At 40.1% G+C, this 144,179-nt stretch overlaps 2 protein-coding genes and 1 pseudogene across 2 annotated transcripts; 2 read left to right on the forward strand and 1 right to left on the reverse strand.

Annotated features, from left to right (window-relative positions):
- Positions 1-20,381: 20,381 nt before the first annotated feature.
- LOC139354867 (2-oxoisovalerate dehydrogenase subunit beta, mitochondrial-like) lies at positions 20,382-51,826 on the forward strand (annotated as a pseudogene).
- A 16,839-nt stretch (positions 51,827-68,665) lies between these two features.
- On the forward strand, positions 68,666-70,294 carry LOC139354900 (uncharacterized). The gene has a single exon (XM_070999155.1). The coding sequence runs from the start codon at positions 68,666-68,668 to the stop codon at positions 70,292-70,294; it is 1,629 nt and encodes a 542-aa protein (XP_070855256.1).
- Positions 70,295-80,400: 10,106 nt separating this feature from the next.
- On the reverse strand, positions 80,401-83,753 carry LOC139354901 (uncharacterized). The gene is made up of 2 exons (XM_070999156.1): positions 83,741-83,753; positions 80,401-81,266 (listed from the first exon to the last, which is right to left on the reverse strand). Exons 1-2 carry the CDS (start codon positions 83,751-83,753, stop codon positions 80,401-80,403), a joined length of 879 nt encoding a protein of 292 aa, XP_070855257.1.
- Between the last annotated feature and the right edge of the window lie 60,426 nt (positions 83,754-144,179).

Genomic DNA, 144,179 nt, shown 5'->3' on the forward strand with positions numbered 1-144,179 from the left:
TGTCAGTCTGTCAGTCTGTCAGTCTGTCAGTCTGTCAGTCTGTCAGTCTGTCAGTCTGTCAGTCTGTCAGTCTGTCAGTCTGTCAGTCTGTCAGTCTGTCAGTCTGTCAGTCTGTCAGTCTGTCAGTCTGTCAGTCTGTCAGTCTGTCAGTCTGTCAGTCTGTCAGTCTGTCAGTCTGTCAGTCTGTCAGTCTGTCAGTCTGTCAGTCTGTCAGTCTGTCAGTCTGTCAGTCTGTCAGTCTGTCAGTCTGTCAGTCTGTCAGTCTGTCAGTCTGTCAGTCTGTCAGTCTGTCAGTCTGTCAGTCTGTCAGTCTGTCAGTCTGTCAGTCTGTCAGTCTGTCAGTCTGTCAGTCTGTCAGTCTGTCAGTCTGTCAGTCTGTCAGTCTGTCAGTCTGTCAGTCTGTCAGTCTGTCAGTCTGTCAGTCTGTCAGTCTGTCAGTCTGTCAGTCTGTCAGTCTGTCAGTCTGTCAGTCTGTCAGTCTGTCAGTCTGTCAGTCTGTCAGTCTGTCAGTCTGTCAGTCTGTCAGTCTGTCAGTCTGTCAGTCTGTCAGTCTGTCAGTCTGTCAGTCTGTCAGTCTGTCAGTCTGTCAGTCTGTCAGTCTGTCAGTCTGTCAGTCTGTCAGTCTGTCAGTCTGTCAGTCTGTCAGTCTGTCAGTCTGTCAGTCTGTCAGTCTGTCAGTCTGTCAGTCTGTCAGTCTGTCAGTCTGTCAGTCTGTCAGTCTGTCAGTCTGTCAGTCTGTCAGTCTGTCAGTCTGTCAGTCTGTCAGTCTGTCAGTCTGTCAGTCTGTCAGTCTGTCAGTCTGTCAGTCTGTCAGTCTGTCAGTCTGTCAGTCTGTCAGTCTGTCAGTCTGTCAGTCTGTCAGTCTGTCAGTCTGTCAGTCTGTCAGTCTGTCAGTCTGTCAGTCTGTCAGTCTGTCAGTCTGTCAGTCTGTCAGTCTGTCAGTCTGTCAGTCTGTCAGTCTGTCAGTCTGTCAGTCTGTCAGTCTGTCAGTCTGTCAGTCTGTCAGTCTGTCAGTCTGTCAGTCTGTCAGTCTGTCAGTCTGTCAGTCTGTCAGTCTGTCAGTCTGTCAGTCTGTCAGTCTGTCAGTCTGTCAGTCTGTCAGTCTGTCAGTCTGTCAGTCTGTCAGTCTGTCAGTCTGTCAGTCTGTCAGTCTGTCAGTCTGTCAGTCTGTCAGTCTGTCAGTCTGTCAGTCTGTCAGTCTGTCAGTCTGTCAGTCTGTCAGTCTGTCAGTCTGTCAGTCTGTCAGTCTGTCAGTCTGTCAGTCTGTCAGTCTGTCAGTCTGTCAGTCTGTCAGTCTGTCAGTCTGTCAGTCTGTCAGTCTGTCAGTCTGTCAGTCTGTCAGTCTGTCAGTCTGTCAGTCTGTCAGTCTGTCAGTCTGTCAGTCTGTCAGTCTGTCAGTCTGTCAGTCTGTCAGTCTGTCAGTCTGTCAGTCTGTCAGTCTGTCAGTCTGTCAGTCTGTCAGTCTGTCAGTCTGTCAGTCTGTCAGTCTGTCAGTCTGTCAGTCTGTCAGTCTGTCAGTCTGTCAGTCTGTCAGTCTGTCAGTCTGTCAGTCTGTCAGTCTGTCAGTCTGTCAGTCTGTCAGTCTGTCAGTCTGTCAGTCTGTCAGTCTGTCAGTCTGTCAGTCTGTCAGTCTGTCAGTCTGTCAGTCTGTCAGTCTGTCAGTCTGTCAGTCTGTCAGTCTGTCAGTCTGTCAGTCTGTCAGTCTGTCAGTCTGTCAGTCTGTCAGTCTGTCAGTCTGTCAGTCTGTCAGTCTGTCAGTCTGTCAGTCTGTCAGTCTGTCAGTCTGTCAGTCTGTCAGTCTGTCAGTCTGTCAGTCTGTCAGTCTGTCAGTCTGTCAGTCTGTCAGTCTGTCAGTCTGTCAGTCTGTCAGTCTGTCAGTCTGTCAGTCTGTCAGTCTGTCAGTCTGTCAGTCTGTCAGTCTGTCAGTCTGTCAGTCTGTCAGTCTGTCAGTCTGTCAGTCTGTCAGTCTGTCAGTCTGTCAGTCTGTCAGTCTGTCAGTCTGTCAGTCTGTCAGTCTGTCAGTCTGTCAGTCTGTCAGTCTGTCAGTCTGTCAGTCTGTCAGTCTGTCAGTCTGTCAGTCTGTCAGTCTGTCAGTCTGTCAGTCTGTCAGTCTGTCAGTCTGTCAGTCTGTCAGTCTGTCAGTCTGTCAGTCTGTCAGTCTGTCAGTCTGTCAGTCTGTCAGTCTGTCAGTCTGTCAGTCTGTCAGTCTGTCAGTCTGTCAGTCTGTCAGTCTGTCAGTCTGTCAGTCTGTCAGTCTGTCAGTCTGTCAGTCTGTCAGTCTGTCAGTCTGTCAGTCTGTCAGTCTGTCAGTCTGTCAGTCTGTCAGTCTGTCAGTCTGTCAGTCTGTCAGTCTGTCAGTCTGTCAGTCTGTCAGTCTGTCAGTCTGTCAGTCTGTCAGTCTGTCAGTCTGTCAGTCTGTCAGTCTGTCAGTCTGTCAGTCTGTCAGTCTGTCAGTCTGTCAGTCTGTCAGTCTGTCAGTCTGTCAGTCTGTCAGTCTGTCAGTCTGTCAGTCTGTCAGTCTGTCAGTCTGTCAGTCTGTCAGTCTGTCAGTCTGTCAGTCTGTCAGTCTGTCAGTCTGTCAGTCTGTCAGTCTGTCAGTCTGTCAGTCTGTCAGTCTGTCAGTCTGTCAGTCTGTCAGTCTGTCAGTCTGTCAGTCTGTCAGTCTGTCAGTCTGTCAGTCTGTCAGTCTGTCAGTCTGTCAGTCTGTCAGTCTGTCAGTCTGACAGTCTGTCAGTCTGTCAGTCTGTCAGTCTGTCAGTCTGTCAGTCTGTCAGTCTGTCAGTCTGTCAGTCTGTCAGTCTGTCAGTCTGTCAGTCTGTCAGTCTGTCAGTCTGTCAGTCTGTCAGTCTGTCAGTCTGTCAGTCTGTCAGTCTGTCAGTCTGTCAGTCTGTCAGTCTGTCAGTCTGTCAGTCAGTCAGTCTGTCAGTCTGTCAGTCTGTCAGTCTGTCAGTCTGTCAGTCTGTCAGTCTGTCAGTCTGTCAGTCCTGTCAGTCTGTCAGTCTGTCAGTCTGTCAGTCTGTCAGTCTGTCAGTCTGTCAGTCTGTCAGTCTGTCAGTCTGTCAGTCCTGTCAGTCTGTCAGTCTGTCAGTCTGTCAGTCTGTCAGTCTGTCAGTCTGTCAGTCTGTCAGTCTGTCAGTCTGTCAGTCTGTCAGTCTGTCAGTCTGTCAGTCTGTCAGTCTGTCAGTCTGTCAGTCTGTCAGTCTGTCAGTCTGTCAGTCTGTCAGTCTGTCAGTCTGTCAGTCTGTCAGTCTGTCAGTCTGTCAGTCTGTCAGTCTGTCAGTCTGTCAGTCTGTCAGTCTGTCAGTCTGTCAGTCTGTCAGTCTGTCAGTCTGTCAGTCTGTCAGTCTGTCAGTCTGTCAGTCTGTCAGTCTGTCAGTCTGTCAGTCTGTCAGTCTGTCAGTCTGTCAGTCTGTCAGTCTGTCAGTCTGTCAGTCTGTCAGTCTGTCAGTCTGTCAGTCTGTCAGTCTGTCAGTCTGTCAGTCTGTCAGTCTGTCAGTCTGTCAGTCTGTCAGTCTGTCAGTCTGTCAGTCTGTCAGTCTGTCAGTCTGTCAGTCTGTCAGTCTGTCAGTCTGTCAGTCTGTCAGTCTGTCAGTCTGTCAGTCTGTCAGTCTGTCAGTCTGTCAGTCTGTCAGTCTGTCAGTCTGTCAGTCTGTCAGTCTGTCAGTCTGTCAGTCTGTCAGTCTGTCAGTCTGTCAGTCTGTCAGTCTGTCAGTCTGTCAGTCTGTCAGTCTGTCAGTCTGTCAGTCTGTCAGTCTGTCAGTCTGTCAGTCTGTCAGTCTGTCAGTCTGTCAGTCTGTCAGTCTGTCAGTCTGTCAGTCTGTCAGTCTGTCAGTCTGTCAGTCTGTCAGTCTGTCAGTCTGTCAGTCTGTCAGTCTGTCAGTCTGTCAGTCTGTCAGTCTGTCAGTCTGTCAGTCTGTCAGTCTGTCAGTCTGTCAGTCTGTCAGTCTGTCAGTCTGTCAGTCTGTCAGTCTGTCAGTCTGTCAGTCTGTCAGTCTGTCAGTCTGTCAGTCTGTCAGTCTGTCAGTCTGTCAGTCTGTCAGTCTGTCAGTCTGTCAGTCTGTCAGTCTGTCAGTCTGTCAGTCTGTCAGTCTGTCAGTCTGTCAGTCTGTCAGTCTGTCAGTCTGTCAGTCTGTCAGTCTGTCAGTCTGTCAGTCTGTCAGTCTGTCAGTCTGTCAGTCTGTCAGTCTGTCAGTCTGTCAGTCTGTCAGTCTGTCAGTCTGTCAGTCTGTCAGTCTGTCAGTCTGTCAGTCTGTCAGTCTGTCAGTCTGTCAGTCTGTCAGTCTGTCAGTCTGTCAGTCTGTCAGTCTGTCAGTCTGTCAGTCTGTCAGTCTGTCAGTCTGTCAGTCTGTCAGTCTGTCAGTCTGTCAGTCTGTCAGTCTGTCAGTCTGTCAGTCTGTCAGTCTGTCAGTCTGTCAGTCTGTCAGTCTGTCAGTCTGTCAGTCTGTCAGTCTGTCAGTCTGTCAGTCTGTCAGTCTGTCAGTCTGTCAGTCTGTCAGTCTGTCAGTCTGTCAGTCTGTCAGTCTGTCAGTCTGTCAGTCTGTCAGTCTGTCAGTCTGTCAGTCTGTCAGTCTGTCAGTCTGTCAGTCTGTCAGTCTGTCAGTCTGTCAGTCTGTCAGTCTGTCAGTCTGTCAGTCTGTCAGTCTGTCAGTCTGTCAGTCTGTCAGTCTGTCAGTCTGTCAGTCTGTCAGTCTGTCAGTCTGTCAGTCTGTCAGTCTGTCAGTCTGTCAGTCTGTCAGTCTGTCAGTCTGTCAGTCTGTCAGTCTGTCAGTCTGTCAGTCTGTCAGTCTGTCAGTCTGTCAGTCTGTCAGTCTGTCAGTCTGTCAGTCTGTCAGTCTGTCAGTCTGTCAGTCTGTCAGTCTGTCAGTCTGTCAGTCTGTCAGTCTGTCAGTCTGTCAGTCTGTCAGTCTGTCAGTCTGTCAGTCTGTCAGTCTGTCAGTCTGTCAGTCTGTCAGTCTGTCAGTCTGTCAGTCTGTCAGTCTGTCAGTCTGTCAGTCTGTCAGTCTGTCAGTCTGTCAGTCTGTCAGTCTGTCAGTCTGTCAGTCTGTCAGTCTGTCAGTCTGTCAGTCTGTCAGTCTGTCAGTCTGTCAGTCTGTCAGTCTGTCAGTCTGTCAGTCTGTCAGTCTGTCAGTCTGTCAGTCTGTCAGTCTGTCAGTCTGTCAGTCTGTCAGTCTGTCAGTCTGTCAGTCTGTCAGTCTGTCAGTCTGTCAGTCTGTCAGTCTGTCAGTCTGTCAGTCTGTCAGTCTGTCAGTCTGTCAGTCTGTCAGTCTGTCAGTCTGTCAGTCTGTCAGTCTGTCAGTCTGTCAGTCTGTCAGTCTGTCAGTCTGTCAGTCTGTCAGTCTGTCAGTCTGTCAGTCTGTCAGTCTGTCAGTCTGTCAGTCTGTCAGTCTGTCAGTCTGTCAGTCTGTCAGTCTGTCAGTCTGTCAGTCTGTCAGTCTGTCAGTCTGTCAGTCTGTCAGTCTGTCAGTCTGTCAGTCTGTCAGTCTGTCAGTCTGTCAGTCTGTCAGTCTGTCAGTCTGTCAGTCTGTCAGTCTGTCAGTCTGTCAGTCTGTCAGTCTGTCAGTCTGTCAGTCTGTCAGTCTGTCAGTCTGTCAGTCTGTCAGTCTGTCAGTCTGTCAGTCTGTCAGTCTGTCAGTCTGTCAGTCTGTCAGTCTGTCAGTCTGTCAGTCTGTCAGTCTGTCAGTCTGTCAGTCTGTCAGTCTGTCAGTCTGTCAGTCTGTCAGTCTGTCAGTCTGTCAGTCTGTCAGTCTGTCAGTCTGTCAGTCTGTCAGTCTGTCAGTCTGTCAGTCTGTCAGTCTGTCAGTCTGTCAGTCTGTCAGTCTGTCAGTCTGTCAGTCTGTCAGTCTGTCAGTCTGTCAGTCTGTCAGTCTGTCAGTCTGTCAGTCTGTCAGTCTGTCAGTCTGTCAGTCTGTCAGTCTGTCAGTCTGTCAGTCTGTCAGTCTGTCAGTCTGTCAGTCTGTCAGTCTGTCAGTCTGTCAGTCTGTCAGTCTGTCAGTCTGTCAGTCTGTCAGTCTGTCAGTCTGTCAGTCTGTCAGTCTGTCAGTCTGTCAGTCTGTCAGTCTGTCAGTCTGTCAGTCTGTCAGTCTGTCAGTCTGTCAGTCTGTCAGTCTGTCAGTCTGTCAGTCTGTCAGTCTGTCAGTCTGTCAGTCTGTCAGTCTGTCAGTCTGTCAGTCTGTCAGTCTGTCAGTCTGTCAGTCTGTCAGTCTGTCAGTCTGTCAGTCTGTCAGTCTGTCAGTCTGTCAGTCTGTCAGTCTGTCAGTCTGTCAGTCTGTCAGTCTGTCAGTCTGTCAGTCTGTCAGTCTGTCAGTCTGTCAGTCTGTCAGTCTGTCAGTCTGTCAGTCTGTCAGTCTGTCAGTCTGTCAGTCTGTCAGTCTGTCAGTCTGTCAGTCTGTCAGTCTGTCAGTCTGTCAGTCTGTCAGTCTGTCAGTCTGTCAGTCTGTCAGTCTGTCAGTCTGTCAGTCTGTCAGTCTGTCAGTCTGTCAGTCTGTCAGTCTGTCAGTCTGTCAGTCTGTCAGTCTGTCAGTCTGTCAGTCTGTCAGTCTGTCAGTCTGTCAGTCTGTCAGTCTGTCAGTCTGTCAGTCTGTCAGTCTGTCAGTCTGTCAGTCTGTCAGTCTGTCAGTCTGTCAGTCTGTCAGTCTGTCAGTCTGTCAGTCTGTCAGTCTGTCAGTCTGTCAGTCTGTCAGTCTGTCAGTCTGTCAGTCTGTCAGTCTGTCAGTCTGTCAGTCTGTCAGTCTGTCAGTCTGTCAGTCTGTCAGTCTGTCAGTCTGTCAGTCTGTCAGTCTGTCAGTCTGTCAGTCTGTCAGTCTGTCAGTCTGTCAGTCTGTCAGTCTGTCAGTCTGTCAGTCTGTCAGTCTGTCAGTCTGTCAGTCTGTCAGTCTGTCAGTCTGTCAGTCTGTCAGTCTGTCAGTCTGTCAGTCTGTCAGTCTGTCAGTCTGTCAGTCTGTCAGTCTGTCAGTCTGTCAGTCTGTCAGTCTGTCAGTCTGTCAGTCTGTCAGTCTGTCAGTCTGTCAGTCTGTCAGTCTGTCAGTCTGTCAGTCTGTCAGTCTGTCAGTCTGTCAGTCTGTCAGTCTGTCAGTCTGTCAGTCTGTCAGTCTGTCAGTCTGTCAGTCTGTCAGTCTGTCAGTCTGTCAGTCTGTCAGAGTCTGTCAGTCTGTCAGTCTGTCAGTCTGTCAGTCTGTCAGTCTGTCAGTCTGTCAGTCTGTCAGTCTGTCAGTCTGTCAGTCTGTCAGTCTGTCAGTCTGTCAGTCTGTCAGTCTGTCAGTCTGTCAGTCTGTCAGTCTGTCAGTCTGTCAGTCTGTCAGTCTGTCAGTCTGTCAGTCTGTCAGTCTGTCAGTCTGTCAGTCTGTCAGTCTGTCAGTCTGTCAGTCTGTCAGTCTGTCAGTCTGTCAGTCTGTCAGTCTGTCAGTCTGTCAGTCTGTCAGTCTGTCAGTCTGTCAGTCTGTCAGTCTGTCAGTCTGTCAGTCTGTCAGTCTGTCAGTCTGTCAGTCTGTCAGTCTGTCAGTCTGTCAGTCTGTCAGTCTGTCAGTCTGTCAGTCTGTCAGTCTGTCAGTCTGTCAGTCTGTCAGTCTGTCAGTCTGTCAGTCTGTCAGTCTGTCAGTCTGTCAGTCTGTCAGTCTGTCAGTCTGTCAGTCTGTCAGTCTGTCAGTCTGTCAGTCTGTCAGTCTGTCAGTCTGTCAGTCTGTCAGTCTGTCAGTCTGTCAGTCTGTCAGTCTGTCAGTCTGTCAGTCTGTCAGTCTGTCAGTCTGTCAGTCTGTCAGTCTGTCAGTCTGTCAGTCTGTCAGTCTGTCAGTCTGTCAGTCTGTCAGTCTGTCAGTCTGTCAGTCTGTCAGTCTGTCAGTCTGTCAGTCTGTCAGTCTGTCAGTCTGTCAGTCTGTCAGTCTGTCAGTCTGTCAGTCTGTCAGTCTGTCAGTCTGTCAGTCTGTCAGTCTGTCAGTCTGTCAGTCTGTCAGTCTGTCAGTCTGTCAGTCTGTCAGTCTGTCAGTCTGTCAGTCTGTCAGTCTGTCAGTCTGTCAGTCTGTCAGTCTGTCAGTCTGTCAGTCTGTCAGTCTGTCAGTCTGTCAGTCTGTCAGTCTGTCAGTCTGTCAGTCTGTCAGTCTGTCAGTCTGTCAGTCTGTCAGTCTGTCAGTCTGTCAGTCTGTCAGTCTGTCAGTCTGTCAGTCTGTCAGTCTGTCAGTCTGTCAGTCTGTCAGTCTGTCAGTCTGTCAGTCTGTCAGTCTGTCAGTCTGTCAGTCTGTCAGTCTGTCAGTCTGTCAGTCTGTCAGTCTGTCAGTCTGTCAGTCTGTCAGTCTGTCAGTCTGTCAGTCTGTCAGTCTGTCAGTCTGTCAGTCTGTCAGTCTGTCAGTCTGTCAGTCTGTCAGTCTGTCAGTCTGTCAGTCTGTCAGTCTGTCAGTCTGTCAGTCTGTCAGTCTGTCAGTCTGTCAGTCTGTCAGTCTGTCAGTCTGTCAGTCTGTCAGTCTGTCAGTCTGTCAGTCTGTCAGTCTGTCAGTCTGTCAGTCTGTCAGTCTGTCAGTCTGTCAGTCTGTCAGTCTGTCAGTCTGTCAGTCTGTCAGTCTGTCAGTCTGTCAGTCTGTCAGTCTGTCAGTCTGTCAGTCTGTCAGTCTGTCAGTCTGTCAGTCTGTCAGTCTGTCAGTCTGTCAGTCTGTCAGTCTGTCAGTCTGTCAGTCTGTCAGTCTGTCAGTCTGTCAGTCTGTCAGTCTGTCAGTCTGTCAGTCTGTCAGTCTGTCAGTCTGTCAGTCTGTCAGTCTGTCAGTCTGTCAGTCTGTCAGTCTGTCAGTCTGTCAGTCTGTCAGTCTGTCAGTCTGTCAGTCTGTCAGTCTGTCAGTCTGTCAGTCTGTCAGTCTGTCAGTCTGTCAGTCTGTCAGTCTGTCAGTCTGTCAGTCTGTCAGTCTGTCAGTCTGTCAGTCTGTCAGTCTGTCAGTCTGTCAGTCTGTCAGTCTGTCAGTCTGTCAGTCTGTCAGTCTGTCAGTCTGTCAGTCTGTCAGTCTGTCAGTCTGTCAGTCTGTCAGTCTGTCAGTCTGTCAGTCTGTCAGTCTGTCAGTCTGTCAGTCTGTCAGTCTGTCAGTCTGTCAGTCTGTCAGTCTGTCAGTCTGTCAGTCTGTCAGTCTGTCAGTCTGTCAGTCTGTCAGTCTGTCAGTCTGTCAGTCTGTCAGTCTGTCAGTCTGTCAGTCTGTCAGTCTGTCAGTCTGTCAGTCTGTCAGTCTGTCAGTCTGTCAGTCTGTCAGTCTGTCAGTCTGTCAGTCTGTCAGTCTGTCAGTCTGTCAGTCTGTCAGTCTGTCAGTCTGTCAGTCTGTCAGTCTGTCAGTCTGTCAGTCTGTCAGTCTGTCAGTCTGTCAGTCTGTCAGTCTGTCAGTCTGTCAGTCTGTCAGTCTGTCAGTCTGTCAGTCTGTCAGTCTGTCAGTCTGTCAGTCTGTCAGTCTGTCAGTCTGTCAGTCTGTCAGTCTGTCAGTCTGTCAGTCTGTCAGTCTGTCAGTCTGTCAGTCTGTCAGTCTGTCAGTCTGTCAGTCTGTCAGTCTGTCAGTCTGTCAGTCTGTCAGTCTGTCAGTCTGTCAGTCTGTCAGTCTGTCAGTCTGTCAGTCTGTCAGTCTGTCAGTCTGTCAGTCTGTCAGTCTGTCAGTCTGTCAGTCTGTCAGTCTGTCAGTCTGTCAGTCTGTCAGTCTGTCAGTCTGTCAGTCTGTCAGTCTGTCAGTCTGTCAGTCTGTCAGTCTGTCAGTCTGTCAGTCTGTCAGTCTGTCAGTCTGTCAGTCTGTCAGTCTGTCAGTCTGTCAGTCTGTCAGTCTGTCAGTCTGTCAGTCTGTCAGTCTGTCAGTCTGTCAGTCTGTCAGTCTGTCAGTCTGTCAGTCTGTCAGTCTGTCAGTCTGTCAGTCTGTCAGTCTGTCAGTCTGTCAGTCTGTCAGTCTGTCAGTCTGTCAGTCTGTCAGTCTGTCAGTCTGTCAGTCTGTCAGTCTGTCAGTCTGTCAGTCTGTCAGTCTGTCAGTCTGTCAGTCTGTCAGTCTGTCAGTCTGTCAGTCTGTCAGTCTGTCAGTCTGTCAGTCTGTCAGTCTGTCAGTCTGTCAGTCTGTCAGTCTGTCAGTCTGTCAGTCTGTCAGTCTGTCAGTCTGTCAGTCTGTCAGTCTGTCAGTCTGTCAGTCTGTCAGTCTGTCAGTCTGTCAGTCTGTCAGTCTGTCAGTCTGTCAGTCTGTCAGTCTGTCAGTCTGTCAGTCTGTCAGTCTGTCAGTCTGTCAGTCTGTCAGTCTGTCAGTCTGTCAGTCTGTCAGTCTGTCAGTCTGTCAGTCTGTCAGTCTGTCAGTCTGTCAGTCTGTCAGTCTGTCAGTCTGTCAGTCTGTCAGTCTGTCAGTCTGTCAGTCTGTCAGTCTGTCAGTCTGTCAGTCTGTCAGTCTGTCAGTCTGTCAGTCTGTCAGTCTGTCAGTCTGTCAGTCTGTCAGTCTGTCAGTCTGTCAGTCTGTCAGTCTGTCAGTCTGTCAGTCTGTCAGTCTGTCAGTCTGTCAGTCTGTCAGTCTGTCAGTCTGTCAGTCTGTCAGTCTGTCAGTCTGTCAGTCTGTCAGTCTGTCAGTCTGTCAGTCTGTCAGTCTGTCAGTCTGTCAGTCTGTCAGTCTGTCAGTCTGTCAGTCTGTCAGTCTGTCAGTCTGTCAGTCTGTCAGTCTGTCAGTCTGTCAGTCTGTCAGTCTGTCAGTCTGTCAGTCTGTCAGTCTGTCAGTCTGTCAGTCTGTCAGTCTGTCAGTCTGTCAGTCTGTCAGTCTGTCAGTCTGTCAGTCTGTCAGTCTGTCAGTCTGTCAGTCTGTCAGTCTGTCAGTCTGTCAGTCTGTCAGTCTGTCAGTCTGTCAGTCTGTCAGTCTGTCAGTCTGTCAGTCTGTCAGTCTGTCAGTCTGTCAGTCTGTCAGTCTGTCAGTCTGTCAGTCTGTCAGTCTGTCAGTCTGTCAGTCTGTCAGTCTGTCAGTCTGTCAGTCTGTCAGTCTGTCAGTCTGTCAGTCTGTCAGTCTGTCAGTCTGTCAGTCTGTCAGTCTGTCAGTCTGTCAGTCTGTCAGTCTGTCAGTCTGTCAGTCTGTCAGTCTGTCAGTCTGTCAGTCTGTCAGTCTGTCAGTCTGTCAGTCTGTCAGTCTGTCAGTCTGTCAGTCTGTCAGTCTGTCAGTCTGTCAGTCTGTCAGTCTGTCAGTCTGTCAGTCTGTCAGTCTGTCAGTCTGTCAGTCTGTCAGTCTGTCAGTCTGTCAGTCTGTCAGTCTGTCAGTCTGTCAGTCTGTCAGTCTGTCAGTCTGTCAGTCTGTCAGTCTGTCAGTCTGTCAGTCTGTCAGTCTGTCAGTCTGTCAGTCTGTCAGTCTGTCAGTCTGTCAGTCTGTCAGTCTGTCAGTCTGTCAGTCTGTCAGTCTGTCAGTCTGTCAGTCTGTCAGTCTGTCAGTCTGTCAGTCTGTCAGTCTGTCAGTCTGTCAGTCTGTCAGTCTGTCAGTCTGTCAGTCTGTCAGTCTGTCAGTCTGTCAGTCTGTCAGTCTGTCAGTCTGTCAGTCTGTCAGTCTGTCAGTCTGTCAGTCTGTCAGTCTGTCAGTCTGTCAGTCTGTCAGTCTGTCAGTCTGTCAGTCTGTCAGTCTGTCAGTCTGTCAGTCTGTCAGTCTGTCAGTCTGTCAGTCTGTCAGTCTGTCAGTCTGTCAGTCAGTCGTCGTCAGTCTGTCAGTCTGTCAGTCTGTCAGTCTGTCAGTCTGTCAGTCTGTCAGTCTGTCAGTCTGTCAGTCTGTCAGTCTGTCAGTCTGTCAGTCTGTCAGTCTGTCAGTCTGTCAGTCTGTCAGTCTGTCAGTCTGTCAGTCTGTCAGTCTGTCAGTCTGTCAGTCTGTCAGTCTGTCAGTCTGTCAGTCTGTCAGTCTGTCAGTCTGTCAGTCTGTCAGTCTGTCAGTCTGTCAGTCTGTCAGTCTGTCAGTCTGTCAGTCTGTCAGTCTGTCAGTCTGTCAGTCTGTCAGTCTGTCAGTCTGTCAGTCTGTCAGTCTGTCAGTCTGTCAGTCTGTCAGTCTGTCAGTCTGTCAGTCTGTCAGTCTGTCAGTCTGTCAGTCTGTCAGTCTGTCAGTCTGTCAGTCTGTCAGTCTGTCAGTCTGTCAGTCTGTCAGTCTGTCAGTCTGTCAGTCTGTCAGTCTGTCAGTCTGTCAGTCTGTCAGTCTGTCAGTCTGTCAGTCTGTCAGTCTGTCAGTCTGTCAGTCTGTCAGTCTGTCAGTCTGTCAGTCTGTCAGTCTGTCAGTCTGTCAGTCTGTCAGTCTGTCAGTCTGTCAGTCTGTCAGTCTGTCAGTCTGTCAGTCTGTCAGTCTGTCAGTCTGTCAGTCTGTCAGTCTGTCAGTCTGTCAGTCTGTCAGTCTGTCAGTCTGTCAGTCTGTCAGTCTGTCAGTCTGTCAGTCTGTCAGTCTGTCAGTCTGTCAGTCTGTCAGTCTGTCAGTCTGTCAGTCTGTCAGTCTGTCAGTCTGTCAGTCTGTCAGTCTGTCAGTCTGTCAGTCTGTCAGTCTGTCAGTCTGTCAGTCTGTCAGTCTGTCAGTCTGTCAGTCTGTCAGTCTGTCAGTCTGTCAGTCTGTCAGTCTGTCAGTCTGTCAGTCTGTCAGTCTGTCAGTCTGTCAGTCTGTCAGTCTGTCAGTCTGTCAGTCTGTCAGTCTGTCAGTCTGTCAGTCTGTCAGTCTGTCAGTCTGTCAGTCTGTCAGTCTGTCAGTCTGTCAGTCTGTCAGTCTGTCAGTCTGTCAGTCTGTCAGTCTGTCAGTCTGTCAGTCTGTCAGTCTGTCAGTCTGTCAGTCTGTCAGTCTGTCAGTCTGTCAGTCTGTCAGTCTGTCAGTCTGTCAGTCTGTCAGTCTGTCAGTCTGTCAGTCTGTCAGTCTGTCAGTCTGTCAGTCTGTCAGTCTGTCAGTCTGTCAGTCTGTCAGTCTGTCAGTCTGTCAGTCTGTCAGTCTGTCAGTCTGTCAGTCTGTCAGTCTGTCAGTCTGTCAGTCTGTCAGTCTGTCAGTCTGTCAGTCTGTCAGTCTGTCAGTCTGTCAGTCTGTCAGTCTGTCAGTCTGTCAGTCTGTCAGTCTGTCAGTCTGTCAGTCTGTCAGTCTGTCAGTCTGTCAGTCTGTCAGTCTGTCAGTCTGTCAGTCTGTCAGTCTGTCAGTCTGTCAGTCTGTCAGTCTGTCAGTCTGTCAGTCTGTCAGTCTGTCAGTCTGTCAGTCTGTCAGTCTGTCAGTCTGTCAGTCTGTCAGTCTGTCAGTCTGTCAGTCTGTCAGTCTGTCAGTCTGTCAGTCTGTCAGTCTGTCAGTCTGTCAGTCTGTCAGTCTGTCAGTCTGTCAGTCTGTCAGTCTGTCAGTCTGTCAGTCTGTCAGTCTGTCAGTCTGTCAGTCTGTCAGTCTGTCAGTCTGTCAGTCTGTCAGTCTGTCAGTCTGTCAGTCTGTCAGTCTGTCAGTCTGTCAGTCTGTCAGTCTGTCAGTCTGTCAGTCTGTCAGTCTGTCAGTCTGTCAGTCTGTCAGTCTGTCAGTCTGTCAGTCTGTCAGTCTGTCAGTCTGTCAGTCTGTCAGTCTGTCAGTCTGTCAGTCTGTCAGTCTGTCAGTCTGTCAGTCTGTCAGTCTGTCAGTCTGTCAGTCTGTCAGTCTGTCAGTCTGTCAGTCTGTCAGTCTGTCAGTCTGTCAGTCTGTCAGTCTGTCAGTCTGTCAGTCTGTCAGTCTGTCAGTCTGTCAGTCTGTCAGTCTGTCAGTCTGTCAGTCTGTCAGTCTGTCAGTCTGTCAGTCTGTCAGTCTGTCAGTCTGTCAGTCTGTCAGTCTGTCAGTCTGTCAGTCTGTCAGTCTGTCAGTCTGTCAGTCTGTCAGTCTGTCAGTCTGTCAGTCTGTCAGTCTGTCAGTCTGTCAGTCTGTCAGTCTGTCAGTCTGTCAGTCTGTCAGTCTGTCAGTCTGTCAGTCTGTCAGTCTGTCAGTCTGTCAGTCTGTCAGTCTGTCAGTCTGTCAGTCTGTCAGTCTGTCAGTCTGTCAGTCTGTCAGTCTGTCAGTCTGTCAGTCTGTCAGTCTGTCAGTCTGTCAGTCTGTCAGTCTGTCAGTCTGTCAGTCTGTCAGTCTGTCAGTCTGTCAGTCTGTCAGTCTGTCAGTCTGTCAGTCTGTCAGTCTGTCAGTCTGTCAGTCTGTCAGTCTGTCAGTCTGTCAGTCTGTCAGTCTGTCAGTCTGTCAGTCTGTCAGTCTGTCAGTCTGTCAGTCTGTCAGTCTGTCAGTCTGTCAGTCTGTCAGTCTGTCAGTCTGTCAGTCTGTCAGTCTGTCAGTCTGTCAGTCTGTCAGTCTGTCAGTCTGTCAGTCTGTCAGTCTGTCAGTCTGTCAGTCTGTCAGTCTGTCAGTCTGTCAGTCTGTCAGTCTGTCAGTCTGTCAGTCTGTCAGTCTGTCAGTCTGTCAGTCTGTCAGTCTGTCAGTCTGTCAGTCTGTCAGTCTGTCAGTCTGTCAGTCTGTCAGTCTGTCAGTCTGTCAGTCTGTCAGTCTGTCAGTCTGTCAGTCTGTCAGTCTGTCAGTCTGTCAGTCTGTCAGTCTGTCAGTCTGTCAGTCTGTCAGTCTGTCAGTCTGTCAGTCTGTCAGTCTGTCAGTCTGTCAGTCTGTCAGTCTGTCAGTCTGTCAGTCTGTCAGTCTGTCAGTCTGTCAGTCTGTCAGTCTGTCAGTCTGTCAGTCTGTCAGTCTGTCAGTCTGTCAGTCTGTCAGTCTGTCAGTCTGTCAGTCTGTCAGTCTGTCAGTCTGTCAGTCTGTCAGTCTGTCAGTCTGTCAGTCTGTCAGTCTGTCAGTCTGTCAGTCTGTCAGTCTGTCAGTCTGTCAGTCTGTCAGTCTGTCAGTCTGTCAGTCTGTCAGTCTGTCAGTCTGTCAGTCTGTCAGTCTGTCAGTCTGTCAGTCTGTCAGTCTGTCAGTCTGTCAGTCTGTCAGTCTGTCAGTCTGTCAGTCTGTCAGTCTGTCAGTCTGTCAGTCTGTCAGTCTGTCAGTCTGTCAGTCTGTCAGTCTGTCAGTCTGTCAGTCTGTCAGTCTGTCAGTCTGTCAGTCTGTCAGTCTGTCAGTCTGTCAGTCTGTCAGTCTGTCAGTCTGTCAGTCTGTCAGTCTGTCAGTCTGTCAGTCTGTCAGTCTGTCAGTCTGTCAGTCTGTCAGTCTGTCAGTCTGTCAGTCTGTCAGTCTGTCAGTCTGTCAGTCTGTCAGTCTGTCAGTCTGTCAGTCTGTCAGTCTGTCAGTCTGTCAGTCTGTCAGTCTGTCAGTCTGTCAGTCTGTCAGTCTGTCAGTCTGTCAGTCTGTCAGTCTGTCAGTCTGTCAGTCTGTCAGTCTGTCAGTCTGTCAGTCTGTCAGTCTGTCAGTCTGTCAGTCTGTCAGTCTGTCAGTCTGTCAGTCTGTCAGTCTGTCAGTCTGTCAGTCTGTCAGTCTGTCAGTCTGTCAGTCTGTCAGTCTGTCAGTCTGTCAGTCTGTCAGTCTGTCAGTCTGTCAGTCTGTCAGTCTGTCAGTCTGTCAGTCTGTCAGTCTGTCAGTCTGTCAGTCTGTCAGTCTGTCAGTCTGTCAGTCTGTCAGTCTGTCAGTCTGTCAGTCTGTCAGTCTGTCAGTCTGTCAGTCTGTCAGTCTGTCAGTCTGTCAGTCTGTCAGTCTGTCAGTCTGTCAGTCTGTCAGTCTGTCAGTCTGTCAGTCTGTCAGTCTGTCAGTCTGTCAGTCTGTCAGTCTGTCAGTCTGTCAGTCTGTCAGTCTGTCAGTCTGTCAGTCTGTCAGTCTGTCAGTCTGTCAGTCTGTCAGTCTGTCAGTCTGTCAGTCTGTCAGTCTGTCAGTCTGTCAGTCTGTCAGTCTGTCAGTCTGTCAGTCTGTCAGTCTGTCAGTCTGTCAGTCTGTCAGTCTGTCAGTCTGTCAGTCTGTCAGTCTGTCAGTCTGTCAGTCTGTCAGTCTGTCAGTCTGTCAGTCTGTCAGTCTGTCAGTCTGTCAGTCTGTCAGTCTGTCAGTCTGTCAGTCTGTCAGTCTGTCAGTCTGTCAGTCTGTCAGTCTGTCAGTCTGTCAGTCTGTCAGTCTGTCAGTCTGTCAGTCTGTCAGTCTGTCAGTCTGTCAGTCTGTCAGTCTGTCAGTCTGTCAGTCTGTCAGTCTGTCAGTCTGTCAGTCTGTCAGTCTGTCAGTCTGTCAGTCTGTCAGTCTGTCAGTCTGTCAGTCTGTCAGTCTGTCAGTCTGTCAGTCTGTCAGTCTGTCAGTCTGTCAGTCTGTCAGTCTGTCAGTCTGTCAGTCTGTCAGTCTGTCAGTCTGTCAGTCTGTCAGTCTGTCAGTCTGTCAGTCTGTCAGTCTGTCAGTCTGTCAGTCTGTCAGTCTGTCAGTCTGTCAGTCTGTCAGTCTGTCAGTCTGTCAGTCTGTCAGTCTGTCAGTCTGTCAGTCTGTCAGTCTGTCAGTCTGTCAGTCTGTCAGTCTGTCAGTCTGTCAGTCTGTCAGTCTGTCAGTCTGTCAGTCTGTCAGTCTGTCAGTCTGTCAGTCTGTCAGTCTGTCAGTCTGTCAGTCTGTCAGTCTGTCAGTCTGTCAGTCTGTCAGTCTGTCAGTCTGTCAGTCTGTCAGTCTGTCAGTCTGTCAGTCTGTCAGTCTGTCAGTCTGTCAGTCTGTCAGTCTGTCAGTCTGTCAGTCTGTCAGTCTGTCAGTCTGTCAGTCTGTCAGTCTGTCAGTCTGTCAGTCTGTCAGTCTGTCAGTCTGTCAGTCTGTCAGTCTGTCAGTCTGTCAGTCTGTCAGTCTGTCAGTCTGTCAGTCTGTCAGTCTGTCAGTCTGTCAGTCTGTCAGTCTGTCAGTCTGTCAGTCTGTCAGTCTGTCAGTCTGTCAGTCTGTCAGTCTGTCAGTCTGTCAGTCTGTCAGTCTGTCAGTCTGTCAGTCTGTCAGTCTGTCAGTCTGTCAGTCTGTCAGTCTGTCAGTCTGTCAGTCTGTCAGTCTGTCAGTCTGTCAGTCTGTCAGTCTGTCAGTCTGTCAGTCTGTCAGTCTGTCAGTCTGTCAGTCTGTCAGTCTGTCAGTCTGTCAGTCTGTCAGTCTGTCAGTCTGTCAGTCTGTCAGTCTGTCAGTCTGTCAGTCTGTCAGTCTGTCAGTCTGTCAGTCTGTCAGTCTGTCAGTCTGTCAGTCTGTCAGTCTGTCAGTCTGTCAGTCTGTCAGTCTGTCAGTCTGTCAGTCTGTCAGTCTGTCAGTCTGTCAGTCTGTCAGTCTGTCAGTCTGTCAGTCTGTCAGTCTGTCAGTCTGTCAGTCTGTCAGTCTGTCAGTCTGTCAGTCTGTCAGTCTGTCAGTCTGTCAGTCTGTCAGTCTGTCAGTCTGTCAGTCTGTCAGTCTGTCAGTCTGTCAGTCTGTCAGTCTGTCAGTCTGTCAGTCTGTCAGTCTGTCAGTCTGTCAGTCTGTCAGTCTGTCAGTCTGTCAGTCTGTCAGTCTGTCAGTCTGTCAGTCTGTCAGTCTGTCAGTCTGTCAGTCTGTCAGTCTGTCAGTCTGTCAGTCTGTCAGTCTGTCAGTCTGTCAGTCTGTCAGTCTGTCAGTCTGTCAGTCTGTCAGTCTGTCAGTCTGTCAGTCTGTCAGTCTGTCAGTCTGTCAGTCTGTCAGTCTGTCAGTCTGTCAGTCTGTCAGTCTGTCAGTCTGTCAGTCTGTCAGTCTGTCAGTCTGTCAGTCTGTCAGTCTGTCAGTCTGTCAGTCTGTCAGTCTGTCAGTCTGTCAGTCTGTCAGTCTGTCAGTCTGTCAGTCTGTCAGTCTGTCAGTCTGTCAGTCTGTCAGTCTGTCAGTCTGTCAGTCTGTCAGTCTGTCAGTCTGTCAGTCTGTCAGTCTGTCAGTCTGTCAGTCTGTCAGTCTGTCAGTCTGTCAGTCTGTCAGTCTGTCAGTCTGTCAGTCTGTCAGTCTGTCAGTCTGTCAGTCTGTCAGTCTGTCAGTCTGTCAGTCTGTCAGTCTGTCAGTCTGTCAGTCTGTCAGTCTGTCAGTCTGTCAGTCTGTCAGTCTGTCAGTCTGTCAGTCTGTCAGTCTGTCAGTCTGTCAGTCTGTCAGTCTGTCAGTCTGTCAGTCTGTCAGTCTGTCAGTCTGTCAGTCTGTCAGTCTGTCAGTCTGTCAGTCTGTCAGTCTGTCAGTCTGTCAGTCTGTCAGTCTGTCAGTCTGTCAGTCTGTCAGTCTGTCAGTCTGTCAGTCTGTCAGTCTGTCAGTCTGTCAGTCTGTCAGTCTGTCAGTCTGTCAGTCTGTCAGTCTGTCAGTCTGTCAGTCTGTCAGTCTGTCAGTCTGTCAGTCTGTCAGTCTGTCAGTCTGTCAGTCTGTCAGTCTGTCAGTCTGTCAGTCTGTCAGTCTGTCAGTCTGTCAGTCTGTCAGTCTGTCAGTCTGTCAGTCTGTCAGTCTGTCAGTCTGTCAGTCTGTCAGTCTGTCAGTCTGTCAGTCTGTCAGTCTGTCAGTCTGTCAGTCTGTCAGTCTGTCAGTCTGTCAGTCTGTCAGTCTGTCAGTCTGTCAGTCTGTCAGTCTGTCAGTCTGTCAGTCTGTCAGTCTGTCAGTCTGTCAGTCTGTCAGTCTGTCAGTCTGTCAGTCTGTCAGTCTGTCAGTCTGTCAGTCTGTCAGTCTGTCAGTCTGTCAGTCTGTCAGTCTGTCAGTCTGTCAGTCTGTCAGTCTGTCAGTCTGTCAGTCTGTCAGTCTGTCAGTCTGTCAGTCTGTCAGTCTGTCAGTCTGTCAGTCTGTCAGTCTGTCAGTCTGTCAGTCTGTCAGTCTGTCAGTCTGTCAGTCTGTCAGTCTGTCAGTCTGTCAGTCTGTCAGTCTGTCAGTCTGTCAGTCTGTCAGTCTGTCAGTCTGTCAGTCTGTCAGTCTGTCAGTCTGTCAGTCTGTCAGTCTGTCAGTCTGTCAGTCTGTCAGTCTGTCAGTCTGTCAGTCTGTCAGTCTGTCAGTCTGTCAGTCTGTCTGTCTGTCTGTCTGCTATTAGAAATGGTTGTACATGAATTTGTTTTTGCTTTGTATACTATTTAGTAGTTAAGCCACTATTAACATAGTGATGTGTGTATTTTGTTATTGCATTAGTAAATAGTTAACCTAACGTAAAATCTTCCACACAAAAGTATGCAACAATAAGGAATTTACTTAAATGTATTGATTATAATTCACAACTGGTTCTAGAGCTTCGTACACCGAGGCTCCCAAGCCATGCTCAGAAAAGTTAAGGCTTTACTTAAAATATATATCTGTAAAGTCTTCAACATGCTTCTAGCTGGAAGTCACTTGAAAAGTGACTCAACAAAAACATTACCATGCTACAGTGACGTTTCTATGAACTTAAATAATTAATAACGTTATCAATTTTATATCTATAAAAATGTAACCATATTTATGGTTCGCATAACTACCCTTTTATACAGTTTAATAACTATTTTCTATAGAAACTCTTACGTTAAAGTATTACATAAAAGTAACTATTTAATGGGTAAAAATGAAAATTCGATGGTTGGAGACGGTTTTAGTATTATGTTAGTCCACTTTACCAATCGATTTTTTTTTGTTTTTAGATGTTTGAGTTAGTGTTTATAGCTTCTTCATATTTTTGGTATAACGGATTCGATCTAGACTTAAAGGCTAGGCTAATAATGCTCAGCATAAAACTGTGCCCCCCACAGCTTTGATGCGAGAAATAATAACTTGCCTAAGAAGTTACAAGCGTTAGTTTTTCCAACAATCCAACCAAACAAGTCATTAAAGTACGACACAAAAACGTTTGTCACAATTTTTACACTTTTTATTACTTACAAAATTAGGTTATTGAGGAGTGTTTAGGATTTCAAAATACCTTTTCAACGGCGTATTTATTGTTTATATCTGTTTTCTCGAGCTGTTTAACACATAATACTTTTAGTATCCTGAAAAAGAGATTGGATATTCACGAAAAGACAAACAAAACGACACAAATTCCCGTTTTGAAAAGTTCGCCTAATTTTATTTTTATACCCTTGCAGAGGGTGTTATGATTTCAGTCAGAAGTTTCCAACGCAGTGATGCAGTCGTTTCCGACCCCATAAAGGCTATAACTTTCCCAAAAGTCTTATTTCTTTTGCAGGTAGTATATAAGTCGGAACCAGCCGGATCGGACAACTATATCTTGTAGCTTCCATAGTATTAATCGGAAAAAACAAATTAAAAAAAATTATGTCTTTGGTGTATTTTTTTTACATATAACCTCCTACGCTTTGAAATTACACTTTTTAATTAGTTCTGAATTTTGAATTTAGTTTTATCAAAATCGGACGACTATATCATAAAGCTGCCATGAGAACGATTGGAAAATTAATGGGAAAATAATATGAAACAAATTATAGCTTCGGTGTTTTTTGACATATTATCTTATGCTATTGGAATATAATTTTTTTGTATTTTTAAGAATTTTGAATTAAATTTAATAATTATAACCGCAAGAGTATATAACTTGCTTTCTTGTTTTGAAAAAACTTAATTAATTAACTTAACTAAAATGCAACTAGGCTCCAATTTCACATGCAACGCTCAATAACCATCTACATGATACAAATTTATGAAATCAGACCTTTTATTAAAAGATAAGACCAATGAAAATTTTCTGCGCCAGAGCCAGTTCGTCGATTTTAATACATTTATTTTATAGCTTTGCGATTGGTGTGGCAAATACTGGAACTACCGCAATAGCGGAAATTCAATTTGCGGACTACATATTTCCGAGCTTTGACCAGATAGTAAATGAAGCTGCCAAATATCGATACCGAAGTGGTGGGCTCTTTGACTGTGGATCATTAACTTTTAGAGTTCCTTGTGGTGCTGTCGGTCACGGGGCACTCTACCATTCTTAAAGTTCAGAATCATACTTTGCTCACACCCCGGGCCTTCGTGTAGTGGTAATTTTAAAGTATAAAGAAGTTCTGGAAAATATACTTTGTATTTTGTATTTTTGATTAAAAAAGGTTCCCCGTGGACCCATAAAGGCAAAGGGTCTTCTTCTTGCATGCGTTCGTGATCCAAACCATTGTATAATTGTTGAGCCTAAAACTTTGTATCGGGCAGCTGTTGAGGATGTGCCAACGGAATACTTTACCTCGAAACTCGGCAAAGCTGACATACTTCGGGATGGAAAAGATGTCAAACTTGTTGGTTGGGGTACACAAGTCCATGTTTTATTAGAAGTGTGTGCAGACATTTTTATACCCGTTACTCGTAGAGTAAAAGGGTATACTAGATTTGTCGGAAAGTATGTAACAGGCAGAAGGAAGCGTTTCCGACCCCATAAAGTATATATATTCTTGATCAGGATCACTAGCCGAGTCGATCTAGCCATGTCCGTCTGTCCGTCCGTCCGTATGAACGCTGAGATCTCGGAAACTATGAGAGTTACAATACTGGGATTAGGCACGCAGATTCCTGAGATTCCTGCGCAGCGCCAGTTTGTTTCAGTAGGGTGCCACGACCACAAACCGCCCAAAACTGTGGCTCCTACAGTTTTGATGCTAGAATAAAAATTTTAACTGAAATGTATTGTTCTCACCAATACCTATCGATTGACCTAAAAAAAAGTTTGCCACGCCCACTTTAACGCCCACAAGCCGCGAAAACCTGTGACGCCCACAATTTACATGCTAGATAAAAAATTGATCCAAAAAAAAATTTGCCACGCCCACTCTAACGCCCATAACGCTTAAATCTGTATACCGCCGGTGTGTGGCGCATTTTAATCTCGCTTTGCTGCTTGCATATCTCTATTTAGCTGAGTAACGGGTATCTGATAGTCGAGGTACTCGACTATAGCGTTCTTCCTAGTTTGTTTTGTTTTCTAAGATAATAAATCGTTTTATAGGTTGCTGAAATGGCCAAAGTACATTTGCATGTGGATTGTGAAGTAATCGATTTGGTCTCTATTTTACCGTGGGACACAACTTTAATTTGTACCGTAAGTAACCAAGTTGGGTTTCCTTTTAACAAGTTTATACAATATTTGTAAAAAGCTTTAGTCTGCTTAAAAATTATTAATTATAATTATTATTATAATTATTATTATAATTGCTCATGAAGCTCCATTAAACCAGGGATTTGGCTCAGAACTAGCATCATACATCCAAGAAAAATGTTTTTTCACCTTGAAGATCCCGTGAAGCGGGTGACTGGATGGGATACACCGTTTCCTCATGTCTTTGAGCCCTTTTATTTGCCCGATAAACATATATGCTTGTCGGCTATAAAGGAAATGGTTAACTTTTAGTACCTTGGCCCATTTTTTTTCGTGTAAGGAACGGACATGAAGATAACTAAATGCATTTACTTACAAAAAATGTTATATTTAAATGTTTACTCATTTAACAACAATAATTTACATATTAAACCTACTTTACTTCCTGCAAAACGGGTTATCCAAAATATGAAACTTAAAAGATAATTGGTTATTTTATTATAATTTTTGTAGCTGAACGATAAATGTTTTTCAAATGGGTAAAAAAATGTCCACATCACTTTCACAACACTGGTAATAGTTATATGGTAATAATATGGAAAATGAGCCTGTACCTGCGATAAATCAACTATACCAACAAGTTCGACTCCAACCTCACTGCTTTATCTGGTGTGCCACAAAAATCGCAGAGCGCCCATTCAATGCAGAGGGGATTTCTGTGGCACCGCGGTATAACTTCACCCTAGTGCAAACAGATTTTTAATGATTTTGACAAAAACATTACATTATTTTGTGGTTATTTTGTATTTATATTAAAATATGTCAAGTCATTATTGCTCTAACCTCCGAGTTGAGTAGACATTTAAGTAAAGACAGAGTGCAGTGCAACGAAAATATATAGAATATATGTATATACATACCAAAACAAAATTAAATATATATGTATGTAAAACAAAATAAAATTAAAATATATATACAAAAGTCTTTACTTTGTGTTTAAATAAAAGATGGTGGATGTCAGGATTAAGAAAATAAAAGAAGATTAATCTGCTTGTCACAAGTCATCTTTAGTTATAATTTCAAAGAGGAAACCGGAATTTTTTTCATAGTGAAAGAGAGACATTTATTATAGAATTCCCAGTCTATAAAAATACACGGAAATCTCTTCCAACACAACTTCTTGGTATCACATGCGTCCTTGTCAGGGGTGTCACAGATACAGTCGATAGTTTTGGGGACGATTTCTATAAAAAGCATACTTAAAAATCAGCAAACAAATTTATTTTAGCTATACTTTTTTTTAGTTTCTTTGTTTGTGTTTTAACTTCTAAAAATGAAAAAAAAGTGTTAAAATTTTAAACAATAATCGTCGTAAGCCCGGTTCGTCAAGTGGAAACTGAGCAGGTCCTGGTTCGACTAGCCAGGATGGACGAGCTGTCGATCGTCGTGGTTTTAAGGGACGCAGTCCTGGAACACACAGGAAATCGCAAACGGTGTACATCGTCAACAATATCAGAGAGACCTCACTGACACAAGCAATAGGGTGAAACTAGGGTGGAACAAACTGTTAGCCAGCCTCCTGGCGTAAGCCTTGAGTAGTTGGGAAACGCGGATTCTTGGACAATTAGCATATTAATGGCCGCCGCCCCCTTACTAATTAGCATATTAATGACCTCCGCCTCTCACTAACTAACATATTAATGGCCCCCGCCTCTTCATTAATGTATGCGGGTTCTGGGACACTTAGCATAATCCATAAGTTATCTGATTTTAAAAGGTTTAGATGTCATAAAAATGTCACGATCATATCCATAAAGAGTATACTAAATTGCCCCCCAACCCCACACCACCATGTGACAATACTGATCACATATCCTTTTCCTTATTATCAGCAATTAATATTCAGCAGGTGTTGCTGTACACGGGAGAAAGGTCGCACACTTTCCCCACATCTCCATGTGACAATACTGATCACATATCCTTTTCCTCATTACCAGCAATTCATATTCAGCAGGTGTTGCTGTACACGGGAGAAAGGTCGCACACTTTCCCCACATCCCCATGTGACAATACTGATCACATATCCTTTTCCTCATTATCAGCAATTAATATTCAGCAGGTGTTGCTGTACACGGGAGAAAGGTCGAACACTTTCCCCACATCCCCATGTGACAATACTGATCACATAACCTTTTCCTCATTATCAGCAATTAATATTCAGCAGGTGTTGCTGTACACGGGAGAAAGGTCGCACACTTTCCCCACATCCCCATGTGACAATATTGATCATGTATCCTTTTCCTCATTATCAGCAATTAATATTCAGCAGGTGTTGCTGTGCACGTGAGAAAGGTCGCAAACCCAAAACATCTAAAGATGGTTGCCTTAGAGGGACATGTCCGATCATGTTGGGGAATAACGTTTCCTATGATTGTAAAACTAATTTAGAAATCAAAAGAATTTCAATAAAATAAGTCCCACAAGTTAATGATTCTCGGATGTCGAATATTTTCAAACAGACATTTTTTTTCGCCCCAGAATGTTCAACTGGTAAATTTTCCAAGATCTCTCCTTTCTACAAAAACGTCTCATAAACATATCATAAAAGGGATTCAAGCAAGAGCTACCCGAACATGCGCACCTGTCTATTACCTGACCGGAATAAAAGGGACACATGCACAAGTCTGAAGGCGCACGCCCATTGACAAGATCATGGGCCTCACGCCAACAACAAATTTTTTAATGGTACAGAAAAATACAATACATACAATGGTACAGTTAAAATAAGTCCCACAAGTTAGTGATTCTCGGATGTCGAATATTTTCAAACGGACATTTTTTTTCGCCCCAGAATGTTCAACTGGTAAATTTTCCAAGATCTCTCCTTTCTACAAAAACGTCTCATAAACATATCATAAAAGGGATTCAAGCAAGAGCTACCCGAACATGCGCACCTGTCTATTACCTGACCGGAATAAAAGGGACACATGCACAAGTCTGAAGGCGCACGCCCATTGACAAGATCATGGGCCTCACGCCAACAACAAATTTTTTAATGGTACAGAAAAATTTTAAGTGAGGATCCCGTAGAAATTTCGTCTCCACTACTCCATCCAGAATTTAATAGGTATTGACTTTGAAGATTATCCAGAGATATACAATTTTTTAGGGTAGTAGTCACACCGACATAGACATGACACGTTGGACTCGTTGTATTTAGTTGTTACCTAGCAGTATTTTGATGGTTACTTTCTTTTTAGTCTTGTTTTTGGATGGTTACTTTTTGTATAGCTCCTGTAAAGTACTTGATTTTGGATGGTTACTATCTGTGTAGTATCTGTAAAGTACTTGGTTTTAGATGGTAACTAAATGTTAACAAGTATTATGAGTTGCTATAGTCTCTAATTAAGAATAAACAAAGTACACAAGTTAAAGTTTCTAAGATATGTTAGCCAAACACACTTGCAGTGAACTATCATTACCTCACCGTCATCAAAGTCACATGCCCAAGACCCAAGGACATTGAATAAAATACTTCCCCTTCATTTGTACCTGTACCTAATTACAGTCAGAAACAAAATTTGTAGGATCATTCAATATTTTTTTATATATTTTATTATTGTAAACATATTTCATTAAATTCATAATTAATTATATTTTATGTATATTTGTATATAATTAATTATCCCTCTGTAAGAGACATCGGTTATTAATCTTCGTTCCAAACGCAGATTTTCGCTTGGTTCCCATAGATAGATGTAAAATAGTTTTCACTATGTAATCTTTCTCAGATGTTGGATTATTTTTAAAGCATTCATTTGGTCTAACCCATAATAATATTATAACATATTTCGAAAGCATCATTAGCTAGCATAGGAGCGTCTTTCAATTTAATTTCTGATTCAAGTTTATGATAGAGGTGTTGGGACCTGGTAATATCGGTTTTTGTTGTCAACTATTTTTCTAGTTCTAGTTTTCTAATTCTATTCTATTTGTATACTATTTGTATGAGTAAGGCATCATTGTCTAAGATTCTACATAAGTTTAATAAACTCTTTAATTACAATACTGATTAGCTGGTTACTATATGTTTAGTAGATGTATACAAGTTGTTAAGTATCTGGTTACTATATGTTTAGTAGATGTATACAAGTTGTTTAGTATCTGGTTTCTATATGTTTAGTAAATGTATACAAGTTGTTTAGTATATGTATACAAGTTGTTTACTAGCTGTTTAGTATCTGGTTTATATATGTTTAGTATCTGTTTACTTGATGTTTACTAATTATTATTAGCTGGTTACTAGTTGTTATTAACGTCTACGAGCTTTTATAGTCTTTTGTAAAGAATGATCAAAAATTCTTGATCACTGGACGACTTTCGATGTGAAGTAAGAGCTTACACTCTGATTTTCAATGTGTTTGCTATGTACGTAAGAAAGAATGCAAAGCCAAAATATCTCAAGATTGATATATAAATCTTACAGGAACATGTCCGGTTATGTTGGGGAAATATGTATCCTGTGATTGTAAAACTAATTAAGAAATAAATTTTTCACAAGTTGTCTAAAAGCTGTGTAGAAGCTGTTTTGATAAACAATTTTGATTCATAATGACAGATATTAAGAATATATAATAATATCATCCACTTTAACTAGTATATTGTTAAAATAAAACATTTCCATTTTTCATGTTCTTTCATCTTATGTAGGTATAATAAATGTAATCTTATCAACGATAGCTAGCTCTACATCCCATAACTATAGTTATTTGCTACAATAAAATATCTAGAAAGAACAAAATATATGAATATCAAAAAACGATTTAAGACTAACTATAATTGGGAAAGTAATTGAAATCGCTCCGGCGTAATACAGTAAAAAACAAAAAACACTGTGATTATCCCATTTTCTATCACCATAACAAATGTGTATACCCACACTTAAATGACCAAATGTATCCTTTGTCCAAAAATGTCTGTGACTTTCACTTATAAATTTATCACCGATAATTTAAATCCCATTAAGCAAACCACCCATTGCTAACCGTACCATAACCACAGAGTCAAGTTGGTTACCTACAATAAACATAGGTGGTGGTGTAAAGGATTGCTAAAATGCCTCGACACAGGCGCAAAGGTCATAAAAATGAACATAAAAATATAATTAGGAAAGTATTTTTTATTTGCGAACCATTTATACTTGTTACCAACAACACAAATAGTTATGTTACAAAGGATTTGCTTACATGCCTCGACGCAGGCGCAAAGGTCAAGGTATTGGGAAGAAATTCATGGAATATTATCCCTTCATAAAAGAGGTCATAAAATAAATAATTAGAAAAGTATTTTCTATTTGCGAACAATTTATAAATGTTACCAACAACACAAATAGTTTTTACAAAGGATTGCTAAAATACCTTGATGCAGGCCCAAAGGTCAAGGTAATGGAAAAATTCATGGAATATTATCGCTTGACCAAAAACGAAAATTTCTTCAATTTGGATAATAAAAAAATATATATTAATTCAATACTTTGATTTTTCCATCAAAATGCTTGATAAATCTAGTTGTTTGATATTCTCTACCTAATTGAGTAATAAGTTTTCATGTGCCTATTTAATTTACCAAAAACAGTATTAGTCTTCTCTCATAAAATTGATCTTTTGGATCCCTCTAATTCCCCACCGGTGAAATATATGTTCCTCATATTTAATAATGATGGTTTGTCTTAGATGGGTACTTGTAATTCATATTTAAGATATTTCCATCCTTCTGTAACTAATATCCTTTTATCCATCATGTAAACAGGTTTAGAATTGTATTGCATGCTTCAGCCCCTAGCCACACCCAACACTGTAACAGATTTGACTTTTCCAATGGCTGCTCAAGCTACCTAAACTGTACATTTCCTTTGATTTTCTCTTTTCCTTTCTAAGCAATGTACACAATTTTTAAACTGGTTCTGACCTCCCTCTTTAAGGGCATCCTCTACTTTATTTTCGTTATATTTCTGATCTTTTCCTAACAGTAGGTTGTTCAACTTTTATCATTTTATGGGATTATTGAGCACCCGAAATCCCAGATATTAACTCATAACATGTAACTAGCAGAATATAGTTAAAGATATCAGACTCTAAAAAGACAAGATTTACCTACAATTCAATTTAACATCTACAATCCCTGGAGAAGAGTTTAGTATTTGTAGTTTAATTTTCTAATTTATTGATTTCACAGATTCCCGCTGGTGAATACCAATTTTTAACAAATCGCTGCCAACTCCATTGACTTTGAAGATTATCCAGAGATATACAATTTTTTAGGGTAGTAGTCACACCGACATAGACATGACACGTTGGACTCGTTGTATTTAGTTGTTACCTAGCAGTATTTTGATGGTTACTTTCTTTTTAGTCTTGTTTTTGGATGGTTACTTTTTGTATAGCTCCTGTAAAGTACTTGATTTTGGATGGTTACTATCTGTGTAGTATCTGTAAAGTACTTGGTTTTAGATGGTAACTAAATGTTAACAAGTATTATGAGTTGCTATAGTCTCTAATTAAGAATAAACAAAGTACACAAGTTAAAGTTTCTAAGATATGTTAGCCAAACACACTTGCAGTGAACTATCATTACCTCACCGTCATCAAAGTCACATGCCCAAGACCCAAGGACATTGAATAAAATACTTCCCCTTCATTTGTACCTGTAGTTTTAATTACAGTCAGAAACAAAATTTGTAGGATCATTCAATATTTTTTTATATATTTTATTATTGTAAACATATTTCATTAAATTCATAATTAATTATATTTTATGTATATTTGTATATAATTAATTATCCCTCTGTAAGAGACATCGGTTATTAATCTTCGTTCCAAACGCAGATTTTCGCTTGGTTCCCATAGATAGATGTAAAATAGTTTTCACTATGTAATCTTTCTCAGATGTTGGATTATTTTTAAAGCATTCATTTGGTCTAACCCATAATAATATTATAACATATTTCGAAAGCATCATTAGCTAGCATAGGAGCGTCTTTCAATTTAATTTCTGATTCAAGTTTATGATAGAGGTGTTGGGACCTGGTAATATCGGTTTTTGTTGTCAACTATTTTTCTAGTTCTAGTTTTCTAATTCTATTCTATTTGTATACTATTTGTATGAGTAAGGCATCATTGTCTAAGATTCTACATAAGTTTAATAAACTCTTTAATTACAATACTGATTAGCTGGTTACTATATGTTTAGTAGATGTATACAAGTTGTTAAGTATCTGGTTACTATATGTTTAGTAGATGTATACAAGTTGTTTAGTATCTGGTTTCTATATGTTTAGTAAATGTATACAAGTTGTTTAGTATATGTATACAAGTTGTTTACTAGCTGTTTAGTATCTGGTTTATATATGTTTAGTATCTGTTTACTTGATGTTTACTAATTATTATTAGCTGGTTACTAGTTGTTATTAACGTCTACGAGCTTTTATAGTCTTTTGTAAAGAATGATCAAAAATTCTTGATCACTGGACGACTTTCGATGTGAAGTAAGAGCTTACACTCTGATTTTCAATGTGTTTGCTATGTACGTAAGAAAGAATGCAAAGCCAAAATATCTCAAGATTGATATATAAATCTTACAGGAACATGTCCGGTTATGTTGGGGAAATATGTATCCTGTGATTGTAAAACTAATTAAGAAATAAATTTTTCACAAGTTGTCTAAAAGCTGTGTAGAAGCTGTTTTGATAAACAATTTTGATTCATAATGACAGATATTAAGAATATATAATAATATCATCCACTTTAACTAGTATATTGTTAAAATAAAACATTTCCATTTTTCATGTTCTTTCATCTTATGTAGGTATAATAAATGTAATCTTATCAACGATAGCTAGCTCTACATCCCATAACTATAGTTATTTGCTACAATAAAATATCTAGAAAGAACAAAATATATGAATATCAAAAAACGATTTAAGACTAACTATAATTGGGAAAGTAATTGAAATCGCTCCGGCGTAATACAGTAAAAAACAAAAAACACTGTGATTATCCCATTTTCTATCACCATAACAAATGTGTATACCCACACTTAAATGACCAAATGTATCCTTTGTCCAAAAATGTCTGTGACTTTCACTTATAAATTTATCACCGATAATTTAAATCCCATTAAGCAAACCACCCATTGCTAACCGTACCATAACCACAGAGTCAAGTTGGTTACCTACAATAAACATAGGTGGTGGTGTAAAGGATTGCTAAAATGCCTCGACACAGGCGCAAAGGTCATAAAAATGAACATAAAAATATAATTAGGAAAGTATTTTTTATTTGCGAACCATTTATACTTGTTACCAACAACACAAATAGTTATGTTACAAAGGATTTGCTTACATGCCTCGACGCAGGCGCAAAGGTCAAGGTATTGGGAAGAAATTCATGGAATATTATCCCTTCATAAAAGAGGTCATAAAATAAATAATTAGAAAAGTATTTTCTATTTGCGAACAATTTATAAATGTTACCAACAACACAAATAGTTTTTACAAAGGATTGCTAAAATACCTTGATGCAGGCCCAAAGGTCAAGGTAATGGAAAAATTCATGGAATATTATCGCTTGACCAAAAACGAAAATTTCTTCAATTTGGATAATAAAAAAATATATATTAATTCAATACTTTGATTTTTCCATCAAAATGCTTGATAAATCTAGTTGTTTGATATTCTCTACCTAATTGAGTAATAAGTTTTCATGTGCCTATTTAATTTACCAAAAACAGTATTAGTCTTCTCTCATAAAATTGATCTTTTGGATCCCTCTAATTCCCCACCGGTGAAATATATGTTCCTCATATTTAATAATGATGGTTTGTCTTAGATGGGTACTTGTAATTCATATTTAAGATATTTCCATCCTTCTGTAACTAATATCCTTTTATCCATCATGTAAACAGGTTTAGAATTGTATTGCATGCTTCAGCCCCTAGCCACACCCAACACTGTAACAGATTTGACTTTTCCAATGGCTGCTCAAGCTACCTAAACTGTACATTTCCTTTGATTTTCTCTTTTCCTTTCTAAGCAATGTACACAATTTTTAAACTGGTTCTGACCTCCCTCTTTAAGGGCATCCTCTACTTTATTTTCGTTATATTTCTGATCTTTTCCTAACAGTAGGTTGTTCAACTTTTATCATTTTATGGGATTATTGAGCACCCGAAATCCCAGATATTAACTCATAACATGTAACTAGCAGAATATAGTTAAAGATATCAGACTCTAAAAAGACAAGATTTACCTACAATTCAATTTAACATCTACAATCCCTGGAGAAGAGTTTAGTATTTGTAGTTTAATTTTCTAATTTATTGATTTCACAGATTCCCGCTGGTGAATACCAATTTTTAACAAATCGCTGCCAACTCCATACCATTCAGACACTGGTTTACAACCTCATAGAACTGACTCTCAAGGTATCTGTAATGCACAATATATTTCCGTCTCTTTTCTTCTAATCAATATTAAAAAATTTCAAAAAATTTTAAAAATTATTAAGCCAACAGAGATAATAATGTTTTTGTGATAGTATCCCATGAATAATACATAGTTCTTATTTGTATATTTTCAAAATTATTTATTTCAGAAAATTATTCATTAATCGCATTCAAATAATATTCATAATATATCTTACAATTATTTAGATTTATCAATAGAGTTTCCCAATTATTAATATTAAATGATATTGCATCATATCTTTTTTGAAGATTAAATATTAAGATAGGGTCGTCCTCGCGAGACATAGCGCTGACCAACTCACATTGGTCTGCCTCACCATTAAATTTAAGACATTCTAAGTCTGATATTGAATCCCTTATACGAAAAATCATCTCCTTAACTTCCATTAGCAGTCGTGACAGCGGATTATTTTCGATTTCCGCATCGTGAAGATCAATTTGGTGTTGAAACTTCTCATTCAAACAATATTCATAATATATCTTACAATTTTTAGATTTATCAATAGAGTTTCCCAATTATTAATATTAAATGATATTGCGTCATATCTATTTTTAGGATTAAATATTAAGAATAAAAATTCTGTACCACTCCTCCTACTTAATGATGACCATTATAAAATTATAATTATCAACAACTATTATATTAAATACAATTAAATGTACGCATACTCATATAACAACAGTTCCCAATATCGATATATGTTGGCCTACAATCTTACTTTGACTTTGATTTCCGGTTTCTTATGTATTCAACAACCAAATCAACCCCTGTGACTTTAAAATAAATGAAGATTTGTTGATTGAGATAGGAATCTTTAAGGAAATTGTAGTGTCTATTATGATACTAAAGAAGAGTTGGACATCCTGAAATGGCGCTTGGTGGATTTGCAGAGCGAAAACAATATCGATTCCCATCTCTTTGATGTTGAAAACGTGGAAAATCGAATCACCGAGCTGATGATGGAGACAACCAAGTTTCAACACCAAATTGATCTTCACGATGCGGAAATGGAAAATAATCCGCTGTCACGACTGCTACTTGAAGTTAAGGAGATGATTTTTCGTATAAGGGATTCAATATCAGACTTAGAATGTCTTAAATTTAATGGTGAGGCAGACCAATGTGAGTTGGTCAGCGCTATGTCTCGCGAGGACGACCCTATCTTAATACCTAATCTTAAAAATAGATATGATGCAATATCATTTAATATTAATAGTTGGGAAACTCTATTGATAAATCTAAATAATTGTAAGTTATATTATGAATATTTTTTGAATGCGATTAATGAATAATTTTCTGAAATAAATAATTTTGAAAATATACAAATAAGAATTATGTATTATTCATGGGATACTATCACAAAAACATTATAATCTCTGTTGGCTTAATAATTTTTAATAATTTAATTCTACGAATAAAATGAACTCCAAAACCAGTTTTTGAAATGTTTTAATATTGATTAAAAGAAAAGAGACGGAAATATATTGTGCATTACAGATACCTTGAGAGTCAGTTCTATGAGGTTGTAAACCAGTGTCTGAATGGTATGGAGTTGGCAGCGATTTCTTAAAAATTGGTATTCACCACCGGGAATCTGCGAAATCAATAAATTAGAAAATTAAACTACAAATACTAAACTCTTCTCCAGGGATTGTAGATGGTAAATTGAATTGTAGGTAAATCTTGTCTTTTTAGAGTCTGATATCTTTAACTATATTCTGCTAGTTACATGTTATGAGTTAATATCTGGGATTTCGGGTGCTCAATAATCCCATAAAATGATAAAAGTGTAACAACCTACTGTTAGGAAAAGATCAGAAATATAACGAAAATAAAGTAGAGGATGCCCTTAAAGAGGGAGGTCAGAACCAGTTTAAAAATTGTGTACATTGCTTAGAAAAGAAAAGAGAAAATCAAAAGGAATGTACAGTTTAGGTAGCTGGGGCAGCCATTGGAAAAGTCAAATCTGTTACAGTGGTGGGTGTGGCTAGGGGTTGAAGTATGCAATACAATTCTAAACCTGTTTACATGATGGATAAAAGGATATTAGTTAGAGAAGGATGGAAATATCTTAAATATGAATTACAAGTACCCATCTATGACAAACCATCATTATTAAATATGAGGAACATATATTTCACCGGTGGGGAATTAGAGGGATCCAAAAGATCAATTTTATGAGAGAAGACTAATACTGTTTTTGGTAAATTAAATAGGCACATGAAAACTTATTATTATCATTATTTATCAAGCATTTTGATGGAAAAATCAAAGTATTGAATTAATATATATTTTTTTATTATCCAAATTTAAGAAATTTTCGTTTTTGGTCAAGCGATAATATTCCATGAATTTTTCCATTACCTTGACCTTTGCGCCTGCATCAAGGTACATTAGCAATCCTTTGTAACAACTATTTGTGTTGTTGGTAACATTTATAAATTGTTCGCAAATAGAAAATACTTTTCTAATTATTTATTTTTTGACCTCTTTTATGAAGGGATAATATTCCATGATTTTTTTTCCAATACCTTGACCTTTGCGCCTGCGTCGAGGCATTTAAGCAAATCCTTTGTAACATAACTATTTGTGTTGTTGGTAACAAGTATAAATGGTTCGCAAATAAAAAATACTTTCCTAATTATATTTTTATGATCATTTTTATGACCTTTGCGCCTGTGTCGAGGCATTTTAGCAATCCTTTACACCACCACCTATGTTTATTGTAGGTAACCAACTTGACTCTGTGGGTATGGTACGGTTAGCAATGGGTGGTTTGCTTAATGGGATTTAAATTATCGGTGATAAATTTATAAGTGAGTCACAGACATTTTTGGACAAAGGATACAATTGGTCATTTAAGTGTGGGTATACACATTTGTTATGGTGATAGAAAATGGGATAATCACAGTGTTTTTTGTTTTTTACTGTATTACGCCGGAGCGATTTCAATTACTTTCCCAATTATAGTTAGGTTAGGTTAGGTAGGAGTGGTTGGAGATTAGATACTAATCCCCTCACTTAGGCGATAATGGGCCCCTTGTGATACCACATGATCTCTGAACAGATCCGTTTCCCTAGCTCATGGGTTATCTGCTTTCGCGAAGTATTCTGTTCTTCTTAAGAAACATAGGAGTATTTGGATGCTTACGTCCTGAATGGCCGCAAGGTTCGGAAGTGTGTAGCTACCTAGGGTTTGAAAGCGCTTTAGGTTATGCGCTGGGCAGAAGCATAGGAGGTGTTCGTTGCTTTCCTCTTCGTCTATCTGTTTGCAGCTGCGGCAGAAGTCGTGGTTACTTAGTCCCAGCCTTAGCGCATGAGTCCCTATAAGACAGTGGCCCGTGAGGGCATTTAGGAGAGCGGAGATGTCCTCCCTGCTGCATTGTAGGAGAGTTTTTGTTCTTTTCGAGTTGTAGTTTGGCCATGTGAGTTTAGAACTGTGGCATGTTGAGATTGAGTTCCAACGGTTGTTGGAAAGTGTATACAATCTCTGCCTGAGATGGAGCTTGCAGGTAGCCATGGGCATACCTACCGTGTCCTTATCACGAAGTATATCGGCGGTTGTCCCCTGTCTTGCTAGCTCGTCTGCTATGCAGTTGCCCTCAATATTGCGGTGTCCAGGCACCCAGATGAGGTTGATTCTCAGATGAGTGGCCATCTCGTTAAGAGATTTGCGGCATTCAGATTGTTTTTGAGTTCGATGTGTAGGAGTCGAGGGCCCTGAGGGCTGCTTGACTATACGAGAAGAGGAAGATATCTAAGTCTTGATGTACAGACGTGTTCAGGTGGGTAATGACTTCCTGAATTGCCATGACTTCCGCTTGGAAAACACTACAGTGGTCTGGTAGGCGGAATGAGACTTTTATGTCTAGTTCGGGGGAAAAGACTCCCCCACCTGTTTGGGAGTTAAGCTTGGAGCTGTCTGTGTATATGTCGACGGCGTTTACGAATTGGTGTGGGAGGTTGTCCCAGTCTGTACAGGTGGGTCTAAAAATCTTGTATCTTCTTTCGAAGTTGACTATGGGTGGGACGTAGTCTGTACTACGTCGTAAGGGTGAATGTTTTGATAGGATATTGGAGTGACCCGTAGAGCCTGTTGTCCATGCCGCTGCTTCGCGGAGCCTCAGCGCTGTTGCAGATGCCCAGCTTTTGGCAAGTAGATCCAGGGGTTGGGATCGAGGATTGTGTTTAGTGCCTCAGTGGCGGTAGTGCGAAGCGCCCCACTGATGCAGAGCTCTGCGCTTCTTTGGATCTTGTGAAGGATCCGGAGGTTGCAGTTCCTGTCTAGAGAAGGCCACCAAACGATGTTTCCGTAGAGGAGAATGGACCTGACTATTGCAGTGTATAGCCAGTGAAGAGGGCTATGGCCGCTTTGCGTGTACGATCTAGGATGTTATCTGTCCAGAGGAGCTTTTTGTCAAGGATGACACCTAGGTACTTTGCTTGGTTGCTAAAGGTTAGGCGCGTTTGGTGTAGTTTTGGGGGAACTAGAATTGGTACCTTATACTTCCTTGTACAGAGAACTAGTTCGGTCTTTTCTGGGTTAACTCCCAGTCCACAGTTAGCCGTCCCACGGGAGACGGTGGATAAGGCTGTCTCCATTAGATTGCAAAGGGTTTGCGGGAATTTGCCCTGCAGTAGGATAACCACGTCGTCCGCGTAGGCTACCACTTTTGTGCCCGCCTTTTCTAGAAGTGATAGCAGTTTGTTGACCACTAAAACCCATAGAAGAGGTGAGAGTACGCCCCCTTGTGGAGTTCCTCTGCTGTCATTCCTGGTCGAGTGGGCCGATCCCATAGTGGAGTACACTACTCTGCTGGTTAGCATGGTGTGTCTGAGTCCTACTATGGGCCGCTAAATGCCCAGTTCAGTCAGAGCACCAGTAATCGCCGTTGGGGTGACGTTGTTAAAGGCGCCTTCTATGTGTAGAAACGCTGCAAGAGAGTATTCCCTATTGCGGAAACCTCTCTCTATACTGTACACTAGAGAGTGGAGGGCGGTATCTGTTGATCTACCCTTACGGTACGCATGCTGTGCGTCAGTACTCTGGTCGTCTAAGTTCTCCTCTATGTGGAGGTCCTCCACTACATGGGTGTTCTTAGGGAAGTGGGTGTCTAGCAGTAGTTCAAGGGTTTCCTGGCTGTTTTCTGTCCAGCTGTCAGCATTGGTTTTTAGATAGCCAATGGTTGCTGGAGCTTTTGCTAGAATTCTTCTGAGTCTGGATGCCTCCGCAGTAGATTCTATGCTACTGCAGAAGTTAGCCCAAGCTCTTCGCTTTGATATTCTAATTTCCTTTTTGTATAGTCTTAGTCTTGTATGGTTTAGTTGTTGTGTAGTGGTGTTTGGTAGTGGCCCTTCGTTGTCGTGAGCCAGATAGAATGATGCTATGGTTTGTTCGTTTAGCTCCAGTCTGACCGTGGTGAGGTCGCCCTCGCTAAACTATGGAATAAGAAATGTATAAAAAGTGTGTCTTTGTATGAATGCAGGTTCTGGTTTTACCCTTATCCTTGGTGTAAAATAGCTTGATAAGCCACAGATGTTGTTGCCAACAATCCATGGCTCTTGAATGAGGACTACGTCTATGTTGCCTGTTGCCAGGCGGGTGAGGAGGGCAGCGGATGCTGCCTTGCTGTGGTGCAGGTTAATCTGCAGAAACTGCACCATCTTTGGGACCGAGGTCGGGCTGGGTATCCGCCGCTTCCTCCGCTATGTCCTGGAGAACAGTGCGCCTTGGTCGGGTTGTGTCCTGGGTGCACAGCTGCTTCAGGCTCTCTGTCAGCTCCGAGTCGGTTGACACGTAGCCGGTGAGGGTGGCCTCTTCATGTTCCAGTTCGTCGTCGCTCGGGGGTTCGTACGACGCACAGGCAGCCTGGTTGTCTGCCGCTAACTTATCCGTGTCGTAGATTCGAAGCTGTACCTTATCGAACCCGTAGTTCACCCGGTATTGTTGGGCTGCGAGGGGTTCCAAGCAGGCCTGGTTCAGGAGGATAACCACGTTCATGGTGACGCGCTCGGTTTTTTCCACCTTGACCACCTTCCAACCGTCTGTTGGAAGTTTTGGGTTGAACCTGGTCAGCAGGCTGAGTATAGCCTCTGGTTCCGCCGGCAGCCACACCCTCGCTCTCGGTCGAGACGAAGTCTGCAGCATCGCAAACTGCAAGCTTGGCATCGGGGTAGACCTCGCCGACCTTGTTAATTGCAGCCTTGTAGAGTGCTGCCGATCTCTCGTCTTCGCAGGCAATCAACTTAACATTGCCCTGGTACCACCCTGCATCTGTGCAATCGGGTGGCGGGCCTGGGTTTTCGTCCAGCACTTTCAAGGCCACTGTCGCAAGGGCCGCCATCATCGTCTGATCCTCACGTATCGGATTGGTGGCCAGCCGTTTGAGGATCCTAAAAGCTTTCTTTCGTTCAAGAGGTCCTGCCTGGTTATGTGGTATCCTCTTAAACTCCTTTGCCCTGGTACTCACCACGAGACCGGCTTTAGCGCTCCCCTCAGGTTGGAGTAGCTGGTTAGCGACACCTACGCGGGTGGGAGACTTGGGCTTGTCGCTGTGGCGAGTTGGGCTTAGCCGGCTGCGTTGTTCGCTGGCCTTGGCAGGGGTAGATGTCACATGGACTGGGGTAGTCGGAGCCGTGATCTTGCTCTTCTTATCGTCGTTGGTTACGTCTTCCGACTTTTTGAGAGTGTCGGGCTCTTGTTTGGTACAGTCTTTTTTGTTTTTATTTGTTAAATTCTCCATGTTAAGTCCCACGAGCTGCGGAGAAGGGACAGGTCCACCCGGGCAGAGATCCGCTGTATTCGGGTAAGGCTGACTTAGAACAAGCGGTCGCCACTTGCCTGAGCTCACCGTTTGAGACTGAGTTATTTGATGACTCGGGCTCTCAGCCAGATTGACTCTCGGCACGGTAAGAGTGACACCTTAGTCCAGCCCGGGGTGAGATGAGTTGTGTGGGTAGGGAAGAGGTAGGTTCAAAGAGTGTGGGAAGAGGGTATGTGTGAGCTATTTGTCGGAGGCGGCAGCACAAGCGCGACGTCGGTACAGCTACGACGCAGATACCCGCTGACTGTCCGGGGCTACTTATTTGCGCTTCGTGTTGGGGTCTTGGCGGTAGCCGGACCGTGTCCAACTTCCACGCTTATTCGTAGCTACCCGACATGTTTCTTACAGAGGGATGGAGTAAGAAAATTAATTATATACAAATATACATAAAATATAATTAATTATGAATTATGAATTTAATGAAATATGTTTACAATAATAAAATATATAAAAAAATATTGAGCGGTCCTACAAATTTTGTTTCTGACTGTAATTAAAACTACAGGTACAAATGAAGGGGAAGTATTTTGTTCAATGTCCTTGGGTCTTGGGCATGTGACTTTAGGTAATGTGACTTAGGTAATGTGACTTTCAGGTAATGATATTTCATTGCAAGTGTGTTTGGCTAACACATCTTAGAAACTTTAACTTGTGTACTTTGATATTTCTTAATAAGAGACTATAGCAACTCATAATACTTGTTAACATTTAGTTACCATCTAAAACCAAGTACTTTACAGATACTATACAGATAGTAACCATCCAAAATCAAGTACTGTACAGGTACTATACAAAAAGTAACCATCCAAAAACAAGACTAAAAAGAAAGTAACCATCAAAATACTGCTAGGTAACAACTAAATACAACGAGTCCAACGTGTCAAGTCTATGTCGGTATGACTACTACCCTAAAAAATTGTATATCTCTGGATAATCTTCAAAGTCAATAACTATTAAATTCTGGATGGAGTAGTGGAGACGAAATGTCTACGGGATCCCTACCTAAAATTTTTCTGTACCATTAAAAAATTTGTTGGGATTGGCTGAGGATTATAAAAAAGTTTTGTTAAATTGTAAACACAAACTAGTGTTGATGCTAACTAAGAATCTTGGTGAGTCTTGAACAAACCAGCAATGAACAAACTTTTAAACTGGAAACTACGAATAAAACCTGGAAAATTCCCCATGTAACTCTGAGCGATTTTACAAAAATTAAGGTGTACGATGTTATTAAAAGTTGTGTAAACCTACCAATCGCATTCCGGAGTTGGGGTTTATATGTTAACCCCAAATTGGGGTATAGGAGTCAACACAGGTGAAATGTGAAATTGTCGGCTAACCGCGAAAAACCAAGATTTGCCATAATTGGATTTACACTAAATGGAGAGCTTATCACAAATAACTTATCAAACTTGAAAGTTCACTTGAATTCTGAGTCATATTAATAATAATCTGAATGTTGATTTTAGTAAGAATTAGTATGCTCACCTATATATTTCATATGAAATGTATACAAGATTTCAATCTAGTTACTATAATCGTAAGTCACAACCATTTTTGACCCGAAATGATTTTAAATTGAAGACCCCTATTATTGTGGTTGATCTTTCATATCAAACTCATATCAAAAAATTTGTATGACATCTAAACCTTTTAAAATCAGATAATATATGGATTATGCAAATTGTCCCAGAACCCGCATACATTAATGAAGAGGCGGGGGCCATTAATATGTTAACTAGTGAGAGGCGGGGGTCATTAATATGCTAATTAGTAAGGGGGTGGGGGCCATTAATATGCTAATTGTCCCAGAACCCGTCTTTCCCAACTACTGACGTGTGTATTTTGTTATTGCAATAGTAAATAGTTATCCTAACGTAAAATCTTCCACACAAAAGTATGCAACAATAAGGAATTTACTTGAATGTATTGATTATAATTCACAACTGGGTCTAGAGCTTCGTACACCGAGGCTCCCAAGCCGTGCTCAGAAAAGTTAAGGCTTTACTTAAAAGATGTATCTGTAAAGTCTTCAACATGCTTCTAGCTGAAAGTCACTTGAAAAGTGACTCAACAAAAACCTTACCATGCTACAGTGACATTTCTATGAACTTAATTAATTAATAACGTTATCAATTTTATATCTATAAGAATGTAACCATACTTATGGTTCGCATAACTACCCTTTTATACAGTTTTATAACTATTTTCTATAGAAACTCTTACGTTTAAGTATTACATAAAAGTAACTATTTAATGGGTAAAATTGACAATTCGATGGTTGGAGACGGTTATGTTAGTCCAATTTACCAATCAATTTTTTTTTTGTTTTAAAATGGCTAGGCTAGGCTAATAATCCTCAGCATTACACTGTGCCCCCACAGCTTTGATGCTAGAAATAATAACTTGCCTAAGAAGTTACAAGCGTTACTTTTTCCAACAATCAAATCAAACAAGTCATTAAGGTACGACACAAAAACGTTTGACACAATTTTTACACTTTTTTTTACTTACAAAATTACGTTATTGAGGAGTGTTTAGGATTTCAAAATACCTTTTCAACGGCGTATTTATTATTTATATCTGTTTTCTCGAGCTGCTTAACACATAACACAAATTCCCGTTTTGAAAAGTTCGCCTAATTTTATTTTTATACCCTTGCAGAGGGTGTTATGATTTCAGTCAGAAGTTTGCAACGCAGTGATGCAGTCGTTTTCGACCCCATAAAGTGTATATATTCTTGATCAGCATCACTAGACGAATCGATCTAGCCATGTCCTTCTGTCCGTCCGTTTCTACGCAAACTAGTCTGTCAGTTTTAAAGCTATCGGGCTATAACTTTCCCAAAAGTCTTATTTCTTTTGCAGGTAGTATATAAGTCGGAACCAGCCGGATCGGACAACTATATCTTGTAGCTTCCATAGTATTAATCGGAAAAAACAAATTAAAAAAAATTATGTCTTTGGTGTATTTTTTAACATATAACCTCCTACGCTTTGAAATAACACTTTTTAATTAGTTCTGAATTTTGAATTTAGTTTTATCAAAATCGGACGACTATATCATAAAGCTGCCATAGGAACGATTGGAAAATTAATGGGAAAATAATATAAAACAAATTATAGCTTTTGTGTTTTTTGACAAAGTATCTTATGCTATTGGAATATAATTTTTTTTTATTTTTAAGAATTTTGAATTAAATTTAATAATTATAACCGCAAGGGTATATAACTTGCTTTCTTGTTTTGAAATAACTTAATTAATTAACTTAACTAAAATGCAACTAGGCTCCAATTTCACATGCAACGCTCAATAACCATCTACATGATACAAATTTATGAAATCAGACCTTTTATTAAAAGATAAGACCAATGAAAATTTTCTGCGCCAGGTGGAGCCAGCTCGTCGATTTTAATACATTTATTTTATAGCTTTGCGATTGGTGTGGCAAATACTGGAACTACCGCAATAGCGGAAATTCAATTTGCGGACTACATATTTCCGAGCTTTGACCAGATAGTAAATGAAGCTGCCAAATATCGATACCGAAGTGGTGGGCTCTTTGACTGTGGATCATTAACTTTTAGAGTTCCTTGTGGTGCTGTCGGTCACGGGGCACTCTACCATTCTTAAAGTTCAGAATCATACTTTGCTCACACCCCGGGCCTTCGTGTAGTGGTAATTTTAAAGTATAAAGAAGTTCTGGAAAATATACTTTGTATTTTGTATTTTTGATTAAAAAAGGTTCCCCGTGGACCCATAAAGGCAAAGGGTCTTCTTCTTGCATGCGTTCGTGATCCAAACCATTGTATAATTTTTGAGCCTAAAACTTTGTATCGGGCAACTGTTGAGGATGTGCCAACGGAATATTTTACCTCGAAACTCGGCAAAGCTGACATACTTCGAGATGGAAAAGATGTCAAACTTGTTGGTTGGGGTACACAAGTCCATGTTTTATTAGAAGTATGTGCAGACATTTTTAATCCCGTTACTCATAGAGTAAAAGGGTATACTAGATTCGTCGGAAAGTATGTAACAGGCAGAAGGAAGCGTTTCCGACCCCATAAAGTATATATATTCTTGATCAGGATCACTAGCCGAGTCGATCTAGCCATGTCCGTCTGTCCGTCTGTCCGTCTGTCCGTCTGTCCGTCTGTCCGTCTGACCGTCTGTCCGTCTGTCCGTCTGTCCGTCTGTCTGTCCGGATGAACGCTGAGATCTCGGAAACTATGAGAGTTAGGCTATTGAGATTTGGCGTACAGATTCCTGAGCTTCTTACGCAGCGCAAGTTTGTTTCAGTAGACTGCCACGCCCACTCTAACGCCCACAAACCGCCCAAAACTGAAACTCCTACAGTTTTGATGCTAGATAGAAAATTTTAACTGAAATGTATTGTTCTCATCAATACCTATCGATTGACCTAAAAAAAAGTTTGCCACGCCCACTTTAACGCCCACAAACCGCGAAAACCTGTGACGCCCACAATTTGGATGCTAGATGAAAAATTTTAACTGAAATGTATTGGTGTCGTCAATACCTATCGATTGATCCAAAAATAAATTTGCCACGCCCACTCTAACGCCCATAACGCTTAAATCTGTCTACCGCCGGTAGGTGGCGCATTTTAATTTCGCTTTGCTGCTTGCATATCTCCATTTCCCTTTGAGTAACGGGTATCTGATAGTCGAGGTACTCGACTATAGCGTTCTTCCTTGTTTTTTACTGTATTACGCCGGAGCGATTTCAATTACTTTCCCAATTATAGTTAGGTTAGGTTAGGTAGGAGTGGTTGGAGATTAGATACTAATCCCCTCACTTAGGCGACAATGGGCCCCTTGTGATACCACATGATCTCTGAACAGATCCGTTTCCCTAGCTCATGGGTTATCTGCTTTCGCGAAGTATTCTGTTCTTCTTAAGAAACATAAGAGTATTTGGATGCTTACGTCCTGAATGGCCGCAAGGTTCGGAAGTGTGTAGCTACCTAGGGTTTGAAAGCGCTTTAGGTTATGCGCTGGGCAGAAGCATAGGAGGTGTTCGTTGCTTTCCTCTTCGTCTATCTGTTTGCAGCTGCGGCAGAAGTCGTGGTTACTTAGTCCCAGCCTTAGCGCATGAGTCCCTATAAGACAGTGGCCCGTGAGGGCATTTAGGAGAGCGGAGATGTCCTCCCTGCTACATTGTAGGAGAGTTTTTGTTCTTTTCGAGTTGTAGTTTGGCCATGTGAGTTTAGAACTGTGGCATGTTGAGATTGAGTTCCAACGGTTGTTGGAAAGTGTATACAATCTCTGCCTGAGATGGAGCTTGCAGGTAGCCATGGGCATACCTACCGTGTCCTTATCACGAAGTATATCGGCGGTTGTCCCCTGTCTTGCTAGCTCGTCTGCTATGCAGTTGCCCTCAATATTGCGGTGTCCAGGCACCCAAATGAGGTTGATTCTCAGATGAGTGGCCATCTCGTTAAGAGATTTGCGGCATTCAGATTGTTTTTGAGTTCGATGTGTAGGAGTCGAGGGCCCTGAGGGCTGCTTGACTATACGAGAAGAGGAAGATATCTAAGTCTTGATGTACAGACGTGTTCAGGTGGGTAATGACTTCCTGAATTGCCATGACTTCCGCTTGGAAAACACTACAGTGGTCTGGTAGGCGGAATGAGACTTTTATGTCTAGTTCGGGGGAAAAGACTCCCCCACCTGTTTGGGAGTTAAGCTTGGAGCTGTCTGTGTATATGTCGACGGCGTTTACGAATTGGTGTGGGAGGTTGTCCCAGTCTGTACGGGTGGGTCTAAAGATCTTGTATCTTCTTTCGAAGTTGACTATGGGTGGGACGTAGTCTGTACTACGTCGTAAGGGTGAATGTTTTGATAGGATATTGGAGTGACCCGTAGAGCCTGTTGTCCATGCCGCTGCTTCGCGGAGCCTCAGCGCTGTTGCAGATGCCCAGCTTTTGGCAAGTAGATCCAGGGGTTGGGATCGAGGATTGTGTTTAGTGCCTCAGTGGCGGTAGTGCAAAACGCCCCACTGATGCAGAGCTCTGCGCTTCTTTGGATCTTGTGAAGGATCCGGAGGTTGCAGTTCCTGTCTAGAGAAGGCCACCAAACGATGTTTCCGTAGAGGAGAATGGACCTGACTATTGCAGTGTATAGCCAGTGAAGAGGGCTATGGCCGCTTTGCGTGTGCGATCTAGGATGTTATCTGTTCAGAGGAGCTTTTTGTCAAGGATGACACCTAGGTACTTTGCTTGGTTGCTAAAGGTTAGGCGCGTTTGGTGTAGTTTTGGGGGAACTAGAATTGGTACCTTATACTTCCTTGTACAGAGAACTAGTTCGGTCTTTTCTGGGTTAACGCCCAGTCCACAGTTAGCCGTCCCACGGGAGACGGTGGATAAGGCTGTCTCCATTAGATTGCAAAGGGTTTGCGGGAATTTGCCTTGCAGTAGGATAACCACGTCGTCCGCGTAGGCTACCACTTTTGTGCCCGCCTTTTCTAGAAGTGATAGCAGTTTGTTGACCACTTAAACCCATAGAAGAGGTGAGAGTACGCCCCCTTGTGGAGTTCCTCTGCTGTCATTCCTGGTCGAGTGGGCCGATCCCATAGTGGAGTACACTACTCTGCTGGTTAGCATGGTGTGTCTGAGTCCTACTATGGGCCGCTAAATGCCCAGTTCAGTCAGAGCACCAGTAATCGCCGTTGGGGTGACGTTGTTAAAGGCGCCTTCTATGTGTAGAAACGCTGCAAGAGAGTATTCCCTATTGCGGAAACCTCTCTCTATACTGTACACTAGAGAGTGGAGGGCGGTATCTGTTGATCTACCCTTACGGTACGCATGCTGTGCGTCAGTACTCTGGTCGTCTAAGTTCTCCTCTATGTGGAGGTCCTCCACTACATGGGTGTTCTTAGGGAAGTGGGTGTCTAGCAGTAGTTCAAGGGTTTCCTGACTGTTTTCTGTCCAGCTGTCAGCATTGATTTTTAGATAGCCAATAGTCGTTGGTTACGTCTTCCGACTTTTTGAGAGTGTCGGGCTCATGTTTGGTACAGTCTTTTTTGTTTATATTTGTTAAATTCTCCATGTTAAGTCCCACGAGCTGCGGAGAAGGGACAGGTCCACCCGGGCAGAGATCCGCTGTATTCGGGTAAGGCTGACTTAGAACAGGCGGTCGCCACTTGCCTGAGCTCACCGTTTGAGACTGAGTTATTTGATGACTCGGGCTCTCAGCCAGAATGACTCTCGGCACGGTACGAGTGACACCTTAGTCCAGCCCGGGGTGAGATGAGTTGTGTGGGTAGGGAAGAGGTAGGTTCAAAGAGTGTGGGAAGGGGGGTATGTGTGAGCTATTTGTCGGAGGCGGCAGCACAAGCGCGACGTCGGTACTGCTACGGCGCAGATACCCGCTGACTGTCCGGGGCTACTTATTTGCGCTTCGTGTTGGGGGCTTGGCGGTAGCCGGGCCGTGTCCAACTTCCACGCTTATTCGTAGCTACCCGACATGTTTCTTACAGAGGGATGGAGTAAGAAAATTAATTATATACAAATATACATAAAATATAATTAATTATGAATTATGAATTTAATGAAATATGTTTACAATAATAAAATATATAAAAAATTATTGAGTGGTCCTACAAATTTTGTATCTGACTGTAATTAAAACTACAGGTACAAATGAAGGGGAAGTATTTTGTTCAATGTCCTTGGGTCTTGGGCATGTGACTTTAGGTAATGTGACTTAGGTAATGTGACTTTCAGGTAATGATAGTTCACTGCAAGTGTGTTTGGCTAACACATCTTAGAAACTTTAACTTGTGTACTTTGATATTTCTTAATAAGAGACTATAGCAACTCATAATACTTGTTAACATTTAGTTACCATCTAAAACCAAGTACTTTACAGATACTACAGATAGTAACCATCCAAAATCAAGTACTGTACAGGTACTATACAAAAAGTAACCATCCAAAAACAAGACTAAAAAGAAAGTAACCATCAAAATACTGCTAGGTAACAACTAAATACAACGAGTCCAACGTGTCAAGTCTATGTCGGTATGACTACTACCCTAAAATATTGTATATCTCTGTATAATCTTCAAAGTCAATACCTATTAAATTCTGGATGGAGTAGTGGAGACGAAATGTCTACGGTATCCCTACTTAAAATTTTTCTGTACCATTAAAAAATTTGTTGGGATTGGCTGAGGATTATAAAAAAGTTTTGTTAAATTGTAAACACAAACTAGTGTTGATGCTAACTAAGAATCTTGGTGAGTCTTGAACAAACCAGCAATGAACAAACTTTTAAACTGGAAACTACGAATAAAACCTGGAAAATTCCCCATGTAACTCTGAGCGATTTTACAAAAATTAAGGTGTACGATGTTATTAAAAGTTGTGTAAACCTACCAATCGCATTCCGGAGTTGGGGTTTATATGTTAACCCCAAATTGGGGTATAGGAGTCAACACAGGTGAAATGTGAAATTGTCGGCTAACCGCGAAAATCCAATTTTTGCCATAATTGGATTTACACTAAATGGAGAGCTTATCACAAATAACTTATCAAACTTGAAAGTTCACTTGAATTCTGAGTCATATTAATAATAATCTGAATGTTGATTTTAGTAAGAATTAGTATGCTCACCTATATGAAATGTATACAAGATTTCAATCTAGTTACTATAATCGTAAGTCACAACCATTTTTGACCCGAAATGAATTTAAATTGAAGACCCCTATTATTGTGGTTGATCTTTCATATCAAACTCATATCAAAAAACTTTTATGACATCTAAACCTTTTAAAATCAGATAATATATGGATTATGCAAATTGTCCCAGAACCCGCATACATTAATGAAGAGGCGGGGGCCATTAATATGTTAACTAGTGAGAGGCGGGGTCATTAATATGCTAATTAGTAAGGGGGTGGGGGCCATTAATATGCTAATTGTCCCAGAACCCGTCTTTCCCAACTACTGATGTGTGTATTTTGTTATTGCAATAGTAAATAGTTATCCTAACGTAAAATCTTCCACACAAAAGTATGCAACAATAAGGAATTTACTTAAATGTATTGATTATAATTCACAACTGGGTCTAGAGCTTCGTACACCGAGGCTCCCAAGCCTTGCTCAGAAAAGTTAGGGCTTTACTTAAAAGATGTATCTGTAAAGTCTTCAACATGCTTCTAGCTGAAAGTCACTTGAAAAGTGACTCAACAAAAACCTTACCATGCTACAGTGACGTTTCTATGAACTTAATTAATTAATAACGTTATCAATTTTATATCTATAAGAATGTAACCATATTTATGGTTCGCATAACTACCCTTTTATACAGTTTTATAACTATTTTTTATAGAAACTCTTACGTTTAAGTATTACATAAAAGTAACTATTTAATGGGTAAAATTGACAATTCGATGGTTGGAGACGGTTATGTTAGTCCAATTTACCGATCGTTTTTATACCCGTTACTCGTAGAGTAAAAGGGTATACTAGATTCGTCGGAAAGTATGTAACAGGCAGAAGGAAGCGTTTCCGACCCCACAAAGTATATATATTCTTGATCAGGATCACTAGCCGAGTCGATCTAGCCATGTCCGTCTGTCCGTCTGTCTGTCCGTCTGTCTGTCCGTCCGGATGAACGCTGAGATCTCGGAAACTATGGGAGCTAGGCTATTGATTCCTGAGCTTCTTACGCAGCGCAAGTTTGTTTCGGCACAGTGCCACGCCCACTCTAACGCCCACAAACCGCCCAAAACTGTGGCTCCTACAGTTTTGATGCTAGAATAAAAATTTTAACTGAAATGTATTGCTCTCATCAATACCTATCGATTGACCCAAAAAAAAGTTTGCCACGCCCACTTTAACGCCCACAAACCGCGAAAACCTGTGACGCCCACAATTTTCATGCTAGATAAAAAATTTTAACTGAAATGTATTGGTCTCGTCGATACCTATCGATTGATCCAAAAAAAAATTTGCCACGCCCACTCTAACGCCCATAACGCTTAAATCTGTATACCGCCGGTAGGTGGCGCATTTTAATCTCGCTTTTCTGCTTGCATATCTCCATATAGCTGAGTAACGGGTATCTGATAGTCGAGGTACTCGACTATAGCATTCTTCCTTGTTTTTTGTTTTAAAATGGCTAGGCTACGCTAATAATGCTCAGCATAAAACTGTGCCCCCACAGCTTTGATGCTAGAAATAATAACTTGCCTAAGAAGTTACAAGCGTTACTTTTGCCAACAATCAAATCAAACAAGTCATTAAAGTACGACACAAAAACGTTTGCCACAATTTTTACACTTTTTTTGACTTACAAAATTACGTTATTGAGGAGTGTTTAGGATTTAAAAATACCTTTTCGACGGCGTATTTATTATTTATATCTGTTTTCTCGAGCTGCTTAACACATAACACTTTTAGGATCTTGAAAAGAGATGTTCACGAAATGACAAACAAAACGACACAAATTCCCGTTTTGAAAAGTTCGCCTAATTTTATTTTTATACTCTTGCAGAGGGTGTTATGATTTCAGTCAGAAGTTTGCAACGCAGTGATGCGGTCGTTTTCGACCCCATAAAGTGTATATATTCTTGATCAGATTCACTAGACGAATCGATCTAGCCATGTCCTTCTGTCCGTCCGTTTCTACGCAAACTAGTCTGTCAGTTTTAAAGCTATCGGGCTATAACTTTCCCAAAAGTCTTATTTCTTTTGCAGGTAGTATATAAGTCGGAACCAGCCGGATCGGACAACTATATCTTGTAGCTTCCATAGTATTAATCGGAAAAAACAAATTAAAAAAATTATGTCTTTGGTGTATTTATACCCATTACTCGTAGAGTAAAAGGGTATACTAGATTCGTCGGAAAGTATGTAACAGGCAGAAGGAAGCGTTTCCGACCCCATAAAGTATATATATTCTTGATCAGGATCACTAGCCGAGTCGATCTAGCCATGTCCGTCTGTCCGGATGAACGCTGAGATCTCGGAAACTATGGGAGCTAGGCTATTGAGATTTGGCGTGCAGATTCCTGAGCTTCCTACGCAGCGCAAGTTTGTTTCAGTAGACTGCCACGCCCACTCTAACGCCCACAAACCGCCCAAAACTGTAGCTCCTACAGTTTTGATGCTAGATAGAAAATTTTAACTGAAATGTAATGTTCTCATCAATACCTATCGATTGACCCAAAAAAAGGTTTGCCACGCCCACTTTAACGCCCACAAACCGCAAAACCCTGTGACGCCCACAATTTTCATGCTAGATAAAAAATTTTAACTGAAATGTATTGGTCTCGTCAATACCTATCGATTGATCAAAAAAAAAATTTGCCACGCCCACTCTAACGCCCATAACGCTTAAATCTGTATACCGCCGGTAGGTGGCGCATTTTAATCTCGCTTTGCTGCTTGCATATCTCCATATAGCTGATAGTCGAGGTACTCGACTATAGCGTTCTCCCTTGTTTTTAACATATAACCTCCTACGCTTTGAAATAACACTTTTTAATTAGTTCTGAATTTTGAATTTAGTTTTATCAAAATCGGACGACTATATCATAAAGCTGCCATAGGAACGATTGGAAAATTAATGGGAAAATAATATGAAACAAATTATAGCTTTTGTGTTTTTTGACAAAGTATCTTATGCTATTGGAATATAATTTTTTTGTATTTTTAAGAATTTTGAATTAAATTTAATAACTATAACCGCAAGGGTATATAACTTGCTTTCTTGTTTTGAAATAACTTAATTAATTTACTTAACTAAAATGCAACTAGGCTCCAATTTCACATGCAACGCTCAATAACCATCTACATTATACAAATTTATGAAATCAGACCTTTTATTAAATGATAAGACCAATAAAAATATTCTGCGCCAGGTGGAGCCAGCTCGTCGATTATTAATACATTTATTTTATAGCTTTGCGATTGGTGTGGCAAATACTGGAACTACCGCAATAGCGGAAATTCAATTTGCGGACTACATATTTCCGAGCTTTGACCAGATAGTAAATGAAGCTGCCAAATATCGATACCGAAGTGGTGGGCTCTTTGACTGTGGATCATTAACTTTTAGAGTTCCTTGTGGTGCTGTCGGTCACGGGGCACTCTACCATTCTTAAAGTTCAGAATCATACTTTGCTCACACCCCGGGCCTTCGTGTAGTGGTAATTTTAAAGTATAAAGAAGTTCTGGAAAATATACTTTGTATTTTGTATTTTTGATTAAAAAAGGTTCCCCGTGGACCCATAAAGGCAAAGGGTCTTCTTCTTGCATGCGTTCGTGATCCAAACCATTGTATAATTTTTGAGCCTAAAACTTTGTATCGGGCAACTGTTGAGGATGTGCCAACGGAATATTTTACCTCGAAACTCGGCAAAGCTGACATACTTCGAGATGGAAAAGATGTCAAACTTGTTGGTTGGGGTACACAAGTCCATGTTTTATTAGAAGTATGTGCAGACATTTTTAATCCCGTTACTCATAGAGTAAAAGGGTATACTAGATTCGTCGGAAAGTATGTAACAGGCAGAAGGAAGCGTTTCCGACCCCATAAAGTATATATATTCTTGATCAGGATCACTAGCCGAGTCGATCTAGCCATGTCCGTCTGTCCGTCTGTCCGTATGAACGCTGAGATCTCGGAAACTATGAGAGTTACAATACTGGGATTAGGCACGCAGATTCCTGAGATTCCTGCGCAGCGCAAGTTTGTTTCAGTAGAGTGCCACGCCCACTCTAACGCCAACAAACCGCCCAAAACTGTGGCTCCTACAGTTTTGATGCTAGAATAAAAATTTTAACCTATACCTATTGACCTAAAAAAAAGTTTGCCACGCCCACTTTAACGCCCACAAGCCGCGATAACCTGTGACGCCCACAATTTACATGCTAGATAAAAAATTTTAACTGAAATGTATTGGTCTCGTCAATACCTATCGATTGATCCAAAAAAAATTTGCCACGCCCACTCTAACGCCCATAACGCTTAAATCTGTATACCGCCGGTATGTGGCGCATTTTAATCTCGCTTTGCTGCTTGCATATCTCTATTTAGCTGAGTAACGGGTATCTGATAGTCGAGGTACTCGACTATAGCGTTCTTCCTTGTTTGTTTTGTTTTCTAAGATAATAAATCGTTTTATAGGTTGCTGAAATGGCCAAAGTACATTTGCATGTGGATTGTGAAGTAATCGATTTGGTCTCTATTTTACCGTGGGACACAACTTTAATTTGTACCGTAAGTAACCAAATTGGTTTTCCTTTTAACAAGTTTATACAATATTTGTAAAAATGCTTTAGTCTGCTCAAAAAACAGGAAGAGTTATAATTGCTCATGAAGCTCCATTAAACCAGGGATTTGGCTCAGAACTAGCATCATACATCCAAGAAAAATGTTTTTTCACCTTGAAGATCCCGTAAAGCGGGTGACTGGATGGGATACACCGTTTCCTCATGTCTTTGAGCCCTTTTATTTGCCCGATAAACATATATGCTTGTCGGCTATAAAGGAAATGGTTAACTTTTAGTTTCTTGGCCCATTTTTTTTCGTGTAAAGAACGGACGTGAAGATAACTAAATGCATTTACTTACAAAAAATGTTATATTTAAATGTTTACTCATTTAACAACAATAATTTACATATTAAACCTACTTTACTTCCTGAAAACGGGTTATCCAAAATATGAAACTTAAAAGATAATTGGTTATTCTATTATTATTTTTCTACCTGAACGATAAATGTTTTTCAAATGGGTAAAAAAATTGTTCACGCCAAAAGGGCGTTTAATTTCAGGAGGCAGTGTCGAGCGGCAGTTTTATCCAGATTTCTATATCTCGCGCGCTCGCACTGCCGTCCGCTCTCCCTCTCCATATCTCCCCTAAGTCTCCGCTCTGCTCTGGAGCGCTTAAGTTAAGTTAGGCTTAAGCAGTTCATGTTTCAAAGTGTACTAATCAACACCTACGCACGTCGCGTAAAAACCCAAAAGTACCCGCGTATTTTTATGCGTACCATTCGATCTTGGGGCTTCAACTATTTCACCGAGCAAGCCGCACCGCCCCAACATTTTGGTCCTTCGAGCCGGATTTCGAAATCTTTGGACTTTCCTCTCCTGGAGTTTCCTTTGATTTTGTCCCAGCAGGCTTGAAACACTCCAGATAAGTTCCGCTTACTATAATTGCCGGTCATACAGCCAGTTTTTCGAACCCTATTTCGACTAACTTTCTGCATGATATATTGTCTAAATCCAAAAGTGATTAATCCGACGCAACGGCATTTAATATATGTATTTCGATTCCGTTACTTGTGCCCGACAATATTCCAGTTTCCTTTGCCCAGAAGATATTTCAGTGCTACTATTCAACAAAAATATTTCTCAAATATATTTTCAATTCCAATTGTGTGTAAAATATAACTCAGCCACAGTAAAAAATTCCCGATCATAAAGATTGTACTTAATATTTGCACTCTTTATTATACCCTTTACTCGTAGAGTAAAAGGGTATACTAGATTCGTCGGAAAGTATGTAACAGGCAGAAGGAAGCGTTTCCGACCCCATAAAGTATATATATTCTTGATCAGGATCACTACCCGAGTCGATCTAGCCATGTCCGTCTGTCCGTCTGTCCGTCTGACCGTCTGACCGTCTGACCGTCTGTCCGTCTGTCCGTCTGTCCGTTTGTCTGTCCGGATGAACGCTGAGATCTCGGAAACTATGAGAGCTAGGCTATTGAGATTTGGCGTACAGATTCCTGAGCTTCTTACGCAGCGCAAGTTTGTTTCAGTGGACTGCCACGCCCACTCTAACGCCCACAAACCGCCCAAAACTGTAACTCCTACAGTTTTGATGCTAGATAGAAAATTTTAACTGAAATGTATTGTTCTCATCAATACCTATCGATTGACTTAAAAAAAGTTTGCCACGCCCACTTAAACGCCCACAAACCGCGAAAACCTGTGACGCCCACAATTTGCATGCGAGATAAAAAATTTTAACTGAAATGTATTGGTGTCGTCAATACCTATCGATTGATCCAAAAATAATTTTGGCACGCCCACTCTAACGCCCATAACGCTTAAATCTGTCTACCGCCGGTAGGTGGCGCATTTTAATTTCGCTTTGCTGCTTGCATATCTCCATTTCCCTTTGAGTAACGGGTATCTGATAGTCGAGGTACTCGACTATAGCGTTCTTCCTTGTTTTTTACTGTGTTCCAGCTGCATGTGTATATTTACAAAAACAATCTAATACAGTCCACTCGAACTACTTTTTTCTAATACAGTCCACTCCAACTACTTTTCGCGACCTACAAATACGGCTAAACTATTTCTAAAATTAAAAACAAAGTGACAATATCCACAAATTTACTCCAGCAAATCGTTTGCAATTTAGTTGTGCAGGTGACAAACAAACGCACCGACATACAAACATAAGCGAAGTCTTTCCCATTCCCGCAACGTTATTCTGCTATTCGCACCCCACATATATACATACGTGCAGTGTACATACATACGTATACCGTATATCGCCAGTGCACAGTGGGTCAAGAGCTTACAAAAAGTGTTCCTTTCAAACAAACAATATTAAAGTCCGTAATTCCTTACATAAGTCCGACCACCCGATATAATAAATATTTATTGCCTATCCGACAGTGTGACCGTATATATTTACAATCTTAATTGGTTCCTAAATTCCAATTTGATTCCAATCCGTTTCCTTCATCAGAATAATAATTCTAAATTATTTAACGTCATGGCAACATCAGTAAAATCCGCTTTAACCCAATTTATGGCCACAGCTGTCTGTCTGATCCACTTTGAGGCCACTGTGAACGCTCCAGGTGCTCCTACACCAACGTTAGCCGCCTGTAAAATCCGTCGCGATCACCTCAATTCCTTGTGGCAAACGGTAAAGGCAGCATACGACATATGCTCCGACTGCATTATAGCTGCAGGCGAGAGCGCCGCAGACACAAAATCCATACTAAAGTCCAAGTATTACCAAACGTACTCCACTTACGAAATATTTTCCGCGCAGCTGATGGAACAAATCCAAAAGGGCTCCTCCCAAATACCTCAAGCTCCAGTAACTCCGTCCCAAAACTTCACGTCTTATGGCTGTCGGCTCCCTCCTATCGACACAGAGGTTTTCTCTGGCGATTATCTTCGCTGGCCGACTTTCCGGGACCTTTTCACGGCAATATACATAGACAATCCGAGTCTAACGCCCGTTGAAAAAATATTCCACTTAAATTCAAAAACAAGTGGCGAAGCTCATTCCATAGTTTCAAGATCCCCACTCACCAATGATGGCTTTCGCTCAGCCTGGAATAACCTAACTGAGCGTTTCGAAAATAAGCGATTGCAGGTGAACAGTCACCTGAAAACACTTTTCAATGTGCAATCCATAGCACAGGAGTCGGGAGCAGCCTTAAAGGAACTTCAACGCACTTTTCAAGGTTGCTTAACTTCCTTAAAATTTTCCGGTGTTAATATTGAGAATTGGGACCCTATCCTGGTTTATATGTGCTCGAGAATATTCACGCCAAAAGGGCGTTTAATTTCAGGAGGCAGTGTCGAGCGGCAGTTTTATCCAGATTTCTATATCTCGCGCGCTCGCACTGCCGTCCGCTCTCCCTCTCCATATCTCCCCTAAGTCTCCGCTCTGCTCTGGAGCGCTTAAGTTAAGTTAGGCTTAAGCAGTTCATGTTTCAAAGTGTACTAATAAACACCTACGCACGTCGCGTAAAAACCCAAAAGTACCCGCGTATTTTTATGCGTACCATTCGATCTTGGGCAAGCGGCACCGCCCCAACAAAAATGTCCACATCACTTTCACAACACTGGTAATAGTTATATGGTAATAGTATGGAAAATGAACCTGTACCTGTGATAAATCAAATATACCAACAAGTTCGACTCCAACCCCACTGCTCTATCTAGTGCGCCACAAAAATCGCAGAGCGCCCATTCAATGCAGAGGTGATTTCTGTGGCACCGCGGTATAACTTCACCCTAGTGCAAACAGATTTTTAATGATTTTGACAAAAACATTACATTATTTTGTGGTTGTTTTGTATTTTTATTAAAATATGTCAAGTCATTATTGCTCTAACCTCCGAGTTGAGTAGGCATTTAAGTAAAGACAGAGTGCAGTGCAACGAAAATATATAGGATATATGTATATATATACAAAAACAAAATTAAATATATATGTATGTAAAACAAAATAAAATTAAAATATATATACAAAAGTCTTTACTTTGTGTTTAAATAAAAGATGGTGGATGTCAGGATTAAGAAAATAAAAGAAGATTAATCTGCTTGTCACAAGTCATCTTTCGTTATAATTTCAAAGAGGAAACCGGAATTTTTTTTCATAGTGAAAGATAGACATTTATTATAGAATCGCCAGTCTATGAAAATACACGGTAATCTCTTCCAACACAACTTCTTGGTATCACATGCGTCCTTGTCAGGGGTGTCACAGATACAGTCGATAGTTTTGGGGACGGTTTCTATTAAAAGCATACTTAAAAATCAGCAAACAAATTTATTTTAGCTATACTTTTTTTTAGTTTCTGTGTTTGTGTTTTAAATTCTAAAAATGACTACAAAAAAGTGTTAAAATTTTAAACAATAATCGTCGTAAGCCCGGTTCGTCAAGTGGAAACTGAGCAGGTCCTGGTTCGACTAGCCAGGATGGACGAGCTGTCGATCGTCGTGGTTTTAAGGGACGCAGTCCTGGAACACCCAGGACCAGAGCACAGGACATCGCAAACGGTGTACATCGTCAACAACATCACAGAGACCTCACTGACACAAGCAATAGGGTGAAACTAGGGTGGAACGAACTGTTAGCCAGCCTCCTGGCGTAAGCCTTGACTGGACCGAGATATGAGTGACCTACCGGCAAAGAGCAAGGGACATGAGGTTGTGGCTTTGAAATGCGGAATCCTGGAGAGCACGGCACCTGATCACCCGTCCCTAAAGATGGTGACGCTTCCCTAAGTAAGCGCAGCCAGTATTCCGGCGAGTCCAAGGCGAGGCAAGCGGCTCCACCTGACCACCAGGAGCATCTGGAGCTACAGGACCCGAGGATGGAGTCGACACGGAGACACATTAAGCCGAGTCAGGCCAACGAATACGATTTGTTCAGGCCATTGTACAGCGAATCTGTACCGCTATTCCATTGCATCGCTCTCCCGCTCTTTTCCCATCTCTCCGCCGTGAAGTCTCCACTACGCACTGGAACGCATAGCTTACGCAGGCTTATGTTATTAATCGCCCAACAAATAACGAAGTTCTTCAGCGTGTGCATTATTTTCATGTTGGGTCTTTTACGCTCGCGCCTTCGATTTTTATCCCCTACACCAGCACCGAAGCCAGCCACAGCGCCCCGTGTCCACTGCAAGTCAACGGAACGCATCCTTGCACCTTTCTACATTTCGATCCATCGAGACGAAGCTTTGACCAGATAAGTAAAGACTTTTTCTTGGGTAAGCTTCCGTTTAGCTCCAACGCCCGATTTCGTTTAAACTTTCAATATCTACGTTATTTGGGGTCCAGATTACGGGAAAAATAGTCAAAGTTGGCGCAAATAACGGGTTCATGGAAAATAATGGTAAAAACTGTTTTTTGTAAATACCTTCGAATATATAACCTCAAAAAAGGTAAGCAAACATTTTATTAAACAAAAATCGCGGCAATGAAATCCCGCACAGTCCGTGAAGAAGATGCTAGATGCTGGAATGTCCGTCGAATTTAAACCGGATGGTATTAAAATAATCAAAAATGGTGACTTGGCATTTAAAGGGATATGTAAGTATAATGTACCGATTGTGAAATTGTATATAAATAGTAAAGTATATACATCCAAAATTTTAAATGATGCAGAATATCGCTTGTGGCATAAAAGATTCGGCCATATTAGTGTAGGAAAATTCCTAGAAATTAAACGAGATAGCTTGCTTGAAGATGTTGAACTTAAAAAAACGTACAGCTAAATAGAAATGAATTCAGTGAGGCGTGTATTAACGGAAAACAATCTAGGCTAAAATTTGAAAAATCTAAAAACCAAGAAAATATTGACCATCCACTGTTCGTAGCTTATTCTGATGAATGTGGTTCGATTACGCCCTCAACTATTGATAATAAAACTACTATGTAGTATTTTTTGATCAGTTTACACATTACTATGTGACATATTTAATAACTTATAATCTCGCTTTGCTAAAATTCTCCAGCATGATAAATCGATTCTGAAGATCACGGATCTATGCAAATCTATTGAATATAGTCACACACCCTTTGAGGCCCTGATTCCTGATAGAGAGGAATGGGAACAGGGCCGACCGGGCACGACGGACTCAATCTGTTTCTATACAGATGGCTCCAAATTAGAAGGACACGTCGGCGGAGGTGTATACTCCGAACAATTAGATATCAGGAAGTCATTCAGGCTCCCGGACCACTGTAGCATCTTTCAGGCGGAGGTCCACGCTATAAGAGAAGCACTAACCTGTTTAGGGAACCTTAGCCTCCAGAGAGGACACCTAAACATATATAGTGACAGCCAAGCGGCTATTAAGTCGATCTACTCGACAAACACCAACTCCCGTACAATAGCAGACTGTCGCAGATCTCTCCACGAGATGGCAAATCAGTTTACTATCAGCCTAATATGGGTTCCGGTTCACCGGGACATCGTAGGCAACTGCATAGCGGACGAATTAGCCAGGCAGGGCACCACCAAGCCTCTCCTACCAGGAGAGGAAAATGTCGGTATGCCCATGGCTACTTGCAAGCTAAACATAAAAAACCACTTCAACACACTAGCCAACACCCATTGGCAAAACGCACCACAGTGTCGCATCTCTCACCAGACATGGCCTGTGATAAACAACAAAAAAACCTCGGAGTTACTCAAACTCAGCCGCACAGAGTGTGGCATGTTGATCCAAGCTCTTACAGGCCACTGGCTTGTTGGCGCCATGCCGACAGGCTAAAAGCCCCGCAAAATTATTTCTGCAGAAGCTGTAGGGATTAGGAAGAAGTGGAAACGGTAGAACACCTTCTCTGCTTCTGCCCAGCCCTATGCAGACTCAGACTGAAACACTTAGGAAGCCCCTTCATCGACGATCTTACCGAAATATCGGAGATTAATCTCAAAAGCGTAAGTGCCTTTATTAAATCTTCCGGGTGGAAGACATGCTGATCAGCTTAACACAGGCTGAAACTACTAGAAACGGGACCCTAGAGAAGGAAAAAACGAGATCATGCGGTATCACAACGGACCCATTGAGGTCTAAGTGTGTCGGACTATAGTCCGACAGCCGCCCTAACCTAACCTAACCTAATCTCGCTTTGCTTTTGCTATATCTCCATCTTTTTTTTGCTCTCTTTATTCTCATTCAAGACCCATGGATTGTTGGTAACAACATCTGTGGCTTATCAACCCCCCTATACAAGCTATTTTACACCAAGGGTAAGGGTAAAACCAGAACCTGCATTCTTACCTAGACACACATTAACGCTTATCTTTTTCTACAGTTTAGCGAAGGCAACCTCACCACTGCAGCTAAACGAACACACTTATCACACTATAGCATCATTCTATCTGGCTCACGACTATGACGGGCCACTACCAAACATCATAACACAACAATTCAAATACTGTGTTTATGTTATGCCTATTTCATGAAATCAATTAATGAAATGGCAAATTCATGTGTGCATAAACATTTTCATGAATTCGAAATGTTAAGGCACAGCCTACTACTCTATAGAGCCCAATATATCAAATTAAAAAAATTTGACAGATTTTCTAATATCATTTCATGTTGTATAAACAGGGGATATTAAAATTTCATGTATTGGAGAATGCATGATATTCATAGCATAAATATAGTAATGCATGCACACCCATCTAAAGAAATCATCCTGGGAGGGGACGCTAACTCGCACCGCGCACCAGACACACTTCAATCAAATCTATTCATCTGCAACATAGGTAATCACCCAACTTGCATCACTAGAAATAACAGAGATTTCTTAGAAGTCTTAAAATCTGATCCTCTGCTTAACCAGCTCGAAGCGAGGAAGGTGGGGGTCGAACACTCATTCTCAGACCACCGGTACCGGTAGTGGATCCATGTTTCGTCGACGGTCACGAAACGATGCAGAAACTCCTTTGGATTGCGCTTAAACAGCGTAAAACACTGCTCTGAAGTGGTCTCACGGTTGCGTTTGTTGTCCGGAGTGAGCAAACGCGACACCCATCGCGCCGACAGCTTTCTCATGCCCAAAATTTCATGCAGTATATGACCCACGCGGTCTTTTGACATGCCTACTGTCTCAGCTATCTCGCGTATCTTCAATCGGCGATCTCCCAATACGAGATCGCGGATTTTTGTCTCGTTATCCTCCGTGGTGGCCCTTTTCGGGGCACCTGGGCGTGGCTCATCAAAAACCGACGTGCGACCACGTTGAAACTCGTTAAACCAATTTTTGACGGTCGCCATCGAAGGAGAAGAGTCACCGTACACAGCATCCTAGCGCTCTTTGATTTAGCTGCGCGATTTCCCTTCCAAAAACAAGAATCGAATCACAGAGCGATATTGCTCTTTCTCCATTTTTCTGAGATCCACGGACACGTCCGATTCCCCACGCAGTCAAAACAAAACTACGAGTCCGATTCGGCTGAAATTTCGACAGTGGCCGTCTACGAGAATGTACTACACGATAGTAAATTTCTCTGGCGATAGCGCCGCCATCGGGCGGTGAGTCTAAGTACTTATTGGACTGCCCTCGTATTTGCCTCTCGCTCATTCCTATGGCTAGGTTACGGTTTTCGACAATGTGAGTACTAGGTTTTAATACTGCCGCGATTCTGTTACCGGCCTAACAAAAAATAAATAAAATTAAATGAATTTTACCATGAATGTTGTCCAAATATGGCTTGTTTGGTTCGTTTTGACGGTAAGTTAAAATTATACATTGCTGTGTATACGATATCAACAGGCGGCTTTCAGTCACTCATTTGTTAAAAAATTCCACATTTTCAAAGATTGACGAGCTGTAGCTCACAAAACTCAATGAAGGCTATTCATTTATTCGGCAAAATCAAAGGATGACATTATAGATTTAAACTAAAACATATATTACCTAAATTGACTGAGCGCAATCCGATAATAAAAAAGAAAAACAGTCTATGGCCTCGACTATTAGGTAGTTACTCAGCTTCGACCGTCAGGTCAAAGGGATTTTAAGGGCCTGATGCTGCTATGGGCTCAGTGTTAAAGTTATTAATTATGCTATATTCGTCGATATTCCCCTTTATTGAAGGGGATGTGTATGTGCTCAATTTCTTAAATTTTTCTAAAGCCTCTGCCGTATGCTCCATGGTACTGCAGAAGCTGAACACTCCCTACTCGTATAATACATTAGCGTTACTCGAATATTGTATTCGGGGAATATTATGTAACAGGTAGAGATTATACATGTTCCTGATCAGGATCACTAGGCGAGTTAATCTAGCCATGTCCGTCTGACCGTCTGTGTATAAGAACTACGGAGTTGAGATTTCTTATTTAGATTCCTTATCTTCGTACGCAGCGCAAGGTTGTTACGTTAATGTGCCAAAAAATGTTTCCACGCCCACAAACCTCCAAAACCTGTGGCGCCCACATTTTTGATGCTACAAAAACCATTTTACCTGAAAGGTATTGTTTTCGCCAATACCTATCGATACCTCTAATGCCCATAACACCTTAATCTGTCTACCGCCCACTTAACCATATATTGAAATTGCGGGTAGGTGGCGACTTATAATTTCGCTTGATATTGCTTTTGATATATCTCCATCTTTTTTTGCTCCCTTTAGCTGAGTATCAGGTATCTGATAGTCGAGGCACTCGACTATAGCGTTCTTCCTTGTTTTTTGTATTGCCTTTGCTTGGTACATGCGTTGATGCGGGGTGGTACCAGGGCAATATGAAGCTGATAGCCTTTGACGATGAAAAATCGGCAGCGCTTTACAAGGCTGCCATCAACAACGTTGACGAGGTCTACCCCGGGGTTAAGCTGGCAGTTTGCGAGGCTGCAGACATCCCGTCTCGACCGAGGCAAGGCAGCATCCGCTGCCCTCCTCACCCGCCTGGCAACAGGCAAAATAGATGTAGTCCTCATTTAAGACCTATGGATTGTTGGTAACAACATCTGTGGCTTATCAACACCCCTATGCAAGCTATTTTAAACCGAGGGTAAGGTTAAAACCAGTACCTGCATTCTTACGTAGACACACATTAACGCTTATCTTTTTCTACAGTTTAGCGAAAGCGACCTCACCACGTTCAGACTGGAGCTAAACGAACACACTCATCACACCATAGCATCATTCTATCTGGCACACGACTATGACGGGCCACTACCAAACACCATAACACAACTCACATACTGTGTTTATGTTATGCCAATTTCATGAAATCAATTAATGAAATGGCAAATTCGTGTGTGCATAAACACCTTTTCATGAATTCGATAACACACGTAAGTTGACTTTGAAATCAGCCCCAACGCACGAAATGTTAAGGCACAGCCTACTTCACAGCCTACTACTCTATAAAGCTCTATATCAAATTCAAAAAATTTGACAGCTTTACTAATATCATTTCATGAATTTGTCTGTATTATATAAACAGGGGATATTATAATTTCATGTATTGGAGAATGCATGAAATTTATAACATAAACATAGTAATACATGCACACTCATCTAAAGAAATCATCCTGGGAGGGGACGCAAACTAGCACCGCGCACCAGACACAAACGAAAAGAGTGACATACTCTATGACTATCTCCTTCAATCAAATCTATTCATCTGCAACAAAGGTAATTACCCAACTAGCATCACTAGAAAAAAGAGGGATGTCTTAGAAGTCTTAAAATCTGATCCCCTGCTTAACCAGCTCGAAGCGAGGAAGGTGGTGGTCGAACACTCATTCTCAGACCTCCATAATAGCTCTAGACTGTCCTCCCGCCGAGAACATTACTAATCTAAGAGTAACCAACTGGGGTTACTTCAAAAATCTCCTCAAGAGAAACTAACAAGCTCTACCGACGCACGTACTCAACGGTCAAGAACTAGAAAACCTAGTTAAGTTAGTTCACTGACATCTGCGGTGAGACCATAAAAAGGACGTGCCCAAGCAGAACAGTGAAAGCAAAGAACAAACCGACCTGGTGGAGCACAACCCTGGCGAACCTTAACAGGGAGTGCAGAACTTACTTTAATAGAGCTAAATACAACAACAGCTAATCTTCCTGGAACTTAACCATTCGAAACTAAGCCTATACAAAAGGGAAATAAGAATATCAAAGCGAAGAGCATGTGTTAATTTCTGTAGTAGCATAGAATCTACTGCGGGGGCATCTATACTTAGAAGAATTTTAGCAAAATCTCCAGCAACCATTGGCTACCTAAAAACCAATGCTGACAGCTGGACAGAAAACAGTCAGGAAACCCTTGAACTCCTGTTAGACACACATTTCCCTAAAAGCACCCTAGCAGTGGAGGACCTCTACATAGAGGAGAACCTTGACGACCAGAGCATAGCCAACATCTCAAGCCCTGACCGCATCAAGTGGGCTATTAACTCTTTTAAGCCCTTCAAATCCCCGGCCTAACTACAACGGATACTAGATACATCCCTCCCCTGGCTGACAGCCATCTTCCACGGCTGCCTAGCACTAAACCACATTCCATCAAGGTGGCTGGACGATACCCCACGGTGCGAGAGCAGATTAACATGCACTCAAGCCGTTACAACCACCGTCTACTAGCCCACACCAACCATCTAGCAGCATCCCTGGCAAACCGAATCACAACGAGAAGAAGACTAAAGCGAAGGCACCCCGGTGATCTCTGGACAAGAGGAGGTCTCTCGAGTCCTAAGCAATAAAATTGTTTTTGTTCAATTATTGTAAATATTGTTAATCACCTTTTCTGTTAAGTTTCCATGTTAATTATTTCTATTCGCACACAACGTTTTATAGCCATTAAGTTGGCTGATCAACGTTAAATAAATGAATTTGTTATACTAAAAAGGCTGGACGTAAAAGTAATTTTTATACCGAAAGTCGGCAGACCCTCCCACACCAACCCAAAGGACTTCCGCCCGATAAGTCTCTCTTCCTTCTTGTTGATGTCCCAGTAAAGGCTAATTGACAATCATACCAGGCTACCTACCAACCCAAGCCCACTCTCCGACGCACAACATGCGTACCGTAAAGGCAAAGACCGAACTAGTTATATTCACAAGGAACTATAAAATACCAAAACTACACCAAACGTGCCTAACCCTCAGCAACCAAACTAAGTACTTAGGTGTCATCCTTGACAAAAAGCTCCACTGGACAGACAACATATTAGAACGCACACGTAAAGCGGCCATAGCACTCTTCGCTCGTAAAAAGGATATGGGGAGGAAGTGGGGTTTTTCCCCCGTAATAGTTCACTGGCTATACACTGCAATAGTCAGGCCCATTCTGCTCTACGAAAACATCGTGAGATGGCCTTCCCTAGAAAATAATTGTAACCTTAGGATCGTTCACAAGATCCAAACAAGCGCAGAGCTCTGCATCAGTGGGGCGCTCCGCACCACCGCCACTGAAGCACTACACACAATCCTCGACCTTCAACCCCTGGACCTACTTGCCCAAAGCTGGCCATCTGCTACACCGCTGAGGCTCCGCGAAGCACCGGCATGGACAACAAGCTTCAGCAGTCCAAATCAGATATCCATACCACATGTTACAGACTACTTTCCACCCACAGTCAACTTCGAAAGAAGATACAAGATCTTCATACCCAACCGTACAGACTGGGACAACCTCTCACTCCAATTCGAAAACGCCGTCAATATATACACAGACGGCTCCAAGCTTAACTCCCAAATAGGTGGGGAAGTTTTCTCTCCCGAACTGGACACAAAAGTCTCATTCCGCCTAACAGACCACTGTAGTGTTTTCCCAGCGGAATTAATGGCAATCCAGGAAGCCATGTCCCACCTGAATACATCAGAACATCACGACACAGACATCTTCATCCTTTCAGATAGTCAAGCAGCCCTCAGGGCCCTCGACTCCTACACAACAAACTCAACAACTATCTCTGAATGCCGCAAATCTCTGAACGAGATGGCCACTCATCTGAGAATTAACCTCATCTGGGTGCCTGGACACCATGTTATTGAGGGCAACTGCATAGTAGACGAGCTAGCAAGACAAGCCGCCGACATCCTTCGCGATAAGGATGGGTATGCCCATGGCTACATGCAAGCTCCTCCTCAGGCAGAGACTGTACACCCTCTCCAACAACCGAAGGAACACAACCTCAACATGCCACAATTGCAGACTTATGTAGCGAATTAGAACACGAAAATAACCAAAACTCTCCTACAATACTGTTGATGAACGCATAACAGCCGTTATTTAATTTTGAATCTTATTCTATCTTTGGTATATGAAATACCAACTTTGCCCTCTTTAATGTATTTTTGTGCTGCGTCACACTTTAGAGATTTTTTAGGACTTAGTGTTAAGACTACAACTGAAAGGATCGGACACACAAGAGATATGTGACAAAGTTTAATCATTGAAATACAGTCCACTCAATTTGGGAAATAAAACGTTTTTATTCTACACCATATCTTTGGTCCTTCTAGCCAAATTTAGTTAGTTTTGAAGGCAGTTAGAAGTCGTGCTAAGGCAAGCATTACGCGTTTAACGGCGTCTCAAGATCCACGTGCGGGATCAAAATGGGAGCTTGATGAACTAAAAGTTTCATTGGAAAGGCTCAACATCGTCTGGAAAGAATTCGAGTCCATCAGCGACCAAATGGTCCTTTTTGACGAAGAGGAAGGGTACGTCGATTTAGCCATCGACAACGAAAGGTACGAGGACAAGTACTTACAAGCAAGCACATTATTTCGCAACCTCATACGCACCTGTGAAGAATCTCAGGAAATTGAAAGAGAAGGCAATAACTTCAGACAAGCTGGCAACCCTGATGTGGCCGCACCAATGGCATCAGGAGTGGGAAACGAAAACCTAGTTCGTTTTCTGGAACAAAAGCAGCACAACAACGAGCGTTTGGCTGAGCAACAAGCAACGCTTTTAAGGGCAAACTCGAGAGTACGATCCATAGCAAGCAGCATTTAACAGCAATACAAAAGTTGCACTACTTGAAAACGTACATCACTGGCGAAGCAGCTGACTTGATTCGACATATGCAAATAACGGATGCAGCTTACGAGGCTGCTTGGACTTGCCTAGTTGACCGGTACAATAGACCACGTCATATTGTTAACACTCTGCTGGAGACATTTGTTAACTTACCTTCGACCGCCAGAGCAGATGTAACAGTTCTGCGCAAGGTGACGAACAGAGCCACCGAAATTGTACGCGGCCTGGATGCAGCAGGGCAAACTAATAGGGACTGCTGGATTATACACTTCATTCTGGCCAAGATCGATGCTAAAACCCGTCGCAAATGGATCGAAGGAAGCCGGGGACTGGAATCTCCGTCTGTGGATGATCTACTCAAGTTTTTAGACCGACGTTGCGACGAAGAACGCTATAGTCGAGTACCTCGACTATCAGATACCCGTTACTCAGCTAAATAGAGATATGCAAGTAGCAAAGCGAGATTAAAATGCGCCACCTACCGGCGGTATACAGATTTAAGCGTTATGGGCGTTAGAGTGGGCGTGGCAAATTTTTTTGGACCAATCGATAGGTATTGACGAGACCAATACATTTCAGTTAAAATTTTTTATCTAGCATAAAAATTGTGGGCATCACTGGTTTTCGCGGTTTGTGGGCGTTAGAGTGGGCGTGGCATATTCGCGTAACAAACTTGCGCTGCGTATAAGGCTACGGAATCTAAATCTGAAATCCCAATTCTCTATCTTTGATAGTTTCCGAGGTATACACATTGTGGGCGGTTTATGGGCGTTAAAGTGGGCGTGGCCAACTTTTTTTGGGTCAATCGATAGGTATTGATGAGAACATTACATTTCAGTTAAAATTTTTATTCTAGCATCAAAACTGTATGAGCCACAGTTTTGGGCGGTTTGTGGGCGTTAGAGTGGGCGTGGCACTCTACTGAAACAAACTTGCGCTGCGTAAGAAGCTCAGGAATCTGCACGCCAAATCTCAATAGCCTAGCTCCCATAGTTTCCGAGATCTCAGCGTTCATTCGGACAGACAGACAGACGGACATGGCTAGATCCACTCGGCTAGTGATCCTGATCAAGAAAATATATACTTTATGGGGTCGGAAACGCTTCCTTCTGCCTGTTACATACTTTCCGACGAATCTAGTATACCCTTTTACTCTACGAGTAACGGGTATAATAACAAGGAAGAACGCTATAGTCGAGTACCTCGACTATCAGATACCCGTTACTCAGCTAAATAGAGATATACAAGTAGCAAAGCGAGATTAAAATGCGCCTCCTTCCGGCGGTATACAGATTTAAGCGTTATGGGCGTTAGAGTGGGCGTGGCATATTTTTTTTGGACCAATCGATAGGTATTGACGAGACCAATACATTTCAGTTAAAATTTTTTATCTAGCGTACAAATTGTGGGCGTCACAGGTTTTCGCGGTTTGTGGGCGTTATAGTGGGCGTGGCTTATTCGCGTAACAAACTTGCGATGCGTATAAGGCTACGGAATCTAAATCTGAAATCCCAATTCTCTATCTTTGATAGTTTCCGAGATATCCACGTTCATTCTTACGATTTTTTGAAGTTTGTGGGCGGTTTGTGGGCGTGGCAAACTTTTTTTTAGGTCAATCGATAGGTATTTCTATCTAGCATCAAAACTGTAGGAGTAACAGTTTTGGGCGGTTTGTGGGCGTTAGAGTGGGCGTGGCACTCTACTGAAACAAACTTGCGCTGCGTAAGAAGCTCAGGAATCTGCACGCCAAATCTCAATAGCCTAGCTCTTATAGTTTCCGAGATCTCAGCGTTCATCCGGACAGACATACAGACGGACAGACGGACAGATGGACATGGCTAGATCGACTCGGCTAGTGATCCTGATCAAGAATATATATACTTTATGGGGTCGGAAACGCTTCCTTCTGCCTGTTACACACTTTCCGACGAATAATTACCCAAAAATTACGCGTCGTATTTGACGGCTCATTCAAGGACACGAATGGGCGGTCCTTAAACGAAGCTGTGCATATTGGACCCAGCATTCTACGAAACCTTTTCTCGATTTGCATGCGTTTCAGAATGTTCAAGTTCGTCTTCTCAGCAGATATTGTCAAAATGTATCGGCAAATCTGGGTGGCTGCCAACCGTTGTGGCTATCTGCGAATTGTTTGGAGAGAAGATAAAACGACTCCTAATAAACACTATGAACTGTCCACGGTAACATACGGCACATCCTGCGCACCATTTTTGGCAGTGAGGGTCCTGGATCAGTTAGTTTACGACCACCAACACGACTTTCCTACCACTGCAAAGATCTTGATGGAGCAGTTTTATGTGGACGACGTACTGACCGGAGCACATACCGAGGAGGAGCTCATTCGCAATCAAAATGAGTTGATCTAGTTGATGAAATGTGCAGGCATGGAACTTGGTAAATGGGTTTCCAATTCATCACTTGTCGCTGACAGATCTCTCACTACAACCGAAGTACAAGGCAAAGGATCCAATTCTACAGCAAAAATTCTTGGCATTCATTGGGATCCAGAAGAGGATATGTTATCCTACAAAGTTTGCCTTACAACAAATCCGCACAACACAAAACGCCAAGTGCTGTCAGATATGGCACGCATTTTTGACCCGCTGGGTATTCTGTCGCCAGTGCTAGTGCAGTTTAAAATTCTGTTCCAAAAATTGTGGCTACTCGATCTCGGCTGGGACACGGAGCTTCCTCCAAAAATTGCGGACTTGTGGAATAAATGCCGTGACGACCTACACATCCTTCGAGATCTACGCCTGCCACGGTTTGTCCAAAACAATGAAAATCACATCGAACTGCATTGATTTTCAGATGCCTCCATCAAGGCATATTCCGCAGTCATCTATAGCAGAGTGGTGCGAGCAGATAGCACCGTATCTGTTTCACTCATTGCAGGAAAAACCAGAGTTGCTCCGCTTAAGCAGCAGTCTCTACCGCGTCTCGAACTGTGTGGCGCTTTGCTACTGAGCCGACTGTTCTTATCAGTCAAGGCTGCACTACAACACAAGGACATTGAAGTACATGCATGGTGTGACTCAACCACAGTCTTGGCCTAGCTTTTACATCCACCATCTAAGCTTAAAACATTTGTAGCCTGGCATCGCATGGCATCATGTAAACACAAAGGAGAATCCGGCGGACTGCGCCACACATGGAATGCTTGCTTCGGACCTTCTTCATTTTGACTTATGGTGGATGGGACCTTCATGGCTGCAAGATCCAGAAATGCTTGCGGTAAAGTTGACCTCTAAAAGGTTCTGTTCTTCCATTTTAGAAAACCATGGAAAAGAGGAAGTGAAGACCAACGCATTAACCGCACAGGAAACCTGCTCATTGTCACCAATCGAAGCTTTGACTCAACGCGTTTCGTCCCGGACAAAGCTGGTACGCGTTGTAGCTTACGCCTTACGCTTCATCCAAAAGACCAAGGCCATTAAATCTGCAACGCTGGCAAATGGAAAGATGCTCACCTTTGAGGAGATTCGACTGCTCGCATTCTTTGCCTGCAAGAGGCTCAGAAATGTTTTATGGAAGCTACTGACGGATAACAAGCTACTTTACAGCCGCTCCCAGTTGGTGAAGCTCTCGCCGATTATCTGCAAGGATGGCCTTCTTCGAGTTGGTGGACGACTGGACAACTTACAATTACCAGCTGATGTAAAACACCCTATTCTGCTTCCCAAGTCGAACCGCATCACAAGAATGATCTTGGAAGACGAGCATACGACAAATCTTCATCCAGGAGTGTCTGCACTTTTTGTAACTGTTCGTCAAAAGTACTGGATCTTTGGTGCGCGCAACCTGATAAGAAATCTGGTTCACAACTGCATCAAATGTTTCCGCCAACGTAAGCTCACGGCGCACCAATTCATGGCCGATCTACCAGGCATCCGTATAACTGAAGCTTTACCCTTCCAGCACTCAGGCTGTGATTACGCTGGACCATTTATACTAAAGGAAAGGAGAGGGCGCCATTCCCGAAAAACTAAGGGCTACATATGCCTCTTTGTTTGCCTTGTAACGTCAGCCATACATTTGGAACTGGCCACCGATCTTAGTACAGACACATTCCTGGCATGTCTTCGGCGTTTCATGTCCCTTCGAGGAAAATGCTCACAGATCTTCAGCGACAACGGGACGAATTTTGTTGGTGCCAAACGGGCATTAGATGAGATGCAGCAACTTTTGTCTTCGCAGGAGCATCAACGGAATCTAGCACAATCGCTGGCCGATGATGGAATCAAATGGAGTTTTATACCTCTCCATTCGCAACATTGGGGAGGGAAGTGGAGGTCATCATTACGCTCTGTTAAATTGCATCTGCGTCGAGTTGTGGGAAAAACTGTTCTAACCTTTGAACACATGCAACCTCTGATCGCTCAGATCACTGCAGTGGTGAACTCGCGACTGCTATGCTACACACCTGACACTGACCTCCCCTACTTGTCTCCGGCCCACTTTTTAATTGGACGCCCATTCACATTAACTGTTCCAGAAGGAGATCTGACTCATTTGCCGATCAATCGTCTGGACTATTGGCAGCACTTGCAATCGATGTATCAAGGGTTTTGGAAACGCTGGCATCAAGAGTATTTGACATCCCTACAGCAACGTCAAAAGTGGAGCAGCAAGGAACTCAACATCGCAGTAGACAATGTAGTCCTCGTCAAGGACTCAAATCTCCCTCCAGCAGCTTGGATACTAGCCCGTGTAGTGGAAGCTCATCCTGGGCCAGATGGACTTGTACGCGCTGTAAAACTTAAGACGTCTACTGGAGAGATGACCCGACCTATCACCAAGTTAGCTGTACTGCCTAATTCTGAAACATTGTTTCAGGGCGGCCCGGGAAGTTGATGAACGCATTACAGCCGTTATTTCATTTTGAATCTTATTCTATCTTTGGTATATGAAATACCAACTTTGCACTCTTTAATGTATTTTTGTGCTGCGACACACTTTAGAGATTTTTTAGGACTTAGTGTTAAGACTACAACTGAAAGCATCGGACACACAAGAAAAATGTGACAAAGTTTAATCATTGAAATACAGTCCACTCAATTTGGGAAATAAAACGTTTTTATTCTACACCAAATACAATAGGGAAGACATCTTCACTCTCCTAAATGCCCTTACGGGCCATTGTCTTTTAGGGACTCACGCGCGCAGGTTGGGACTCAGTAACCACGACTACTGCCGCAGCTGCAAGCAGATGTTGAAGTGAGTTCTACACTTGATTTAAGATTCGGCTAGGTTGAGTTTCACCATGGGGGTTTGTGTTTTGTCTTGAATGCTTTGCTTGGACAAGCCTTTCTTATGGCCTCTCCACAGATGACAGATAATGTATTGACTGTCATGTAGGTCCGGGCGACGGGTGAGTATGTAAGTTTCTTGTGAGAAGTTTTTTATGGTAGTCCCAGTTAGATTTCTGAGATTCTATATAGCGATGTTTTAAAAAGGCGTGTTCGACTCCCACGCTCAACGTTTCAAGGTGATCGAGCAGATAATATCTACCACTTTTCCCCTATTTCTAGTGATGAAAGTAAGGTCATTACCTTTGTTGCAGATAAATAGATTTGATGAAGCTAATCGTTGAGTAACTCAACCGTTTCGTTCGTACATGTACTTCCCCATTGTGCGTGGAGAAAAATTTACTTTAATTACAATTTTATTTAAAGTGAACGTTTTTAAGCTTTTTGAAATTTTCCAGGCCTTAGCACCTATGTACATTGTACATATATTACAAAACGACTCCATACAACGACTCCATAAAAATTTGAAGGGCATTATATTGTTCTCGAAGACCCAATTTTTTAAGTATAGGTTCGGTGTTTTTGACATATTACCTTCCATTATTGGGAACATAATTATACCCGTTACTCGTAGAGTAAAAGGGTATACTAGATTCTTGGAAAAGTATGTATCAGGCAGAAGGAAACTTTCCGACCCCATAAAGTATATATATTCTCGATCAGGATCACTAACCGAGTCGTTCTAACCATGTCCGTCTGTCTGTCCGTCCGGATGAACGCTGAGATCTCGGAAACTATTAGAGCTAGGCTTCTTACGCAGCGCAAGTTTGTTTCAGCAAGTTGTTACGCCCACTCTAACGCCCACAAGCCGCCAAAAACTGCGGCTCCTACAGTATGGCTGCTAGAATAAAAACTTTATCTGAAATGTATTGTTCTCATCAATACCTATCGATTGACCCAAAGTTTGCCACGCCCACAAACCGCCCACAAACTTCAAAAAATCGTAGGTATGAACGCGGATATCTCGGAAACTACAAAAGATAGAGAAGCGGGATTTCAGATTTAGATTCCGTAGCATGTAAATGGCTATTGAGCGTTCGCAAGTTTGTTACGCGAATAAATCACGCCCACTCTAACGCCCACAAGCCGCCCAAACCTGTGGCGCCCACAATTTTCATTATAGAAAAACGCCCATATCGCATAAATTTGTCTACCGCCCACATAATCATATATTGAGATCGCGGGTAGGTGGCGCATTTCAATTTACATATAACTACATATGTACATACATATACAAAAACAACGGCCCCACTCTCTACTGCAGCAGGCTCCGCCAGTAACACAAATCTAGTTTTATTTACATATATATAGATCTTATTATATTGCCATATGTTAGAAAAACTACAGTAAACAATAGTTTTGTTATAAAACACAATAAAAACATTTAAAAACTTACTTTTTTTGGAGACGAATGGCAAGTGCATTCGATAGCATTGTTGCATCCCTGAGTTGCAATTTAGATTTCCTTTTTGATTATTATACACTTAAATTTATTTTAAATTACTTTTCTTAAACCTACAACTAAATCTCTACCAATTTTTCAATATACTTACCGTTATTTTAACATAGTACGCAATAAATCACTTTTTTTTAAAACTTCGACTTACAAGTTTTTACAAATATTTTGTTTACTTCTTGCATTAAAATATATTTATTTATATGCTTTTAAAGGTCATTGAACGTTACACATTATTATTTATTTTAATCATTATTATTTGGACAATTTAAGAATTACAATCTGCTAATGTTTTTTTATTTTGACATATTTAAGTATAGTTAAAACTGTATTTTGTTTCACTAGCAACGTTAACTGAGTTCTTACCTTTTGATTAGGTTTTAAGTGATCGAGGAGAACAAATTTATATATATAAGATTGTTTTAAAACTGGAATGATTTGCGCTCGCTTCTAAGGTAATATTTCCCCCTGGATTTGTCCTATGGAATTTCCTATGTACACGAGCAGCGACCTCTATACCGGGTGGCCCATCTAGCATTTGGTTTTTGAACTATCGACAATTTTGACTTTGACATTTCGAATGTTATTGTCAATGTGTCAGATATTTAGTAGAAGGTTTGCGGTTGCGGATTCGATCTAGACTTAAAGGCTAGGCTAATAATGCTCAGCATAAAACTGTGCCCCCCACAGCTGTGATGCTAGAGATAATAACTTGCCTAAGAAGTTACAAGCGTTACTTTTTCCAACAATCAAACCAAACAAGTCATTAAAGTACGACACAAAAACGTTTGTCACAATTTTTACACTTTTTTTTACTTACAAAATTACGTTATTGAGGAGTGTTTAGGATTTCAAAATACCTTTTCAACGGCGAATTTATTATTTATATCTGTTTTCTGGAGCTGTTTAACACATAATACTTTTAGGATCCTGAAAAAGAGATTGGATATTCACAAAATGACAAACAAAACGACACAAATTCCCGTTTTGAGAAGTTCGCCTAATTTTATTTTTATACCCTTGCAGAGGGTGTTATTTCAGTCAGAAGTTTGCAACGCTGTGATGCAATCGTTTCCGACCCCATAACGTGTACGAGTATATATACTTGATCAGCATCTCAAATTAAAAAGAATTATGTCTTTGGTGTATTTTTTAACATATAACTTACTACGCTTTGAAATAACACTTTTTAATTAGTTCTGAATTTTGAATTTAGTTTTATCAAAATCAGACGACTATATCATAAAGCTGCCATAGGATCGAATGAAAAAACAAGGGAGAACGCTATAGTCGAGTACCTCGACTATCAGATACCCGTTACTCAGCTATATGGAGATATGCAAGCAGCAAAGCGAGATTAAAATGCGCCACCTACCGGCGGTATACAGATTTAAGCGTTATGGGCGTTAGAGTGGGCGTGGCAAATTTTTTTTTGGATCAATCGATAGGTATTGACGAGACCAATACATTTCAGTTAAAATTTTTTATCTAGCATGAAAATTGTGGGCGTCACAGGGTTTTGCGGTTTGTGGGCGTTAAAGTGGGCGTGGCAAACTTTTTTTTGGGTCAATCAATAGGTATTGATGAGAACATTACATTTCAGTTAAAATTTTTTATCTAGCATCAAAACTGTAGGAGCCACAGTTTTGGGCGGTTTGTGGGCGTTAGAGTGGGCGTGGCACTGTGCCGAAACAAACTTGCGCTGCGTAAGAAGCTCAGGAATCTGCACGCCAAATCTCAATAGCCTAGCTCCCATAGTTTCCGAGATCTCAGCGTTCATCCGGACAGACGGACAGACGGACATGGCTAGATCGACTCGGCTAGTGATCCTGATCAAGAATATATATACTTTATGGGGTCGGAAACGCTTCCTTCTGCCTGTTACATACTTTCCGACGAATCTAGTATACCCTTTTACTCTACGAGTAACGGGTATAATAAATGGGAAAATAATATGAACCAAATTATAGCATCGGTGTTTTTTGACATATTTCTTATGCTATTGGGAATATCATTTTTTGTATTTTAAAGAATTTTTAATTAAATTTAATAATTATAACTGCAGGGGTATATAACTTCCTTTCTTGTTTTGAAATAACTTTAGAAAAAAGAGTTGGATAGGAAATAAAAAGGAACAATAATGCAACTAGGCTCCAATTTCACATGGAACGCTCAATAACCATCTACATGTTACAAATTTATGAAATCAGACCTTTTATTAAAAGATAAGACCAATGAAAATTTTCTCCGCCAGGTGGAGCCAGTTCCTCGATTTTATGGCGAAGTATGTTTGCTATTAAAGTTTTATTGAGATTAAGAACTACAAAGATTATTAATATTATCAAGACACGTGTGTCGCTCGCTGATTCTTTCCGATAACTCCCCAGAGTGTTGCCACACCATTATTTGAAGTCAGCTGCCAAGCTTCTGTTGGCGCTGCTGCCATATTAGGTTGCCATAGTACTCCCCCTCCAGTGAGTGCGTCACGAGTCCTAGTTTGAAAATTTAACTCAATGACTTCTCTCATATGTCTTGGTCAGTCTAGGGGTAACTTCTTCTGAATCCAACTGGCGGTCGTCCTTTACTTAAAATGCTGGTTTGTGGCGATCAACTGATACTGCAGTCTCATGGCCATTGAGTCTGATAGTGGAAACACGATCGTTTTAGCGTCTGACAATCTCATGTGGACCAGTATAAGGGGCTTCCAGGGGCTGCTTTACGGCGTCAGTGCGGAGAAGTACATGCGTACTTTTATCGATCCCTTTCAATACGAACATCTTCTGCTGTGATGTGCTGTTGATGTCGGTCGCACTTTTTGCATGTGCTCTCGAAAGATACTCAAAAAATATGTGGGATCAACCGTATCGTCCAAGTCGGTAAAGAACAGTCGAATAGATGTTCCGTTTACCATTTCTGAGGCTGAAGATTTGATGTCCTCCTTGAAACAGGTACGAGGTCCAAGCAAAACTGTTGGCAGTAACTTCGGCCACGGAGTACCTCTGTTGCACATCAAAGATGACTTAAAGGATCTGTGCCACCATTATATATGTCCATTTGACTGAGGATGGTAGGCCGTCGTGTGTACGTGTTTACTTCCAACCAGATTAGCAAGATGTTTGAAAACTGCTGACTCAAATCGTGTTCCTTGGACCGTAGTTATCGTTTTTGGAGAACCAAATCGAGATATCCAATGAGTCCAGAACGCCGTAGCTATTGTCTCAGCAGTAATATTTGAGAGAGGTACAGCTTCTAGCATCGTCAGACAGTACCGATAGTTTCGTTGTTATGGCATAACTACAATGTCAAGGTGAACATGGTCAAATCTACCGTTTGGCACTTCGATCTTTTCTGGTGAGAGGTGGTTGTGTTTGTGGATCCTAGAGCGCTGACAAGGTAGACAAACTCTGCACTATTCGAGGACATTTTTATTCATCGAGGGCCATAAACACTTTTGGCGCACTTGACGAACTGTTGACCGACCACTGGGATGAGACAAACCGTGAATGAACGAAAACACAGCATTGCGCAAAGACTTGGGTACATAAGCACGAACGCTTCCTGTAGAAACATCGCAATAGAGTGATATGTTGTCAGCAGCTCTCGGTCGTACGTCGAGTAATTTTTCTCCGTGTTGCGAAGTCGGAAGCATCGCAAACCAGCTGAAGTTCAGATTTTAATGCGGGAAAAGACAAGAGGGCTGCGTCTGCTATGTTTTGCTTGCAAGCTTCAAAAGCTGCATGGAGCTCTGATGTCCATTCAATTTTACGTTGATCATTTTTTTTAACCTCCCTTAGCAACTGAGCCAAACATCTGCGATAGTAATTTTTAACGCCCAAGAAACGACCAAGTTGGCTTATGGCATAGTTAAGAATGGCATAAATTTATTTGAGATTGCGCAAACTGGCATTTGGTCAGATTGATGCTTAGGCCATGTTTATAAGTATGTCGTCTATGTAGCAATAAACGAAGTCCATGCCGCGAAAGATGTTGTCCATAAAGCGTTGAAATGTTTGAGTCGCGTTTTTTAACCCAAACGGCATGTATTGAAACTCAATGAGTCCAAAAGGAGTGCACACCACTGTTCTTTGGATATCGATTTCTGCCATGGGAATTTGGTAGTATGCTTTAACCAAATCGATGGTTGAAAAAATATTCTTTCCTTGCTGTTGTTCCGTGAAGTCGTGTATATGGGCGATTGGGTAGCGATCTGGTATGGTAATTGAATTTAGTTTTCGATAATCTCCACATGTCCACCAAGGACTTTTTGACGGGCGACAAATGCCTTGGTCAATCAAGAAGTTTATTTCTCTCTTGGCAGTGACAAGTTTTCCACCGGAGAGGCGTCGTGGTCTATCAGCAACAGGTATTCCATTTGTTTCAATGTAGTGACGCGCGTCGTGTTGCTTAGCTGCTTTTATCGTTGACTTTGTCACGTCGACAAATTCACTTAGAAGTTTTTGAAATTTTGACATACACTTCACTGTGGAGACTTATATGTGTTTCGCTTGTGCAAGACATGCTGGTGTTGATAGTCCAGTAATTGATTCGATCAAGCATTGGTTTTTAAGATCAATGAGCAATTGGAATTTGCTCAACAAGTCTGCCCCAATAATAGCTGTGTGAACTTCAGCGACAAGTTTTTCACCGGAGAGGCGTCTTGGTCTATCAGCAACAGGTATTCCATTTGTTTTTTGAAGACAACCAGGGTGAGATAGATATAGCCAATAATCCTACTTGCCACAAGAGAAGTAAGCACATACATATTAAATATCATTTTCCCAGGGAACAAATTGAAAACAAACTCATCTGCGTCAATTATATTTCCACAGATTTCCAATTGGCTGATATTTTAACAAAGTCACTACCAAAGCTAGACTCACTCGTCTGAAAATTATTTTTTGTTATTCCTTAATTTGTATCAGTGTAACTTTTGAGGTTGCTTGTTGAGAATACCAAAAGTCACAATGATACACATACACATTGTATGTGTGTGGGAAGGGGATGAAGAATGAAGATCTCAAAAAGAGACGCAAAGCTCTCTTTTCTTTTTGTTCTCTCCCTCTTTTCCTAAGAAAATTTTGTTTGTTGGTTTTGGTTGTGTAAAATAACAAAATTAAGATCGTTTTGTTTGTTGGTTTTCGTTGTGTAAAATAACAAAATTAATTGAAGCGCCAATTGAAGTGCTTTTACTATTTGGCAAATCTGGCTGGTGTGTACCTGGAGTTTGTATAAATGTGGGAATCGTTAGATTCACAATGTTTTATTGGGATAAAGTTTAAACATAGAAGTGCTTAGATTACATTTTACAGAGTTCTGTTTGTCACATGAATTGTATTCTTGTCTTCACGAACGCTAAACGACGACTCTCCGCTCACTCGTGTAGGTATCGGCGGCATTAAAAGAATCGAGTATTTTATCGAGGATTTTAGATTGCAAACTGATTAAGAGTTGCCATATAACTTAACCCGCTTCGAGTGTGCCGTGTAATAAGCCCGCCAGATTCAAATCCTACATTCGGCCCACCTGACTGTACATTCGCCTCGAATGGACCTGACCAAGGTTTCATATACTCGGAAACCGTAGATGTTTTAAATAGACCCTCTGCATCACCTATACGTTCTACTTCGTACCGCCCATGATCCTTTACTGCAACAATCTTTTAGGGCCCTAAAAACTTCCCCTTAAGCTTTAATCCGACACCATACTGAGTTCTTTTGATTGCTACCAAATCATTGAGTTGATAGACTCTTTCTTGTTTCCGCTTCAAATCAAACGCTTTCTTATTCTCGTCTTGTACCTTTTTGATGTTCTCCCTGGCTGTTTGGCGAAACTTCTCTCTCTTTTCATCTAGATCTTTTATCGCAAACTCCTGCATCAAGTCCTTCAGTTCATGGCAGCCGGCTAATCGCATATCAACTCCAGTTAAAAGCTTAAATGGCGTAATCTTGGTGCTTCTCGGCTCAGTGCTGTTGATAATTTGCTGAACTCGTCCCACATATTTATACCAAGCTAATGGACTTTCATAGCTCAACTTTGCTAGCATTGGTACGACGATCTTGTGAAGTCTTTCGACTTGGCCATTTCCGCGTGGTACACTTGTCGCTATAAGCAGATGCTGTATGTTGTGTGACTCGCAGTATTCCTTGAATGCGAGAGATGTGAAAGCAGTGCCTCTGTCGGACACTATGCGGTAAGGATTTCCAAAATGTACGGCTTGCTTATCCAGACAGTTTAGAACTTCGTCTACACCAGTGCTACGAGTTGGGTAGAGCCAGACATATTTTGAGAATCCGTCTCCTAAGACAAGGATGTGGTTATATCGCTTGGTCGTCATTTCCATGGGCCCGGCTTTGGCATTTACGATGATGCATCTGATGCAACTCTCGACGATTCGATCGGTTTTATCTTTGAGCTTGGGAATGAAATGTGACCTTTCGATTATATCCTGTGTCTTTCTCTGCAGAAAAGTGCCCCTGGCTATGCGCGCTCTGAATTATTTCACTTTCCATAGTCGAAGGTACTACGAGCAGCTCACGAGTCGGATCTTTGAAGAGAACGTCATTCTGTATATAGTAGTCCTGGTATGCATCCTTTTCTACAAGGTTCCAATCATCGTTAATCTGGGCTTCCTTTAAACGATGAGTAATAGAGTCTGACAAAAAGAAACATGAGACTCGACTCAGGGCATCAGCATGTTTCATTTGGGTCCCTGAGCGATGTTCGATCTTGTAGTTGAAGTCCTGCAAGTATAAAGCCCAAAGAGCTACGCGAAGAGGAACTTCCTTTTTGTTCATTGTCATTTTGAACGCGTTACAATCAGTTACGATTGTGAAATGTATGCCTAACACATAGACACGCCACTTGACTAGAGCTCCAATAATAGCCAGTACTTCCAGTTCATACGAATCGTACTTTTCCTCGAACGGTGATGTCTTTCGGCTCATGTATTGGACTGGATGGAAAGCATTGTCTACGGGGTCCTTCTGCAGTAAGACTGCGCCAAAACCGTACTTGGACGCGTCTGTGTGGATTTCCGTTTGTAAGTTAGGATTATATAACTTTAGGACTGGTTCGCTAATAAGAGCAGTCTTCAGCTTTTCAAACGCAAATTGTTGTTTCTCTCCAAATTCATACTTGGAATCGCCTCTCAGTAATTCCGACAAGGGCCTGGCAATGGATGCGTACCCGTTTATAAACTTTTGGAAGTAAGAAGTCAGAATTAGGAATCGCTGAATCGCTTTTTTGTCATGTGGTGTGGGAAACTCTTTCACAGCTTGAATCTTTTCTGGACCTGGGGTGATGGTTCCACTTTGAATGATGTATCCTAGGAATTGTACTTTACTGTGCAATATTTGGCACTTACTCCAGTTGATACGTAAACCGTTCCGAGAAGCAACCTGCAAGACATCTTTCAACTTAGCAAGTCCTTCTTCAAAGCCTTGACTGAGTATTATTACATCGTCCATGTACACAACGACTACGGTAGTGGCGATGAGCTCCCTTAGAACTGCCATGATAAATCTTGTGAAAACCGCAGGTGAATTTGATATACCAAATGGTACATAAAGGAATTCAAATTGTCCAGATTGGGTCACAAATGATGTATACGTTGGAGAGCCTGGTTCAATCGGAACATGGAAGAAGCCGTTTGTTAGATCCAAAGTAGTAAATATCTTGGACCCTTGCAGCTTGTCTAGCACGGTCTCCACATGAGCCATCGGAAAATTGTCTCGGATAATTTTCTTATTTAGTTTTCGGTAGTCACAGCACAGTCTCTTCTTTCCGTTTTTCTTGGACACCAAAACTACCAGCGATGCGTATTCTGAGGTACTTGGTTGGATGATTTTCTCTGCAAGCCAGTCCTGAACCTGATCGTCAACTGTTTTCTGGTCACAGACAGGTAAACGACGTGGATGCTGATAGACAGGTATTTCATCCTTCAAAATGATTTTCATTTGTACCGGAGCATTTGCGTTGCGCTCGGGTGCATACTCTTCAATCATACTTTTGGCCGCAGACTGCTGTGACTGATTTAAATGGGATAAATCAACGTGATCCGAAACTGATGCCTGTTCTGCACACATGCCCTTAAAGTCTTGCAGAAACTCTGAACCGAAATTGATATGTTAATCTTCGTTACTTTTGGATTCATTCCGTCGCATAAACTCAGTGCCTTCTTTTGTAACTTTCATGTCCTATTCTTTTCCGGTAAGAGTTTCGTTGCCCAGCTTGAGGAAAATGTTCCTGCGCATTAGGCATAGATCTGCGCCTGTGTCAAGGAGTCCTTTGAATTGAGCGTAGGAAGATTTGATAAGTTTTAGTTCAAGACCGGAAGCCGTAAACTCGCTTTTTGGCTTAGTGGCTGCGTTCTCCACGTGAACGGCATTAGCATTGCTCTCCTGTTTTACCTTAACCTCGACTTTGCACTGTGCAGCACGATGACCTGGCTGTCCGCACCGATAACAATTATTGTTATCCTTCTTCTTGCAATCTTTCTTTAAATGGGTCGGATCCCCGCACTTAAAGCATTTACGTACAAACTCGTGTTTTGAGTCGAAGCTTTTGGATCCTTCTGCCTCAGCTACACGCGCTTCATTTTTGTAGGGCATTTTGTGTGAGCCGCGAACTTTGTTGTATACTTCAATCTGCTCCTTCAAATCCCTTATGGTTTTCGCCTGATACAACATTATTTTGTTTGCCTTAGCATCTGGAACTCCCTTCATAAAATACTCTATCAAACTCTCTTCGTCTAGGTTAACTGGCTTGGCTATTTCCATCAAAGCATACAAATATTCCTGAAGTGTCTCTCCTTTTCTCTGTGCACGTTGACTTAGCTTGCGATGAACCTCAGCAGATGATATTTTAACAGCAAATTCGCCACGTAATGCTGCCTTTAGAGAATCCCAGTTGCGAATGGTAACCTGACTGCGAATGAACGATTTTGCAGCCCCACTGAGCAACTGCTTAGAATAAATGAATAGTTGGAGCTGACTCCACTGCACAGTCAAGGCACATTCCTCCAACTCCTGGATCCACTGATCTATATCTGGACTACCTGTACCTGCAAAATTTGAAACATCTTCTTCTACATCTTTAAGTGTAAACAAAGAACGGCTTATAGGCGCTGCCTATAGATTATATGAATAACTTTTCAGTTAATGACAAATTTTGGTTTTATACATACAGTCTACTTTTACTGCTTGTGACCGACTTTCAATTTAATTGGGTCAGCTTTCTGATTACCACCCCTTTCGATGCACTGCTTCTCAAGACTGCTTGCCTGCCAATTGGATTTTCTTCTGGACTATTCAACTTGAAAAGTTCTTGCCGTTGCTTGTTCGCTTACGTCGTTGCCTTCCACCAAGATCTGCTACTCCAAACTCAGTGCTGCTCTTCTTGGAAATCTTGCCCTCCAGATTCAGTCAACCCGCCTTTGCTCCAATGCCCGCTTAACGCTTCTGACTTGTTCCGCTCGCCTCTGTCTATCGCTGCTCCCATCGCCTTCCACAGATCAGCCTCTGCAAGTTACCAGTTCACCGTGACTGGCCGGATCTCAGACCGACGCTCTGGGGATCTATGATGCACTACCTCCTCGACTGTAGTCGCTATTGGCTCCAAGCGTATCCCTTGCGCGTTTTCACACACACATCTGCCGAATTCTGGGTTTTGTCGTCGTCTTTTGGACACACTGCCAAATTACCTGCGCAGTTGTCTCAAATTGTCATTTTACCAGACTTGAAATTTGGCAATCATTGTAGTTGTGTTTGTTAAAACGCACTTCTGCACTCTAATGTTTGGGTCAATCCCGGATGAGCCCCCAAATTGTGGGAATCGTTAGATTCATAATGTTTTATTGGGATAAAGTTTAAACATAGAAGTGCTTAGATTAAATTTTACAGAGTTCTGTTTGTTACATGAATTGTATTCTTGTCTTTACGAACGCTAAACGACGACTCTCCGCTCACTCGTGTAGGTATCGGCGGCATTAAAAGAATCGAGTACTTTATCGAGGATTTTAGATTGCAAACTGATTAAGAGTTTCCATATAACTTAACCCGCTTCGAGTGTGCCGTGTAATAAGCCCGCCGGATTCAAATCCTACATAAACATAAATGTCATAGTGAACTTCAAGCACCAACCAGGGTGGCCTCACGGCGTTAGAAATGTCCGGAATACAAACCGAAAATTTTGATTGCCTCTTGGTGGAAACAATCTCTGCACAACAAGGCGGAGATTCCGACGTGGCAGGCTCGCATTTTAGAGCCCGCGCCATGGTATTTTCAGGATCTGAGGAAACATTTATCTCTAAGAGGCTTTTCAAATTGAGTTGCCTCCGCAAGATAGATATTCTGATCGGGGCCGATTTACTGCCATCCATTCTTTTAAGCGGTACCCGACCAAACATCTGTGGCTCTCTCCTCGTTCAAGAAACCATTTTTGGATGGATCCTAACAGGACCAGTATCTGCTTCAAGGCAAAATCAGATTTCCGTCTTTTCCACGAGAATATTCCACGCATTTGACACTTCCCTGGACAAACTTCTTACAAAATTTTCTGAGGTGGATGAACCGGAGAAGTGGCAAAAGCATACGATTTGACTTGTGAGGAACATTTTCTGCGGCCTACCACGAGAGACGATAGCGCTCTCCAGATTCTTCACGTTGTCGCATTTCCTCAGAACCGAGACAGTCAGCAGAAAACCAAATATGACCGTGATTCAAAAGTATCTCGGTCCCAACGACATGAAAGAGGTACTTTCTACCCAGGATTCTGCCAGCTATTACCTTTCGCATCTTCCCGAAAATTACGACGAAGCTTGCTTCGTATGGTATTCAATTCCTCCAGCTCTTCAGAGAATGGCCCAGTCTTTCAGTCTGATCTAACCATTTAGACCATGAAGTGGCGATATTAGAGAAGATGTATCGATAGATCTGGGTAGATACGAACCGCACCCCGTTCTTCGCATCTTATTCCGCAACAGCGAGAGGTGCATTCGATATTTTGAATTACAATCGGTATCTTTTGGAGTCAATTGACCATCATTCCTGGTGATTCGAGTTCTGCAACAGTTGGCGACTGCCGTGCTGTTTTGCTGAACACAGTCTTCCTCGAAATCGACACTAAAAAAGTACTTCCACGGCTCTTGGATACTTTGGAAAGCGACGTCCGATGAATTTTTCCTCGTCCCACCAAATTTAGCAACTGCCAAGTTGTTTAACCCAGCAGGCTATTTCGCTCTATTTATGTCAGAGATTTGGCTTCACTAAAAGAGTACTTCCAAGGCTCTTGGATACTTTGGAAAGCGACGTCCGATGAATTTTTCCTCGTCCCACCAAATTTAGCAACTGCCAAGTTGTTTAACCCAGCAGGCTATTTCGCTCTATTTATGTCAGAGATTTGGCTTCAGGATCTATGTTGGGACGATAAGCTTCCGATTGAACTGTGCCAAAGGTGGAGCATACACAGGAATGAACTACGCCAAGCCTTTTGATATAAAAAATGTCACCGCAAGAGTGAAATGTTCGGTCGACGAACCTCTTCTGTCCATAGTGGAACTCAAAGAAAATGGAGAATATAAATTGTAAGCCGGAAGCAACACTTTAAGGCTTTCCATTATTAATTTGGCGCTCGATGGAAGGATGAGTACTTTAAAGACTTCCACAAGTGGAACAAGTGGCAATTTTCCACATGGTCGACATAAAGGACGACAATCTGCCCTCGAATGAGGTCCAGTCACCAAAGTGGTTCTTCCAGGAGAGCCTTCCTTCCTTTCCTTACGTTTTTTCATTATCCACAATCTGACCAAGAAAATGGCTTCCCGTCCACATAGCGCAAAGGCATTGGATAGCAGTTGTACTCGAGGTCTGCCGTGGAATCCATTATCTTCGCAAGTGTCCGAGGTTCCTAGAGCTGAGCGCAGAGAAGCGGCTGTGTGCAGTGCTGATCAATAAGTATTGTGCAAACAGCCTCGCCCACGAGCATTCCCAAGGAAACTGCCGTAGCCGTGACCGGTGCGAAACGTGCAACTGGAACCACCACACTCTCCGTGTGGTCGTCGCCGACAAGGCGATCAAGCTGGAGGTGGTCTACAAAATCGAGCCGAACGTACGTATCCGTACTTCCATCCGAACAATCAGTGAGAAAATTACGGTCGAAAAATTACGGGATCTACCGCTCGCGGATGATCGGTTCCAACGGCTAGCATCCGCTGACCTCTACCCGTAGGTCATTTAGACGGGCTTCGTCATGGTTGAGGAGGGACTGCCAGTGGCCCAAAAGACGGTGTTCGGGTGGATCCTATCCATCTTAAGGCATAGACGACTGGCCGGGTCTCCCTCCTTTTTTTGCGACGCTATAGATTGCAAGTGGGGCGGATTGTTCATGCCCCTTGTACAGCGACTTTGTCGCTGCACCGGTCTCCCATTGCACTGCTCTTCCGCTCTTTTCCCATCTCCCCGCCATACAGTCTGCACTGCGCACTGGAGCACATAGCTTACGTAGGCTTAAGTTAGTTATAGTTCTGTCACCCAACGAATAAAACCGCGGTCGCTCCCCGTCTTTTTTCTCCATATCCATTCACCTTATCTTTGCTGCTTACATATTCATAATTTTCCTCATCTGTAGCATTGTTTTAGTTTCCAGATCGGGTATGACTTTGTGGACTTAGTATTCGTCAGTTCGTTAACTACATTTCAGTCAACCAAGGTAAAATGAAATTCATAATATCGTTCAAGATATTTTCCTTTAATATTTTCCTATCTACTTTAAGATACATCAGCGCTCTGACAATTTATGGAATACCTCTAGCGAGGAGTCGCTAGCGCGTCTAAATGCTAAATGCTATAAAGAGCTTAAAACAATTGAAATCCGGGGTCCAGTTCTGGATAAACTTCATTCGCCAGAATTTTTAAAGTTGACTTCGATACCGGCGCTTTCCCGTACAGGTATTTATCAGCAAGGTGCTTATCCTCGAAAGCGAAAAAACCCTCCTACTGCACCACCAAAGATTTCATACCGATGTCATTGTTTATATCAAAAACTTTGGATATACTACTAAATCTTCATATCATCTCACCATCCGCATTTTCCGACACGCAGTACGCCACTCCTGTGGAAACGAAATATCTGTCACTGTCTGTCACTTAATCCCTCCGCAGATGATTTTTAAGACACCTAAAGAGAACTGTTGACCTGAAGCTATCGTTCAAAAGGAATCTTATTCTTATAGGGTATGTCGATTCTGATTGGGCTGCAAATGAGGCTGATAGAAGAAGTACTACAGGGTATATATTTAAAATGTTTGGAAATTGTTCAATTTTCTGGAATACTATGAAACAAAATTAATAAGTTGCTTCTTAATCTACCAAAAATGAATATATGGTCTTATTTGAAGGTGTTTCTGAAGCATTGTGGCTAAACTCATTACTAAATAAAATAAAAATTAAATTAAATGGCCCAATATATATTTTTGAAGACAACCAAGGTTGTATTAGTATAGCCAATAATCCCACTTGCCATAAGAGAACTAAGCACATACATTTTAAATATCATTTTACCAGGGAAGAAATTGAAGTATATTTCCACAGATTTCCAATTGGCTGATATTTTAACACAGTCACTACCAACAGCTAGATTCACTCGTCTGAAAATTATTTTTTGTTATTCCTTAATTTGTATCAGTGTAACTTTTGAGGTGGCTTGTTGAGAATATCAAAAGTCACAATGTCCTAGTAAAGAATAAAGAACAATAAAGAAGAATACACATTGTGTGTGTGTGGGAAGGGGATGAACAATGAAGATCTCAGAGAGAGGCAAAGCTCTCTTTTCTCTTTGTTCTCTCCCTCTTTTCCTAAGAACGCTTTGTTTGTTGGTTTTGGTTGTTTAAAATGACAAAATTAAATGAAGCGCCAATTGAAGTGTTTTTACTATTTGGAAAATCTGGCTGGTGTGTTCCTGGAGTTTGTATAAACAAAAATTTCATAGTGAACTTCAAAGCACCAACCAGGGTGGCCTCACGGCGTTAGAAATGTCCGGAATACAAACCGAAAATTGGGATTGCCTCTTGGTGTAAGTCCCTAAGCCCACTCTATCCTTGTGGGAACAGTCTCTGCACAACAAGGCGAAGATTCCGACGGGGCAGGAGCTCAACGCGTACCTTACGGAGCCGGACCATAGACGCCATAGATGACCTACGAACGTTAGGTTCGAGTCAATCTCAGCCGAAAACATCCGCCTCCAGTGCAGCGTGACTAGGGTATCACCTAGAAGGAAAACAATCTTGTCCGCACATGTATACGATTTCTCCAGACGACAATAGACGTTGGTCGGCATATATAAAGAAAAAGCAGCTGTGTCTAAACTGCTTCGCACGAGGGCATCAGCTGCGTGATTACGAAAGCACTCATAGTTGCTTTTCGTGCCGCCATAACACCCTACGACAAGGAGGCAGCTCCTTCCCAGCGCCTTCAAATCCTTCTCCGAGACCCAGATCAAGACCAAATACTCCCGTTGCCACCGCTACCGTTTCCACGGATTCCACGGTCCAAAATTACTTTGCGACGCGGTAGAGATCCTTCTTTCTGCCTACCGCCATAATTGATATCTGTCACCTGGGCTCGCATTTTAGAGCCCGCGCCATAGTATTTTCAGGATCTGAGGCAACCTTTATCTCTAAGAGGCTTTTCAAACCAATTGAGTTGCCTCAGCAAGATATCCAAGCCCAAGTATCACACCTAAACCAGACTATCCGCCGAATCCAAAAAGCTCTGTCAGTTTACCATTCGTTTTCCGAACAAGCCCAGCATGCAGTTAAATACGACTGCCTATGTTCTTACGCAATTAGCTGGAAAACTTCCATCCCGTCCGATTCAGAAACAGTTTCTACGGGATCTTCCCGAACTTTCGGATACAAGGTTTTACGAGAGAGCACAAATAGATATTCTGATCGGAGCCGATTTACCCGACCAAACATCTGTGGCTCTCTCCGCGTTCAAGAAACCATTTTCGGATGGATCCTAACAGGACCAGTACCTGCTTCAAAGCAAAATCAGATTTCCGTCTTTTCCACGAGAATATTCCACGCGTTTGACACTTCCCTGGACAAACTTCTTACAAAATTGTTTTAGGTGGAGGAACCGGGCAACGCCTAAAAAGGGACAGTCAGCAGAAAACCAAATATGACCGTGATTCAAAAGTATCTCGGTCCCAACGACATGAAAGAGGTCCTTTCTAACCAGGATTATGCCAGCTATTACCTTTCGCTTCATGCCGTGCTCAAGCCGAAAAGTACGACGAAGCTTGCTTCGTGTGGTATTCAATTCCTCCAGCTTTTCAGAGAATGGGGTCAGCCCAAATGATATCCTACATGCTGGTCCAGTCTTTCAGTCTGATCTAACCATTTAGACCATGAAGTGGCGATATTAGAGAAGATGTATCGATAGATCTGGGTAGATACGAACCGCACCCCGTTCCTCGCATCTTATTCCGCAACAGCGAGAGGTGCATTCGATATTTTGAATTACAATCGGTAACTTTTGGAGTCAATTGGCCGTCATTCCTGGTGATTCGAGTTCTGCAACAGTTGGCGACTGCCGTGCTGTTTTGCTAAACACAGTCTTCCTCGAAATCGACACTAAAAGAGTACTTCCAAGGCTCTTGGATACTTTGGAAAGCGACGTCCGATGAATTTTTCCTCGTCCCACCAAATTTAGCAACTGCCAAGTTGTTTAACCCAGCAGGCTATTTCGCTCTATTTATGTCAGAGATTTGGCTTCAGGATCTATGTTGGGACGATAAGCTTCCGATTGAACTGTGCCAAAGGTGGAGCATACACAGGAATGAACTACGCCAAGCCTTTTGATATTAAAAATGTCACCGCAAGAGTGAAATGTTCGGTCGACGAACCTCTTCTGTCCATAGTGGAACTCAAAGAAAATGGAGAATATAAATTATAAGCCGGAAGCAACACTTTAAGGCTTTCCATCATTAATTTGGCGCTCGATGGAAGGATGAGTACCTTAAAGACTTCCACAAGTGCAACAAGTGGCAATTTTCCACATGGTCGACATAAAGGACGACAATCTGCCCACGAATGAGGTCCAGTCACCAAAGTGGTTCTTCCAGGAGAGCCTTCCTTCCTTTCCTTACGTTTTTTCATTATCCACAATCTGACCAAGAAAATGGCTTTCCGTCCACATAGCGCAAAGGCATTGGATAGCAGTTGTACTCGAGGTCTGCCGTGGAATCCATCATCTTCGCAAGTGTCCGAGGTTTCTAGAGCTGAGCGCAGAGAAGCGGCTGTGTGCAGTGCTGATCAATAAGTATTGTGCAAACAGCCTCGCCCACGAGCATTCCCAAGGAAACTGCCGTAGCCGTGACCGGTGCAAAACGTGCAACTGGAACCACGCTGCGTGTGGTCGTCGCCGACAAGGCGATCAAGCTGGAGGTGGTCTACAAAATCGAGCCGAACGTACGTATCCGTACTTCCATCCGAACAATCAGTGAGAAAATTACGGTCGAAAAATTACGGGATCTACCGCTCGCGGATGATCGGTTCCAACGGCTAGCATCCGCTGACCTCTACTTGAAGGTCATTTAGACGGGCTTCGTCATGGTCGAGGAGGGACTGCCAGTGGCCCAAAAGACGGTGTTCGGGTGGATCCTATCCATCTTAAGGCATAGACGACTGGCCGGGTCTCTCTCCTTTTTTTGCGACGCTATAGATTGCAAGTGGGGCGGATTGTTCATCCCCCTTGTACAGCGACTTTGTCGCTGCACCGGTCTCCCATTGCACTGCTCTTCCGCTCTTTTCCCATCTCCCCGCCATACAGTCTGCACTGCGCACTGGAGCACATAGCTTACGTAGGCTTAAGTTAGTTATAGTTCTGTCACCCAACGAATAAAACCGCGGTCGCTCCCCGACTTTTTTCTCCATATCCATTCACCTTATCCTAGCTGCTTACATATTCATAATTTTCCTCATCTGTAGCATTGTTTAAGTTCCCAGATCGGGTATGACTTTGTGGACTTAGTATTTGTCAGTTCGTTAACTACATTTCAGTCAACCAAGGTAAAATGAAATTCATAATAACGTTCAAGATATTTTCCTTTAATATTTTCCTATCTACTTTAAGATACATCAGCGCTCTGACAATTTATGGAATACCTCTAGCGAGGAGTCGCTAAAAGTCCTTTTTTACGTCCACTTCCCAGGTTGTCACCGTGTCATAGCGGACACAGTCCCCAAGCGCGTCTAAATGCTAAATGCTATAAAGAGCTTAAAACAATTGAAATCCGGGGTCCAGTTCTGGATAAACTGCAATCGCCAGAATTGTTAAAGTTGACTTCGATACCGGCGCTTTCCCGTACATGTATTTATCAGCAAGGTGCTTATCCTCGAAAGCGAAAAAGCCCATCTACTGCACCACCAAAGATTTCAACCGATGTCATTGTATGTATTAAAAACTTTGGATATACTACTAAATCTTCATATCATCTCACCATCCGCATTTTCCGACACGCAGTACGCCACTCCTGTGGAAACGAAATATCTGTCACTGTCTGTCACTTAATCCCTCCGCAGATGATGTTTCAGTTTCTTTCACAGGCAAGTTTCCACAGACTCTCTGTGAACGAAAGACCGCCTAAGATAATTATAAGACTGGACAGGCAAAAAACGGACTGGGCTTAGACCCTTCCAAAATGGAATTGATCACCTTCACTGGGAACTCTAAAATCCCTAAACTAAATTTTCTGTCTCTTTGCGGTTAAACTAAGACTAAGCCACAAGGCTAAATACGTTGGCCTAATTTTAGATAGGAAGTTAGTTTGGAAGTTTATCGTCGCCGACAGGGTGCGGAAGGCAATAACCGTACTCTACACCTGCCGAGAAGCCATAAGGATCAGCTGGAGCATGTTACCAACGATACTGACAAGGCTGTACACTGCGGTTATAAGTCCAAACATTGCATTAGAGTATATAGATCTGGTGGACGGCAAAGTCCATCATCACATCAACGGATGTTTAAACCAGCTAAGTTAGGTGCGGCGTATGGCAGAAGTCTGCTTGACGGGAATCCTACGCACGACCCCGGTTGACTCAATAGACATCAGGCTGAGGACGCGGACTATGGAAGCGATCTAACCAAGAGTGGAGTGCAGGACCTCCGGAACTTGTCCTGTCTACTTAATAGAGGTGCAGAAACATCAATGGAAACATTGATGCATCGACGTTATTCCGGATTTCCAAAACATCGGCGATTCCGACCCCAAAAAATATATATATTCTTGATCAGGACCACTAGCCGAGTCGATACAGCCATGTCTGTATGAGCGCTGAGATCTCGGAAACTAGAATGTTGCTGCTAGAATGTTGCTGCCACGTCCATTCTAGCGCCCACACACGACTTTAACTCTAACAATATGTTGTAAAAATTTAAGCGAGACTTTGTTTTTACTATCATCCTTCAGTAGGCTTGGAGTGACATGTCAGACGGCAAAAAGCTATTTTGTTTTTTTTGTGCCTAAAACTCTGTGCCGCTATTGGCGCTAGCAGAAAAGTCGGCGCAGCGTAGAGGACTGCCGGCGAAAACGGTCGTGCAACAAGGAGAGGCAGATATTCGGAGACTTCTCTCTCTTTGTCTTATAATCCGTGCTCCGAGCACTATTGTATTTAAAAAAAACGAATGTTTCATAAAAGTACATTTTTGATCATAGTAAAATCAAGTAATTTAATTTCCATATACTATTATGTTTACATATTATACATTATTATTACAATATAATTTTTTAGTTCAGTTATGGAAATTAGTCCGTTCAAATTTATTTAAATATTTAAAACATTTTAATATTTACATTTTAAAAAAATTCATATTGTATTTTTTACTCAAGGAATAAATATTATATAGTCGGATATTTTTCGCTTTAGAAAGGGTATAAGTGCAGTGGCACTCGCCAACAGCGAAGGAAAAACAAAAGAAATGAAGTTAAGACCTGGTGCATTCTGTTTGAGTTATTAAAAGAGAAGCAGACTATTTGAATTGTGCGCAGCAAAACGCATTTGTTATACCCTTGCAGAGGGTATTATGATTTCAATCAGAAGTTTGCAACGCAGTGAAGGAGACGTTTCCGACCCCATAAAGTATAGATATTCTTGATCAGCATGACTAAACGAGTCGATCTAGCCATGTCCTTCTGCCGTCTATCAGCAAGTTGCATAACGACGAAAAAGTATCACATCCCATCGTAGCACTGTTCCTTAACTGTTGTCAACTAATTCGAATGTTCGGTCAAATTTTTTGGGTCAGAACTCCTACGCAAACGCCGTCCGTGGTCAAGTTAGTCGTCCCCAGCACCAACAAGCTCCTATGACTTTCCCACAGAATCAACAGTTTCCTCCACTGGGCAGCAACAATAGAAAGCAAAGTCAGCTACACCATCAAGTAGTACCACCTCGGCAGCAGCAGCAGCTATCACAGCAACAACAAAGGCCTCAACAACAGCAACAACAGCCAAGTCACCAGCAGCAGTCTTTCCCCCAACAACTGCGACGCAGCTTCAAGAGCAAATGTTTATGCAATCTAACCAAAATCTGTCGGTCCTTGTCGCTCAGATGGACAAGGTGTTCCAAATGATGGTGTCTATGATTGTCTCAAAACTTTTGCCTCAAAATTCTCCTGCAACTGCTCAAGCATTCGCTGAGTTTCTCCCAGTCAATGTTGCACAACCATGAGTCAAATCGTCCTCAACATTGGTAGTGAAACACACTTCTGCTCGAGCCCATCCGGCTGATCGGAAACGCGGTGGTTCTGCAATTTTAATAAAATCCTGTCTTCAATGTTACCAGTTCTATAGTCTACAAAGCCCAAATGTTCAATGAGTCGCCGTCAAAGTTAAAACAGACCTTGGTGAAACAGCTTTTGCGTCTATCTATTGTCCACCAAACTTTCAATGTACTGCTGACGACTTTGAAAAACTCTTCGACGATCTGGGAACCAATTTCATAATCGCAGGAGACTGTAATGCTCACCACCGTCTCTGGGGATCCCGTAACTCAAGCACCCGCGGAAGAGCACTAGCAGACTATATTCAAAGATCAAATGTCCAGGTCCTTGCAACCGGAGGGCCTACACACTATCCGTACAGTCAAAGAACGCCAACCGCCATTGACTTTGCTGTCTACAGAGGGATTCGGCCCGAGAGCCTCTCCACCTTAGAAAGTCTTGAACTAAGCTCTGATCACATCCCATTGATAGTGAAACTAAGAGTCGCTGAGCAAAAAACTTCTCGAAGGCCTTGCATCCTTCCTCGGAATGCGATCCTCCCACGCTTTCAAGAAGCAGTCAACCGGCTTGTGAACCTAAATATGGTGTTACGCTCTCCTGACGCCATCAACGACGCCGTCGAGCTATTTGTCCGGAACAACAATATCGCTGCCGAGTCCTCAACCTCAAGCTCAAACCTCTCCAGTCCACCTCAGGCTCCTTTGATACCTGAGATTATAGACTTGGTAAAGCTGAAACGCTCCCTACGTCGCAGATATATGAGATCTCAAGATCCTGTCGACAAAAGTGCATATCGACAAGCGGAGGTTGATCCTAAAAAGCTTCTTTATGAAACCAAACGGAAATACTTTGATGAGATGCTCCGAATGCTGACCCCACCAAACCTTACGGGTTTAATTTCTGGAAATGCAGACAGCCCCTACGAAAGATCCCCATAAAGAAATCTGATGACACATGGTGCAGGTCGGACTCAGAAATTTCTTTAGCTTTTGCGGACGAACTTGAAAAACGCTTCCAGCCATTTAAACTCGCGAGCCGCGAGGATGTTGAAGAAACTCTTGCCTTCCTTGATGCCCCTTCCCCGGATGCCTTACCGATCCAACACGTAAGCCCAGAAGTAGTATGGAAACGCGGATTCTGGGACAATTAACATATTAATGGCCCCCGCCCCCTTAATAATTAGCATATTAATGACCTCCGCCTCTCACTACTTAACATATTAATGGCCCCCGCCTCTTCATTAATGTATGCGCGTTCTGGGACAATTACCATAATCCATAAATTATCTGATTTTAAAATGCTTAGATGTCATAAAAATGTCACGATCATATCCATAAAGAGTATACTAAATTTCCCCCCAACATTTTCAAACAGAGATTTTTTTTTTGCCCCAGAATGTTTAACTGATAAAAAATCTCTCCTTTCTACAAACGGGTCATAAACATATCATAAAAAGGATTCAAGACAAGATCATGGGCCTCACGCCAACGACCTCACGGCTGACTGCTAGCTCTAATACGTTCCCGTAATAGGGGTTGAAATCACGACCGCCGCAACAACTCGCAAGTAGCATACATATCTCAGTCAAGGAAATATTTTATATTCGCCGTACCTGTAATTTTAACTCGAAATAAAATGTCAGAAGTTTATTTTATGGCATAATAATACATTTATTCATTTATTTTCGTATTGCGAACTTGTTTTGTTATATTTAGAAATTAATTTTCTGCTTTGATTTCGGCGATTTGCATAAAAGAAGCAGGCGCACGTTTCCGACGTCATTTCTCGATTACAAAATGTAAAGTGGTCACCATATTTCGTAGTTTTGAGGTCATGTCCACCTCGATTCATGAACATAGTTTTTGTGTTTAGAAGGTATTGAAAATGCTGACCAATTATTTCTCCTTTAAAATGTTCAATAAATTGGTCAATTTCCTCATGAAACTTCATTTGGTTACTTTTGTTTTCTTGCACATCTTTACACATCTAGTCTCAACTTTAAAATAATGTATACAAATTATTTTATTGTTTTTTTTGGTTTAATAATGTATGCATTGTTAAGAGCACAAACCCCGCCCTTAAGGTGTGTTTTACAATAGGGAAACCGGTTTCCTTTAAACCTGTTTAATGACGCTGACGACTCCCAAAAAACGTTTGTAGAAATTGTTTCTTTTCCACACCTTTACAAATAATTTGTTTTCCGCTTGTAATTGTCCCTAGATACTTTCGAGTTTGTGGAAAGCTATTTTCTCCATCGTTCCACAAAAATTTTGTGATGTGTATTGGTTAACCAAATTGCAGTCTTTCGAGATTTTGTATTTAGCAAAGTAAAATCATATGGTGGTTCTATTAAAAAACTATTGTTCAAGTTTGGATCTTTTTCGAATACAATTCCAATTTCCTTTAGAATAAAATTATTATTATTATCAATAATAATAACCAATCGAAAAATATCTTTCAACATTTTTCTAATGTTAAACAACTCGTTGTACTAGTCCGTGTAGTGGCCTATATTCAACTAAACGGTCTTGTATGAGGAGACAGTAAGCTTGGGTATTTTCATGAATTGGTGACTTTAGTTCTATTGAAATTCTCACATCAATAGGACCAGTTTTTACTGATTCATTTTGATATGAAAGATCAACCGCAATAATAGGGGTCTTCAATTTAAATTCATTTCACGATTATAGTAACTAGATTGAAACCTTGTATATATTTCATATAGGTGAACATACTAATTCGTACTAATATCAACATTCAGATTATTATGGATATGACTCAGAATTCAAGTGAACTTTCAAGTTTGATAAGTTATTTGTGATAAGTTCTCCATTTAGTGTAAATCCAATTATGGCAAATCTTGGGTTTTAGCGGTTAGCCGACAACTTCACATTTCAGCTGTGTTGACTCCTTTACCCCAATTTGGGGTTAACATATAAACCCCAACTCTGGAATGCGATTGGTAGGTTTACACAACTTTTAATAATATCGTACATCTTAATTTTTGTAAAATCGCTCAGAGTTACATGGGGAATTTTCCAGGTTTTATTCGTAATTTCCAGTTTAAAAGTTTTTTCTATTCTGGTTTGTTCACAATTTAACAAAACTTTTTTATAATCCTCAGCCAATCCCAACAAATTTTTTAATGGTACAGAAAAATTTTAAGTGGGTATCCCTTAGAAATTTCGTCTCCACTGCTCCATCCAGAATTTAATAGGTATTGACTTTGAAAATTATCCAGGGATATACAATTTTTTAGGGTAGTAGTCATACCGACATAGACTTGACACGTTGGACTCGTTGTATTTAGTTGTTACCTAGCAGTATTTTGATGGTTACTTTCTTTTTAGTCTTGTTTTTGGATGGTTACTTTTTGTATAGTACCTGTACAGTACTTGATTTTGGATGGTTACTATCTGTACAGTATCTGTAAAGTACTTGGTTTTAGATGGTAACTAAATGTTAACAAGTATTATGAGTTGCTATAGTCTCTTATTAAGAATTATCAAAGTACACAAGCTAAAGTTTCTAAGATGTGTTAGCCAAACACACTTGCAGTGAACTATCATTACCTGACCGTCATCAAAGTCACATGCCCAAGACCCAAGGAAATTGAATAAAATACTTCCCCTTCATTTGTACCTGTAGTTTTAATTACAGTCAGAAACAAAATTTGTAGGATCATTCAATATTTTTATACCCGTTAATCGTAGAGTAAAAGGGTATACTAGATTCGTCGGAAAGTATGTAACAGGCAGAAGGAAGCGTTTCCGACCGCATAAAGTATATATATTCTTGATCAGGATCACTAGCCGAGTCGATCTAGCCATGTCCGTCTGTCTGTCCGGATGAACGTTGAGATCTCGGAAACTATGAGAGCTAGGCTATTGAGATTTGGCGTACAGATTCCTGAGCTTCTTACGCAGCGCAAGTTTGTTTCAGTAGACTGCCACGCCCACTCTAACGCCCACAAACCGCCCAAAACTGTAACTCCTACAGTTTTGATGCTAGATAGAAATACCTATCGATTGACCTAAAAAAAAGTTTGCCACGCCCACTTAAACGCCCACAAACCGCGAAAACCTGTGACGCCCACAATTTGCATGCTAGATAAAAAATTTTAACTGAAATGTATTGGTGTCGTCAATACCTATCGATTGATCCAAAAATAAATTTGCCACGCCCACTCTAACGCCCATAACGCTTAAATCTGTCTACCGCCGGTAGGTGGCGCATTTTAATCTCGCTTTGCTGCTTGCATATCTCCATTTCCCTTTGAGTAACGGGTATCTGATAGTCGAGGTACTCGACTATAGCGTTCTTCCTTGTTTTATACATTTTATTATTGTAAACATATTTCATTAAATTCATAATTAATTATATTTTATGTATATTTGTATATAATTAATTTTCTTTCTCCATCCCTCTGTAAGAAACATGTCGGTTATTAATCTTCGTTCCAAACGCAGATTTTCTCTTGTTCCCATAGATAGATGTAAAATAGTTTTCACAATGTAATCTTTCTCAGATGTTGGATTATTTTTAAAGCATTCATTTGTTCTAACCCATAATAATATTGTAACATATTTCGAAAGCATCATTAGCTAGCATAGGAGCGTCTTTCAATTTAATTTCTGATTCACGTTTATGACAGAGGTGTTGGGACCTGGTAATATCGGTTTTTGTTGTCAACTATTTTTCTAGTTCTAATTTTCTAATTCTATTCTATTTGTATACTATTTGTATGAGTAAGGCATCATTGTCTAAGATTCTGAATAAGTTTAACAAACTCTTTAATTACAATACTCATCTGGTTTTCGTGATTCATGACGGCGGTTGAGCTGTTTGGACTTTGATTACTAGCTGCTGTTAACTGTTATGAGCTATTATTAGATGGTTACAATCTGCTTGGTAGATGTCTATTAGTTGCTTACTAGTTTTTATTAGCTGGTTACTATATGTTTAGTAGATGTATACAAGTTGTTTAGTATCTGGTTTCTATATGTTTAGTAGATGTATACAAGTTGTTTGCTAGATGTATACAAGTTTTTTACTAGCTGTTTAGTATCTGGTTTCTATATGTTTAGTAGATGTATACAAGTTGTTTAGTTGTATCTGGTTTATATATGTTTAGTATTTGTTTACTTGATGTTTACTAATTATTATTAGCTGGTTACTAGTTGTTATTAACGTCTACGAGCTTTTATAGTCTTTTGTTAAGAATGATCAAAAATTCTTGATCACTAGACGACTTTCGATGTGAAGTAAAAACTTACACTCTGATTTTCAATGTGTTTGCTATGTACGTGAGAAAGAATGCAAAGCCAAAATATCTCAAGATTGATATATAAATCTTAGAGGAACATGTCCGATTATGTTGGGGAAGATGTATCCTGTGATTGTAAAGCTAATTAAGAAATAAATTGTTCACAAGTTGACTAAAAGCTGTGTAGAAGCTGTTTTGATAAACAATTTTGATTCATAATGACAGATATTAAGAATATATAATAATATCATCCACTTTAACTAGTATATTGTTAAAATAAAACATTTCCATTTTTCATGTTCTTTCATCCTATGTAGGTATAATAAATGTAATCTTAACTACGATAGCTAGCCTTACATCCCATAACTATAGTTATTAGCTACAAAAAAATGTCTAGAAAGAACAAAATATATGAATATCAAAAAACGATTTAAAACTAACTATAATTGTAACTATTAATTATATTTTATGTATATTTGTATATAATTAATTTTCTTACTCCATCCCTCTGTAAGAAACATGTCGGTTATTAATCTTCGTTCCAAACGCAGATTTTCTCTTGTTCCCATAGATAGATGTAAAATAGTTTTCACAATGTAATCTTTCTCAGATGTTGGATTATTTCTAAAGCATTTATTTGTTCTAACCCATAATAATATTGTAACATATTTCGAAAGCATCATTAGCTAGCATAGGAGCGTCTTTCAATTTAATTTCTGATTCACGTTTATGACAGAGGTGTTGGGACCTGGTAATATCGGTTTTTGTTGTCAACTATTTTTCTAGTTCTAATTTTCTAATTCTATTCTATTTGTATACTATTTGTATGAGTAAGGCATCATTGTCTAAGATTCTGAATAAGTTTAACAAACTCTTTAATTACAATACTCATCTGGTTTTCGTGATTCATGACGGCGGTTGAGCTGTTTGGACTTTGATTACTAGCTGCTGTTAACTGTTATGAGCTATTATTAGATGGTTACAATCTGCTTGGTAGATGTCTATTAGTTGCTTACTAGTTTTTATTAGCTGGTTACTATATGTTTAGTAGATGTATACAAGTTGTTTAGTATCTGGTTTCTATATGTTTAGTAGATGTATACAAGTTGTTTACTAGATGTATACAAGTTTTTTACTAGCTGTTTAGTATCTGGTTTCTATATGTTTAGTAGATGTATACAAGTTGTTTAGTTGTATCTGGTTTATATATGTTTAGTATTTGTTTACTTGATGTTTACTAATTATTATTAGCTGGTTACTAGTTGTTATTAACGTCTACGAGCTTTTATAGTCTTTTGTTAAGAATGATCAAAAATTCTTGATCACTAGACGACTTTCGATGTGAAGTAAAAACTTACACTCTGATTTTCAATGTGTTTGCTATGTACGTGAGAAAGAATGCAAAGCCAAAATATCTCAAGATTGATATATAAATCTTAGAGGAACATGTCCGATTATGTTGGGGAAGATGTATCCTGTGATTGTAAAACTAATTAAGAAATAAATTGTTCACAAGTTGACTAAAAGCTGTGTAGAAGCTGTTTTGATAAACAATTTTGATTCATAATGACAGATATTAAGAATATATAATAATATCATCCACTTTAACTAGTATATTGTTAAAATAAAACATTTCCATTTTTCATGTTCTTTCATCTTATGTAGGTATAATAAATGTAATCTTAACTACGATAGCTAGCCTTACATCCCATAACTATAGTTATTAGCTACAAAAAAATGTCTAGAAAGAACAAAATATATGAATATCAAAAAACGATTTAAAACTAACTATAATTGGGAAAGTAATTGAAATCGCTCCGGCGTAATACAGTAAAAAACAAAAAACACTGTGATTATCCCATTTTATATCACCATAACAAATGTGTATACCCACACCTAAATGACCAATTGTATCCTTTGTCCAAAAATGTCTGTGACTTTCACTTATAATTTTGTCGCCGATAATTTAAATCCCATTAAGCAAACCACCCATTGCTAACCGTACCATAACCCCAGAGTCAAGTTGGTTACCTACAATAAACATAGGTGGTGGTGTAAAGGATTGCTAAAATGCCTCGACGCAGGCGCAAAGGTTAAGGTATTGGAAAAAAATTCATGGAATTATATCCCTTCATAAAAGAGGTCATAAAGTATATAATTAGGAAAGTATTTTTTATTTGCGAACAATTTATAACTGTTACCAACAACACAAATAGGTATGTTACAAAGGATTTGCTTAAATGCCTCGACGCAGGCGCAAAGGTTAAGGTATTGGAAAAAAATTCATGGAATTATATCCCTTCATAAAAGAGGTCATAAAGTATATAATTAGGAAAGTATTTTTTATTTGCGAATAATTTATAAATGTTACCAACAACACAAATAGTTGTTACAAAGGATTGCTAAAATACCTTGATGCAGGCGCAAAGGTCAAGGTAATGGAAAAATTCATGGAATATTATCCCTTGACCAAAAACGAAAATTTGTTCTATTTGGATATTTAAAAAAATATATATAAATTCAATACTTTGATTTTCCATCAAAATGCTTGATAAATCTAGTTGTTTGATATTTTCTAACTAATTGAGAAATAAGTTTTCATGTGCCTATTTAATTTACCAAAAACAGTATTAGTCTTCTCGCATAAAATTGATCTTTTGGATCCCTCTAATTCCCCACCGGTGAAATATATGTTCCTCATATTTAACAATGATGCTTTGTCTTAGATGGGTACTTGTAATTCATATTTAAGATATTTCCATCCTTCTCTTACTAATATCCTTTTATCCATCATGTAAACAGGTTTAGAATTGTATTGCGTGCTTCAACCCCTAGCCACACCCAACACTGTAACAGATTTGACTTTTCCAATGGCTGCCCCAGCTACCTAAACTGTACATTTCTTTTGATTTTCTCTTTTCCTTTCTAAGCAATGTACACAATTTTTAATCTGTGTTTGACCTCCCTCTTTAATGGCATCCTCTACTTTATTTTCGTTATATTTCTGATCTTTTCCTAACAGTAGGTTGTTAAACTTTGATCATTTTATAGGATTATTGAGCAACCGAAATCCCAGATTTTAACTCATAACATGTAACTAGTGGAATATAGTTAAAAATATCGTATCAGACTCTAAAAGGACAAGATTTACCTACAATTCAATTTACCATCTACAATCCCTGGAAAAGAGTTTAGTATTTGTAGTTTAACGTTCTAATTTATTGATTTCACAGATTCCCGCTGGTGAATTTTATTTTATTCTTTCATTTTATTCTTAGAATAAATTATTAAAAATTATTGAGCCAACAGAGATAATAATGTTTTTGTGATAGTATCCCATAAATAATACATAATTCTTACTTGTATATTTTCAAATATATTTATTTCAGAAAATTATTCATCAATCGCATTCAAATAATATTTATAATACACCTTACAATTATTTAGATTTATTAATAGAGTTTCCCAATTATTAATATTAAATGATATTGCATCATATCTATTTATACCCGTTACTCGTAGAGTAAAAGGGTATACTAGATTTGTCGGAAAGTATGTAACAGGCAGAAGGAAGCGTTTCCGACCCCATAAAGTATATATATTCTTGATCAGGATCACTATCCGAGTCGATCTAGCCATGTCCGTCTGTCTGTCCGTCCGGATAAACGCTGAGGTCTCGGAAACTATAGGAGCTAGGCTATTGAGATTTGGCGTGCAGATTCCTGAGCTTCTTACGCAGCGCATGTTTATTTCAGCACAGTGCCACGCCCACTCTAACGCCCACAAACCGCCCAAAACTGTGGCTCCTACAATTTTGATGCTAGAATAAAAATTTTAACTGAAATGTATTGTTCTCATCAATACCTATCGATTGACCCAAAAAAAAGTTTGCCACGCCCACTTTAACGCCCACAAACCGCGAAAACCTGTGAGGCCCACATTTTAATCTCGCTTTGCTGCTTGCATATCTCTATTTAGCTGAGTAAGGGGTATCTGATAGTCGAGGTACTCGACTATAGCGTTCTTTCTTGTTTTAATATTAAATATTAAGATAGGGTCGTCCTCGCGAGACATAGCGCTGACCAACTCACATTGGTCTGCCTCACCATTAAATTTAAGACATTCTAAGTCTTCCAGTAGCAGTAGCATATGATCCAAAAGATCAATTTTATGAGAGAAGACTAATACTGTTTTTGGTAAATTAAATAGGCACATGAAAACTTATTTCTCAATTATTTAGAAAATATCAAACAACTAGATTTATCAAGCATTTTCATGGAAAATCAAAGTATTGAATTAATATATATTTTTTTAATATCCAAATAGAACAAATTTTCGTTTTTGGTCAAGGGATAATATTCCATGAATTTTTCCATTACCTTGACCTTTGCGCCTGCATCAAGGTATTTTGGCAATCCTTTGTAACAACTATTTGTGTTGTTGGTAACATTTATAAATTGTTCGCAAATAATAAATATTTTCCTAAGTATATATTTTATGACCTCTTTTATGAAGGGATAATATTCCATTAATTTATTTCCGATACCTTGATCTTTGCGCATGCGTCGAGGCATTTAAGCAAATCCTTTGTAACATAACTATTTGTGTTGTTGGTAACAGTTATAAATGGTTCGCAATTAAAAAATACTTTCCTAATTATATTTTTATGATAATTTTTTATGACCTTTGCGCCTGCGTCGAGGCATTTTAGCAATCCTTTACACCACCACCTATGTTTATTGTAGGTAACCAACTTGACTCTGGGGTTATGGTACGGTTAGCAATGGGTGGTTTGCTTAATGGGATTTAAATTATCGGTGACAAATTTATAAGTGAAAGCCACAGACATTTTTGGACAAAGGATACAATTGGTCATTTAGGTGTGTGTATACACTTTTGTTATGGTGATAGAAAATGGGATAATCACAGTGTTTTTTGTTCTTTACTGTATTACGCCGGAGCGATGTCAATTACTTTCCCAATTATAGTTAGTTTTAAATCGTTTTTTGACTTTCATATATTTTGTTCTTTCTAGACATTTTATTGTAGCTAATAACTATAGTTATGGGATGTAAGGCTAGCTATCGTAGTTAAGATTACATTTATTATACCTACATAAGATGAAAGAACATGAAAAATGGAAATGTTTTATTTTATCAATATATTGTTTATCAAAACAGCTTCTACACAGCTTTTAGTCAACTTGTGAACAATTTATTTCTTAATTATACATCTTCCCCCAACATACACGGACATGTTCCGTTAAGATTTAAATATCAATCTTGAGATATTTTGGCTTTGCATTCTTTCTCACGTACATAGCAAACACATTGAAAATCAGAGTGTAAGTTTTTACTTCACATCGAAAGTCGTCTAGTGATCAAGAATTTTTGATCATTCTTAACAAAAGACTATAAAAGATCGTAGACGTTAATAACAACTAGTAACCAGCTAATAATAATTAGTAAACATCAAGTAAACAGATACTGAACATATATAAACCAGATACTAAACAGCTAGTAAACAACTTGTATACATCTACTAAACAACTTGTATACATCTACTAAACATATAGAAACCAGATACTAAACAACTTGTATACATCTACTAAACATATAGTAACCAGCTAATAAAAACAAGTAGTAATAATAGCTCATAACAGTTAACAACAGCTAGTAATCAAATTCCAAACAGCTCAACCGCCGTCATGAATCACGAAAACCAGATGAGTATTGAAATTAAAGAGTTTATAAAACTTATTCAGAATTTTAGACAATGATGCCTTACTCATACAAATAGTATACAAATAGAATAGAATTAGAAAATTAGAACTAGAAAAATAGTTGACAACAAAAACCGATATTACCAGGTCCCAACACCTCTATCATAAACGTGAATAAGAAATTAAATTGAAAGACGCTTCTATGCTAGCTAATGATGCTTTCGAAATATGTAATAATATTATTATGGGTTAGAACAAATGAATGCTTTAAAAATAATCCAACATCTGAGAAAGATTGCATTGTGAAAACTATTTTACATCTATCTATGTGAACCAAGCGAAATTCTGCGTTTGGAACGAAGATTAATAACCGACATGTTTCTTACAGAGGGATGGAGTAAGAAAATTAAGTATATACAAATATACATAAAATATAATTAATTATGAATTTAATGAAATATGTTTACAATAATAAAATATTTAAAAAAATATTGATTTATCCTACAAATTTTGTTTCTGACTGTAATTAAAACTACAGGTACAAATGAAGGGGAAGTATTTTATTCAATTTCCTTGGGTCTTGGGCATGTGACTTTGATGACGGTCAGGTAATGATAGTTCACTGCAAGTGTGTTTGGCTTACACATCTTAGAAACTTTAACTTGTGTACATTGGTAATAAAAGAGTTTTGTTAAATTGTAAACACGAACTAGTGTTGATGCTAACTTAGAATCTTGGTGAATCTTGAACAAACCAGAATTAAACAAACTTTTAAACTGGAAATTACGAATAAAACCTGGAAAATTCCCCATGTAACTCTGAGCGATTTTACAAAAATTAAGATGTACGATATTATTAAAAGTTGTGTAAACCTACCAATCGCATTCCAGAGTTGGGGTTTATATGTTAACCCCTAATTGGGGTAAAGGAGTCAACACAGCTGAAATGTGAAGTTGTCGGCTAACCGCTAAAACCCAAGATTTGCCATAATTGGATTTACACTAAATGGAGAACTTATCACAAATAACTTATCAAACTTGAAAGTTCACTTGAATTCTGAGTCATATCCATAATAATCTGAATGTTGATTTTAGTACGAATTAGTATGTTCACCTATATGAAATATATACAAGGTTTCAATCTAGTTACTATAATCGTGAAATGAATTTAATTGAAGACCCCTATTATTGTGGTTGATCTTTCATATCAAAATGAATCAGTAAAAACTGGTCCTATTGATGTGAGAATTTCAATAGAACTAAAGTCACCAATTCATGAAAATACCCAAGCTTACTGTCTCCTCATACAAGACCGTTTAGTTGAATATAGGCCACTACACGGACTAGTACAACGAGTTGTTTAACATTAGAAAAATGTTGAAAGATATTTTTCGATTGGTTATTATTATTGATAATAATAATAATTTTATTCTAAAGGAAATTGGAATTGTATTCGAAAAAGATCCAAACTTGAATAATAGTTTTTTAATAGAACCACCATATGATTTTACTTTGCTAAATACAAAATCTCGAAAGACTGCAATTTGGTTAACCAATACACATCACAAAATTTTTGTGGAACGATGGAGAAAATAGCTTTCCACAAACTTGAAAGTATCTAGGGACAATTACAAGCGGAAAACAAATTATTTGTAAAGGTGTGGAAAAGAAACAATTTCTACAAACGTTTTTTGGGAGTCGTCAGCGTCATTAAACAGGTTTAAAGGAAACCGGTTTCCCTATTGTAAAACACACCTTAAGGGCGGGGTTTGTGCTCTTAACAATGCATACATTATTAAACCAAAAAAAACAATAAAATAATTTGTATACATTATTTTAAAGTTGAGACTAGATGTGTAAAGATGTGCAAGAAAACAAAAGTAACCAAATGAAGTTTCATGAGGAAATTGACCAATTTATTGAACATTTTAAAGGAGAAATAATTGGTCAGCATTTTCAATACCTTCTAAACACAAAAACTATGTTCATGAATCGAGGTGGACATGACCTCAAAACTACGAAATATGGTGACCACTTTACATTTTGTAATCGAGAAATGACGTCGGAAACGTGCGCCTGCTTCTTTTATGCAAATCGCCGAAATCAAAGCAGAAAATTAATTTCTAAATATAACAAAACAAGTTCGCAATACGAAAATAAATGAATAAATGTATTATTATGCCATAAAATAAACTTCTGACATTTTATTTCGAGTTAAAATTACAGGTACGGCGAATATAAAATATTTCCTTGACTGAGATATGTATGCTACTTGCGAGTTGTTGCGGCGGTCGTGATTTCAACCCCTATTACGGGAACGTATTAGAGCTAGCAGTCAGCCGTGAGGTCGTTGGCGTGAGGCCCATGATCTTGTCTTGAATCCTTTTTATGATATGTTTATGACCCGTTTGTAGAAAGGAGAGATCTTGGAAAATTTATCAGTTAAACATTCTGGGGCAAAAAAAAATCTCTGTTTGAAAATGTTGGGGGGAAATTTAGTATACTCTTTATGGATATGATCGTGACATTTTTATGACATCTAAGCATTTTAAAATCAGATAATTTATGGATTATGGTAATTGTCCCAGAACGCGCATACATTAATGAAGAGGCGGGGGCCATTAATATGTTAAGTAGTGAGAGGCGGAGGTCATTAATATGCTAATTATTAAGGGGGCGGGGGCCATTAATATGTTAATTGTCCCAGAATCCGCGTTTCCATACTACTCCCAGAAGAAGTTTGTCTTCATTTCCAAAAGCTACATCCTGGAAAAGCGCCGGGCTTTGATGGCATTGATAACAGAATTGCCAAGGCTTTGCCTAAAAAGGGAATCCTGTTCCTTGTTCTCCTGTTCAACTCAATGCTACGTATCCACAACTTTCCCTCTCAATGGAAGTGTGCTGTGATAACGATGATACCAAAACCAGGAAAACCGGAGAACCTTGTCCAGTCTTACCGACCGATAAGCTTGCTATCCACATTCTCTAAAATATTCGAAAGAATATTTCTTAGCAGACTCATGGGAGTAAGAAGCGTGCAGGATGCCATTCCCGACCACCAGTTTGGTTTTTGGGCATCATCATGGAACCCCAGAGCAAGGACATCGAGTTGTCCAGCATATTTTAGATGCTTTTGAAAGCAACCAATACAGCTCTGCAATTTTTCTCGATGTTAAGGAAGCTTTCGACCGCATGTGGCACGATGGCTTACTTTATAAGTTGAAGTCCCTACTCCCGACTAGCCATTTCCTCCTACTAAAATCATACCTGCTTGACCGAAGTTTCATTGTCGAGGTGAGAGGAGAAAGGTCAAGAATCAGAATCGTTCGAGCTGGCGTTCTTCGGGGAAGCGTTCTGGGCCCCGTTTTGTACACACTGTTCACCTCAGATCTGCCGTGTCCTAACAAGCCAGGCACGATTCTGGCTACATACGCTGACGACACTGCCTTTATTGCGAACGCCTCTTGCCCAATCGAAGCGTCAAGGATTACCCAGGAATTCCTCGACTCTTACGGGAAGTGGACAAATAGGTGGAACATATCCATAAATGGAAGAAAGTCGCAACACTGCAATTTCACCTTGAGAGGATAGATCCTTCCCAGAGTAGAGCTTCTCGACATCACCATCCCACAATCACCCCATGCGCAATATTTGGGTTTGATCCTGGACAAGCGGCTCACCTGGAAGCAGCATACTACCAAAATAGCAACTACATGTAGAGCTAAGCTGAGAAAACTGAACTGGTTGCTTAAGCCAACGAGCAAGCTCAGCCTTGGCAATAAAGTTTTGCTGTTCAAAGCAATTGTGGTGCCCTCGATGACGTATTGCATCCAACTATGGGGCATGGCTTCAGACTCGAACGTAATGAAAGTCCAAAGGGTCCAAAACCGTGCGCTGCGAATGATTGCAGACGCGCCGTGGTACGTCAGGAATGACGCCCTAACAACTGACCTTCATGTTCCCTCAGTCAGGGAGCAGATAAACCGGCACTCTAGTCGGTACAATGATCGCCTCACTGCACACATAAACCACCTAGCAGCTTCCTTGGCCCACCCAAGGACTAGAAGAAGACTGAAGCGAAGGCACCCCGGTGATCTCTGGACAAGAGGACGTCAGGTCTCTCGAGTCCTAAATCAATAAAATTGTTTTTGTTCAATTATTGTAAATACTGTTAATCACCTTTTCTGTTATGTTTCCATGTTAATTATTTCTGTTCGTACACAACGTTTTATAGCTATTAGGTTGGCTGATCAACGTTATTTAACGTTCAATTTGTTATACTAAAAAAAAAGTGAAGGAGACGTTTCCGACCCCATAAAGTATATATATTTTTGATCAGCATCACTAGACGTGATCTAGCCATGTCCGTCTGTCCGTCCGTTTCTACGCAAACTAGCCTCTCAGTTTTTAAGGCATCGTGCTGAAACTTGGCCAAAAGTCTTTTTTCTTTTGCAGGTAGTATATAAGTCGGAACCAGTCGGTAGCTCCCATAGAAATAATCGGAAAACCAATTTTCAAAAATTATATCCTTGGCGTTTTTTAGCATTTAGCCTCAGTAGATAGGTAATACGGGAGCTGGCTCACTAGGTAATAAATCATGTCAAAAAAGGGGGTGGGGGTGACCCTAATTAGTCACGCATGGTTGCGCGCAGGTGTTTTAATGACCTAATTAGCATGATTAGAAAAAGGGTTGGTGGTGGTGGCGACCCTAATTAGTCACTTAATGAGGTTAGAAAGGGGTGTGTAGGAGTGTGTGAGAGGGGTGTTTTGATATGTCTTGTTTTGTCTTGTCTTTTTCTCACCCTAAAGGTGTGTGTGTGATAGGGGTGCAAATGACATGTGTAGGATTTTGTGGTTGTTAGAGTGATCTTTACCCGAATAGGGTGTGTAGGAGTGTAAGAGGGGTGTTTTGTCATGCGTATGAATTTGTGATTGCTTGTGTGTGAGGGGTGCAATGGTTGCACACAGGTCACTTAAAGTATGTTGCTTCTATCTTGTATTAAGTTAAGGGGAGGGTAATCTTAAATGTTCCAATTCTATAGTGGAGGTGGTGGTTCCTAACAGAATATACACAAAAACAAATGAGTTCGTTTGTTTAGTTAAATACGTTTTTATTTAGAGAAGGGTGTTTTGATATGTCTTGTTTTGTCTTGGAGGGGTGTTTTGTCATGCGTATGAATTTGTAAAACTATATTTAGGTGGAGGGGAAGTTGTTTTGTTATGCGTGGGCGTTTTGTTGATTCAATTAGGGTTGTAGTTGAAATCTGTTAGTGTAACCTGTCTGCGGTCGTGTGGTCAAAAGGAGTTGGTTTGAGGGATATTAGACCGCATACTTTGTGGTGTGAAACAAGCGTGAGTTCGGTAACCTCCCCCTCTTTAGCGAGCATTAGATGGGAAAGTGAGCGTAGGAGTGTAAGAGGGGTGTTGGTGGTTCCTAACAAAAACGTTGTTTTGTTATGCGTGGGCGTTTTGTTGATTCAATAAGGGATAGTTTTAATAGGGTAGATTCAATTAGGGTTGTAGTTGACATCTGTTAGTGTAACCTGTATAGGGTCTTGTGGTCAAAATGGTGGTGGTGGTTGTGGTTCCTAACAGAATATACACAAAAACAAATGAGATCGTTTGTTTAGTCAAATACGTTTTTATTTAATCATATTTGAAAATTTTTTCTCACGCGCTTATAGAAAGAGAAAACGGTTACCTTCTAAGTTTTCAAAAAATGTATGTGTTAAGGAGAAATGTGGATGGGCGTTTTGTTGATTCAATTAGGGATAGTTTTAATAGGGTAGATTCAATTAGGGTTGTAGTTGACATCTGTTAGTGTAACCTGTCTACGGTCTTGTGGTCAAAATGGTGGTGGTGGTTGTGGTTCCTAACAGAATATACACAAAAACAAATGAGATCGTTTGTTTAGTCAAATACGTTCTTATTTAATCATATTCGTGTTAAATTAGTTTACATTGAGTCTTTTAAATAAATGAATGTATCTTTCCATCAATTTTAAGGCGTCTTCTTCTTTCTTTTCAACATGCATACACCTGCAAGTGTCAGGTCCAACTTTACAATCATCATATGCCCATGCACAGGATGATAGGTGTTCTCCATACTTTGAATGAATTACTGGGGTGGCTTCTACATCTTTAAAAAATGTATGAAATGATTTCAATTTCGTAGCATGTTCCTTGAAGATCTCACTTCCATGCTCCCTTAAGAACTCTTCAATTTTTGAGGAAATCATTTTTTCTTTCAACGTAATAGTCTGAATGTTTATCTTAAACTAAAGTTTGGTAGAGATAAATCGTTGTATTATACTTAGAAAACAGATGTTAAAAAATGCAACAGCTGATGATAGACCCACCCTCGAAAACAAATTCAAAACAATAGAAAATTTTTGTTTTGGTTTTCTCTTTATTTTAGAATTTCAATATATGATGAAATTAATTTTCTAACTCTATATTGTTGAATTACAAAATGAAAACAAGCACAAGTTTCTATATTATCATTAGAAAATGTACATAAATTTAAATGTTCTCCAAATGTGGTTTTTATAAACTCCTTTACGTCAGTACCCATGAACATGTTCCTTGTCTCCAGTAGTAATTTCAAGTCCTCTTTTGAAATCATATTTCCAAATGTATTAATAAAAAAATTAATTTTATTTATTAAAGAAGAATAAGTCGGTATATTAAGATTGTTATTATAATCAGTCATTTCGTAAACTTATTTTCCCGACTCTCAAAATGTGAATGAATGGTTAAAAGGTGATTAGGAGTTTTCGTTTGTGTAAAAGTTTAAGATTTTATGAGCATTGTTCAGAGAGCAGACACCATTCCGAGCATGTAATGAACAATATGGAAAGTGATTTCCATCCATTATTCTTAGAGAGGGACAACCAATTTCATCAATGTTAATTACATTATCAATTTTTAAAAATTTTTGTAGGAATAACCTTTTTTGATATCCCTTACAAATTATTTCCTGTTTTCTAATTATTTCTCTTAAATACATTTGTGTTTCTTTGAAAAAGTATACTCCATCATTCCAATAAATTTTGTGATGTTTTTTTGTTAGCCAAGTAGCTGTTTTTCTACATTTCTTATTCAATTCAATAAAATCATGTGGAGAGTGTATGATAAAATTAGAATTCAAGATTGTCTCGTTTTTGAATACGACTCCAATTTCTTTTAGAATAAATTTATTATTATTCCCAAGAAATCCTTGAACATCAATTGCAACAATATCATCACTCATGATTGATTGATTAATTGTTAGACAATCCGCTGAACTAGACCATTCAACGGGTTATATTCAACTAAACGATCATCTATGATAAGTCAATTACGATAATAGGAGCTTTAGTTTTAAACTCTGTAGGTGATAGTAAAGGAGATTCACTTCGGTTATAGTAGCTAGATTGAAACTTGCAGTACATATCATATAGGTGAGCAAATCGATCTTTGTCAAAGTCCAAGTTTAAGTCATCGTAGGGATAAGTTTCAGAGTTTAAGTAGACCTTTAGATTTCTTAAATTGTTTGTAATCAGATGGTGCTTATCTTTAAATCCAATTAAAGCAAATCGTGGACGTTCTCGGTTAGCAGCTAATTTAACATTCCAAACATGATTTGTTCCATTACTTAGTTTAGGATTAATGTATGTATCCCAACTACGGAATGCAATCGGTAGATTGGTTCCACTTTTTATAATATCATACATTATAATTTTCGTTGAATCGCTGGGTGTTATATGAGGAATTTTCCATGTAATATTAGTCATATTCAGATGATATTTTCCGACTAATTGTGTACTCTCAAATTTATCTTGCTCAAGTACATCATTAAAATTTTTTGATATTAATAGTGTTCAGGCCCACTGTCCGGCGAATCTGGACTGGCCCCGCTATCCAGCTGCACCAGCTGCACCGCTCTACCGCTCTCCCGCTCTCCCGCTCTCTCGCGCTCCCGCTCTCCTGCGCTGTTCCTAGCTCCCTCCTTGAAGTCTCCGCTGCGCTTTGGAGCGCAGAGCGGAGCTTAGACTAAGTTAGTTCGATTTCTGAAGTTCAACTGAATAAACCGCGGTCGTACCCCCGCCTACTTTTTCCTAGTTAACTTTGTGCGTACTTCTTTTCGATCAAGGGGCAAATACGCGTTCGAGTGGTTTCTCCCCTACAGCTTCCGCAGCACCAGCAGCAAACCGCACCACCAGCAAGCCACCGAAGCCCAGCGAAGCAGCCCGCCGACGCCGCCAGTTTTCCCGCCGTCGCCTCCCACGCCATTCCACCAGCGCCACCACGGTACCCCGCTACCCCCCGGCGTACATTTTGATCCATTCGAGCCGATAACATAAGTAAAGCTTTTCGTCTTATTAATTGCCGGTCTGCAGTCAGCCACTCGAAAATATAATTCGTTTGACTTTCTGTACGATTTGTCCAAAATCCTAGTCCGATTAAATCCGACAACGGCAATTAAAAACAAGGAAGAACGCTATAGTCGAGTACCTCGACTATCAGATACCCGTTACTCAGCTAAATAGAGATATGCAAGCAGCAAAGCGAGATTAAAATGCGCCACCTACCGGCGCTATACAGATTTAAGCGTTATGGGCGTTAGAGTGGGCGTGGTAAATTTTTTTTTTTAACCAATCGATAGGTATTGACGAGATCAATACATTTCAGTTAAAATTTTTTTATCTAGCATGAAAATTGTGGGCGTCACAGGTTTTCGCGGTTTGTGGGCGTTAAAGTGGGCGTGGCAAACTTTTTTTTGGGTCAATCGATAGGTATTGATGAGAACAATACATTTGAGTTAAAATTTTTATTCTAGCATCAAAATTGTAGGAGCCACAGTTTTGGGCGGTTTGTGGGCGTTAGAGTGGGCGTGGCAAACTTTTTTTTGAGTCAATCGATAGGTATTGATGAGAACAATACATTTCAGTTAAAATTTTTATTCTAGCATCAAAACTGTAGGAGCCACAGTTTTGGGCGGTTTGTGGGCGTTGGAGTGGGCGTGGCACTGTGCTGAAACAAACTTGCGCTGCGTAAGAAGCTCAGGAATCTGCACGCCAAATCTCAATAGCCTAGCTCCCATAGTTTCCGAGATCTCAGCGTTCATCCGGACGGACAGACAGACGGACAGACGGACAGACGGACAGACGGACAGACGGACATGGCTAGATCGACTCGGCTAGTGATCCTGATCAAGAATATATATACTTTATGGGGTCGGAAACGCTTCCTTCTGCCTGTTACATACTTTCCGACGAATCTAGTATACCCTTTTACTCTACGAATAACGGGTATAATTACTTCGCCATTTTTTTCTTCGATTTTCCTTTCGGTACGTGCGGCCATATTGCCAATTTTTTCCGACTCCTTTTTTTAATTGCATTTGGCCGCTCATCCATACTTACATACACATATACAAAATTGAGAAAAAATTCCAAGCTTAGAAAAAATATTGTGCAAATATAAGCCAAGCATGCAGTGAGAATTATTAAATTTCTAGTGTTCCGCCAATTCAGGCCCCCAAATCTTTTCAAGATTTTTCTCACTGTATATCCGCAGCCGCTAAAATACTTGCACATATTTTTTCGTTTTTCCAAATACAGTCCACACACAATTAATCGAAAACTTCCACAACAACACATACCCCGCCGGCAATAATTATTTAATAAATTTAAAACCGGCGAAAATTACATACATGCAAATATATACATTTATGCAAATATCTACATACATACAAATATCTACATCCATACAAATATCTACATATATACACATATGTATCTACATACAATCACATATAATTTTTAACTCCACCATCCCGTTCCGGCTAATTAAAGTTTTTCGTCGGCCATCCGGTCAAAAATAATAAAAATAAAATTACACCTACCGACGTGAAAATTTTTTGGTCATTGTGTTTTATTTACCATCAAACTTTTTAGTATTTTTTTCGGTATTTGGTATTTACTCCGTAAAATTTATTTTATTTAAACGAGAAAAATACCAGCACTCCACTGCATGCATAGCATCCTCCGCCCACCAATTTTTTGGTATATTTTTAGTATTTTTCCCTCGGAATATTAAATCAAATTAAAGCAATACTCCAATATTAAATAATCAACCGATCGCATCCTCCGGCCAACAAAAATTTGGTTTTTTTTTTTTTTGAACTGGAGTTTAAATAAAGGCGAAAATATTACAAATACTCCAACGGGGACTATATATACACATAGTTGGTATTTTTCCCCCTCAATTTATCCAAACGCAAAAAAAATACCAGCAAAAATATTCCAACCATAATACATATACCAAAAGGGTTAAATATTACAGTATTACTTCTCAACGGGTGGTATTCGAACTCCTTACTTACCGTTCCTAATCCCTATCATTGGGTTTAATTCCGCAAAGTAACCAGGTTGGTACTTGCTTCCAATTTCTATTTCTCCGATCCACTACTTTTTCTTGTCGACACCTCGTTCCACTGTTCAACAAGTGGGCCAGGTTTCCTATTTATCCGACATAAACAAAGGCGAACAGATTCTGAGCCAAAAAAAGGTAATTTCTTTCAAATGTCCGTTGGAAGTGATAACAACAAGCTGTCTATTCCACCTGCCGTAGTCCCAGGCATATCCGTAGATCCGCCCACACCCGAACTAACCGCCAAGACCTCGTCGCCCCGAAAAAGGGTCACCCGTGCAAACGTCAAAATGGCACTAACACCTTCCCAAATCGCTCTAAGCAAATTTACTGAGGTCTCAGATCGGCTGAGTGAGTTTGAATCCAGAGCAAACACTCCTTCGCCGATCCCTCCTACTCTGTCCATGCTGAACATCCGCCGCGAAGAAATACGCGCGTTATGGGACCGCATCAAGGCAGAATACGATGAATGCACCGGGTGCATAGCAGAAGCCGGAGACAGTGCAGCTGATAGTTTGCCAGTTCTCAAGGCTAAATACGGCTACTGCTATTCCGTTTACGAGAGATGTGGGGCTCAGATCGCGGATATGATAGCCCAGGCTCCCCAAGTTCAAGCTGTTCCTACACAGACTTACATACCCTCTGGATGTCGGCTGCCTCCGTGCGATACCGAGGTTTTCACCGGAGATTATCTGCGGTGGCCGACCTTTAGGGATCTGTTTACGGCCATTTATATAAACAATCCAAGGCTGACGCCAGTCGAAAAATTGTTTCACCTAAATGCCAAAACAAGCGGCGATGCACACACGATAGTGTCGAACTCCCCCCTTACTAACGACGGCTTTCGCTCAGCTTGGGCTAACCTAACTGAGCGTTTCGAAAACAAGCGGCTGTTAGTAAATAGCCAATTGAAAATACTTTTCAATGTGCAGTCCGTTAATCAGGAATCTGGGTCAGCTATCCGTGAACTTCAACGTACCATCCAGGGTTGCCTTACGGCTTTAGAAATGTCCGGTGTACATGTGCTCCTCCAAACTTCCTAAGCTCACGCTATCCTTGTGGGAACAGTCCCTGCACGCCTTCCTTACGGAGCGTCACCGGACCTTAGAAGCCATATACGACGTACGGCCGTCAGGCTCGAGTCAATCTCTGCCAAAAACATCCGCCCCCACTGCAGCGCCTCGAAGAATAAATTCTTACGAGACAAGGGTAGCACCCAAGCCAAAAGGATGTGACCTTTGTAAGAAGGAAAACCATCCTGTCCGCACATGTGCACGGTTCCTCCAGATGACGGTCGACGAGCGTTCGGCATACATAAAGAGGAAGCAGCTGTGTCTAAACTGCTTCGCACGAGGGCATCAGCTGCGTGATTGTGAGAGCACTCATAGTTGCTTTACGTGCCGCGGCCGCCATCACACCTTACTACACAGAGGCAACTCCTCCCAATCGCCTTCGAATCCCGCCCCATGACCCAGATCAAGACCAAGTACACCAGTTGCCACCGCTTCCCGGTCCACGGACTCTACAGTACAAAATTACTTCGCGACGGGGTATAGATCCGTCTTGCTGGGCACCGCCATAATTGACATATGTCACCTGGGGCCGAATTTTAAAGCTCGTGCCTTGATAGATTCAGGATCAGAGGCAACCTTTATTTCTGAGCGGCTGTTTAAACTAATTAAGTTGCCTCACCAGGTAATCCGAGCCCAAGTATCAGGCTTAAACCAGACAGTATCCGCTGAATCCAAAAAGCTCTGTCAGTTTACCATCCGTTCTCCGACCAGGCCTGGCTTGTAAATAAACACGACGGTCTATGTTCTTCCTCAATTAGCTGGAAACCTTCCATCTTGTCCGATTCCGCAACAGTTTCTACGGGATCTTCCCGAACTGTCACTAGCGGATCCAAAGTTCTACGAGAGCCCACAGATAGATATTCTGGTCGGGGCCGACATACTGCCGTCCATTCTCCTAAGCGGCACCCGGCCGAATATTTGTGGCTCTCTCCTCGGGCAAGAAAACATTTTCGGGTGGATCCTAACAGGACCCGTTCCTGCTCCAAGGGAAAATCAGATTTCCGTTTTTTCCACACGAATCTCCCACACAGTTGACACGTCCCTGGATAGGCTTCTCACCAAATTTTGGGAGGTTGAGGATCTGCCAGTAAAAGTGACAAAATCTTCCGATTTGGCTTGTGAGGAAAATTTTCTCCGAACGACTACGAGAGACGATAACGGCAGGTATGTCGTAAGTCTTCCGTTTCGTGATCCTCAGAACGTAAAATCCGCCCTCGGTCACTCCAGATCCTCCGCGTTGTCGCAGTTCCTTTAACCTAGCAACGCCTAAAGAGGGACTGTCAGCTGAAAGCCAAATACGACTCCGTGATTCAAGAGTATCTCGACCTCAATCACATGAAAGAGGTCCGTCCTACCCATAATTCTGCCAGTTATTACCTTCCGCATCATGCCGTGCTCAAGCCGGAAAGTACAACCACTAAGTCACGTGTGGTTTTCAATGCCTCCAGCCCTTCAGAGAATGGGGTCAGCTTAAGTGATATCCTTCATGCTGGCCCAGTCTTACAGTCCGATCTAACTATCCAGATCCTGAAGTGGCGATATTTCCGATACGTCTACAGTGCCGATATCGAGAAAATGTATCGGCAGATATGGGTAGATCCGAAGCATTCCCCGTTCCAGCGCAATTTATTCCGCAACAGCGAGGGGCACATTCGAGATTTCGAATTACAGACGGTAACTTTTGGAGTCAATTGCGCCCCATTCCTGGCCATTCGAGTCCTGCAACAGTTGGCAACTGACGTGCAGCTCAGCCATCCAAGAGCGAGCAACGTCATTCGAAATCATATGTGTGTAGACGATGTCCTTTCGGGAGCTGACTCCGCCGAGGACGCTAAGTCCATTGTTCGCGAGCTACAAAGTGCTCTAGATTCCGCGGGGTTTCCACTGAGAAAATGGACCTCCAACAACAAAGAAATATTAGCTCATATCCAAAGCGATCATCTTCTGACAGCCGACTTCCTCGAGATCGACACTGAGAGCACAGCCAAAACTCTCGGCGTACGATGGAAGGCGACGTCCGATGAGTTCTTTTTCGTTCCACCAGATTTAGCAACGGAAATCTCCCACACGAAACGCCAAGTCCTTTCCCAAATTGCCAAGCTGTTTGATCCAGCAGGCTGGCTCGCTCCATTTGTTGTGTGTGCCAAAATCTTTATGCAAGAGATTTGGCTTCAGGATCTAGGCTGGGACGATAAACTTCCAATTGAGCTGTGCCAAAGGTGGAACAGCTTTCTCTAGAGCTATTCGGTCCTAGACCAGGTCAGAATACCTAGATGGGTTTCCTTCCGTCCAGAGTTCCGCGTAGAGCATCACGGATTCTGTGACGCCTCGCAAAAGGCATACGGTGCTGCGATCTATGTGCGCGTAGAAGTGGGCCATAAGACGATGGTGCACTGCTCACGGCCAAGACGCGTGTGGTGCCAGTCAAAACGGTGTCCCTTCCCAGGCTGGAGTGATGTGGGGCTCTCCTTTTGTCCGAGATGGCCGAAGCCATTCTTCCTAATACGCCGAGGCTGACCTCAAAATTCCATTGTTGGACCGATTCCAAGATTGTGCTAGCATGGTTAGCCAAACCAGCGTGCCATTGGACTACGTTCGTTGCCAACAGGGTGACGAAGATCACCGAGTCCACTGAGGCGGCCAATTGGTCGCACGTTCAATCCGAACATAATCCATCTGATTTGGCTAGTCGAGGAGTTCCATTTCAAGAGCTGGTGGATAACCCGCTTTGGTGGCATGGACCCACTTGGCTGCAACGTCCACGCGATCATTGGCCCAGCCAGGGAACCGACCTGCCGGTGACTGAGATCGAAAAGCGTGCCGTTAAAGTTCATGTGGCGTCTATGCCGTCAGAAGATTTCCTAGATCGCTTTTCCAATTTAAATAGAGCTTTGCGGGTCCTCGCGTATGTCCATCGATTTGTCCAACGATGTCGAGGACAATCACCGCCTTCCGGGGTCCGTCTAGAGGCCCAGGACGTTGCCGCCGCGGAAGAACTCATGACAATTTGCACTCAGCGCAGGTATTTTCCTGAGGAATACCGCTGCTTGAGTCAGAAGCGTCCTGTGCCCGCGGCGAGTTCGCTTCTCTCCCTGAACCCCTTTATAGATAAGAAAGGGGTAATCAGGGCATGCGACCGCGTAACGGCCTCCGACAGTTTGCGGTATGATGAACGACACCCGATAATCCTGCCGTACGAATGTGCACTCTCGCGGCTTCTGGTCAAATTCACGCATCTCATTACGTTACATGGTGGCAACCAGTTAGTGGTGCGTCTTACTCGGTCCAGATACTGGGTTCCGAGAATAAAGAACTTGGTGAAGGCAGTGGTTAACTCCTGCAAGGTCTGCGTTATCCACAAAAAGAGATTGCAAGTCCAGATGATGGGAAGTTTTCCGAAAGAGCGAGTGTCTTTTTCCCGTCCGTTCACGTACACAGGGATGGACTACGCAGGCCCGTTTGATATAAAAAATTATACCGGAAGAGCTTGTCTCTTTACGAAAGGGTATGTGTTGGTTTTCGTTTGTTTTTCTACAAAGGCCATCCATCTAGAGCTTACTTCCGACTTAACGACTGAAAAGTTTCTTGCCGAGGGTGTCCTCGCCAAGTCCAGTCCGACAATGGAATGACCTTCGTCGGCGCCTCCACCGTGCTTTCCCGAGACTTCCTGCAAGCCGTTAAGGAGTCTGTGACCGATGCGTATATTCATCAGCAGCTCACCTGGCAATTCATTCCTCCTGGGGCACCCCATATGGGAGGCCTATGGGAAGCTGGTGTGAAGAGCTTCAAGACCTTGTTTTACAAGTCCACCGCTACGCGGAAGTACACCTTTGAAGAGCTGTCCACCTTCCTAGCGAGAATCGAAGCTTGTCTGAATTCCAGACCGCTGTCTCCCATGTCCGAGGATCCAACTGATCTTTTAGCGTTGACACCAGGGCACTTTCTTGTTGGTGGACCTCTTCTATCCATAGTGGAACCTGAAGTAAAGGGCGAATCCAAGTCCATTCTGAACCGGTGGCAGCACTTAAAGTCTATCCATCAACAATTCCGCACTCGATGGAAGGATGAGTACCTTAAGGAGCTCCACAAGCGCAACAGGTGGCAAGTCCCCACAGAAAATCTGCGTGTTGGCGATCTGGTCGTCATTAAGGATGACAATTTGCCCTCAAATGAGTGGCGACTCGGAAGAATAGACTCCGTTTTTCCAGGAGCCGATGGTAATGTCCGCGTAGTCGACATTCGTACGACATGCGGCATTGTCAAACGTCCAGTGACCAAGGTGGTTCTTCTTCCAAGAGAGCCGCACAAAACTACCTCGTAACGAGCCGCGTTTCTTACACACCTTAGTCCGTAGCCATTATCCACGTCAGTGTTAATCAGCCCTGTTTGTTTTTTCCTTATCCAAACTCTAAACAGGAAAATGGCTCCCCGTCCACGTAGCGCTCAGGCTCTGGATAGCAGACGTACTCGAGTTACTCAGTCCTACCGATGCCGAGTCTGCCGCGGAATCCATCCTCTTCGGAAGTGTCAGAGGATCCTAAAGCTGAGCGCAGAGAAGCGGCTGCAGGCAGTTCTTATTAACAAGTACTGCGCGAACGGTTTCGCACACGAGCACTCCACTGGGAGCTGTCGTAGCGGTGACCGGTGCAGAACGTGCAACCGGAACCATCATACGCTGCTGCACATGCACGACCTTGTTTCCCGGAAAAAGTCCGGCTCCAAGCAAAAGTCCCGCTCCAAGCAACAGCCCGCTTCTCCGCAGCGTTCGCGCCGGCAAGATCCGCCAACTCGCCGAACGCCTGCTCCTCCACCGCGCTCAGCATCCTCGACACCAGCTTCGTCGCTCGCCGCACTTCTCCAGCGTCATAGCATTAATGTCCTCCCGACTGCTGTGGTGATCGTCGAGACCAGAGAGAAGAAGTTCGACACCGCCGCACTCATCGATCCGTGCACCCCGACAAGCTCCATCGATGCATCCCTGGCCGCCGCGTTGCGTTTGCCGACAACGAACGTGGGCGATGAGAGCATATGCACGGCGACGATTCGTTCGAAGGTCGACGAGGCCGTCAAGCTGGAGGTGGTCCTCTAGATCGAGCCGAACGTGCGCATCCGCACTCCCATCCGTGCGCTCAGTGAGAGCGTCGTCCAAAAATTTCAGGAGCTACCGCTCGCGGATGAGCGTTTCCATCGGCCAGCCACTGTTTCACTGATCCTGGGCGCGGACGTCTACCCGAAGGTGATACAGATGGGCTTCCACATGGTCGACGAGGGACTGCCAGTAGCCCAGAAGACGGTGTTCGGGTGGATCGTCTCCGGCGCCTGTACGCAGGCTTGAGGCGTAAGCGGCTGGCCGAAGTTCCGTCTCCTTTATTTTTTGCAACGCTAGCGATTGCAAGGGGGGCGGAATGTTCAGGCCCACTGTCCGGCGAATCTGGACTGGCCCCGCTATCCAGCTGCACCAGCTGCACCGCTCTACCGCTCTCCCGCTCTCTCGCACTCCCGCTCTCCTGCGCTGTTCCTAGCTCCCTCCATGAAGTCTCCGCATCGCTTTGGAGCGCAGAGCGGAGCTTAGACTAAGTTAGTTCGATTTCTGAAGTTCAACTGAATAAACCGCGGTCGTACCCCCGCCTACTTTTTCCAAGTTAACTTTGTGCGTACTTCTTTTCGATCAAGGGGCAAATACGCGTTCGAGTGGTTTCTCCCCTACAGCTTCCGCAGCACCAGCAGCAAACCGCACCACCAGCAAGCCACCGAAGCCCAGCGATGCAGCCCGCCGACGCCGCCAGTTTTCCCGCCGTCGCCTCCCACGCCATTCCACCAGCGCCACCACGGTACCCCGCTACCCCCCGGCGTACAAATAGTACAAGTTCATGTTTACAATTTAATAATACTTTTTTGAAATCTTCAGCAAATCCAAGTAGATTTTTTAGGGGTATTGAAAAGTTGAAGTGGGGGGTTAAATTGAAAACGGGTCCTCCACTCCATCCAGAATTGTAAAGTCTCTTGCTTTCAAATTGATTTAAAGAAACAAAGTTTTTTATTGTAGAAGTAATACCACTAAATCTTGTTCTATCAATCTCAACACCATACAATTATTTTTCATTCTCGCATTAACATTTTGAGTTTCTACCGCTCCCCCTTCCTTAATTAGGGTAATATCTCCTTGAAAATTTAGAAGACTCTCATGTCTTGTCTATAAATCTTGATTTTGGATTGTAATTCTTATCTCATCATTTGGTTTAAATGATTGTTGATAGGGTTGATAGCTGTGATATTCCTTCTTTGATATACTTTCATCAGAGAAAGGTTTTTCCCGTACTGCCAATATTTTATTCAAAACCATGACTTTAGTTAAACTCGCACTTTGAAGCCCAATGATTTAAGAATTAACTTATTTTTTAATGTAAGTGTGTCTTTGGTTTCGATCCTCTTCCTATAACTTTATGTTTTAAAGTGTGCTGATGATGGTAAGTATCACCTCTTTTATTGTATACAATCATTGTATTAATCTTAAGTGTAAACGAATTGTATAGTTTTCACCGCGTAAATTTATTAATTCACCGTTCTGATCAGTTATGTGTATAGAGAGTGTACTTATTTCTCTAGTGTTGACTGGTAAGTAAATAAGATTGTGTGGTGTGATATTCATTTTATAGCCTGGTGGAACATTAATTCCAAATTCGTATAATGAATGATCTTGTCTACTATCAATATATGACCCGCTTACAATATTACATACTAAGCGTATTGTGTTTATTTTTAAAATGTTGACAGGTTGATCAGATATATATGTTTTTTTCAAGTCGGGGTAAATTATTTTTTTATTGAAACCAAGCAATTGTCCAATGGAGTTGTTTCTATTAAAATAAATAGGTTCCTTGGTAGTTGTAATATGAACTTGAAGTGTGTTATTATTACTCTCCATTTGAAATGTTTTCTCAAGATCATAATCTTTTAGTTTATTTTTTAGAAAATCATAAATATCATTGAGTTCATATGATCCAATTGGAAGTTGAATTACTTTATCACCAATATGAAATATATTATTATTTATATCAACATTGGGTATAGAGTTGTACATATGAAAGTCAATGAGTGCACACTCATTTTAACCATTTGTCAGTTCAATGGGTGGGAAATAAGAAATGTTTGTAATGGGTTCGTTACCATTTAATGTAAGAGTGAATGATCTACTCATTTTGGGATCTAATAATGTACTGTGAAAATATAGCTTACAGAATGAAACTTATATTCTAAAATAATTATAAATTCATTAAAACCCTTCCTGTATCTTCCTTTTTCCATATCGTTATCTTTACTTATTATGAGGAATCCGTATTTATCACTCCAACACTTTTGACAAATTTTCATAAATGAATCATAGGACATATCAGTATTCACATGATCACGATATATATGACGCATATTTAAATCATCTTGTTTAAACGTTATAATCATATTCGCGTTATCACGTATTGACGTATTAAACGCATATTCACGTGTGTAATGTACTTCATTCGATGAGAAATGCTCCTTGATTAAACATTATATAAAATGGGTAAAAGTTTTTATAATTGTTGCAGTCAGAGTTCAAACTTGAAACGAGGTAGTGGTATTATCAACAAAATAATTAACACACTTCCATTTGAAGTACATGTTCCTGGTTATAATTTTTGTGAACCTGAAACAAAGCTACAACAAAGGTTGGAGCGCGGTGATCATGGGATAAATCAATTGGATGAAGCTTGTAGAGTACATGATATTGCATATTCACAATATAAAGATCTAGCTGTTCGACATAAGGCTGACGCAGTACTAATAAATAAAGCGTGGGAACGTGTTGGTTCAAAAGATAGTAGTATTGCAGAGAAAACAGCAGCATATTTGATTACAAATATTATGAAAAAAAAAGAAATTCGGAATGGGTGTGAAAAAGGGAACAAAGAGAAAGTGTAAGAAAAGGAAATCAAAGGTAAAGAGTTTTTCAAATGTTATCCAAACAGGAATACGGTCATTGAAAACTCGGAAGCCACTAGATCTAATGAGTGCGATTAAGGTTGCACGTAAAGCAGTCAATAAATCAATTGGTAGAAATAAAAAAAATTTTAAGATTCCTCGTATTATTAATGTACCGAATATTGGTGGTTTTTTACCTTTTATACCCATTTTGACTGCACTAAGTGCATAAGGAAGTCTCGCCTCTGGTAGTGCAGCCATTGCTAAAACTATCAATAATGCAAATATGGGGAAAAAACAATTACAAGAGAGTAAACAACATAATAAGAAAATGGAAAGTATTAAGGTGGGTGAAGGTATGTTTCTTAAACCTAATAGAAAAGGTTATGGATTATATCTTAATCCATTTATAGGAAATCCAAAAAACTATTTACTAAGCTACCTAAAAAACCTCTTTCAAATTTCGAAATTTTGAATTTTGCTCAAAAGTACATTCCACATTTCCGAGGTGTGTTTATGAGAGACTCACTGCCCAAATCTCCTTGGAGAGAAGAGTCAGGAATTATAAACCTAGATGATAGTTCATCAAATGGTACGCATTGGGTAGCTTATAACAAAAATAAAAAAAAGTATACATTACTTTGATAGTTTTGGAAATTTACAACCCCCAAAAGAAATTGTGAAATACTTGGGGAATAACATTAACTATAACTATGAGAGAAAACAAGCCTTTAATAGTACCAACTGTGGACACCTTTCCCTCCAATTCCTACTCTCTATCCCACCCTAACTTTGACACTATGATCAAGTAATTTCTCTATGATTCTTAAAACCCACCCTATTTACATGCTATTCACAGCTATGATTGGTCGATTCTAAATCAAGAATGAGAAAGAACAGGGAGGGTTAGTTTACCTCAAGGTATAAAAACTCGATCAAAAGTTATTCTAACTCACATTTAAAAACCACCTGCAAACAGTCTCAACCTAAAAGTTTCAAGCTAAAACGTTCTCAGCCTAAAGTTTCAACCTAAAAAATCTTGCAATCATCAAAATCAGCAACAAGAAGAACAACATAAAAAACAGTTAAAACAGTAAAACAATTAAAACAGATACAACTGCTAAAAACAGCTGAAAACAACAACAAAACAGCTACATCTGCTAAAAAACAGGTAAATTAAACAACAAAAACAGTTACAACTGCTAAAAAAACAACTAAAATCAACAACAAAAACAGGTAAAAGCAACAAAAACAACGAAAACAACTACAAATGGTCAATCCGGGGATGATGAAAGTACTCAAGGATTTTAATGGTAACGCACCAAAACCTATTTTAACAAAGACGAGGATGGAATCGGAGGTGTACTACCCTATTCAACGAGCTCAACGTAAGAAAACCACCTTTGGGATGGCCCTCACTCTTGAACTTGAAGAGTATATGCTGTACTTGTCGGAACGATACTCAGATAATTTCGATGATTCAGCAATTGAATATATAAAGGATAAAATTTTTTATATTATTAAAAGGAATGATAACCATCTCTATTTAGAATTAAATAAAGCTTAAAATGTATTTATTTTTAAAATTATTAATGTATCTATTTTGATAAATAAAAATAAAAATAAAATTTCATAAAACTGAAATTCAAACCCTTTGTTATAAATATTTAAATTATAGTACATTTTTCCCAGTAGCACATGAGTAACAGAGAAAACGACAACAATGAAGCGTAAACCTTTAGAACAGTTGACGAAAAGTAGAAATTCATTAAAAAGAAAATTTGATGAATTGAAACAAATAAAAAATGAGAACGTATCAAATTTGGAGGAAACTTTTAAACCTATTACAGAACCTTTACATGAATTACTCACTGAAAATAAAAAATTGAATAAAAAGGAATATATTAATGATACACATGATATGAAGACTAAGTTCAAGAAAGAGAAAATAAGAGTACCTAAAAGTAAAAAAGAAAAAAGGGTACACGAGAGAGTAATTGAAAGTGATAGTGAGAGTGATGCTTGTTGATGCTTTTTCACGACAGTCTCTTATAGATGAATCTGATGTTTCACAACAGTCTCTTATAGATGAATCCGATGTTTCACAACAGCCTCACACAGATGATTTAAATGAAAGTGTATATGAAGATACCGGGGCGAAGTACAATCTCAACATTAATCAGTTAAAGCAAGAAAAGATTTTAGACAATAGTTATGGACCAAGAGAAGAAAATAATATTTTAATGTTGGGTAATACAACACTTAAAATTAAAAAAAATGGATGGAATTAGGAAGTGGATATTTATGGACTCTATCTTCAGGTCTATACTCTTTAATTTTTCATAATAGTCCTTAGGATTATACTAAGAATGATTTAGAATCATATAAAAACATTTTAATTGAAACAAGTGCTCACAAAAGAAACTATCAACCAGATGGTCAAGTAAAGGGGAATCGTTCTAAAAAATATTCTTCAATTATTAAACCATTAATATCATCTTCAGTAAATGAAGAACATACTGGTTCTGGGTATATGAGACTACAAAAAATACCACCAAACTATCTATATTGGGATAATGTTAATGAACTTGTTGAAAGATTGCAACTCTTAATGGCATCGAGAGCTGCTGGTAATAATAACCATACTAATGAAATTCTTTCAATAATAGAAGAATTGCGGGAAGCAAAAATAACATATTAATAAAATAGAAAACATTTTCTCATTTTGTTTAATAGTAAAATGTCTATTGACAAGTTTGGTCACTTTTCAAATGATAGAGATTTTTCCTCGCTTTTCAAAAGGGAAGTTGAGAGTGTTACAGGTATATATCTAGACACTGATGGTCACATAAATGTTCAGAAAAAAAGATTTAAAAACTCTTGAAAACCAATAAATGGAAACGATTTGGCTATTAAATTTTATGTTGATGATAAAATTAATGAAGCGAAATCACATCAAATGGAAACTATAACTAAATCATTTCAACTACGAAATAAAAGAGTATCACAGCTGGAAAGTAAAGTAATAAAAATGATAACTCAAATGGAGTATATACATAATTCAATAAAAGAGTTTGTTGATAAATTGGAAAATTTTAACAAATTCATTAACCAACATTTAAAAAAACCTCCACCAATCATTCGTTCTGATCAGACACAAATAGATGGAATAATACTTCGGAAAAGTCCATTTGCACATCGTGAAAACGAAGAAGTTTTAACAATTAATGTGGATCATACATAAATATACCACTCTTTCATTATTTATTTTATAATTAAAATGTCAGTTGATAAGATTGGTTGTTTTTTAAATGAGAAAGAGTACTCAAGAGATATAACAAAAGGTATAAAAAAATTTCAAAGTATACTTAATGATTATGATGGACATTTAAATGTTCAGAGGAAACGATTTAAAAATTTCCTACCCCCCCTTCATGAAAATGATATTGCAACAAAGATTTATATTGATGATGAAATAAGTAAACAGAACACATCTAATGAATTTTCTAAGCAACCGCAGAAACAACAAATCTTTAGATTAAGACCTCGAATCAATAATATTGAGGGAAAAGTGAGTGAAATTTCTATAATTGAAAACTTTTAATAAGGTAGTGGAGGATATAAATGAAATAGAAAGTTACATTTTCAATTATATAATTGTACCAACCTCACTTTTAAAAGGTGAAACTGAATCTTTAGAGAAGAAACCATTTATACCAGATAAAATAAAGCTATAAGTAAACGAGATATTGTAAATGAGTTACATCGCCCATCATTCAAGAATTTCCCAAGACGTAGAGTTGTAGTGAAGGGTATTAATGATTTATGGCAGGCTGGTTTGGTTGAAATGGGGACATATGCATCATAAAATAAAGGCTATAGGTATTTGTTAGCAGTAATAGATACATTTTCTAAATATGGATGGGGTGAAGCAATAAAATCAAAAAATGCAGAAGAAGTTACAAAAGCAATGGAAAAAATAATAAAATCTGGTCGTGGAGTACCAAAGAATTTACAAACAGATAATGGAAATTAATTCTATAATAAACAATTTAGAGAATTGATGAAAAGATATGAAATTAATCATTACTCAACATTTAGTACTCTTAAAGCATCTATTGTGGAACGTTTTAATAGAACATTAAAAGAACTTATGTGGCGTGAGTTTAGTTTTAATGGAAAAAATACTTGGCTTCAAATATACAAAGAGTTGATTAATAATTATAATAACAGGAAGCATAGAACGATTAAAAAAAAGCCTATTGACGTCAATGCTAAAAATGAAAAACAGATTTTGATGAGATCATACAATCATCTAAAAATATTTACAAATGGGGACTTTGAAGAGGGGGATCATGTACGCATAAGTAAATATAAACATGTCTTTGAAAAAGGCTATACCCCAAACTGGACAACGGAAATTTTTCGAATTCGGAAAGTACAAAATACATCCCCCACCACATATTTACTTGAGGACTTGAAGGGTGATCCAATTCAAGGTGGTTTCTATAAACAAGAATTTAAAAAAACAAAATTCCCTAGTACTTATCTTGTTGAAAAGATTGTGAAACAAAAAGATGATTATGTGCTTGTGCGTTGGTTGGGCTTTTCGAAACCACAAGATAGTTGGATTCATAAAAACGAAATTCTATACGTGAAAATAAATTATGTTTCTTCACAATCACGCAATTCCTATTTATAAAGTGTGAAGAAAAGCATGTACAGATAAGAATTTGAACGGAACTTGATTATGAGCTTGTGCGTTGGCTAGACTAAAAGAGTATATACAGATAAGAATTTTGGGTGGAACTTGATTATGTGCTTGTGCGTTGGGTAGGCTTTTCAAAATCAGAAGATAGTTGGATTCATAAAAACGAAATTCTATAAAGAACAATTAAAATGTAGACATTGAGGTCAATGCGTGAAAATAAATTATGTTTCTTCACAATCACGCAATTTCTATTTATAAAGTGTGAAGAAAAGCATGTACAGATAAGAATTTGAACAGAACGTTATATATTTATATATACAAATCTGGAGGGTATAAAGGCGGAAGAATTTCAAAAAGTATTCAGTCTCCATCTATTCGTTCACGCAACTCAATTTCGGATCGTTTGTTCGATTGTCAAAAAAAAAAAAACAAAATCAAAAAATTAAAATGACGGCTTTTATAATATTTTTTGTAATACTTTCCCTCTTTAATCCGATGGTGAAAATGGTACCACTCCCCAATGAAATGACTTTAATTGAAAACCCATCGACTTCCAATAATTCGATTGGGATATTTATCAATGTTCCAAAACTAAAAAAAATCATTAAAATTGACTTAAAATTTGAGATCCTAGAGGACAGTCATATTTTTATGGATCTCATAAACAAGACAAGTGATGAAAGTGAGAAACCAAACTTAAAAAGTGAACTCGATACTAAAATATTTAATGCTATTAATGGTAGCATTAATGAAAAAGACTTAACAACAAATACAAGTGCAAGCACAGTTGAAGAAGAAACAACTAGATCAACATCTACTACAACTACATCTACCTCAACTACAACAAGTACAACTACACCTACAATGAGAAGGGGAATTCTGGAGGAGGAGGAGGAAGAAACAACAACTACAACAGCAGAAACTACATTAAAAAGAGAACTATTGGAAGAAGATACAACAACAAAAAAAACAGCTACAAACACTACATCTGAAACAACTACAATTCCACCCAGTTTTTTTGATTTTAATAGCGAAAATGAAAGTGTTGATCACATAGAAAATAAAAACATAGGAAATGAAAAATCAGAAAAAATTAATATAGGTATAAATGATAGTGAGGAGAATTTGAAAACGTAAGTCGAGCACCAACATTTAGTAATACGTCACAAGAATTAGTGTTGGGGATCAGTGATAGTGATACATAATTTGAAAGTGTAAGTCGGGTTCCAATAAAAAGGAACACTACTCATAAATTAAAAAGCACTGAAAACATACACAACTCACAAATCGAATTCACTAAGAGAGGTATAATAGAGAATTTTAAGCAAAAATTAGTTGAAAAAGAAAGGAGAATAGGAGGGCATATGGATTTAGGAAGAAGGGGTCTAAACAGATTCTTTACCGTCCAATACAAAACTGCTACAGTAGGAGTTAAATGTCATTACAATAATATTTATAGAAGAACACATTCTAGGCGAAGTCTAAGTAAATCTAAGCGTATGAATTTAAAATATTTATCTAGTCGCCACCACCACCAAAAATCTAAACGCAATACTAATACCCCCTTAGCAACTTTAAGAATTAATTGTTTTGAATTTGAAGAAGTTTTATCCCAAACAGTAATTAATGCAGAGAGACGAAAAGATAGGATTGTTTATGACAAAATATTGAAAGATGCTGAGCTTCTCTCCAAACAAGAGAGTAAAAGTGAAGAGATAGAAGAAGAAGAAACAGGTTATCTTAGTGATGGTCCACAAATCCAAGAAATTGAAATAGAGGAAGCAGAAAGAATTAAGAAAGAGAAATTTAGCAGCTCAAATGATGCTCGAATATTTAAATAAAAAAGAAAGTCAGATTAGCACAGATATAATACCAATTAACGATATTAAAGACTTCAAATAACTAAAAAAATGTGAGTTTAATATATATATATATATATATATATATATATATAATTTTATATACTAATAATATATATATATATATATTTTCAGAACTCCAAAACATTAATAAAAAAGTTGAAAATAATATTTTGGATGGAGCTCAAAAAGGTTGGTTGAATACATATAAAATAATATTTGTATATATATATAGTAAAATATTTATATTTTCAGAACTCCAAAACATTAATAAAAAAGAGGTTGGCAAATTTTCTCTTAATTTGTATGGTGATGATGATGATGATGACCATGATACAATCCTATATGATGATGAAAATCCGGAACCATGTATTCCAAGATCATCTAGTGAGGATGAAACTATTCTTGTTGAGGGTGGTATAGATAACTATGTTCAAACTATACCGTTTAATTAAGATGAAGAAAATGATAAATACATTAAATCAATTCCTTTAAGTAATGATGACAATAAAGTGTATAGATTAGAGGGTGGTATAGATAACTATAAACAAACTATACCACTAAATATAGAAGAAAGTAAGCAAATTGAATGTAATTCAAAGAAAATATTGTAATTCTTCTGTTAAATTTACATTTTTTCATGTTCTGTACATTTTCATAAATTTTAACATTAACCTGTAAGTAAAAGCGATGTTTGTTCTGTTAAATAAAAATTTTTATAATAATAATAATATTGTGAATTGTAATATTTGGCTTATACATTACCTTAAATTTTAACCTTTAAATAAAAAAAGCGATGTTTGTTCTGTCTTATTTACAATTATAGGTTACATTTATTCATTTTTATACCCGTTACTCGTAGAGTAAAAGGGTATACTAGATTCGTCGGAAAGTATGTAACAGGCAGAAGGAAGCGTTTCCGACCCCATAAAGTATATATATTCTTGATCAGGATCACTAGCCGAGTCGATCTAGCCATGTCCGTCTGTCCGTCTGTCCGTCTGTCCGTCTGTCCGTCTGTCCGTCTGACCGTCTGTCCGTCTGTCTGTCCGGATGAACGCTGAGATCTCGGAAACTATGAGAGCTAGGCTATTGAGATTTGGCGTACAGATTCCTGAGCTTCTTACGCAGCGCAAATTTGTTTCAGTAGACTGCCACGCACACTCTAACGCCCACAAACCGCCCAAAACTGTAACTCCTACAGTTTTGATGCTAGATAGAAAATTTTAACTGAAATGTATTGTTCTCAACAATACCTATCGATTGACCTAAAAAAAAGTTTGCCACGCCCACTTAAACGCCCACAAACCGCGAAAACCTGTGACGCCCACAATTTGCATGCTAGATAAGAAATTTTAATTTTGTGAACCTGGAACAAAGCTAAAACAAAGGTTGGAGCGCGGTGATCGTGGGATAAATCAATTAGATGAAGCTTGTAGAGTACATGATATTGCATATTCACAATATAAAGATCTAGCTGATCGACATAAGGCTGACGCAGTACTAATAAATAAAGCGTGGGAACATGTTGGTTCAAAAGATAATAGTATTGCAGAGAAAACAGCAGCATATTTGATTACAAATATTATGAAAAAAAAAAGAAATTCGGAATGGGTGTGAAAAAGGGAACAAAGAGAAAGTGTAAGAAAAGGAAATCAAAGGTAAAGAGTTTTTCAAATGTTATCCAAACAGGAATACGGGCATTGAAAACTCGGAAGCCACTAGATCTAATGAGTGCGATTAAGGTTGCACGTAAAGCAGTCAATAAATCAATTGGTAGAAATAAAAAAAATATTAAGATTCCTCGCATTATTAATGTACCGAAAATTGGTGGTTTTTTACCTTTTATACCCATTTTGACTGCACTAAGTGCATAAGGAAGTCTCGCCTCTGGTAGTGCAGCCATTGCTAAAACTATCAATAATGCAAATATGGGGAAAAAACAATTAGAAGAGAGTAAACAACATAATAAGAAAATGGAAAGTATTTAGGTGGGTGAAGGTATGTTTCTTAAACCTAATAGAAAAGGTTATGGATTATATCTTAATCCATTTAGAGGAAATCCAAAAAACTATTTACTAAGCTACCTAAAAAACCTCTTTCAAATTTCGAAATTTTGAATTTTGCTCAAAAGTACATTCCACATTTCCGAGGTGTGTTTATGAGAGACTCACTGCCCAAATCTCCTTGGAGAGAAGAGTCAGGAATTATAAACCTAGATGATAGTTCATCAAATGGTACGCATTGGGTAGCTTATAACAAAAATAAAAAAAAGTATACATTACTTTGATAGTTTTGGAAATTTACAACCCCCAAAAGAAATTGTGAAATACTTGGGGAATAACATTAACTATAACTATGAGAGAAAACAAGCCTTTAATAGTACCAACTGTGGACACCTTTCCCTCCAATTCCTACTCTCTATCACACCCTAACTTTGACACTATGATCAAGTAATTTCTCTATGATTCTTGAAACCCACCCTATTTACATGCTATTCACAGCTATGATTGGTCGATTCTAAATCAAGAATGAGAAAGAACAGGGAGGGTTAGTTTACCTCAAGGTATAAAAACTCGATCAAAAGTTATTCTAACTCACATTTAAAAACCACCTGCAAACAGTCTCAACCTAAAAGTTTCAAGCTAAAACGTTCTCAGCCTAAAGTTTCAACCTAAAAAATCTTGCAATCATCAAAATCAGCAACAAGAAGAACAACATAAAAAACAGTTAAAACAGTAAAACAATTAAAACAGATACAACTGCTAAAAACAGCTGAAAACAACAACAAAACAGCTACATCTGCTAAAAAACAGGTAAATTAAACAACAAAAACAGTTACAACTGCTAAAAAAACAACTAAAATCAACAACAAAAACAGGTAAAAGCAACAAAAACAACGAAAACAACTACAAATGGTCAATCCGGGGATGATGAAAGTACTCAAGGATTTTAATGGTAACGCACCAAAACCTATTTTAACAAAGACGAGGATGGAATCGGAGGTGTACTAGCCTATTCAACGAGCTCAACGTAAGAAAACCACCTTTGGGATGGCCCTCACTCTTGAACTTGAAGAGTATATGCTGTACTTGTCGGAACGATACTCAGATAATTAAGATGATTCAGCAATTGAATATATAAAGGATAAAATTTTTTATATTATTAAAAGGAATGATAACAATCTCTATTTAGAATTAAATAAAGCTTAAAATGTATTTATTTTTAATATTATTAATGTATCTATTTTGATAAATAAAAATAAAAATAAAATTTCATAAAACTGAAATTCAAACCCTTTGTTATAAATATTTAAATTATAGTACATTTTTCCCAGTAGCACATGAGTAACAGAGAAAACGACAACAATGAAGCGTAAACCTTTAGAACAGTTGACGAAAAGTAGAAATTCATTAAAAAGAAAATTTGATGAATTGAAACAAATAAAAAACAAGGAAGAACGCTATAGTTGAGTACCTCGACTATCAGATACCCGTTACTCAGCTAAATGGACATATGCAAGCAGCAAAGCGAGATTAAAATGCGCCACCTACCGGCGGTATACAGAGTTAAGCGTTATGGGCGTTAGAGTAGGCGTGGCAATCGTGGATCAATCGATAGGTATTGAAGAGACCAATACATTTCAGTTAAAATTTGTTATCTAGCATAAAAATTGTGGGCGTCACAGGTTTTCGCGGTTTGTGGGCGTTAAAGTGGGCGTGGCAACCTTTTTTTTGTCAGTAAAAATTTTTATTCTAGCATCAAAACTGTTGGAGCCACAGTTTTGGGCGGTTTGTGGGCGTTAGAGTGGGCGTGGCACTCTACTGAAACAAACTTGCGCTGCGCAGGAATCTCAGGAATCTGCGTGCCTAATCCCAGTATTGTAACTCTCATAGTTTCCGAGATCTCAGCGTTCATACGGACAGACGGACAGACGGACATGGCTAGATCGACTCGGCTAGTGATCCTGATCAAGAATATATATACTTTACGGGGTCGGAAACCCTTCCTTCTGCCTGTTACATACTTTCCGACGAATCTAGTATACCCTTTTACTCTACGAGTAAAGGGTATAAAAATAAAAATAATATACATTATTTCGATAGTTTTGGAAATCTTCAGACACCTAGAGAAGTTGGGAAATACTTGGGACATATAATACAATACAACTACGATAGAGTTCAAGACTTAGATACATACAACTGTGGACACCTGTGCCTCGCTTTTCTACTTTCTTTCGTAGAAGATGTGGAGTCAAAACCGGTATTTTTAAATGGTTAATTTACATTTGGGGGGGTTGAAAGTCAATGTATGGGTACGTGTATGTGTGAACTCCGTATAGTATAAAAAGTGGACCTGCACGCGTTCAAATTCACAGTCTAAGTTTTTACTTCACGTCGAACGTCATCTAGAGGACAAAAATTTTTGATCATTCTTAACAAAGAACTATAACAGCTCACAACAGCTCATAACAGCTGGTGACCAGCTTATAACAAGTAGTAAACAATTACTAACCAAATAGTTGCCATCAAATAACAGCTATTTACCAGCTAAAACAACTAGTAAGCAACTACGAAACAAGTACTGAGCAAATGCTAAACAGATAGAAAACATCAAAATACAGCTAAATACAACGTGTAACAACTGTACCAAGTCCAAAACCTCAATCACCACCATGAATCAGGAAAACCAGATGAACAATGTAATTAAAGAGTTCAATAAATTTAATGAAAAGAGACACTGCTATCGAAGACAAAAATGCGTGAAAATGTAAGATTCTCGATCCTCAAGGCGAAGCGAAAAACAACAAAGGTTGGAGAATCTATTGCTCTCGAGTTGGAGGAGCACATTCTGTACATACCGGAAAGGTACACCTCTCTTCAGGATGATATCATCAATAAAATGGTTGATGGAAAACTTAATATTCATAAAAGTAATGAGATTTTGTATTTAGAAATAAGTCAGTATTCATAAAAAAGATTTAGATTTTAAGAATAACTAAGGAGTGACTACATGAATTTCGGAAATTTTAAATCTTTCACCTATAAAGGTTGTAAAATATATTACAATGAATATTTTGTCACAGGTAGGTAGATTTGCTTTGAAGCGAAAATTCGATGATCTCAAACAAGTCAAAAATCATACAAATTTACAATTGGAGGAAACTATCAAACCCATTACTGAGCCCTTACATGAACTTGTTAAGGAAAAAAAAAAAAAAGATTTCTAATGTAAGAGATAGTATAAAAGTAAAGCGTGAAAAGAGTGGAGACGAAGGGAAAACACCTTTACCAATGTATACAGGAGAGGCCGATATGGGTGTGAATGCAAAGCTAGAAGATAATAACACTAGTTGTAATAATGATTTTAACATCAGTAATTTGACCAGAGGAAATGTGTTGGTATGGACCTAAAAAAACTGCAAATAATTCATTAACACTGAGAGACATAGAATTAAAAATTAAAGATAATAAAATTACATTTTCTAGTGGAATGAGTTGTGATCTTACTCCTGGTCTGTACTTTCTAAATTTTCTTAGTAAACCTGAAAGCTATGATGATCAAGACTTGAAAATGTATAAAAAAATTATTTTAGAAACGAATATACATAGAGTAGGCTTTAAACCTAATAACAGAATGAAGGGTACACGAGCATACAAATATAGCCATATTATTAAGAAGTTGATAGACAAAGATTTCAGTCCTACAACGTCTACTCCACTTCGCTCAAAAACAGGTTTTGGTTACATGACTCCTCAGAAATCAAATCCAAACTATGTATTTTGGAGTTAGTTGAACGATTGGAAATTTTAGTAGCATTAAAGGAGCGGGTAACACCAGCAACAATAATGAAATTTTTTCAATATTAGAGGAGTTTCGTGAGGAAAGGATTATATTTTAATGGGTATAAATAGGAAGGACATATATGTTTTACATTTAAAAACATCATGTCTGTCGACTAGTTTGGACATTTTTCTGTTAATAAGGAACGATCAGAAAATTTGAAAAGACGTGTTAAGTCTACTGAGGGATTCATCGATGAGGACGTTAATCTAAATGCTCAAAACAAACAAATCAAAAACGGAACTAAACCTTTAGACAACAATGATCTAGCAACGAAAAAAATGTTTAACTCAAATCGATATCATTACCGAACAAATCCACAATTGAGTTAGGTGTCGCTTTTCAGCCTATTAGAAGAATATGATTAATCGAGAAAACGTAAATGAGTTGCACGGACTATCTCGAACAAACTGTCAAGGAAGACGAGTGATTACAAGGGGTATAAAATGGGAGCCTTTTCAAAATCTAATGATGGGTACCGATACTTGTTGTATGTCGAACTATGCTTGGGGTGAGGCATTAAAATCAATGAATACAAATGGCGTTTCCCAAGCCATAGAGAGAATTTATAAATCGGGTCATGGAACACCAAAAAACCTGCAAACTGATAATGGCACTGAATTCTTTAATTCAAAATTTAAGGTATTAATGAAAAGTTATAGATAAATCATTATTCAACCTTCAGTACTCTAAAAGCATCAATAGTCGAACGTTTCAATAGAACTTTTAAAGAATTAATGTGGCGTGCGTTTAGTTTCAATGGAAAATGTAAGTGGATAGATATGTATAAGCAATTAATTAATAATTATAATAATAGAGTGCATAGAACAATAAAAATGAGTCCAAGTAATGTCAATTCATCCAATGAAAAACAAATATTACGAACATCGTATAATCACCTAAAAATATTTGTTACAAGTAAGTTCCGTAAGGGGGGCCAAGTACGTATTAGTAAATATAAACATTTCTTTGAGAAAGAGTATACACAAAACTATACAACTGAAATCCTTAAAACTAGAATGGTAAGAATACATACCCTAAAACATACTTACTTGAAGATTTAGATGGTAGCCCGATTCAGGGCAGATTCTATAAAGAACTCAAAAAATCACGATTCCCCCACACATACCTAGTTAAAAAAGTTGTAAGGCGAAAAGGAAATAAAGTTTTGGTTAAGTGGGTGGGGCTTTCAAAGACTAGCTGGATAAATAAGGAAGTCATTTTATAGTATAACAAATGATTTATTTAATTAATTTTTATTTTACATATATTTTATATTACGTTTTAAAGTAAAATTAAAAAAAATAAAATTACTTTTTACAACCTCATTTCATTTCATTTTATTTTTCATTTCATTTATATTTCATTTATATTTTCCAAAATCTCGATCATAATAAAACATCTCCAATTCAACTGATTTATAAAATAGATATTTTTCAATATGTTCACACATAAGTTCACATAATTATTTTGTATCATCTTACCCAAGCAAAATGAATTTGATTCTAGCCATTTAACATTTTCTAAAATATCTTTTTCGATTAATCTCTGATGTTTTATCCATTTACCATGGTCTTTATTACATAACTCTAAAAATTGTGTTTTGTTAACATTACGTTTTCGTTTGTTATCTTTGCCACAAAGAACTTTCTTATTAACTTTAGTTGTAGTTATTTTGTGTGCTTTTAATCTAAACATTGTTCTATTACCATATAGTGAGGCCCCAGTTAATAAAACGTTTTTATAGTCTTCAATTGTAAGATTTCGTGAACTCACTCCCTTTGCTTTATTATGTGAAGATTCAACTTGATCTATTTTATGACAATAAACCTTTGAGCACAGGCCTACAAGTTCTGTCATGAGTTTACCGTTAAGCTCATCTTTAAAAAACCCTAAACTTTTTTTGTTAACTCTTTTGAAGTTATATAGATTAATTCTTTCATTTAAATAGTCCGATGTATCAAATTTTGCTTCAAGATCATTACGAATATCTTTATAAAAATCTTCAGTTTTTAATGTATAGATATATGAATCAGTATCCATATAATTTGAGAGTAACTTTTCCTGAAACTTTGGCTTCATATATTGATAGTGAAAATCATACATTTTCCATTTCGATAAGTCTAATACTGCAAATCCTAAATACATTGGCTTATTAAATAGAACAGACAATCTTTTCATTTGAATTGCATAAAAATTATCATTTATTTTAGTTGCACTATTAAAATTGGATTTTGAAATTAAACTTTTGGCACAATGTGCTTTTCGTCCAGTCTTCGAGCTATCCGGAGCTTCCCATGTACTAATAAGCTTAATATCAACCCTGCGCTCGGGATCTTCCATTCTTTTTCCGTAAACAGAATTATTCATCAATTTAAAAAAATCTTTTTCAAATTTATTTTTTGCATTTTGCCTATGTAAAGTATTTAGATCAATGTAACTCTTTAACCAAGGCTTTTGTAAAAACTGAACACCTCTAATGATCTTTTTCAATACCAACCCATTCTGTACATATACATTGTTTCAAATTCCGATAATGTATAACATAATTTTTCTTATTTCCCAGGTCAGCAATTAATTTTTTTAGCTTATCCTCTTTTGAGGCCAGACAATTTGACGGACAAAATGGAAGATCATTATGAAGATCATGTAAACGGTATGGATATATTAAGTCCACTTCCAAAAAATATCCCTATTTACTATCGACTGAAATATTATTAATATCAAAATTGTCTATGGCTGTGTTAGACATCCACTTAAAATCTTTATATGGTAAAGGTTGTGACATTGCCCGACCATACAAGTTATTCGCATCCACATACATTAAAAATGAAGACTCCTTCGAGGAATCATAATCTGACAAATATTTGTTATTTGCTTTTGTATATCTATGACAACATTGAACTAAACCACCTCGAATGCTACTTTGAATAAATCTATACATATCTATATCTGTCAGCAATTCAGGTTGAATATTTGTAGTTTTCAACATTTCCTCCCAAGATAGACCTGGTGTCGTAAAATACTGAGCTGGGTCAAGTGAATAAATTTGCATAAAAATTTTTCGTAAGTTTTCAAAAATGTCGGTTAAAAGAAATACATCAGTTCTTAAGTATAATTCTAAATAATCTTTAAGAGTGGAACAAGAGAAATGCGACCAAACTTTAAGAGCTTGATCATAATCTTCCTGAGAGCATTCCCTTCCCGTTAAATTACTATAGAATGCTTGCCTTGGTGGGAGGGAAGTTTCCTCGAGTCTACTAGCGGAATCTAAATATTCATAGGGAAATATACCCTTCTTACGCATCAGTCGAAATTCTATATCATTACTGAAAAACGATTTTACAGTGTTCAATTGATCATCAACTAAATTAGAAGCTAGGGTATCTAAACTTGATGGCATAAATCTATATGTATCGAGAAAACGAATTTCAAAACTATTTCCACTTAAACTTTTTATTTTCTTTGAGACAGAAATATAGTTTTCCTTATTTATTTGTATTGCGGAAATTTCACCGGGAATCTTTCCCAACTCTTGAATAAATAAATGACAGTCGTATTTCAAAAAATTATGAAAAAATACTGGTATGAATTTGTTAACTTTTTAATCCAAGTTACATTTAGAATGCGCTGCACCTCTAAAGCGACCTGTGAAATGAAGATGATCTCTAATCCTATCAGTCCCCAAACCTTTCTGACAAATAGAACAATTTAATGAATTATCAAATATTTGTTGGTCATCCAAAGTCATTCTCATAGGAACTATTCTGTGTAAGTACTCAACACTCAATTTAGTTAAATTTTTAATCAATGAATTTACAAAACTTATTCCTGAATTTTTTCCTGTTTCTTAACCAAATTTATCTAGCATACTTTATATAATAAGCATATGATATTGGAATATGTTCATTAATGTTAAATAATTTGAGGCACACTTCAAGATTTTTCGGTTCCAGAACAAATTCAAAATCCGCGTAGACAACGAATGGAACTTGAAGATGATGTTGAACTTGGGTAAATTCCAATCTATTATTCTGGGGGTGTGGCATCTTTGAGACCTTCCTACTGCAGAGCGTTTTGTGTTTCAATGCAGCTTCCTCAGTTTTGGAAAAATTTAAACCCACATTGCAAAAATATTGCGCCCTCTTATGATTTCCTCTTTGAGCAGTCATTAGTCTTTGAAAGAGAAATATATACAAATTATTAAATTGCTTAAAAGAGATAAAAACGAATAAAATAATTTACCTTGAAATATTTTTAATGTACATATAATGTCCATTTCCACCGTCTTCCAAAAACATTATATTGATATGAAGGTTTTTCAGCTTCCGATTGAAAAAGTGGTCCAATTATTTCTCTCGTCTCTTCATTATATCCGAATATGTTTAAACTCATATGAGTATTCTTCTTTAAAAAATTTTGTATACATTTTATTTCAAAGGGGAAAGTCAACCCTGTGAAATTTAATTTTATTTCATCACTTATAGGAATTATCTCCAGCGTTATATCAATATTATATGCCGAACATCTTTGAAGCCTGTTAACAATTTTTAAGGCAGAAATCAAAGCCCATTTAAAACCATATTGATCATTTTCGTTACAAACGTTAACTAATGCTTTTTTCTTTAAAAGGAAGCGAGGTAGTGGTATGAAAGATGAGCCAGCCATCGGTGTTTAATGATTTACATTCATTTCCAAGCGAATCAATTTTATAAGAGACCATCCACTGTCTCTCTCTTGAAATTCTTGTGTTTTTGAAATTATTTCCATGGTATGTTCATGGAAGATATATTCTAAGTCAGAATCTTTATTCATGATCGTCATTTTACTTTGAAAACTTTTCATTTCAATTTCTTCAGATTCATCTTTAAAAAGAATATACTCTGCAAACAGTTCAAAGTTGACTTTTGCTGAAGTATATCTTTCTAATAGAGTGCTGAGATGAGGTAGCAGTGACAATCCAGCTTCACTCAAGAAATTCCCAGATAAGATCAAGTCCGTTCCATCATTTACGTACATGTAATGGAGTATTCTTCCCTTGAACCCCTCAGAAATTTGTTTGACTCTTCCGTCAAGGGGTTGAAATGCATTTCGCTTAAGCAACTCCGGACGGACATGATTTGCCCACTTATTCTTTTGCAAGAAACACTTGTAGGATTGACAAAACTGATTTTGGTTATTCATTATATTTTATTCTTTTTGTTTAGATTCTTTTTTCACGATCACTTTTTCACTTTTACTTAAGTTGTGTTTGACGTAGTAGAGTATCCCACTTCAAGACTATTTTTGGTAGACTAACTATTGTCATCGATCATTTGTAGTGTTTGAAGTGGGCGGGTACGATAATATTGAAGATGAGAGGTGCATACTTAAGTCTTTTGTAAATTCGAAAACAATATAGGCAATTCTAGTAGGTTACATCGACTATTCATTGGTTAGAAGAGATGAGAAGTATTTATTTTGAAAAATATTTGATACAAGTGTAACCAATACCATTAAATCAATAAAGGAGACACCAAATCGTAGAATAAAGGAGAGTGTTGGTTAGAAGGGGTCGCACATAGTTTGCTTGAGACGGGAAAGGAAAGTTCATTTTTTATACACACCATCATACTCAGGTAGCCAATAGGGGACAGTTTAGAAAAAATCATTACGAATTTGGGAAAAATCAAAGATTTTCATTTGTTGAATTTCGAGAATGCATATTTTTGGGTAAAAGAAGAAGATGAAAACCTGTATAAAATTGCCTTATAAATTGTGTAAGAGTAGTAGGGAAACGCGGGTTCTGGGACAATTAGCATATTAATGGCCCCCGGCCCCCCCTCCCCCCCTCATTAACGTTTGCGGGTTCTGGGACAATTAGCATAATCCAATAAATTTACTGATTTTAATGGGCTTTGAAGTCATAAAAATGTCGCGATCATGTCTATAAAGAGTATACTTAATTGCCCCCATCGCCCCCACATCCCCATGTGATAATATTGATCATGTATCCTTCCCCTCATTATGTGCAATTAATAGTCAGGTGAGAAAGGTGCACGTGAGAAAGGTCGCACAACCATAGTATCCAAAGGTTGTTATCTTAGAGGAACATATCCGATCATGTTGGGGAAAGGTGTGATCACGTACCCTTTTGCCTCATTATCACAGGTGTTGCTGTGCACGTGTGAAAGGTCGCACACCCAAAGTATTCAAAGATGGTTATCTTAGAGGAACATGTCCGATCATGTTGGGGAATGTAAAACTAATTTAGAAATCAAAAGAACCCCAATAAAATAAATCTCACAAGTTAATGATTCTCAGATGTGGAATATTTTCAAATACACATTTTTGTTTCCGCCCCAGAACGTTTAACTGGTAAATTGTCTAAGATTCTCTCCTTTCCACAAATGGGTCATAAACATGTCATAAAAGGGATTCAAGCAAGAGCTACCCGAACATGCGCACCTGTCAATTACCTGACCGCAATAAAAGGGACACATGCACAACCCAGAAGGCGCACGCTCATTGACAAGATCATGGGCCTCACGCCAACGACCTCATACGAGCTCATACGACGTTCCCATAATAGGGGTTGAAATCACGACCGCGCAACAACTCGCAAGTAGCCGACATATCTCAGTCAAGGAAATATTTTCCATTCTCCGTACCTGTAATTTTAACTCGAAATAAAATGTCAGAAGTTTATTTTGTAGCATAATAATACATTTATTTATTTATTTTGGTATTGCGAACATTTTTGTTATACATAGAAATTAATTTTCTGCTTTGATTCCGGCGATTTGCATAGAAGAAGCAGGCGCACGTTACCGACGTCATTTCTGGATTACAAAATGTAAAGTGTTCACCATAATTCGTAGTTTTGAGATCATGTCCACCTCGATTCATGAACATAGATTTTGTGTTTAGAAGATATTGAAAATGCTGACCAGTTATCTCTCCTTTAAATTGTTCAATAAATTGGTCAATTTCCTCATGAAATTTCATTTCGTTAATTCTATTTTCTTGTAGGTCTTTACACATCTAGTCTCAACTTTAAAATGATGTATAACAATTATTTTATCGTTTTGGAGCTACTTTTAAAAAATGTCAAAATAATGTATGCATTGTTTAGAGCACAAACCCCTTAAGGTGTGTTTCACAATAGGGAAACCGGTTTCCTTTAAACCTGTTTAATGACGGACAGCCCATTTCCTCGATATTAATGAGCTGACGACTCCCAAAAAACTTCTGTAGAAATCGTTTCTTTTCCACACCTTTACAAATAATTTGTTTTCCGCTTGTAATTGTCCTTAGATACTTTCGAGTTTGTGGAAAACTGTTCTCTCCATCGTTCCAAAAAATTTTGTGATGTGTATTGGTTAACCAAATTGCAGTCTTTCGAGATTTTGTATTTAGCAAAGTAAAATCATATGGTGGTTCTATTAAAATACTATTATTCAAGTTTGGATCTTTTTCGAATACAATTCCAATTTCCTTTAAAATAAAATTATTATTATTATCAAAGAAACTTTGAACATCAATCGAAACAGTATCATTCAACATTTTTCTAATGTTAAACAACTCGTTGTACTAGTCCGTTTAATGGGTTATATTCAACTAAACGGTCATGTATGAGGAGACAGTAAGCTTGGGTATTTTCATGACTTGGTGTCTTCAGTTCTATTGAAATTCTCACATCAATAGGACCAGTTTTCACTGATTCGTTTTGATATGAAAGATCAACCACAATAATAGGGGCCTTCAATTTAAATTCATTTTGGGTCAAAAATGCTTGTGATTCACGATTATAGTAACTAGATTGAAACCTTGTATACATTTCATATAGGTGAGCATACTGATTCTTACTAAAATCAACATTCAGATTATCATATGGATATGACTCAGAATTCAAGTGAACTTTCAAGTTTGACAAGTTATTTGTGATAAGTTCTCCATTTAGTGTAAATCCAATTATGGCAAATCTTGGTTTTTCGCGGTTACCCGACAATTTCACATTCCAGCTGTGTTGACTTCCATACCCCAATTTGGGGTTAACATATGAATCCCAACTCCGGAATGCGATTGGTAGGTTTACACCACTTTTAATAATATCGTACATCTTAGTTTTTGGAAAATCGCTCGGAGTTACATGGGGAATTTTCCAGGTTATATTCGTCATTTCCAACTTAAAAGTTTGTTCATTTCTGGTTTGTTCAAACACATCACCATGATTCTTAGTTAGCATCAACACTAGTTCATGTTTACAATTTAACAAAACTTTTTTATAATCTTCAGCAAATCCCAATAAATTTTTTAATGGTACAGAAAAGTTAAAGTGGGGTCCGGTAGATATTTCATCCCCACTGCTCCATCCGGAATTGAATAGATTTTGACTTTGAAGATTATCCAGAGATATAAAATATTTTAGGGTAGTACTCATATTGATGGACATGGACTTGACACATTGGACACGTTGTGTTTAGTTGTTATCTAGCAGTATTTTGACGCTTACTTTCTCTTTAGTCTTGTTTTTGGGATGGTTACTTTGTGTATGGTACCTGTAAAGTACTTGCTTTTGGATGATTACTTTTTGTATAGTATCTGTAAAGTACTTGGTTTTAGATGGTAACTAACTGTTAACAAGTGTTATGAGTTGTTATAGTTTCTGGTTAAGAATTATCAAAGCATACAAACCAACTTACCGTGAACTATAATTACCTGACCATCATTAAAGTCACATGCCCAAGACCTAAGGAGCAGGCCGTCTGATAAGTTCATACATCTCAAGACCATTGATAAGGGATGATGTTCCGACCGTGCACCAACTCGGAAGTAGCCGACGTACCTCATTGAACAAAATACTTTCCCTTCATCCGTACTTGTAGTTTTAATTACAGTCAGAAAGAAATTTTGTAGGATCATTTAATTTTATTTTATTTAATTTATTATTGTAAACATATTTCATTTAATTCATAATTTAATATATATTATATATATTTTTATATAATTAATTTTCTGACTCCTCCTTCTGTAAAAAACGCATATTTTCGCTTGCTTCCCATAGATAGATGTAAAATAATTCTTACAAATTAATGTTTCTCAGATGTTGGATTATTCTTAAACCATTCATTTGTTCAGTCAGAAACAAATTTTATAGGATTATTTAATATTATTTTATTATTGTAAACATATTTCATTAATTTCACAACTAAATATATATTATATATATTTTAAATATTTAATTTTCTGACTCCTCCCTCTGTAAGAAATAAATGGGTTGTTAACCTTCGTTCCAAACGACTATTTTCGCTTGGTTCCCATAGATAGATGTAAAATAATTCTTACAATTTAATGTTTCTCAGATGT

Source organism: Drosophila suzukii, unplaced genomic scaffold, assembly GCF_043229965.1.
Source record: "Drosophila suzukii unplaced genomic scaffold, CBGP_Dsuzu_IsoJpt1.0 scf_4, whole genome shotgun sequence".
NCBI classification, from domain to species: Eukaryota; Metazoa; Arthropoda; class Insecta; order Diptera; family Drosophilidae; genus Drosophila; species Drosophila suzukii.

Coding starts and splice junctions, on each gene's coding strand:
- LOC139354900 (XM_070999155.1), top strand. CDS start 68,666: ATGCTTGCGGTAAAGTTGACCTCTAAAAGGTTCTGTTCTTCCATTTTA.